The sequence below is a fragment of the Carya illinoinensis genome, chromosome 1, assembly GCF_018687715.1.
Source record: "Carya illinoinensis cultivar Pawnee chromosome 1, C.illinoinensisPawnee_v1, whole genome shotgun sequence".
In the NCBI taxonomy this organism is placed as follows: Eukaryota; Viridiplantae; Streptophyta; class Magnoliopsida; order Fagales; family Juglandaceae; genus Carya; species Carya illinoinensis.
Window position 1 is genome coordinate 55,073,734 of NC_056752.1, and position 123,877 is coordinate 55,197,610.

General features: G+C 34.4%; 9 protein-coding genes and 1 long non-coding RNA gene across 25 annotated transcripts; 4 read left to right on the top strand and 6 right to left on the bottom strand.

The window, feature by feature from the left end:
- Window positions 1-5,777: 5,777 nt before the first annotated feature.
- On the bottom strand, window positions 5,778-9,074 carry LOC122289771 (protein NRT1/ PTR FAMILY 2.7-like). The gene is made up of 4 exons (XM_043097048.1): window positions 8,890-9,074; window positions 8,414-8,631; window positions 7,351-7,904; window positions 5,778-6,635 (listed from the first exon to the last, which is right to left on the bottom strand). Exons 1-4 carry the CDS (start codon window positions 8,984-8,986, stop codon window positions 5,828-5,830), a joined length of 1,677 nt encoding a protein of 558 aa, XP_042952982.1. The 5' UTR covers window positions 8,987-9,074; the 3' UTR covers window positions 5,778-5,827.
- A 2,835-nt stretch (window positions 9,075-11,909) lies between these two features.
- Window positions 11,910-15,704, bottom strand: LOC122289780 (protein RETARDED ROOT GROWTH-LIKE). 2 transcript variants are annotated; one of them, XM_043097061.1, is made up of 7 exons: window positions 15,246-15,704; window positions 14,706-14,814; window positions 14,415-14,574; window positions 13,464-13,612; window positions 13,230-13,381; window positions 12,280-12,394; window positions 11,910-12,174 (listed from the first exon to the last, which is right to left on the bottom strand). In XM_043097061.1, exons 1-7 carry the CDS (start codon window positions 15,623-15,625, stop codon window positions 12,037-12,039), a joined length of 1,203 nt encoding a protein of 400 aa, XP_042952995.1. In that variant the 5' UTR covers window positions 15,626-15,704; the 3' UTR covers window positions 11,910-12,036. The 2 variants fall into 2 exon arrangements, with proteins under 2 accessions (XP_042952995.1, XP_042953003.1); XM_043097069.1 differs by having other exon boundaries at window positions 14,415-14,587; window positions 15,246-15,386.
- Window positions 15,705-18,194: 2,490 nt separating this feature from the next.
- On the bottom strand, window positions 18,195-21,584 carry LOC122289791 (AP2-like ethylene-responsive transcription factor TOE3). Its single transcript, XM_043097079.1, has 8 exons — window positions 20,564-21,584; window positions 20,307-20,332; window positions 20,163-20,193; window positions 19,981-20,068; window positions 19,740-19,885; window positions 19,345-19,448; window positions 19,109-19,212; window positions 18,195-18,618 (listed from the first exon to the last, which is right to left on the bottom strand). Exons 1-8 carry the CDS (start codon window positions 21,100-21,102, stop codon window positions 18,346-18,348), a joined length of 1,311 nt encoding a protein of 436 aa, XP_042953013.1. The 5' UTR covers window positions 21,103-21,584; the 3' UTR covers window positions 18,195-18,345.
- Window positions 21,585-37,397: 15,813 nt separating this feature from the next.
- On the bottom strand, window positions 37,398-50,896 carry LOC122289800 (regulator of nonsense transcripts UPF2). Of its 3 annotated transcripts, none has more exons than XM_043097091.1 (19): window positions 50,622-50,896; window positions 50,095-50,131; window positions 49,863-49,953; window positions 49,475-49,562; window positions 48,921-49,123; window positions 48,322-48,666; window positions 47,905-48,009; window positions 47,621-47,748; window positions 46,378-46,554; window positions 45,957-46,038; window positions 45,183-45,476; window positions 44,880-45,077; window positions 44,653-44,754; window positions 43,949-44,200; window positions 43,608-43,826; window positions 42,403-42,573; window positions 41,292-41,477; window positions 38,850-39,317; window positions 37,398-38,376 (listed from the first exon to the last, which is right to left on the bottom strand). In XM_043097091.1, the coding sequence occupies exons 2-19, from the start codon at window positions 50,121-50,123 to the stop codon at window positions 37,870-37,872; spliced, it is 3,645 nt and encodes a 1,214-aa protein (XP_042953025.1). In that variant the 5' UTR covers window positions 50,124-50,131; window positions 50,622-50,896; the 3' UTR covers window positions 37,398-37,869. The 3 variants fall into 3 exon arrangements, with proteins under 3 accessions (XP_042953025.1, XP_042953033.1, XP_042953042.1); XM_043097099.1 differs by having other exon boundaries at window positions 50,073-50,131; XM_043097108.1 differs by lacking the exon at window positions 50,095-50,131 and having other exon boundaries at window positions 50,622-50,895.
- A 2,584-nt stretch (window positions 50,897-53,480) lies between these two features.
- On the top strand, window positions 53,481-54,254 carry LOC122303633. The gene is made up of 2 exons (XR_006240783.1): window positions 53,481-53,902; window positions 54,021-54,254. It is a non-coding gene; the product is annotated as an uncharacterized LOC122303633 (long non-coding RNA).
- Window positions 54,255-65,243: 10,989 nt separating this feature from the next.
- LOC122289813 (zinc finger CCCH domain-containing protein 11-like) lies at window positions 65,244-71,649 on the bottom strand. The gene is made up of 8 exons (XM_043097121.1): window positions 70,981-71,649; window positions 70,521-70,605; window positions 70,270-70,410; window positions 70,042-70,130; window positions 68,615-68,803; window positions 67,251-67,381; window positions 67,064-67,166; window positions 65,244-65,579 (listed from the first exon to the last, which is right to left on the bottom strand). The coding sequence occupies exons 1-8, from the start codon at window positions 71,146-71,148 to the stop codon at window positions 65,400-65,402; spliced, it is 1,086 nt and encodes a 361-aa protein (XP_042953055.1). The 5' UTR covers window positions 71,149-71,649; the 3' UTR covers window positions 65,244-65,399.
- Window positions 71,650-98,043: 26,394 nt separating this feature from the next.
- Window positions 98,044-103,112, top strand: LOC122289823 (uncharacterized protein YKR070W-like). Of its 10 annotated transcripts, none has more exons than XM_043097152.1 (13): window positions 98,045-98,253; window positions 98,495-98,598; window positions 98,993-99,028; window positions 99,466-99,539; window positions 99,683-99,723; window positions 100,138-100,186; window positions 100,313-100,510; window positions 100,934-101,029; window positions 101,264-101,446; window positions 101,541-101,608; window positions 102,145-102,346; window positions 102,646-102,729; window positions 102,872-103,112. In XM_043097152.1, the coding sequence occupies exons 1-13, from the start codon at window positions 98,144-98,146 to the stop codon at window positions 102,929-102,931; spliced, it is 1,305 nt and encodes a 434-aa protein (XP_042953086.1). In that variant the 5' UTR covers window positions 98,045-98,143; the 3' UTR covers window positions 102,932-103,112. The 10 variants fall into 10 exon arrangements, 9 of the variants coding, with proteins under 9 accessions (XP_042953086.1, XP_042953079.1, XP_042953095.1 ...); XM_043097145.1 differs by having other exon boundaries at window positions 98,046-98,253; window positions 100,138-100,209; window positions 100,309-100,510; XM_043097161.1 differs by lacking the exon at window positions 101,264-101,446 and having other exon boundaries at window positions 98,047-98,253; window positions 100,138-100,209; window positions 100,309-100,510.
- Window positions 103,113-104,913: 1,801 nt separating this feature from the next.
- On the bottom strand, window positions 104,914-109,508 carry LOC122289820 (leucine aminopeptidase). The gene is made up of 4 exons (XM_043097130.1): window positions 108,277-109,508; window positions 107,511-107,744; window positions 106,928-107,254; window positions 104,914-105,414 (listed from the first exon to the last, which is right to left on the bottom strand). Exons 1-4 carry the CDS (start codon window positions 109,255-109,257, stop codon window positions 105,118-105,120), a joined length of 1,839 nt encoding a protein of 612 aa, XP_042953064.1. The 5' UTR covers window positions 109,258-109,508; the 3' UTR covers window positions 104,914-105,117.
- Window positions 109,509-110,519: 1,011 nt separating this feature from the next.
- Window positions 110,520-115,025, top strand: LOC122289865 (protein TONNEAU 1a-like). 4 transcript variants are annotated; one of them, XR_006236247.1, is made up of 9 exons: window positions 110,520-110,710; window positions 111,569-111,701; window positions 112,743-112,831; window positions 112,937-113,059; window positions 113,300-113,433; window positions 113,540-113,565; window positions 113,646-113,802; window positions 114,639-114,786; window positions 114,875-115,025. XR_006236247.1 is itself a non-coding variant. In XM_043097235.1 (9 exons), the coding sequence occupies exons 2-9, from the start codon at window positions 111,458-111,460 to the stop codon at window positions 114,688-114,690; spliced, it is 717 nt and encodes a 238-aa protein (XP_042953169.1). In that variant the 5' UTR covers window positions 110,566-110,710; window positions 111,383-111,457; the 3' UTR covers window positions 114,691-115,025. The 4 variants fall into 4 exon arrangements, 3 of the variants coding, with proteins under 3 accessions (XP_042953157.1, XP_042953169.1, XP_042953177.1); XM_043097235.1 differs by adding an exon at window positions 111,383-111,460 and having other exon boundaries at window positions 110,566-110,710; window positions 114,639-115,025; XM_043097243.1 differs by lacking the exon at window positions 110,520-110,710 and adding exons at window positions 110,783-111,085; window positions 111,383-111,460 and having other exon boundaries at window positions 114,639-115,025.
- A 2,222-nt stretch (window positions 115,026-117,247) lies between these two features.
- On the top strand, window positions 117,248-121,087 carry LOC122289883 (probable adenylate kinase 6, chloroplastic). Its single transcript, XM_043097256.1, has 4 exons — window positions 117,248-117,672; window positions 118,744-118,884; window positions 119,963-120,235; window positions 120,637-121,087. Exons 1-4 carry the CDS (start codon window positions 117,352-117,354, stop codon window positions 120,775-120,777), a joined length of 876 nt encoding a protein of 291 aa, XP_042953190.1. The 5' UTR covers window positions 117,248-117,351; the 3' UTR covers window positions 120,778-121,087.
- The last annotated feature ends 2,790 nt before the right edge of the window (window positions 121,088-123,877 follow it).

A 123,877-nucleotide genomic window follows, 5' to 3' on the forward strand; every position in this document is an offset into this window, starting at 1 on the left:
TAAATCCAACAGTTAGGCTGGGGCATCTCCCATCGAAAACTACCAGTCGTATATACTTGCCAGACTTTTATTTTTTCAATAATGTTTTAAAAAAAAAAATTCAGAATTTTTTTAATTATTATCTTTTTTTTTTTTTTTTTTTATCATGATCAAATGATTTCAATTTTTTTCAGTTATTTCCCAATCAATAAATTCACATTAAAAATAAAAAAATAGTATTATTCATATATAAACTGTTGTAGGATTTTAAATTAAAATTTTAAGAAATAATATTTGTAGTTATATATTACGTAAGTGTCGAGTCTTTTTTTTAAAGTAAATAAATATAAGACTCACATGAAAAAAAAAATTATATTTTTAATAATAGACTCTACTCTTTTTTTTTTTTTTTTAATGATACCTGACTTTAAAATGGTTGGAAAAAAATTATAATTTCAGATTTCTTAACCCAAGATTTAATTTGTTAAAATGAAGAAAAAAACCGTCTGGAACAAGCTGTTACATATACATAGGGCATGGTTTTCAATTATATTTCTCCGAGCTGGCCTGCTGCTTGAAAAGGACGAAGAAACGGACGAGGAAGGATAATTCATTCGGATTTGTCCTTTCACTGTAAAGAAAAATTCTATTTACATTCTCTAAAAATTATATATACAAGCTATTTATTAAATGAAAAAAATATTATTTAAAAAAATTATTTTTATGATTTTAAAAATTTTAAAAATAAAATTATCTAAATCAGTATCACAATCTCTATTTAAAAACTATATCAAAAATGTGAGTGACTTGTTCTTGGCGTTTACAAAAAGGGAGACCTCGTTGTACGTTGCTCAGACCAGAGTTTGCATTCGTCGGGGATTAATTAAATTAAAACTCAGAATATCCATCCGTGAGATCACTTCATATCCACTCAATCAGAATGACCACATTGACCATTTTATGTTATATATGCAGTTTCATTATATGTGAAAATTTATATGGTATATATGCCTTTCCCTACAAGTGATTCCACGAGCCTAATGACTAATATTAGATATAGTATTAATGTGTTGTATTTGTAAGTTCTGTATAGTCTTCTTAAAAAAAAAAAAAAACTTTTTTCGTGAGAATTCTATATATGCACAGCCTACGATAATTAATTTTAAAATTGTATAAATTATCTTCTTTTAACAACGATATTCCTAATAATTATTTGTTATTTTTGAATAACAGTATATTCAGTAATATATATATATATATATATAATTATTTAAAATAAATAAAACAATTTATTTAATCAAAGGGCTCTTATATCATTGTTATGCATTAAAAAAAAAAGTCAATATCGTTATCTTTCATAAATGATGATATACACAACTAAAACACTGCGAACCAATTATGAGAGCCCAACTTTAAATTTTCTTGTTTGTCATAATCGAGAGTAACATGCATGTGTCCCATCCCATAATTCACAAGAAAAAATACAATTTAATATCGGAAGATACAAGTTGGAGGAAAAAGAGCGTCACGTGTTTGACGGGGGGCAGAAAAGTGTCTCCTCCAATGTATGGAGGGCCAAAAGTTTGTTTCCTAAAATTTTCGAGAAACTATCGACCTCATCAAATCCAATACTTGGCATTTTGCGGCATCTTTTCCTCGTCCCGCCAGTGCCGTCACGACCACAACCATTTTTTCGAAGAGTGAATGCACGAAACATTGTACTGTCAACCTTAAAATACACGAATACTTGTATGTGTAATTAGGGCTGCAATCCAAATAATCCGCTTTGTATTTAGGCCCGACTCGATCCGACCCAATGACATGGCGGTTTAGTCTGGTATGACTCGACTCAATCTGAGTTTAGAAGCAACAAGTAGGTAAAACTATGTCAATGGCGGATCAAACCCTAACGATTTTAGCTAAGAAGAGGAAATGGAAGATGGCTATGGAATCTTAAGAGCCTACTTGTTTTTTGACGAGAACCCTTCATTTTTCATTGCCATGCTCCAACAATCCTTTAATGAGATCGACCCGCACGATATTAATTGCATCAGAACCGACAATGACTTCATCCAACCACCTGGACAAATCTCTATCGTTGGTGGATTCAAATTGTCACCATTAACCCCACTTGAGCAAATCACTATCCTTCCATCGGTCAGAGACTCTAGTGTTTCGGGGCTCGAATCAGACAGTAGAGGCGAGATCTCATCCTTGCTCAGCTTCGTGCTTCGACTCTGGAACGTTTCAAGTTGAGCTTTCTCTTCGTACACAACTTCTTCGTCTTCTTTCTCCCTAATCGATTTGCATCTTCTTCACTTCTCATCGGTCTGAGTTGATGCGTTGACGACAACCTTGTCGGCTGACTCACTGAGAGACTCGACCTTGTAGACCTTGTACTCGTTGAGATCGATCGAGCTCCACAATTTTAGCTTCACGATCAAGGATCTCAAAATCGATAGAGGTGTGCTAGTTGAGATCACGAAACACTTCGTTTGTTACCCAAGTGCAACCACGTCTTCCACCCTTATTGGTAGTTGGTTTCAACGAGTTCAACATGCAACTTCCTTCAACCCGCTTTTTCGGATAGGTCGATTTGGGTCTCACGGACGGACCAGGTCATAGCATTTTTTGCACAAGCCTATGTGTAATGTTACGATTTTTCGTAAAAATAGGTAAAAATGTACATAGAATAATTGTAAATATGGTACTGTCTGTATAAAAAAATAAGTAAAAATAATTGTAAATATAATTTTTGTAGTTGTATTTATGCAAATATGTTATATAATCCATTTTATAACTAACCAATAAGATCACTTCATCTAATATATTAAAATTCTTATTTAAATCTCAAGTTTTATTTAATTATTGACCTTCTTTTAAAATAAATTATATAAAGAATTAAAAAATAAAATTTGTATTTGTGGGTCCTTGCTCAACATAAACATAAAGAGAATCGCACGCCCTCTCATTATAATAACTTTTCTAAATTTTCACATAAAATATAATATATAATTCAATTTTTTATAATCTCAATACAATTTTTTTAAATCTCAAAATAAAAATAATATTTTAAATTTACATCTCAACTCAAAACTCTCATTTTACTTATCAAATTTGCCTAAGGCAGAGAAGGCAACGCCGGGTATAAGGTAGAGAAAGTAGAAAAAATAAATGAGAAAAAAGAAAAAGTTTTTTTTGTGGGGGAAGGCGTGGCGGAAGGAAATTGAGATTAAACCTAGGTCAGTTTTTTCCTCAGTGTATGTGTCTTTTATTTTTCTATGTTTTTTATGCTTTGTTGTTTTTCTAACAAAAAAAAGTTATTAGACTTGGGTGAAAGTATTTCTCTTCTTTTAAAAGATAGGTCGTTTAGTTCTGTATTTACAAAATACTTTTTTTATGTGATGGTGAAATTTATAGAAGTTAAGACAATATAAATTATAAAAAAAATTATGTACGGAGGCCAGAGTATATGCCTAGTTTAACTTCTTGTCTAGATTTTTTCTGCGATTCATAAATGAAATGAAATTTATATGATTTAGAGAGAGAGAGATCCTCATGTCTGCTCGGAACCCTCCGAACTGCATATCTGGCAAACCGTAAAAACTGAACAGGACTCTTAGATCGAAAAGCATTTGACCGTTGCCTTTGAATCTCAACACACTTGAAGTACAGCGCACATACATATAGAATTTTTGATATGGAAAAATCTATTTATCATCTTCACATTTTATACATCATATTTATTTTAATTTTTTTTATTTTTTTTATAATAAATATATAGTGTGTGGATAATAAATAAAATAATTTAATTAGTTTAATAAGAATAAAATAAAATAAAAAATAAAAAAATAAAAAATAATATTTTAATATATAGAGTACGTGGTGTAGGATGATATGTAACATTTCTCTTTTGATATATATTCCTTCCATTTCTGCAACAATGGCACCCATTCGAAGTGGCGGTTCGTCCCCAACATTCACTTCCCAACGGCCACAAATGGAACCTATTCATCCTTATAAAAGCAAATCCAATTCCTCCACAAAGGACAAAACTTTATTCTCAACCAGTCCAGTCGACGTTCGACAACAAAGGCAGGTTCATCTTTACCCCCTTCCGGATCCTCTTCTTTGGCAAATACTTCAGTCGCGCAAGAGGAATTCAACATGTTCCACGCCATCAACCGCAAACTCTTCAGCCGCCTGGTCTTTAACTTAGGCCGTGACCCCGCGGAGGCCACCCAACTCATGGCGCTCTGGCTCTGGCTCGAGATGGTCGGCAAGGAAATCGACATGGTGTATTCCAAACTATTGTCCTTGCCCGACACTTTACTCATCGAACTTGTCGAAGAGTCGGTTGTGGCCTTAGCTTGCATAGAGAGCAACATATTCCCTTTCGCTTCCGAGAGTGTTGATAGTATCCCTCTGATAAAGAACTTAACAAAAACTGTTTTTGGGTCTCTCTCCGCTTCTTCCATGACAATACCATTGGAATTATTCAAGAAGTCACCAAGATTACCAACGAGGTCTTGCTGAGAGCGTTCGAGGACAGTCAAACTCTCACAGGGAATAAGTGAAAACAATACTGGGATTGGAGGCGAGTTGGGTCATTTTGAAAAGGGAGCGCAGAACTTTAAGCCCTTTTAACTTTTACGGTTCAACCATGAACCCTTTTTTGCCTGTTTGGAATTACAATTCTAGTTCTGGGATTCGTCCTCCTCACATGGGGCTCTGCCATACTTGTCTCTTCATGTCAGTGGAGAAGTACCTTCGGAGACTTTGATCCTTATGATCTTTCGGTGCAGAGGAAGTTTTTAAATAGCGAGATGATCAGCGAAGTTTTGAGCCAAATAAAGTTGAGCACTGATGAAGGAGAGAGAGAAAGAAGTCCCAGCAGCTGATAGGTCTATTTTCTTGACATTCTCCAAAGGTCACCCCCTTTCAGAAAACGAAATCAGAGGGTACTTCTTCACCAGGTACGTAGTTTTTCTTTTATTATTTTCGTTAGGCAGGATTGAGAACATTTGTAAGTTGTTTGCAGTACTAATCTTGTAAATTGATTTTTGGTTTTATAATTAAAAATAAATAAATAAATAAATAAAAAGGAAATTTGGAGATTTTATTGAAGCAATCCATATGCAAGAAGTCCTTCCAGTACTGGAGCAACCGCTCTATGCCCGCCTTGTAGTTCGTTTAGCTTTCTTCATTGCAGAGGACCAGAGGTCCTTGACTGCAAGAACAAAGCCAATTTCTCCATCAACGGAAAGCATGTGCGTGCACGCAAGTATGTGCGTAAAAACCTTAGGTCGCCACAAAAAATGATCTCCACCGTCGACGTCGATCTCGACCTACTTCACTAGAAAACAGAGCATGGTTTTTGAGTTGAAATGTTGTCATTTGATTGAGTGAATGGATTTACGTACGATTTTGCCTAATTTCAGTTGAGTGGCATTAAGCTAAGAGTGTCTGTTTGTAATATTTGGTACTAATCTATTTGTTTACATGTAACACTTTGATTTGACATTTTTTTATAAAGGAATTGCGCCTGAATATTATTTTTTGTAAATGACAACCTTCTATTTGTACACGCATATATTATTATCATCGAAAGTGTCTGACACGATTTATTAAATAATAACCATATATAAAATCATAGCCAACTTAGGAAATCATAATCAAATTATGTAAAATACAGATTTATAATCATGCAAGTGTCATTCATTTTTTTTTTCAAAAAAAAAAAAAATCTAGTACTATTAAAAATTTATTATTTTTATATAAATTTCATATTTATTTACTTTAATCAAAATGAGTACTAGTACATATTCTATAACTACAAATATAATTTCTAGTGATCTTCAACATTTTTGTACTTGAAAAACCTGGCACAAATTAAGAAGTATCCAAAATTGACAGTTGCTATTACCACCAACGTCCAGAACACACAATCCAATCGCCCGTCGTTAATATTATCCGGTAACCATCTCGTGGTTCTATCTATCAACTCTGTAACTATCGTGCTTAGATAGAGCCCAATTCCGATCAGTAACGATACCATAGCCGTGGACGTACTTTTTAACGCCTTTGGAAATTCTTGATAATACAATGCAACTGTTCCTGGGAAATGGAAACCCTCGCCAATGCCCATGACGACCAATGGCAGCACGAGCCATGAGGCTGACATGGGCACAATCGAGCCCTCGATCAGTTCATGGGTCTGGGCCACGTGGAGTCTTCTAGTTTCGATTAGAGCTGATCCCACCAATGCAATGATGTTGATGAAGTGGCCAATTCCAATACGTCGGAGAGGTGTGATAGGTGTGTGAGTTAGATTTTGCCACGTGGGGAGGATTAAACAATCTACGACGAAGATTGATATTGCTGTAGCTAAGAGGTTGAACACTAGGAATGATGCGGCAGGGATTTTGAAATTGGGGCCAAGGTGTCGGTCCATGGTTAGGGCCTGGAGGATTGTAAGGCTATTAGAAACACCTATCGAGGTACTTAGTAAAATGCCAGTAGACCAGACTGGGATGATGGTCATTACGTTTTTGAGGTCTTCCACTTCTTCCATGGTGCACAGCCTCCATGATCTTGCATACGAGCCGTCGGATTGCCTGTCACTTTCAGTCTTTAGAGCTGCACGATTCAAGAATCTGCATGCATAATTTAATGGTACGAAGCTTTTAAAATCCACCAACCATATTATATAGTTAACCAAGAAATTAAAGAAAACTATATATGCATATATATATATATACATGCAGTATGGTTGATTTGGATTATTCAATAACCACACAACTATTCATATATATGACGCTGCTCACTAAATTATTAATCATGGCCCCGGATGGATATTATATAATGTTTCTTGTTTTACATTTAATTCTAAACATAAGCGTGTGGGGGCCGGTTTGCGTCTATCTATAGAGGTTGATGAGAAGATTTGTTCTAATCTATAATTTTTAATTTGTTCTATTTAATTTCTCCATGATGCTCTTGAATCTCTTCGAGATCATACATAATATCTAACCATGGAAGGACAACTTATATATATATATATATGCTATGTAATATTAATTCGTCTGACGTCCCAAATTCCAATATTATAATTTTCACATGCATAGCAATCATCCTTTGTTATTTGCCCTTGATTAGTATAGTATAGTAAGCATGAACATATAAATATTTAAGTAATGTTAGGTATAAATTCTAAATAGATTATAAGTCGTAAATCATTTGTAAAAAAGTAGATCCCATTAAAAAGAATTGTCTTTTTTACATATAAATATTTGAGGCTTGTCTATTTGGGAATTACATAAATCATTTTTCTAAATATATATATATAGTTAAAGTAAGGAATGATCATACCTGAATGATCTTTTGGTTGGTACCCTGTCTTCCAAATATTTTAACATATAATTCCCGGCGGTTTCAAAATAATAATCTTCATGGCTTCCAAAAGTTGGAGATGTTTTCCTTTTCCTAATTGCTGCGACCACCACACGAGCTATGCTCTTGAAAGGGCTTCCTTTTGGCTTAACGCGGCGATAGAACCTCTTTCCCAGTACAAGAGCAGCCAAACCAATGGCATTTGCAATGGCACATATACCAAACCCTAATCCCCAGCCAACGTTATCCTGAACATAGATAATGGCAGTGAAGCTGATTACATTTGCAACGTACAAGGTGAGATAATACCGGCTAAAGAAAGCGGCTTGATCTTTGGGCTTGTCAAACTGTTCGGCTCCCATGGTCGCAATTGTGAAGCGTGTGCCTCCAGACCCCATTGAAGCCAGCGTTAAGGTCATATACAGCACTGCATATTGAAGATTTGATGGGCTTTCACAGGTAGACGAGCCGATTGTACATCGTGGTGGGGTGAAGGAATGTATTGTTGCGATTAGGGTGAACATGATCATAGCCTGCATTATTCTCAAAAATGGAAACAAATTAATGATTTAAGAGGGCTTAATTACTTTTAATTTTTATGTACAATATATAGGCCAATGAATTTATTAGCTCTTCATTATTATCTATATCGAAGAAGTCAATGACTGTGACTCAATTAATTATAAATATTAGATCTGAAATTATAAACAAATACAATATCAGATTTTCTTTAATTATTACCATAGACTGTATCATGTACTTTGGCAATTATTATTTATTAGAGCATTCACGTTTGCCTCCCTTATTATTTGTCAAACTTTAGTAAAATACACTTTTTTTTTTTTTTTAACTTCTCACTTTTTTAAAACTTCTTGCATCGATCCCACTCTCTATTTTATTAAAATAACAAGAGTTCAAATGATAAAAAATTCTAACACGTTTTCTTGTCCAAATTTTGGCTAAAAAGTCTTTATAGCTAGCTAGGTGGCGGATGCCCTTGATCTCATGAAAACGATCTAGCAACTACAACATTAATAAATACCAGTAAGGAAACGAAGGCGAAGATGCGAACGACAGGGAAAGAGCCGAAGAAAGAATCGGCAATGATGGCACCGGCAATGGGGAAGAGACTGCTGCAAGCGAGGACAACGTTGCTTATTTTTGTAGCGGATATGCTTTTCACATGAAACTCTGTTATTAGAAACACTATCAGATTCGACGCCCAACCACCGACCGCTATCGAGAGAGCCATCATACTTCCTGCAGCTCAAAATCAGTGCAATTTGCTACTTAATTAGATCCCCATGCATTCAACTAAAGGGATCATCAGATCTATCAGGTTAACGAGCTTTAAATAACACTAGCTAAGGAACACTACGTAACTTGATTGGCTACAACTAATATATGATTAAACAAAAGGAAAATAAAGCAAAGAAAACAAGAACCAAACAAAACATACAGCAACGATCTACTCAAGTTAACGCAACATGACAGATTCAGATCAGAGAAAAGTGAGACCTATGACGAAGGGAAAGGTAGTCCACCCTCCTCGTTTGGATTCCTTATCAGATGCTCGTCCACCTTCAAAGTGCTGCTGCATTTCCGAGGCTTCCATTCTTTCTGGCTGTCTCTATCTCTGAACTGGACTAGGTATGAGCTCAGAGTACTCTGACCATCAGATGCTTTGGCCTTTGAGATAGAATTCTAAGGCGTCCAAATTAGGTAGGTTATATAGGCTCAGTGTCCTATCTGCTGACCGAAACACGAAAAAGAATTTTTAATTAAGAAAATGAAAACATAAATGGAAAGTAAAAATATCTACTTGCATATTAACATATAGGTTAAGATGCTTGCATATTAACCTATATAGGTTAAGATGCTTGCATATATATAGGTTAAGATGCTTGCATATTAACATATCTATTAATTTATTATAATTAATTTAAAAATAAATTTTATTAAAAATAATGTTGATTTAAATTTTGAATATGAAAAAATTAATATTAATATACAGATTAATACGTGACTTTATTTATAATAATAAAATTTGGATAAAACCATCTAAAAATAGGATAGCTATTTTATATCGATTTTTTTAATTTTTTTTATTTAATAATTAAAAATGTGTTTTTTAATAATTTTTAATTTATTTAAAAAATGTTTAAATGGATTTAAAAAATATTTAAAAAAATAAATTTAAACTTTTCCGTACAAAAAAGGTGTAGGAATTTTGGTAGCCCTTGCACCGCTCGACTTAAATTTACAAGACAAAAACATGCATAAATATTAGAAAATAATAATATGATTATTAAATATGTCTCCTAAATGTGTCTATTCTAATTAAGAAAGTAATTATTAAGAAATTTATATTTTTTTAATAATTAAGGATGTTTAAAAAATATTAAAAGAAAAAAAAAATTCAGTTATACCATTGTGCATATTTAAAAAAAAAAAAAAGAAAAAAAAAAAAAAAAAAGACATTTGACAGTCACCCTAAATGCGCATAAAGGAATCTAGCAATTAGTGCTCGGAGGAAATTGAAAAAGCAAAAAAAGGTGGGATGTCGTTCATAACAGTTGACACACTGACCCATTCTACTGTAATTTGTACTATAGTTTTGGATATTTTATATTGCCCATCGGAAAAGAAAAGGCAAAAAAATGTGAATGATTCGGTAAAGAAAAGTGACAGCGACATCTATTAATTCCAAATTTGATGGTTTAATTAAAAAATATATATTTATTATCGCTGTTGGAAGAAGAGTGAAATTAACTCTTAAGTGAATATTTAATATTATAATTATATATATATTTATTTTGATCAAATCATTCAATCTGAAGAATTAATAGAAACGAACGTGAATATATATATACACACACAAACATATATACAAAGAAAAAGGCTGGCAGCAAGATATATATATATATATATATATATCATCACGAAACATATAGCCGTCTATGTATAATATATAATATGGTATATGTCATATTTGTACAGTATTGGGGTGGATTTGAAGGCGACAATACTGCATGGAGAGTCTATAAAGGCGCCTAGCTAAGAAAATAGCAGTACTAGACCATTCGGGAATTAGTCTGATTGGGTTTTTGAGGTAATCCACTACTTCAATTGATCCGCGTACGGGTCGATTGAAAGAACCCGCATGAAAATTGTAGGACTTGAAGCACCACGAACAAATATACGAGATTATAAGGAAATCTAAAAAGCAATTAAAGATAACGTTAGGAACTATATATATATACAGGACGAGCAATACTACATACAGTCGTGAAATTATAAACATCGCGCAATCGTTTTAAAAAAAAGTAGGGTCCACGATTAAAAAGTTAATTTTTTTCATGTGGATCCCATATTAATTCATTTTTTTCAAAACGATTATATGCCGCTTGCATAATCACGATTGCAAATATCATTTCTCAGGACATATATACAAATATATTCTATGAACTAGGACCGCCGACCATGCATGCCTACTTTCACGGACGTTAATGAAGCAACCTAACTAATTAATGATTCGTTTGGAAATCGTATATATAGCTAGACCTAGTCATTTGTTCGCTAGTTACGTCAAGAAAGTGATCATGAATTATGCAACTTGGAGGAAAAAGTTGTTGAATTATGCAACCAAGGTTTGATATATAGCGAAATCCAATAGCCGAACTGTAAAAAGTGAATACTTTAATCCAACAAAAGAAAAAGCGTGTGAACTATTGACCAAAAAAGAAATAAAATAAGAAGAAGAAAACGTGGGTATGCACATCACATATACGTCGGTGTAGATGTCATCGTCTGTACAGAATTGCGATGCAAAGTGGAGTTTTCACTTGAATCACGGTAGGACATCAAAAGTGGAGTTCTCTGTTACACGTGTTAAAAGCATGTGGCACGTTGTTGCTCAGATTCATAGTCCCTTTCGCACTGTGTCTCTCTCTGCAACATGTACACATGGATGTCATAACTCTCTCTCTCTCTCTCTCTCTCTGCAACAGAGCTTTGTTTAGGGTATTTTTCTATTGTTCTTTGGGGGGAAAAAATCTCACCGTGCTACTGTAAAGTTACATTGTGGAAGTTTTTAAGGCGAGCATGAGAAACTGAGACATGGATTATTAGTTCTGGGGAGTTCCGTTTGATATCCAAAAACTGCTCAGCAACAGTGAGACAAGGAGGAAATGATTGGGTGAACCAGAAAAGTTCGGGTATAGCCAAATCTACATATTGGCTAGCTAGGTGATTATTAGAAGTGACTAAGTTCAGACTTTGGACACCAAAACACAAAGAATTGCCAGGACAAACTAGGCAAAGATGTCAATTACATGGGAAAAGTGACGCATTGGACTGGAGTTTATATAACACCATGGCCATGAGTGAAACTTAGGTGAAGAGGGCACAACTCGAAACTACTCACATGTTATTCAATAGAATATTTTGATCTTTCATTGAAACTATTTGAATTAGTTAATTACAAAAAATGATCTGTAGACTAAACAATTTAACTTTTTTAAATTATAAAATAATAATAATATTTTAACAATATTTTATTTAACTTTTAACTTTTATCTACGACCATCTCATCTATCTCTTTACCATCCAAACCCCAACTAAGACAGTGCAATGTATGACCTCTGACATAACTGGAAATTAGTGCTAAAGATTAATTGCTGACCGGTGGGCTATGTCATAAACAGATACAAGTATTTCAGCACTTATCAGTGCGATGATGAGCCATTCTAGAAAATCTGATTTTCTATTTTGGAGAATTTCTTGAAGGAAGCGGATATTGTGCTGCAAAAATAAATCAACAAATCAGTACAACGAGCACATTGCTTAACACAAGATTCATTAACGTGTTGTTAGGTCAATAAGCTAGGATCCGAGAAAAACTCCCACCTCCACAAACTTCAGCTTAAAATCAAGACTTGCAAATCTCTGAGTCAATTCGAATTCATCTCTAAGATATTCCCATATCTGAGCATATTTTGCATCCTTCCAGGCAATGTCAGACCTGTCAAAAAAGAGTCAAACTTTTCATTAGTTGTATCAAACATACACAGTGAATAAGCTAAATTTTGAAAGATATATATATGATACGAGGTCAGCAAGCGAAGATGGATCGTTCATGATAGAAACTATCAATCCTGAAATAGGAATCCCCCACAGTGAACAGAGCACTTAAAATTATCATCATCCTCACACTATTCAATAGTGCCAAGGTTACCAACAGCAACATCCAAGGGAAAGAACAAAGAGCAATACAAGTGCTTGCCCACTCAACAGTCTGAGCAGCGACACAGGATGATGTTAGTCAAAGAAGATTATGAAAATTCAAAAAACTTCTAACGAAAAATAGAATGACTTGATTCGTACTTACAAACCACTGTGGACATTTTTAAATCTATATTGCTTTACTCAAAAAGTAAATCTATAATGTTTTTTGTTACTTCCTTTTGGTTTAGTGATTAGTCTAATTCAAATACATTATGTTAATCTTAATTTACTCACTGTTTTTTTCATACAAATCACATTTGCTTAAATCTTTAGTATTTGTCATACATCATTAATTAAAGATACATTAAAAACTTGACAAAACCTAACATTTCTGCTAGGGCAAAAGCTTCCACACTACATGCAAACAGCAAAGAACAGGAGAAAACTGTATCTGTCTTCAATTACGTTAACTTTTCTTGTCATTCATTTAAAGTCTCCCGTTTTCTTCAGATTCCATAAAGTCAAAGCCAGCAGCTTTGAGAAAAAGCATTGAGAGACTCGTGTATTTTTTAGGCTTTACATGTTTTCACCATCGTCAACCATTCAATCAATGCATGCCATTAAAATTTTACCTCTCAAAAAGCCCAAGTTTAAGAATGACATCAGCAAGATTAGAATTTGCCTTTCCCACTAACTGAAACAGTTTTTTCCTCTTCATTTCAAACTTTCCAGTAGTTTCCATCTCACGATTTATATCAGTAAACTCTGCAACCATTCCATCAACCTAAGAGCAGAAAAAAGATTTGTGAGCAGGACATATAAAGAAATACCCACAGCATAATGATACATAATGATACAAAACTAACCTGGCGTCCATAGTAATCAAGGGCAATGCTTTGACCAAGAACACTTCCAATCGTCCGGATCCCATCAATATTCAGGTACTGCAACATAATGTAATCTAATCCACCTTCCATCCACGTGTTCAAAGTTGGCTTCTCTCTCACCTCATACTCTACACTTACAAAACACATTCAAATCAAGACAAAGTTAGAACATCAAACATACAAGATCTTAAGAATTTCTCATCCATTGGAGTATAACAGTTCTTAAGCAAAGAATAGATGATAGCAAAAGAGTTAAAAAAGTGTTTACTTGAAAGTTCAACAACTTTAAGTTCCCTTAAAGAACAAATGAAAAGGTTTCACCAGGCTGTAAAATGATGCTTCAAGACATTTACTCACTGATAAAATTCATACGATTTCTAAGGGAGACCCCATTGACATATCAATGACAAGACACAATAACCTTATTTATTCCGTAATTTATTTCCAATCAAACGAACACATTGTGCCAAATCTTTTTTTTTTTCTTTTTAATAATGACACAGTACCACATGAAGGAGGGCACTTCAAACCCACCCTTGGGACATAAATCTTGAATGCACAACCCCGCTCTCCGAAATTACATATCAAATAATGCAAGAAAGGTCAGGGTTAAATCAACCCAGGATGTCTGAGTCCACAGCACATCTCAAACCTGCTCTTTGACCACAATGCTACACCCTGACGGGCTTGCACAAAAATTAATAGAGACATACAAAGGTAAGTGTCTAAAGCAACAAATAATATATAAACTATACTTTTTATGGTATCAAGACCCTCAGTCATAATTTTAGCCCTGACCATTGCTACTACCCTTGCGTGTTGGATAAACATTTTTCCAAAAAAGTTGCATTACACAATGATTTAGAGATATTTACAAACATGAACCCAGTAACCTTATGAGCAATCAAAATATTCAGATTAAGAGCTTACCATCCTTTCTCATTTCAGGTAGCAATCCTGATGCATGTTTTTGTGCAAGTTTCAAAAATCCATCTACATCCTCCTCACGGACATTAAACAAGACAATGGAGCCATACTGAAAAACTACCATGTAACAGCAGTTACTTCCACTCAAGGAAGTACCCAAACCCTGAGACAAAGAACTGTCCTAATTAACTGGGTCAACTTAATCACAAAACAAGAGCATATACAAAACTTTGCGGTTAAGATGCAGAAAACAAGCACATTCACGTCACATAGACCAAGCAGAAAAAAACTTACATTGATCTGAGAAAGATTGCCAAACTTAAGAACGACATAATTGGTCATTCGCGATGTTGGTGGGATAAAGTTGGGTTTGTTCTGCTCCACTAAGCTTCGCAAATCCACACTACACCGGAACAAAAGAATCCCCAGAAAATTCAGTTACGCAAATGTGTGTGCGTATTGTGGGGGGAGGGTGTCGCTTCAGACTTAGGCAGAATGGGGTTCCATTCTCAACAAACTGACTTGAATGTTCCAAAAAGCTATGGGTGCGCAATAAGAACATAAGTGTAAAAGAAAATATAGGAAAAAAAATCGTTTCTTCCATATGTTCCTGGAAAATAGTGCGAGTCATTTTGAGTACAGTTTTAATATGTAACCAATAAATTTAAACGAATGTCAAAACCGGTTTCTACTGTAGTCAATTTACCCAAGCACGCCCATCTTTTCTATTGCACTTTCAAATTACCAAATGAATAAACTACTAGCGAACCCAAACAGCCGTAAATTTATAAAAACTTTCTGAAAGTTGAAAATAGAGGTAAAAAAGAAGCAAACCTAGTAGAGAAGAAAAAGGCTCTGACGGGAATAGAGGGCTTATTATCCTCCTCCACGCTCTCATTATTGCCGTCACCGACCTCGCAGCACAACACTGGCTCGTTCCACTCCAACGTGGGCGCTGAAGAGACCGAGGAAACGCACCGCACGACAATGAAACCAAAATTGGAACCGAAACCGCGGGCGCCGAGGCCGGGGGTGATCGAGGAGATGGCAGGGCTGAAGATGGTACGAAAAATTAGGTTTTGGGGGACGGAGAGAGCATGAGGCCTTGGGTTAACAGTGAGGACTGTACAGATGGGTTTGAGCAAGAAGGAGGGTTGTGTGGAGGAGGGGAAGAGACGCAAAGCTCTCAGGTGGACGTCTATGCTCCGCCACATTTTCCTGCGGCTTGAGACTCGAGAGCGTGTATGCGCGCCTCTCTGACTCTCTATTGGGAGGGTTTATGTATTCTTCTTTTTCTTCTTCGTGTTTTTTAAGCTTTCAAAGCCGGATCGAAGCGGGCCTGCCTTCAAGTGGGCCTAACTATATCAAAACGGCACATTAAGTTATTGGGCCCAATCCCGAGCTTCTCTGGGCCAATGATCTATCAAAAAAGAACTTGCACTCATTTGATATCATCAGCCACACTCGCCTTTTGGCAGCCCATTTTTTCTTTGCTTGAGCAAGTTTTTTTAGGCATGTATACGTTTCTGCAAAACAATCGACTTTGAGTACAAAGTGAAAGATATTCGATAGAGTTTTGGTATTTAAAACACTTAACGTGGAACTCAATATCATTATAAAAAGTTCAAAAAATTACATACATTTTATGCCAACTAATATGACAAATTCTAGCTCATTAATGTACTGATAGGTAAATAAATCCGTGAACTTTCAAATAAATTTGTTCATTTCATTATCCACAATGACATGCTCCAAGAGAAATGCTTCCTTAGCTAAAACAAGTGCAGTTCTTGTACTGTTTTTAGCGAGTTGATCTAAAACTGGTCGGAATAAGGCATTAAAAAATCTTGTACTATATTTAGCAGTCCATTTGATCAGGATGAAGATTGGGTCGTCTGCCCAGCAATGCTTGTACGCTTTTAGCATAACAGTAACTGTTCTGAAGGTGGTGATTGCAATGTTGATACGAGGAGGTCACTGTAAGTAAAACCAGTCTTTTCCCAAGTCATTGTGGGAGCAAAACTAGGCGACTAAAGACACGTCATATTAAACACCATGATTGGAACAGAGCAGAAAATCCAACCAAGTTCAAGGTCTCTAGTAATCGTAAGTCAGCATCTAATTCTATATTGTTTTGTAGGGACAAAGTTTTACGCATTAATGTCGTAGAGATTCAAGAACTCGCCAGAAAGAGTTGTGTGGATGCTTGGAAATTGCCGTATGCTGAAGTTGACTCCAGCAAAATCAAGTGCAAGCCGGGACAAGTTTTCAGACCTGGGGCCCTCATTTTTGTCCGAAAATCGTGACCGAAGGGTTGATTTCCGCATGTGCAACGAACCTTGGGCCGCACAAAAACGTTATCTCGGTATTCCCAGAAATCTTGCAACTTGGCGTAGGTTGACGTTGATGCATACTGCCACCTAGCATTTTAGCTACAGGGTTAGATCTGGGTAATGATTTTCTTTTTCTTTTTGGTCTTGTATGCTGTTTAAGTGCACATGTTTTATTATAGTTGCCCCCATCGACTTCATCTATTGAAGCGACAAAGAAACAACAACGATGGCTATTAGGTGAAATATACAGTCTCTGCACTTCAACAAACATATGTCACACTTTACACTTCGAGCTAGCTATTGAAATTTGAAATTGTCAGATTGAGGCACCCACGTGGGCTGACCCCCTCCTCTCCTGCATTGTAACGGATGGCTTTAAGCCATGCGTTACTTCCTTTCAAATGGCAGGGTGAAGGCTGGCCTCATGCAGGATGGGGGCAGTTGATTCTTGTAGCATTTTAAGTAAGTCAAATTTTTCTCTCTTCTGTTATCTCTTAAAATAGTATTTAGGTTGTGAATATATTGAGTATTGCTCTAATCTATACTACGTAGTACACTTCACTATTAGGAAGAGACATTTGACGTTTTGATAAACTGGATAAACTAATAGAGCAACTCAATAAGTAATGTTTTAGGTATTTTTACTGTGCTTTCTTACAAAAATTAACATATTACGTTTTTAAATTGTTAAAATTGTAATACATGTTAGGAACATGTTAGTAATGATAAGAGAAAAAATAAAATAAAAGGAAAATCAGTCACACACAATACAAGATTTACGTATTTTGAGTTAAGTCATCAAATTGGGCCATCATAAACACAACCAAACTCTCCACACTCTAAACTCTGATTGTTCATCTTAACATAAAAAATAAAAATAAAAATTACAAAAGAGCTTTTGTAATTTTTTGTAATTTTATTTTTTAATTTAGGATCTAAAACGACTACGATTAGAGATGTGAAGTGTGTTTTTTTCTTAAATTTTCAAATAGAACGTATAATGAAGTTAGGGTCGTTGTAAGTCGTCATCAATTTTGATACCAGAAAAGAATTCTTTGACTGTAGATGTCGTGTGAAGAACAAAAGGTAAAAAAAAACAAGTTGAGGGAAAAAGAAAATAAATTACGTGTACATTTTTTGCTTGCGAATGAAATATGCTCGAATGGAGCTAAGACGTGTGGCTTTCAGGCTTTGTACGGATCGTATACAGAATACCGAAAGTGATAGGCGATCGAGAGCACACATCAATCTATATGTGCTCCAACCAGACATTATTCACAGGCTTATATCTTCTGCAACTAATTACATAATCATTCACAAACTCAAGGGGCTGGTTTATTAATAAGGATCATAATAATCAAAGGATAAGCTTACTTATTGACAAAGCAAAAGGCGTTTTCAAAGACAGATAGGGCATGCAGAAGGATAAAAAGTGTTTGGAGAAGTACCATTGCAACAAGCTTCATGTTGTAATACTATTATTAGTATATGATGATACACGTACATCTCTGCACAATGCAAGACTGATATATGTGATTGGCTAAGTTGTCTTGCTTACCTAACCTTCTAAAGGCAAATCATTGCATCTTGGGTTTCAGCTCCTAGAGCCGATATATAGAGTTAGAAATGTTGGTAGTGGATGTAGTGGGTAGATGGAGTAGGCCGAGATTGTGGACAGAATTGTTCTGAGGGTGGTTGAGTGGGAAGATTGCTGATGATGGAGCAATGGTACTAGTGGCAGAAGAGAATCCTGATGATGCTGCACTCGAGAATACTGGCGTTGGGCTAATAATTCCATTGCCCTGCATTTGCCATGCCCATTTCGCAAATCTTGCCGAAGAAACAGTTTCTACTGTCTTCCCTCCTACCCTTCCCTGCGAGTTAACAGATTAATATAGTTTAGTTTTACTTGTATTAACATGAAGTGTAAATTTCCTTAATTCTAAATATAAAGATATGGAAAATCAGACTATTGATACTGTTCGATTAAAAACATTTGAAGGCATATGTGCCAATAATCTGGGGTGTTGGTAACTACTGCTAACCAGAATGGTCTTTGTCACTACTAAATTATTTGTGCCACCTACAAGTCAAGAAAGAATGACTGCAACATAGACTCCATGATACATGGATGTACACACACACACACACACACAATGAGACGTATAACAATCATGAAATGGCTGACAACACGTGCTATTGCAGATAAGTCGTATTCATGCTACTTCATTTCTATATGCTTCCACGAGAGAGTAAATGGTCTGGCTACCAGACAATATGGGAAGGGAATAGCTATGTGAAAGAAAAGTTGGAGAAAATGTGTCTAAGCATTGTAAAAAGACTGAATATGAGTAGAGTAAGTACCATTAATCTCTCTCTGTTGCAATGGAAATGAGATTCAATCCCACTGTCCTTCCCCTTAGAACCATTCGAAATCCCGAGGCTTAGATCAAGATTATGGCCTCCTCCTGAATTCATGGCAATATAATTCATCTACATATTCATTAACCGGGAACTCATCTTTCACTTTTAAAACGCAATAAAGAAATTACCTTTGAAACAACATTAAATAAAAATATTGAAATCTATTATGATATTACCTTGACCAATGTTATCCACAATTATCTCCCCTTCATAGGTGCTTGGCTCAAAGTAGGGTTCAGCTTCCCTCCCATTACATTTGATGGCTGCCATATCATAGGGCCTGAATTCGAAAAAGATCGAAAATGAAGATTTGTTTTAAGACTAAATCACAACTAATTCTTGATCATAATTACCTGCAAGCAAGTATCATAATTTCATAGATAAAAAAGTTGATTGTCCAAGGACTTCTTCTTTTGTATAACCATTTTTAACTTTAAGAGGAAGTCCAAAATGATAAGTTCTGAAATATCGGGCCGGTGCTTACAGCAATATATACCAAGTTTTGACAACAGCATCCAGTAACAAAATCATCACAATTACTACAATTTCAGCTAAGGAAAAAGTTTCTTACTTATTCCCAAGAACTTGTCCCATACGAGCTTCCCATCGACCCCCTTTGTGCAGGGTCACACCTCTGTATTTCGAGTTCCCTCGTGTAAATCCAGTGCTTTGGCGTCGAAGAACTTGAACAAAATCTTCTTTGGTCAGATTCATCATCTGCACATCAATCAAATCATAATTAGGACGCGAGATTCATCATCGGCATAAATCAGATATCAATCAATGATTGAATGAACACATCCCACTCCCACCTGCTTCATATCTTCCTCATAATCGTTTAAATCAAAATTGATATCTGCCTCAATTCCCCGGAACTTGATCGCAGCCCGATCATATGCTCTGAAATCACGGATTCAAGATGCCCATGATTAGTATAGTTTAACCAAGCATAAAGTAAATTTCCTTATTCAAGACAATATACAAATAAGCTCACCTAGCAGCGGCATGGGCAGTGTCAAATCCACCTGATAAATCCCAACATCCGAATTCATCAAGATATCCAAACCCTTTTGAATTTTTCATTGAAACTTTTTTCCCCAATAATGAAGTAAAATTGCATAAAAGATCGCCCACTTACCTAAATATACTTGCTTCCCACAATCCCTGTACATAAAAAAAAAAAAAAAGAGAGAGAGAGAGAGAGAGAGAGAGAGAGAGAGAGAATGAGTTAAGACCATCAAATAAAATATACTCTTAGATGTATGTAAGGTAAAACCATTTATGTGAAGCTCATACAATTAGAGTCAAGGTCAATAAAGAACTTCAAATCATTGAGACATAAAACGTCTTATTATGATCAAACAAACATATATTCATTATCCGTATAATCAATACCATATATGTGATTCCCATCGGCCGGTTCTCCGGTAGAATGTAACTCCCCGGTACTGCGAACTCCGAGACCTCGGCCCCCGCCTACTTTTCCTCACCTGCTGTTGCTTCTGCTGCAAAATTCCCAGTTCTGCCTGACCACCCGAGTCATGAGCAAACGACAAGTTCAACCACTGAGGCCTCGATGACAATCCCGGCCCGAACTCTGACTCCCCGCCTCCCGTTTCTCCTATTACGGGGAAAAGCGACCTCGTAACGAGTTCCGGTGCCGGGGTTTTGTCTTTGAACTCCTTGCCGGAACGGATACCATGATTTTCTTTTCTCAAGATGTCGAAGATGAACTCGGGGGAGTTGTTGGAACAGTCTTCGTCTCGGACGTTATTGGGAGCTTCTTCGGCGTTGACGACGGAGGAGATGGAGGTCCCCGAGTCTTCCATTTGGTTTCCTGAGCCCTTTAGGAGCTTCTCCACCTCCATTAACGAGTCCTCCTTCTCATCACAAAGCGAATAACCGGAGAGGATATCAACATTGAGGTCCAACATATCTTCTCTTGCTCTGATCTTCCAATTAAAATTGGTTTTACACAACACAGTACGCTTGACATGAAAAACCCATGTTCACAGCAAAACTTTCTTCAGAAAATACTGAACAAAGGGAGCTAAGAAAGAAAGAAATATATATATACACGAGAGATATAGAAGGTATAGCTTCCTCTCTGCAACGTTATTGGGTAGAGAGAGAGAGAGAGAGAGGATTTCTTCAGTTATTGGGGGAAGAAAACAGGCCGTCTCGAGGTTCTATGGCCACAAATGGATCGAAGAGAAAAGGCTGCAAACTGCAAAGCAACAGCCCACAGGCAGAGAGAGAGAGGACTAGTGGAGAGAAAGGGATGAGAAGAAGGTATTGAGAGAGAGAGAGACGGAGAGAGGCAATAATAGAAGATGATCAGAGGCTTGTGAAGCACAAGAAACTGGCAGAGGAACTCCGGGGGCTTAAAAGAAGAGATGGGGACGTGTTAACTTTGGAGGTAGAAACAGAAGGTAGAGCTACTTAGCTAGCTTGGTTACGGTACTTAAAAAGTTATCCCATTACTACTCTTGGTGCAATATTTTCACCTACGTTATTTGACTTTCCATATATATAATTTGACTCGATTACATAAATTAAGAGTGAACCAACCATTTAAACAAAATGATTAATTCGAAGATGCAAGAAAAAGACGGCCAAATAGACATTGGCATGGATTGACGACGTGGCAATTGGCATTTTAACTGCTTAACTGATTCCAATATGACCAAATGGTAGAGGATCAGAGACATTAACTGTTAATTTGCATGCCTTTTATTCATTGCGATTAGTTGTGTTATTTTTATAATATAAAATAATTACTTTAATCAATGATATCAATAAAATAATTAAAATATATATATAAATAAATATATATTATATAATTAATATATAAAAATAATTGTACGTACAAATCTCATATAAAAAATGACTAAAAGATCGGTTATAATAGTCTACATGATACTGAGAATTTTTTAACAAATCTAGTAAATTGAGGTAACTAGATTGGTCCCAAAAACAGTAGACTTTTAACAAATATAAGACTTTTTAACACTAATAATAAATGGAGGTATTATTTGAATTGAGAAATACTTTCATCTCATTGTTACAATTTTTTCAAATTCTCACGTAAAATATAATAGATAATTCAATTTTTTTAAATCTCAAAAAAATAATAATATTAAAAAATAATACTCTAATAATATTTTATTCAACTTTTATTTAAAACAATTTCATTTCATCTCACTATCCAAATAACCTCTTAATGCACGAGAAGTGGAATAAGCAATGAGTAACGCTAATACAAGTAATATACGTTAAATGGAGATATCTGACCTAAATCCAACGCGTACTTGGGACTTAAATGGTCTACATTTTGGATCATTTTTATTCTAATAAATAGATTACAATTTACAATTAAATTGGTCCCAAGAAGCTGGCTATATCTTTTTTTTAAATTTTATATATAGTTATCTTTTTGTATTTTTTGCATATTCTACTTATGTGATTGGCTGCATGATTTTTTTAATATAAAACCAATTATATAAGTAGAGTACACAAAAATATATAGTAGTAACTGTATCATAACTCTATCTTTTTAGTTATGTCTATGCAGATAAGTAGAAGTCTCCCCAGCATATATAGAAATTATAAGAATCCAACACGCACTTGCAATTAAAATAATCCACTAAGTACTTGTCAATATTTTTTATGCTAATAAATCGATGGTTAATTAATTAAGAGTATTGTTATATCTATAAAAGAAATTACATAAAAATAATTTAACAAGCTGACGTGGTTTTATCTAATCTATTATATCAATGTTACACAAAATTAACTTTATAATTTGATAAACCATACAAATCCACATCAGTTTATGTAATTACTTTTATATAATTCTTTTGTGAATAGAGGATTTTCCATTAATTAAAATTGGTCCCAAAAACTGTTTTCTTTATTTATTTATTTGTTTGGTACAAGTCTTGCTTAACTGTATGATTTTCCTTTTTAAGGATATTACAACCTCCATCACAAATCTTAATTCATATTATATATTATATTCTCAAATAATTAAAGGGATATTGTTTGGACCCATCTCAACCTCCCATGATACAAAATTCCCTTTAAATTTTTAATACCCGATATCTTAAAAATAATACCGTTACTTATGATCTGGTAGACGATCCATAAAAAAAAAAAAAAACTATTCATTATTATTACAAACATGATTTTGCGAAACCCATACTGCTCATGAAAGTTGTTTATGGAAGTCTCAATTGCATTTTGTAACAAGTGTGGTACGAGTGGCCGCATTTAACGACTTGGACGGTCGGTCACCAATATACGCGTGACAGACTGACTGACTTACTTTTCCACGCGGATAAAAAACAATTGAAAAAGACTTGCGCCTCATATTTTTTATTTAATTAATATGTAATTTATGATATTTATACCACGTATTATACATGATTTGTTTTCTTTATTACATATATAATGTATGGATGATGAGTATAATAATTTATTTAATTTAATAAAAATAAAATAAAAAATTAAATATGTTGTATAGTGTATGGAATGGGCTAGAAATGACTAGAAGAGCTCTTGTTATTTTTATCTTTTTATTTAAACACATATATTTAAGTATTATAATAAAATTATAAAATAAAATTATATATTAATTAAATGGACGTGTGATACCATTTGTCAATAAAGAAATCCAAGCTATCCAACACGTAAAATGCAGGAAAATTATCTACAAAATTCATGCATTTTGTGGTGATCCGCCTGGCGACAAGTGATAGGCCAAAAACCTTCCATGATGAAAGAAAAAATATATATTTATATATATAGAAAATTCTTATATATATATACATATGTATGTATGTATGTATAGCACAGCTAATCCTGGTGATCTAAATTAAAAGACCTTTCAGGACAATGTCGACTGTACCAAACATGTGGACCTCTTATAGGACCACCACCTTGGATTTATTCATTAGATTTTATGTGCGATGGTCCCTCCCCACAGCGATTCAATAAATCCAACAGTTGGGCTGGGGCATCTCCCTTCCAAAACTACCAGTCGTTCTCACCAGACTTTTATTTTTTCAATAATGTTTTAAAAAAATAATATTCAGAAATTATTTTAATTATTATTTTTTTATCATGTTAAATCAAATTATTTATATTTTTCAGTTATTTTCCAATCATTAAATTCACATTAAAATTTTTAAAAAATAAATAACAAAATAGTATTATTGATATATCATCAGTTATAAGATTTTAAATTAAAATTTTAAAAAATAATATTTACAGTTATATGTTACGTAAGTGTCGTGCATTTTTTTTTTAAGAAAAAAAGAGTAAATATAAAACTCAAATAAAAAAATTAAAATAAATAAATGATGCTTGCACAATTCATAATTATATTTAGCATTATTTTTTATTTTTTCATTTATGATGCCGGACTTTAAAATGGTTGGAAAACAAATTATGATTTCGGATTTCTTAACCTAAGATTTAATTTATTAAAAGAGAATTTTATTGCTTGAAAATTACATGTGCAGATTTTTTATTAAATAAAAAAATATTTTAAAATGGATATTTTTTATAATTTTAAAAAAATGTAAAGATAAACTTATCTAAATCAGCCAACTAGACATAACATTAATTTTTTGTTTTTAAAATTATAAAAATATTCTTCGTAAACCTCCACTTGATTATTGCAAATAAAAGTTCTCAAGAAAAATATCCTATAGGGCATGGTTTTCAATTATATCTCTACAAGCTGGCCTGCTGCTTGAAAAAGACGAAGAAGCGGACGAGGAAAGATAATTCATACGGATGTGTCCTTTCATTAAAAATGTGAGTGACTTGTTCTTGGCGTTTACAAAAAGGGAGACCTCGTGTGTACGTTGCTCAGACCAGAGTTTGCATTTGTCGGGAATTAATTAAAAAACATTTTTCTTATCATCTTCATATTTCACACGTCATATTTATTTTATTTTTTTATAATAAATATGTAATATATGGATGATAAATAGAACAATTCAATTAGTTTAATATGAATAAAATGAAATAAAAAAATAAAAATTAATATTTAAATATATAAAATGTGTAATATAAGATGATGTATAGCATTCCTCTTAATTAAATTGACACTCAAAATATCCATGTGAGATCACTGCACATCCACCCAACAATGACCACATTGACCATTTTATGTTAGAAAAAATCTATTCATGATTTTAATTTTCATCATCCTCTCATCATCTTATGATGTGACATTAAATGATAGGTTTATTAATAAAATATAATAAATAATTTTTAATTATCTAATATCAAATCATAGGATGATGGAAAGATGATAAAAATTAAGATGATGAATAATATTACTCTTTATGTTATGCAGTTACACTATACGTGAAAATCTATATGGTATGCCTTTCCCTACAAGTGATTCCATGAGTCTAATGAGTGCTATTAGATACACTATTATGTGTTGTGTTTGTAAATTATGTACAGACTTTTTAAAAAAAATTAAAATTATATAAATTATTTTCTTTTAAATACGATATTCCTAGTAATTGATTTGTTATTTTTTAATACCTGTACATTCAGAAATATATATATATATATATATATATATAATTATTTAAAATATACTAAGTAATAAAATCTAAAAGAAATAAAAAATATTATTTAAACAAAGGGTTCTTATATCATTGTTATGCATCGAATAAAAAAAATAAAAAAAAGTCTATATCGTTATCTTTCATAAATGATCATGTACACAACTAAATCACTGCAAACCAATGGGAGCCCAACTTTTCTTGTTTATCATTTATAATTGAGAGTTACATGTCCCATTCACAAGAGAAAAATACAATTAAATACCGGAAGACAGAAGTTGGAGGAAGAAGTGAATCACGTGTTTGACGGGGGGGCAGAAAAGTGTCTCTTCCAATGCATGGAGGGCCAAAAGTTTATGCCGTCCGTTGGACCACAATTCTACAACTTTCGAATGACGTGTTTGCTGCCCTTTCACGTCGAAATTACATTTTGACCCGTTAGAAGATATTGTCAATTAAATTTTTTTAAGCTTGATTACTAATTAATTTCACGACTTTTTAATTATTGTAAAAGTCATATGAGCTAGAGTGCAACGTGACGTCCGAGGAAATATCAAAGTGCTGAACAATGTAGTCTTTTAGACATTTTATGATTAAGACTTGTCATAGGTAGGTTAGGTTTGGAATTTTTTTCAAATTAAAAATTTTTTAAGAAAATAATATTTTATTTAACTTTTATCTCAAATTAAAAATTCTCATCTCAACATTCAAACCTAACAGTCTCAATCTCTTTAAATTGTATTCATTTCTTTATAGTTCATGTTTTAAATATCCCTTAAATAACATATTTTAATAATGATAAATACTACAAGATTCATTTTATGTATCTAATTATCTTCCATCTTAAGATCGTTTATTTTTACATATAAGATAAAATGACTTAAAATAAAAGTCAAAATTTGAACAAAATATTATATGTTATAATATATTTTTTAATATTATTGTTATTTTAATATTTAAAAAAGTGAAATTATTTATTTATTTTGTATAAGACTTTAAAAAAATTATAATAATAAGATGAAATGAGTTGAAAGAAATTATGAAAACAAATGAGGCCGTGTCTCATTTTAATATAAATTGAAACCAAGTTTTATCTATATCAAAGGATATACTAGATGTGCAAACAGCTATTAACATGTCTAGTGGCCAATATCTCATTTTTCAATGTCTAGTGGCCAATATCTCATTTTTCATGCATCATACACAATGTGAATATTTTTAAATTTTGTATCGTACCGACTGGTATAGTTGAAATATTTCATTTTCATGACTTAATCAGTACAGAGAAGATCCTTGTTTTGTACTAGTCTAGATTTTGGCCGTTTTGACCCGTACCGGTCGATATTTTAACCTTTATTTTTTTTCATTTATTCAAACTGTATGCTCATTGTTTGACTCTCAATTCAGACTAAACTATTTATATTATATATATTTATATATAATTTATTCATATATAGAATATTGTTTTGAAATATAACTTATATATAATTTATTCATATATTGATTATTCCGAAATAGTATACAAAATATTACTAGTACCGAAATATTTTATTCCAGTACCTTGATTAGTACGGTATTCAAAACTTTGTACCTTACCCTTATGTTGCCCAGATGACTAACACAAGAGGGGGGGGTGAATTGAGTTGTATTAAAAAAAATAACAATTATAAATCAAATATATAATATAAAATATAAACAAAATATGAAATAACAATAAATATAAAGAGTAAGGGTAAGAGAGAAGCAAACTCAGTATGTTAACGAGGTTCGGCCCCACTGCCTACGTCCTCGCCTCAAGCTACCCCTTGAGGATTCCCAAATTCACTATTCAACCTCCTTCAGGTGGAGATAGAAACCTATTACACCTTTGAACAATACCGCTACAAAGGATCCGTGTAGAACACCCTCTACACTTGCAATCACCTTACACGTGGTGATTCAACTATTCCCCGTGTAGAATACTTTCTACACACACAAGGGTTATACACACCCTTTTTCTGATACAAAAGCTGATAGTTGGTAGGTTATCAGAAAACACTCCTCAACGAGTGAAATAAGAACAATACAGCGCAAGCTATATCTCTCAAAATGAACAAGGATTAAGGCTCAATGTTTAGAGAAGAGAGAATGAAAGCTTTGAATGAATGTTGTATGCTCTTTGTGTTGTGAATGTGAAGCTCTCAAATGATCTATTTATAGGCATATGAGACTTCATATTCAAATTTAAAAAGATTCACATGTCAAAGACAACATCATTCACTTTTTCAAAAAATTCAAATAAAAGGTTCTTCTTTTTCAATTGTCAAAGACAACATCATTCACTTTTTCAAAGAATTCAAATAAAAGGTTCTTCTTTCTCAATTGTCAAAGACAACATCATTCACTTTTTCAAAAAAATCAAACCTAATCTTTTACTTTTGGCATATGACAAAATGAGCACACTTTCATTTTCAAAAAATTCAAACCTAATCTTTTACTTTTTGTATAAGTCTAAAAAAGCATCAATCACTTTTGAAAATATTCAAATAAAACATGCACATGTGAAAGATGACAATCAATCATCTTTAATATTTTCAAAGTTCAACCCTTTAATCAAGGCATGCACATGCAAAAGATGACAATCAATCATCTTTCAAAATTTTCAAATTTAATTTTCAAAAATATTCATGCACATGTGGAAAATGTATTTTAATGCTTTATGATAAAATATTAATTTTGAGCATTAATCCTAATTTCGAATTTTGAAGAGATTTACAACATTACTCTATAATTTTAATGTGAACTTGTTCCCTTCTTGCTCATGCTTGTTTCCTTGATGTGCTTGACTCCATTGTGTAGACAACTTGAGCTTGAGACTTCTTTATTCTTTGAATTCATTTGTTATCATCAAAATCCATGTGTAGATTTATAATCACATGAAACTTGAAATCTTGAGTTCAACAATCTCCCCCTTTTTGATGATGACAAATATTTGATAGAACTTGAAACCTATATTAATACTTAAGCTCCCCCTGAAAATATGCGTTAGTTTTTCAAGCAAAAGTATAAATATAATTCCAAGCATATATAACAAGTTTAGCAATTTAAACAATGTTAATGTTCTAGTCTAACACTTCTCCCCCTTTTGGCATCATTAAAAAGGATCCGCAACAAGAAAATGGACTGAAGAAAACGATGCGTTTAATAGTCACTGTAGATAGTTGAAAAATGGAGCCGTCCGTGACCCGACAAGTGCTGCAAAGCCTCGAGGCCTAACTCTATGAATTTAATACGGCTGAAGATTTAAACAATCGCCTGATGTTGTTGACAAACGGGATTGAAGGCTCCGAGTTTCTATAAAAAAATGATCATTTTCATCTATCGGATGCCAAAAAAATAATCACTTCTTGACCTGAGTTCTGTTTTTCCACAACGATAGAATGGCTGAGCAATTCTCTTCCACTAATGTTCCAGACTTGAATCAGGAACCCTTGACGCATCAATCATCAATCTTCTCTCCTGAGGCCGTCAATACCATGATAGGAGCAGTGAACCGTTTTTCTAGTAAGGCTGATTCTGAGATTATTGCAGAATCAAGAATGCTCAGTAATCAATATGCTGCCTCTGTTACGATCATGTCTCGAAGGTTAATGGCGAGGGTGAGTGAGATTGATCATCTTAACATGCAAATATCTGAGTTACGACAGAAGCTTGCTAATAAGGATAGTGAGAATAAAAGGCTAAAGCAAGAAAACCAAGAGTTGAAAAAATTTGCAGATTGGTATGCTCATGATCTGCAACCACGAATAGAAGAGCTGGAACGAGAAAGGGTTCAGATACAAGGTCAACATCGGCAGATAACAGCAGAGGTTCATCGTTTACTAGAAAAATAGGGACAATCTACTGTTAATCTCGCTGGCTTAGTAAGAAAACTTTTGACAATGTGTGTCCAGCATATCTTGTATTTCTTTTGACTAAATAAGATTTGAAGAGAAAATAGTTTGTCTTATTCTTTATGCTATCTCTATAAAATCAGTCCTGAAGTTCATTTAATCCGCATCAAGTTTTCATCTCATCTCTATAACTCATCTGCATTCCTTCAGCATTCTCGTTTTAAGCCTTCTATTCTTTTCTCAATGGCTCATTCTTCTAACATTTCTCTAGATCCATCCATGAGGCATTCTGCATCTCAACCTCCTGTTCTTTCTGCAGCTACCATTGGTGCCATGTTGCAGCAAGAAAATAATAATCTGACTAATAAGTCAGATTCTGATGCTATTTATGACTTGGTGAGTCTTGGGACTCGCTACTCTTCCTCTATTGTGGCTTTTTCTCAGCGGCTACAAGCCAAAAATCACGAAGTTGAAAAGCTCAAAGAACAAATTGTTGTACTTCAACAAATTGTTCAAGAGTCTCACACAAGGGAAGGAATCATTCGGCAGAAGAATAAACAGTTGAAATCTTTATTAGATTCTTCATTCCGCTTGCCGGTTCCCATGAATAAGAATGACATGATATTGTATGAAGAGAATGAGCGTCTCAAACATGAGGCTAAGAATCTCAAATTTATGTAAAAGTATTAAAAAAAAATCTATCTCTATTTTTATTGACTCTGGTCTATCTTTTAAGAGATATTCATAGCATGCATCATACCTATTTCTCTTCTGATCATACATAATCTATCTTCTGGTAAAGGTTTTGTGAAAATATCTGCTAACTGATCGTGTGTGTTTGTGAACTCTAACATTATATCACCTTTTTGCACATGATCTCGAAGAAAATGATACCTTATTTCAATATGCTTAGTTCTAGAATGTTGTATTGGGTTCTTTGAAAGATTTATAGCACTTGTATTATCACATTTGATTGGAATGTGATTATACATGAGTTTAAAATCTTCAAGTTGTTGCTTCATGTAGAGAACTTGAGCACAACAACTACCCGCAGCAACATATTCTGCCTCAGCAGTAGATAGTGCAACAGAATTTTGTTTTTTACTAAACCAGGAAACTAATGCATGACCTAAGAAATGGCATGCTCCACTAGTGCTTTTTCGATCTATTTTACAGCCAGCATAATCTGCATCTGTGTAGCTGATTAGATCGAAAGATGTGTGCTTAGGGTACCATAACCCTAGGTTAATTGTACCACTAAGATATCTAAGAATGCGCTTAACTGCAATTAAATGTGATTCTTTTGGAGATGATTGAAAACGTGCACATAAGCACACACTAAACATAATATCTGGTCTACTGGCTGTTAAATATAATAAGCTACCAATCATACCTCGATATATCTTCGAGTCAACTGGCTTACCGGATTCATCTTTATCAAGTTTAGTTGATGGGCTCATTGGTGTTCCAATTTCCTTAGCATTTTCCATCCCAAACTTCTTCAGTAATTCCTTAATATATTTTGATTGATTGATGAATGTCCCACTTTTTGCTTGCTTAATTTGCAATCCGAGAAAGAATGTAAGTTCACCCATCATGCTCATCTCAAATTCTTCCTGCATAGTCTTAGCAAAAACTTGACACATATTTTCATTAGTAACACCGAATATTATATCATCAACATAAATCTGAATCAAAAGAATATCATCATTTTCATATTTAATGAAAAGAGTTGTGTCGATTTTTCCTCTTGAAAAACCTTTTTCAATCAAGAAACCACTGAGTCTCTCGTACCAAGCTCTAGGAGCTTGTTTAAGTCCATATAGTGCTTTTGTGAGTTTGAAAACATGATTTGGGGAATTATGATTTTCAAAACCTGGAGGTTGCTCAACACCTTAAAAATTAAGTTTGTGGAGCAAGTAGTAAAACAAATCAATGTGATTTTATGTTGGACAATAAAATTATATGGGAGCTGCATGTATCAAACTGTCCCATGGCACGATGGTATAAAGAAATCATTGATCTTTAAAGGGAATACAATAATGTTTGCGTTATTCTTGTCATGGTTGGACGCTGAACTTTGACATTTAAGCTGTTTTCTTAATATAGTTATATTTGTTTTTTCTATTTTTTTTTTTAAGGACGTGTATGGTTTTGAGTTTTATCTTAAGGCCCTATGTGGTACAGAATAAATCAAAATAGGGATATATAAATATAAAATATTTCATTTTTGTTTTTACAAAATTAACAAAGCATCCTTGATATATGTATATATAAATTATTTTTCTCAACTCTAACTTGTTATATATATATATATTTGTCTAATTATATAATCTAGTCAAACGTTTGAATCATTATTTAATAACTGATCAACAGCCAAAGCAATTATTTTAATTACGAAGTTTAAGATCAATATTATAGAAGTTTATAGATAGAGAAGATCAAAAGTTTAAAAATCTCATTTGGTTACACAGATCAGAAAAGATGAAATATTTTGTTGAAAGTTAAATAAAATATTATTTTAATATTAATTTTATTTTAAGATTTGAAAAAATTGAATTGTTTATTATATTTTGTATATAAATTTAAAAAAATTGTAATGATTATATAAGATGAGATAATTTAATTTTATGTAATCAAATCCGTTCTTATTTTTAAAATAATACGAGACTTATTTAAAAGAAAAATTATATTCATTATCTCTAAAAACTACACATTATATTTTTTTTTATTTTTTTTATAAAATGTTTAGTATATGAATAGAAGAATAAATCTTAAATAATTATTTTTAAAAAATTAAAAAAAAATGATATGTGGTATATATGATCGATGAGAAACAAATCTTTATTAAAAAGAAAGAAAACAAAACAAAACTAGTCTTCATAAATAAATGGTGAAGAAGGACATTTCAGGAATGCAGGGACAAAGAACGAACCACCCAACCCAACACCATTGAGTGGAGATAAGACTCAAGAGGAGAGATAGAGAGAGGGGGGAGAGAGAGAAACCTTAATGGAGACAAGAGGTCGTATCACTTGTCACTGACACAATCCAACCACACCAATCAATTCCACCCAAAAACAGTGCTAACAATCAACGCCAAATCTGAACCGTCAAAATGTCTCAATTTGGAAAGAGAATAGGAAGGTACAAGCGTTTGATTGCTGGGAGATAAGATAACGAGGACATGAGCATCTTTCATACCACGTAGGAACCTTTCCTCTTATGGTAATCCCTCAACCTTAAAAATCTTTCTCCTTTTTTTAAAGGGTATTATATTCCTCCTCCTCTACTTCAAGTAAACAACTGATCCGGTCCCCACTTGATTTGGCCGATCATGCCGGCATTACCTAAAAAGTCCAAATTCTCCCTCCTTTTAACATAATTTAATTCAATCCCTGGAAACCAAAGTGTAACAACGAAGCCTCCCAATTACTTGCATGATCAGCTTTTATATATATATATATATGTAAATCTATCCATTTAATATTTATATTAATATTAATATTTACAAATATCTTATTTATTAAATAAAATAAATTTTAATTTAATATATATATAAGAAGATAATCTTCAACTGTTCATGATGATCACACAAACCAAGCCAATATCTTTGATCAAAATGTCTACGTTGGAGGTTGGGGGATGTGACCGTACGTTTCAGGCGTGGAGCACACATGAGCGACGTTAAGAGGAGGTTTGAGTAGTAAAATGAAATGAGATGAGATTATTTTAGATGAAAATTAAAAGTAAAATAAAATATTATTAATAATATTTATTATTATTATTATTGTTTTAAATTATTTATTATATTTTATGTATAATTTTAAAAAAATTGTGATTATGAGATGAGATAATTAATAAAGAGTGTTTCTCAATCTAATTGATTTCGAAGTAATATATGCATCATTGCTTAAATCATAGCAATCTCATGATCACATTAAAATATAATGAACTTTTTTATTATATATATATATATATATATATATATATATATATAGGAAACAGTAGGCCGGATGTGAATATATATATGATTTTTTTCAGAACTCTATTATTACATAAATATAGAATTTAAAAATAATTATTCGAAGGTGAAATTGTTTTTTTGTTTTTAATATGCTATCAATTATTTATTGTTGTTGATTGAACTTAATTAGCCAAAACTACATACATGGGCTTCAAACTAACATTAAATGCAAGTCGGTAAAATAATGGGTTAGGTGTCAATTAATTCAATCATTTAAGACATGATCAAGGCAGTAAAACAAGAGATTAATTAGTTCGATTAAGAATATAAAATTGATGTCAAACGTAAGTCTAGTGAATAAGAATGACCATTGATATCATAAAAAGAGCTTTTAATTTAATTTAATTATTCTTAAATTAATGTAATTTTATACTTATCATCTATATACCACATATTTGATAAGAGAAAAAAATAATACAAAAAAAAAATATAATATATGAAAATGATGAATAATTTTTTGTAAACAAATACATAATCTTAAGAGAAATAGAATTTATAGTCGTAGATTATGCAAATGCTATATAATTTATTTTAAAAAATAAATAAATATGAAATTTATATAAAAATAATAATTTTTATTATTTTTTAAAATAATTTTGCAATACTTCGCGTTGCTATAATCTTTAGGGTATTAAAACATGATATATTTCATTGTGTATTATTATATTCTACACGTAATCTTTTGGGGTCGGTTGAGCATAGGATTCATGATAGAAGGTTGGTTCTTGTAAATTTTATAATATTTAAGGCTAATATAATAAAAAGGGACAATAATTGGATTAGATGTCACAAAAGGTTGGCGCCTGCAAGTGGGAACATAAAAATATTGCAAATTGGGAAAGCCGATAAGATTTTTTTTTTAATGTTTCTTGTGTACTTGTCGGCAGAATACGAGGTTTTAAACTTCCTCGACTGACGTGGCCTCTTCCTCTCCTTTCAAATTTCAGTATTGCCTTATCTCTCTTATGTTCCCCCGGCCTCAGAATTACTGAACTGTCCTCTACTTTTCTTCTTGATCTGCACGTGGTATTGGAATCCACCCTTCCCTACTGTTTATTTTGTGGCTCGCTGCATGTCCGTTGAAATTTAAGGGGCCAGTGTTATATAAAGAAAAATTTATTTATAAATATAATTGTATATTAATATATATATTAATTTTATTAAAAATATTATTAATTTAAATTTTAAATATAAAAAAATCAGTGTTGATATATAGATTAATACATAATTTTATTTATACGTAATAAAATTTATTATATTATATTTTCTCAAGATTGCTATTTTTCATCTTAATTTTATGAGAAATACTAAAGCTCCAGAATTTGGAAAATTTATTTTTTTACCAAATATATATTTTTAATTTACTGATTTAAGTAAATATTTTTTAATGATTTTTTGAATTTTTTTATTTTTAAAATATATTTAAGAATATAAAACAATGAATGAAAAGAATAAAAAATTAGAAAAAAAAAAGGCTGATTCGGTGAGTATTCGGGACACAAGTTTAAGTAAGTGTAGCATTACTCTAATTTTATTATAAGCTCTTGTGTAATATATTTTAGGTAAATTTTTATATATATTATTTAAATAAATAATTATTTATAACGTGTCTATTTTATTTTTCTTCTTTTTGACCAGCATTCTCAAGCTTTCCCTTTTCTGAATTTTATACCAGAGGGTTACATGTTACATGCAGCCAGCAGGACGCATGTTCGGTAGATAATTAATCTAAAAACTCGAAAGTTCAAAGTCAAATGCTTGAGACTTTGACTTTATTATTATTATTTAAAATTCCTTTTTTTCATAAGCAATATTGCTACAACGTACCAAATATTACAACTTCAGTAGAATAAAATGTATCATGTGATAAATGTGTAAAGGTTATTCACTCGTTTTGAAAAATAGTAATATTTATTATTAAAAAAATTAATTTTATTTTTATAAAAGTATCATGTGATAAAAGTACGCTCAGGACTAAAAATATAATTTCTATTTTATTATATATATTGATGGGATATTGGATGAAATGTCTTGATGGTTTATATGAACGTACACATGATGAATTAATTACCTTCTGATTATTGGAAAATAACACGTGACAAATTATTTCAAAACAGCGTTAGTCACAAGATGTAAAAGATCAGAGTGGCCAGTTTAAAAAGCATGCAATGGATGTAATTTGATAACTGGTTTCTAATTTTACGGAAATGGCGGTCCCATGTGTTCCATCTACAGCACACAATCCTTAGCTGTAAATAGAATAAATTGCTGCAAATATTGGAATATTTTAATTATTTTTTATGGCCAACAAGACTTTGGAGAACCGAATTCCAAGCAATAAATTAGATCATGTTTATTGCCTTATCTTTTTGAAAGAAAAGTTTTTCCTCGGTAGTAAGTAGCAGTAACAACTCCAACTTATAGGCCGGTCCTCATCATCATCATCAACAACCAAAGTTCAAAGCCATCTGTCTGCCAGAAAAAGAAAAATCAAAGCCATATAATTAAGGTGGATATGGTCAAATATTTCAATCTTCTATAATATATCGTTATCAAAGATTCAATCAAACAACATGATGACAAAAGGCTATACTAAATATTTTGGGTCGGTTGTGAAGTTTGTATCATATATAGACCTACCTCCAAAATTAGATTTTAAACTTCTTTTTAGGATACAATACCATCAAATTACTGGGTTAGCATTCTATTATTCTAATTTTACGTTTTCAACTTCCGAATTTTACTGGGTTAAAATACAAAAGTAGAAAGCTGAGATATATATATATATATATTTTTGGGCATACGAGTGAGAACATATACAATAATTGATTTTACATTTAATATTTTTGGTAACAGAGAAAAAAGTAAGGCATGGAAGTTTTGCAACAAAGTAAAGAATAATGGTGGAATCTGTAAATGATGATCGAGGAATGAATCCAGCAACGATGAAAGAAAGGAATAAAAGTGGGGTCTATCCATTATTTCCTACTCTTTAATTGTAGGCTTTGCGGGTTGATATTCGAGCTAAAAGAAAAGTGATATATTATATGTAAACTTTACGTTTAACTTGAATTAATACCAGACAGGATCAGAAAGATTCAGAATTGCACGATGAACCAAATCATTTAGCAAATTTAGCAAAGTCGTAGCCATATTTATGATTGAGTGGATGCGGGTTGATTCAATTAATAACATCACAGCTGATACGACAAGACCGGTTATTTACTCCCCAACAACAGCGCATTCAATGGCAGCATTCGATGTCTACTCTTTATCCGGGTATGAGTCTGAAGTTAAAAATGGTTAGCCCCTACTGCACAGGTCCAGTCTCCCTTACAAGGAAGAGGGTATACCCATCTCGAACTTCAGAAAAGCAAGGAAACAATATATTAAAACAAAGACAAAAGAACAAACCCTTTCAGCAAGAATTTTGCTCAAAACACGACTGTAATAATTCTTAAATTGGCCTTAACCGCTTATTTTCTTCAAATCGTTGAAGCCTTGGGTTTTGACTTTTGAGTTACTAATTCGAAAGGCAATTATGCAGGCCTGGCCAACAGGCAGTATGCACTCCCTGATGTTCTACATTCTCAGTTTCAAGTATTTACGTTGTGCTCAGATTCAAAACTGAGCCATTATTGAGAACCATATTTTACTCGTCCGGCAACTCATGCTGACCTGATAGTTGTTCACACTTCGGATCACCGATAGTCTCAAAAACAACAAAGGCAACTAGCGTGTGCATACATACATACAGACATATATATAATATTAGTATTACTACTCTCAGAACAACAGCACAGCAAATTAGTCATCGAGTCCCTTACATATTCACAAATATACAAAGGCGGAGTTTTTGGTCAAAGATGCTTCAGATGTAATTACAGAACAATTCCAAAGGTATTTTCAAATCGCTACACCACACAATCATACCTGCAACTTCATATCCCAGCTTTTTTAGGTCGGGCATTTCTTTCTTTTTTTTCGTGTGTATATCTTCACTCCCCACAAGCACTACCTTCTGATAAGAAGTCTGATTTAATCCTTGCCATATATATCGAGAAAAAAGGCAGAGGATGGCACAAATATGCATGGGATCTTCACCATTGCATAGGAGCATCGAATGATGTTTGTGACCGATGAACCACATTTGCAGAATTCTTGAAGCTCATGAAAAGAGTGCCAACTTTGTAGCACTGTGACACAAAACTCTCACTTTTTTCTGCTGTAATAGAGTCCACTGCCCGAGTAATTATGATGCCGATGACGTGATCCACTAGCCCTAGTACCAGTTCCATCCCAAGTGTTGCCACGGCTGGAACCTCTGTTGCCCGCACCATGTGACCAGTTCATTGTTTGGGTACCCAATCCATTAAGCTCCTCTTCTTCTCTGTCATTATACTCCAATACCAGCCTTTTGATGTCTTGTTTCTCTTCAAGCTCGGCTGCTTCTTTCTGTTTTGTGCTCTGCACGAGTGAACTATCCCGAGGGATGTACATCTGCTTTGTTTGTTGCTTGTTACCACGCTTCACAAGAACTTTCACCTGAACCTCCTTGCTTCCTCCGGTCTCCTCATCCAATGCCTCTTCACCACTTTCCCCGACAACACCCCCCCTTCCATGATGATCCTTTGTGGACCCCTCAAAGACATTCATTGGTATCATCATATTCAATGCAGGTCGACCTCGCAGCTCTTGCCGTCGCTGTTCCATGCTCTCCTATATCCAGGTTTAAGATAAGAGATAAAAATTAACCAATTAGAACCCTTCACCCTTCTGTCAATTTATAAATAAAACCACTACCAAATTGACAAATTCTAAAATCCCAGCATCAGCATAAGAAGCAGAATTTAGTGATTATGGTGGTCACAATTCCATTCCATGTGAATCAAGTGCTGATGTCATTACTCACCCTCTGCCTTGTTTCAAACTATAGTTGTTGAGTGTGGTTAGTGATAAGAGCATCATCCAACTGTCGTTTCAAAATATCATATTCAATTCTTCACAGAAAATTGGGCATCCACCACAAAACAAATTTAAGAATATCGCCCCAAAATCGTAGCATTCCAATTAAGTTCCAAACAATATCTTCGAAGAAATACTAAAGAATCTAATTCAAGTTGAGAAGTATAGCTAAATATTGCATGGACAAGGCACCGGCAAGTATGAATAAGAAAGGGTATAAATAATACCTGCACTACAGCCTTAAGCTCCTGCATAAAATTGGCTTCTTCCTGTGGATCCACCTCTGTGACTTTCTGCCTAACGTGAACTTCATCTTCATCAGATGCAGGTCCAACCCCGTCATCATCATCCTCATCTTCACTATCAGAGCCATCATCAGGATGCTCCTCATCCAACTCTTCCTCTTCATGTCCTTCAGGATCTATACTGCCACTCCCCGAATCACTATCACTGTTTCCAATGTCTTCATGCACTCTACCATTTTCCTCAGTGCCATTCCCAATGCTCTTTCCATTCACTGAGTTGGCATTGGAAGTAGTCCTTCTTGAAGAATTTTCTGAGTCAGAGTACTTCTCGTTATTGGCCTTGTCAGCTGAAACACTATGTTCATGCTCCTCAAGTTCTATTACAGCTGCATTCGCTTCCTCAATAGAAGAGTATCTAGTCATGTTAGGCCTTAGTTCAGCAAATAAGTCCTGCAAATACTACAATTTTAGGACCTTACCGTGATATAAATGGAGCTTGATATAATCTGATAAGCGTGTGCAAAGAACATATAACAGATCTGTTTTTTTTTTTTTTTTTTTTTTTTTTACAGATAATTGAATATTTTATTTTTTGATAAGTAAGAAGGTCTTTATTAATAAGCGAATAATTGAAGATTTTATCAATACGCAAAGAGTGCAGCCCGAGTACAGATGAAGTACGCAAGAGGAACATCTAACTAGAAATATAAAAAGAGACAAGAAAATTATGAAGCTCTGTCCATTAAAATCTATACCAGAAGCCAAAAAGAAGGGATTGTTGAAAAAGAAAGTTTTGAATTCTTCCATTGTCCACTTGCAATCCTCAAAAACAACTATCATTCTTTTTCCTCCAAATACATCACAATGGAGAAATAGAAACCATCTTGCATGCTAATACAATTTATGGGTAGCCATATAACCCTCTCCAACTGGCAAAGAGGTCTATTAACCTTCTAATTAAACCCAAACCAACTCAACTTGACTGAAAAAGTTGTTCCACGGGACACCGAGAATCTCACAATGGAGTGAAGGAGATCTAGAGATGTCAAGATGCAACATTCAAAGTTTCCCATTCTGTAATATGATAGTTGCTCAACATAAACACTGATCTCAACTTGACAAAATTGGGGTAAGGCAACTCCCTTAACTAGTGTTTTAAATTTTGTACCGTACCGGCCGGTACATGCCGTGGCCACTGGTCCAGTATAGAAATCTCACCTGTTTCGTACCGGTCTAAATACTGTCCGGTATTTCGGCCTTTACTTTCTTTTTCTTTTCTTTTTTTTCATTTTTTCAAACTACAAGCTCATTTTTTTATCCCCAATTCAGACCAGACTATTTATAATTTTTATATATATGTATTTATGTATAATTTATTCATATATAGACTATTATTTTGAAATATAATTAATATATATCTATATATATAATTTATTCATATATCGACTATCCTGAAACGGTACACAAAACGATACCTGTACCGAAATATTTCATTCCAGTGCCTTGACCGGTACGGTATTCAAAACATTGCCCTTAACACACACAAAAGGCATAAACTTCCTCATCCCAGCCAAAACAGACTGAAATTTCGTTAACCTAAGGGGAAGTGGGCTTTCAACCAATCCGCACAAGAATTGCTTACCTATAAAGACAAAGTTGGCAGATCCAGTCTTATCCCCACCACCATTCCTACTCTATCAATAAAAAGAAAAGGTTGGCAGATCCAATTTTGTTGCAGCAGCTCTTGGTAGGTTTCAATGATTCCTCAGCCTCAAGCAAGGCACAACTTTGTCCTACTCTATTCATTGAGCCTCTAGAATCATATCCCAGTGGAACATCCCTTACCACCAACCCCAAAACAAACTTGACAGCAAATGGGCAGAGTTCGGCTGTGGTTTTCTACTACATATAAAAGTGTGGAACTTCAGACTTTTCATCCCTGTTCAGTGCTAAACATTGGTCTCTTCCAATTTACATAAAATTTAAACCATTACCACCCCTTCCTCAGCCTTTTGCACACTCTTTCAAACTGACTGCTTAGAAAGCTTACTGAATTAACAATTAATATAGATTCTGATTGGCTAATACCCCATAATATTCAAGAACTATAGAAATAGGGGAATAAATAAAAAGCTGCATGATAACCCCAAGGGGTTGACCGAAGTGGTGAAGGTCTTGGCCTTGGGATATCACTCCCTTCAAGGTCCAAGGTTCAACACCTCATGGGTGCAAACAATCCTTTGGGGACACACCCCCTGGTAAAAAGCCAGTGATTTAACTAGTTCTGTATAAGAAAACTTCTAAGGGTCCGGTGCACGTGACCGGAGTTTACTCTGCAGGGGTGGGTCCGAAGGGCCCTGCCTTGGAGAGGTTTACCGACATAAAAATAAATATATAAATAAAATAAAAAGCTGCATGACTGACCTGTAAGTCAAATTCAATATCCAGAGGAAGTGCACCTTTGCTGAGAATATACCTCTGGAAATGTACTAAGAATCTATCAAGCTTCCTCTTGGAAGAGCCTCTGTCAAAGTAGTGCCCACAGGTTTCAAGAAGAGTAGTAACCATCCTGATGCGGAAACAATCTTCTGGTGGATCTAGTGAATCTTGCTAATAGCATTAAAAAAAATCAATTAATGTGTCATCCATATCTGACAATGGCAATCAGAAACATATAATATGCTATGTAAAATATACTGGCCTTTTATCCATGACTTACATAGTCAAGGGCATGCAAAGACATGATCAGGTTTAAGCTTAGTGAGCAGCTTCTTCGATGCAACTAATCCATAATCAACTTTTTGGATGCATAAATGTTGATATAATTATGATTAGGTCACTCACCCACTGAAAAGGTATTTCAGACACATGAGAGGATGGCACGTCTATTCAGACATACGAGGAACTGACACCTCTAGTCACCTATGTCTGACTTGTGTTTGTAGAAATATAAAAGCATTTTAACTTCATTCACTCTCCACAACTTTGCAGCAAGCAAAGAAAAATAATTTGAGTGATATTAATTCAAAGAAGCATTCCCTTACTATGGGTGTGTTACAGGGGGCTGGGGTTTAACCAGGTATACAAAATGTTGTGTTTACTTGATATCCGGAGTTCCTAGTTTAAAAAAAAAAAATCAAAAGTACATATAAACCATGTTCTTGGGTTTAGGTTCTTGGGAGTTGCATGATCCAAGACACATTTTGATTTCTACAGACAATGGCATTATGTACAATTGCTCATTCTTAAAGCATGCCATTCACCAAAGATTCTCAAATCCATATAAGAAAGATACCCATTCACAAAAACTAGTGCACTTAGTGACGGAACTGGAAGATGCGTCTTGTGAATGTGTAGATGTTAGATAAAAATGCGTGTACAACCACAAGTCTTGTGAATGCATGTTTGCATAAATATTGATGAAAGTAGTGCAAAGCAAGCCACACCCATTTAGGAAGCTTTGGATAGATGTTCACAGAAATAAATAAATACTTTTTTTTTATAAGTAGAAATAAATAAATAAAGAATTCCATACCTCTGGAGTGCCATGGCCGAAGACAAGAATCAAATAAAGTGTGTCAAAAATAACAGATGAATCTACATGCTCATAATTGTATAGCTCCCCTAGGAATCGCATGTGTGCAATGCGTCTTTGTTGCATCCCATAGTCATTTAATTCTAGCCCCACCCTAATCTCCTCCAAAACCTGAAGTAAAGTAATCATCATCGAATTATCAATAGAAAGTGAGCTAAATACAGAGGAATGACTGCAAAACACATACACGACATGCAAGAGAATTTCTGTGAGTCGTTCTTTTGATTTTCCTTTTTTCCCTGCCCCTTCTGGGGGCCATGTGTGGAGGGGCTATTAAGCAAGGCTGCTTTGATTTCGCAGTAATAGGCCTCAACTCAAACAGTCAGCAAGGGAAAGCTTCATTTGCCCAACAGACAGCTCAACAGTAGACCACAAATCAGTCAATGAGAGAAATTTTTTATGAGATTGAGTTTTGGGAATGATGAAAAAATTTTGAATAAAACTTTATTTTGAAAATAAATTTTGTATTGGAGCTTGTGAAAGTAGACAGGTAGTGTTGAAAAGTTGTCTTAATATAACTTTTAAGAGTACTTTTATTTTAGAGTTTGTAAAAGTTATATTTATTTTTATGTTCGGGTAATAATTGGATGAAAAGTTTAAAACTTGAAATAGAAAAGTTTTTCGAGATTTACAGATGTTTGGATCGATTTGAATATTTTTGAGATTTTGAAAAAATCTGTGTAACCAAACATGGCCTTACATTTTAGCTCATTATCACAAGAATCAAATAGATCTTGAACTGGGAATTAAAAGCCTTTCTAAAATTGTCATGCCGAATTTCCCAAATAACCAACAGCACTTTCCGGATTTTATGCAAGGGTCTTGGTACAGAAAGGATAAAAAGAAAAAGCTCTTCAAGTTTTTTTTTTAAAAGCTAGTCAACTAAAACTTCTAATTATTCCAACAGTTTTTGACCCCGCATTTATGCTGACTTAAAATTGTACATACCAGTTGAGATTTATTGTTTCTTTTTTACTTCCAGAATATAAAGAGTGCATCCCAATGGGCCTAATCTTCCCTAGACAAGCATTTTCTACAACTAAAGCATTCTACATGATGTACGTTGCAAGAACAACCTTGTAAGCAAAATAGACATAAAATAGAGGAAATGCTTGTCAAGAGCAATCTTAAGTGAGTTGACGAACCTCATCAACAACAGCCACAGCAAATTCATCATGATAGCGACTCAAACCAGCAGTGAGAGAAGCAATTAAGTGAATCTGACCATACTTCCCCTTGTAAACCTTCATAAAGCATTTTAAAAGGTATGGCTCACAATCACTCCATGGCAATTTGCGAAGTTGCCTCAGGACATGCTCAATGGTGGTCTTATCAAGATCTGAAAATAGTAATTTCCTAATATACTGCCAAAAATATCAACCAAAATATTGATTCAGCTTTTGAATATAAAAAAGATAGATGGGGGGGGGGGGGGGGGGAGAGAGAGAGAGAGAGAGAGAGAGAGAGAGGTTGGGGGGTGTCACACCTGATGTAATGGAGGACGGACTTTTGCGACTCGTGCAGATCTTTCAGGTGGTTTGCAAAGGTAGTAAGCATTTTCTACAAGAGTGCTGTGGCGAGGATCCAGATTTTTGACATTTTTCAAGCGCATCAATATTTCCAACATGTTAGCCATCCGTATTGTAGTTTCAGGTGACCGATAGAGAAAACGGCCACATGTCTCAAGAAGATTGCAAGCAACATCAATGTTGTGGTGAGTGAAATCATCTAGACAAGCCTGGTGAGAACAGAGGGCACAATGCAAGCAAATGAAATCTTTAGATGAGCAATCATATTATGGGCCACATAAGAAGAGAAAGCATCAATTTATAACCAGTCACATGAACCAAGGTCTCGACCTCAATAGAAGATATTGATCTCAAATCTCAACATATAATATAAACTACTAAATTCCTCTTTCAACTGCCTAGAAAGAAAAAATCCCCTTTCAATTAAATTTCAAATCAACCAGTAGAAGTTAATGAAACATGCAAAATATATATCAATCGTTTCTTGTACCTTTTTGCACCAAAAGATATATAGGACCCACAAAACGCTTCAATCATTAAAGGTAAAGCAATTTTTTAGCAAAACAGACTTTCCCACACAAGTCTTAAAATACCTTTTTTCCTCAATAACAATAAAGTTGCTAGCAAATACATAAATATTAACCAGCTACCACTCACATACCTTCAAACAGCTAAAAACAAGGCCAGCTGGTGCAATTTTAAACTTGCAGAGTTCTCCAATAAACCTAATATTCCTTATTTTTGTTTCGATGTTCATTTGATCCTGCAGGAAATTTGAAAATCATGAACAATTAATGAAATGAAAACGAATACCTAAGCAGCAAAACCTAAGAGATAACTAGCCTCTTCTATTTATAAAAGGAAATGCATATCGATGTGAGATTTTACCTTTTTATTAATTAAGAAGTTAAATTCCTCCTCCAACATCTGTAAAAGCATAGAAGAGACATCCTTCATACAAGTTGACAGTGTGGCAACCATGCGTGAGTAGTACGGTAGAAGTTCCAGAGATGTCCGTGGGACATTAAACAACCCCCTTACAAGCTTTTTCCGATTTGACTTTGAATTTAAATAACAAAATTCCACCTGACAGTGAATAAACAACGAGATGTTCATTGCAAAGGCTCCACTACCAAAATATGAAACTTGGAACTAATGCAAGAAAGCTTTAAGAAACAGAGATATGATTACAGTCAGTTGATCGATAAGATCACGGCTCACGCAACCTGGGAGCCTCTGTAATAAAGCCTCCAAATTTGTGCCTTCCTGACCTTTTGATTTCTCCTTTTCATTTTCTCCCTTTTTATCTGCATCCTTTTCTTTTCCTTTCTCTTTGTCCGAATCTTTAATCTTTTCTTTATCTTTTTCCTCCTTGTCCTTTCCTTTATCTATGCCTTTTCCCTCCTGCAAAGCACCAGAGTCTGAAGAAACTTCTGCTGCATCTTGGGCGGCTTGTTGATCTTGGTCTGATTCAGGTGCCGGTTCCTTGTAAAAGAATCAAATTTTCATGTAAGATAGCGTTTCCACAAAAAGATTCAACTGAACCCCTAAAGCTTAATTTTAATAAATTATATATGATAATCAATAACTTTAAACAAATGAGGGTGGGGTGCGGCCTAGTGTTCAAAGGTCTGGCTTAAGATGAGTTGTAGATTCAAACATCCTAGGTTCGACTCTGCACAAGAAGTTCCTTTGGACCTGATTCACGGTTCTAGTGGGCAGGGTCATGTGTTTGGTGTTTACTGCCCCCCTGAGGAGGGTAATTTAATCATTTAAGAGAGAGAGAGAGAGAGAGAGAGAGAGAACAAAACAGCAGCTTGGAAAAAATCATGTCACAAACTGCCAAGAATTTTCCCAAATGTTCTCTGATCATTGGATAGAAGAAAGATTAATTTTGAGAATACTATAGCTAACTCAGAAAATAACTAGAGCCTTCAATAATAATTCAATGCAATGGTTTCTTACAGTATGTTGCTCCTGCATCTTCATGGATATCTCGTTCGCTTTGGGATCTGCTTCTCCCAATAATACTGCTGGAACAAATGCTCTGAAAAATATTTCATGTCTTAGAAACTTTTTGAATAAGAAAATTTTGCTTTCAAGTAACTAAGTGCACAAATACCATGTAGTTTCTTCCAAAAAGAGTAGGCTCCACTATTAAAAAATTAATTTCTTTTCCTGTGGATCCCATATTTATTCATTTTTTCGAAGTGATTGCACAATGCTTTTGCACTCACGACTGCAACTATCATTTCTCTAAATAATACACAGGCACAGTACATACACATATATAATAATGACTAACACGTAGAACCAAGTGGCAAAATTAATATAATAATTTAAAAGTGACTATTAATCCACATATATTATTCAGACCAAGACAAACCTAAGATCAGGTAAGCATTCATAGAAAGCCCTGGTATCTTCATCATCCCATATAGCTTCTAGAATAGAAGAATCTTTCCCAGAAGCAGGAGGTGAAGCACCCTCCCCAGTAGTAACCCTAGTTGTGTGACCATCCTCTGGCATTGCTGGAGGCTGCATATCAAGTGCTTCTGCTAAACTGCAAAAGGAATAAAAAAGAAATAAGTCGTTAGGTTGACATGATGCAAGTGGAGAGAGCACGCCACCAAGAACATTCAAGCAAGCATTTATGATGAAGGGATATAGCAAAATAGCAGATGTCCATAGGCATGCTGCACAAGGCTTTGCTCTAGTGCTGCAGCATTGTTTTATCTGTACTACCAAATTATTCAATAGCCACCTATTTTGAGCCCTATTCACCAGCTGCAGAAATTTCAGCTATCACACCATTGTCAGAAGCAGTAAGAATATAACACGATCCCAGGCAGCAAATATTCGAATCTCCAGAACCACCTGAAACCTTCTTGAACGACATACTACAGCTCAAATGAGTCTGTGACTTGTGATTTAAGTGAAGAATAAGGCAAAGAACTAAAGCAATTATGCAAACTTCTTTTTCTTTTTTTTTTTGATAAGTGGCAAACTAAAAATTGCATCAGCAAGAGAATTACCATCAACTTGAATTGTTGCATCTTGTCCCATGTTTAAACAAAACTTTCAGTCAATATCTACAAATTACACCTCCTCAACGGCCGTTTATATTTTGTGCTCTACCTACAGCTCATTGATTGTGTCCACAGATCAAATGAGCCTACTCTGCAAGCAGGTATGAACAGTACAGTTTTACACCTCAACAGCCATTCATTTTTTATAAGTCTCAACAGCCATTAATATTATTAGGCGTCGAAAGATCAAGGGTTTTCAAAACTTCCAGTCAAGGTACTGTTGATACAATGTCAAAAAAATGAAATTAGGTCCATAAGTGCATTTGTTCAACTAGTAATTCTAAAACTATCCCACCACCACTGCACTAGCATCCATGTTATAAATATCTAAAAATGTTGAGTGGCTGTTGATGGCATACACAAAACTAGAAACAAAAAACAGCAAAAAACTAAATAAGAAAATGAATAACAACAAACATTTTCGATAGGTAAAGAACAACAGAATTAAAAAAACAAGAAAAAAAATATGGAATCTTGTACCCAAATCCCTGTCGCCAGCAGAATGGATGCAACAGAGACTACAGTCATAAATTAACTTACGATGAGACATTGCGATACAAATGATCATAAGATTTTCGTAGCTTTTCATATGAAGAGGCATTTTCATCATTGAGCTCTCCTCTAGCACTGAGGATCTTAGCGTTTTCATGCTCCATTTGATGAAGGGACTGTAAAAAATAAAGCAGGAAAATTTGTAAAAATAAAATAAATTCTTTGCCCAAATAAGTGCCACCAGGATCTAAAACAAGAAAGAGCAAAAAGTTCAAAACTCAGCACCCAACCCACAAAAGAATAGAAGTGACTTGAATAATATTGAGTCTTACACCATGCTCAGACTGAAGTAGCTCAGCTGCAGCATCATAATATGTATGGAATGCCTTCCTGAAGAACTTCTTTTGATCTGCTGTGACGTTAAGGCCCTTGAAAAACTGTAGTGCAGTGTCAGTAGAGTAACTACAGAACAAAACAATACTAGAAAAGTAACCCTTAACACCAAAAGAAAATGCCAAAAAATGAACACAAATAAGACAGGCACGTTAACAATTATCACTGATAGAACCTCTGAGATAAGAACCAATTTAAATAATAATTATGAATAGAAAATATACCGTCACTTCTAATTTGGCAGCAATAAAACAATAACTAATATGAATGAAAAACCATAAACAACACTGGAATGGTGATACTGATAGAGTGATAAAAAGCACCAAGTTATGTAAAGGACAGGCGATAAGCATTACCTCTTCATGAATCTCTTGTCCAGAGAGTGGAAGTCCCAGGAAAATTCTTCCTTGTCGAGCAAAACTAGCAAGAAGGGTCAAATTCGTCTGAGTGGTATCCCTGTCCTTTAAATGTTCTAAGCTAGTGAGATCCTTAATGATATTCATGAAAATGCCACTGTCTTCTATAACTCCAACAAAGTAAAGTTCCGAAAGGAGTTTCAGTGTGCTGCGCTTTTTCATGGCCTTCAAGTTCCTGTCTGCATCCAAATCATCCCCAGACTTTCCAGGAAAAAATACCTTCAAGAGCCCTTGAATCAGGCTTGGTGAGAAATCTTTATACCTTTGATGAAGCAAAGAGCAGATCTTTGAAAAATAGACAAGGGTCAGATCAAGTGCAGAAGAGCAGGTAAAACACATAATTTATTGCTAAGCATCCGTGCAATGAGATCATATATACAGCAAATAATTTTAATAAAGATTTTACTTATGGATATACACGGTCCATACCTGCTCAAACAAGAAACCCACTATAATATGTAGGAATATAAAAAAAGTTTTATAGGTAATATGTAGGAATATAAAATTAAAAAGCCTAGAGATAATTAATACAATAGTACCTGCACCGCTGCTTGTATATCTGATGTTCTAAGTTTGGCATCACAAATAGCTGTAACAGCTTCGCTGACAAATTTGCTTAGGTTGACACTCCGCAACTCTTCCATCAGACCTTCACGCTGCTCTTCATTTATCTGCTTTAGCTTTTTTATAACTGCTGTATTACGTTTAATGCTGGAGTCCAATGTCCTAAGAAATCCTGAATCTAAAAGCATAAAAATTTAAAAGCATAAGTGATGTCATGCATATCAGTAAAGCATAATAATTTAGAAGTGCTATAGATTCTCTCCAGCAGTTCTTGACTAAAATCCAAAAACTCACTCCATCAAACAAAATCACCCGAGTTCTTGACTGTTTCAAAATGTCACTTATGAGCATAGTATTATCAGAAGTATTTATTGGTCATGTTCCTTCCATTCTTGCTGTGTTTTTATGCATAAATTATGTAAGATATTATCAAATGTTTTTCTTTTCCTCAAAGATTTAAATACTTTTATACGACAAGTCAATAACTATTGGCATAGTAAACTTCAAAATTCTTGCAAAATCTACTAACCAGGCCTTTCAGGATTCAAATTGCTTTGACGAAGAGCCATTTTTGCCTCCACTGATTTCTTAATTTCCTCAAGATGGGCAACAGCTTCCTGCAACCAAAAGGAAAATATTAGCCTTGAGAATTCATTTCCAGAAATGCCTATCCAATGTGTACAAAAGAGATGAAAATAAGCATGCACCAGCTTTTCATGACTCTGACAGTAATCTGACATTGAGAGAGTAGAAACTGACTCAGACAAACTAGAATGAATTTCATCATGCGCACCAGCTTTTTGTGACTGTGACAGGTGAATGCATGGTCTATGGAGACTTCGCTATTTCAAATTAATTTTGTGCCTAGATAGCCAAGCCAATGAATCAGCTTTCAGTAACAGATACACCAATCTCACCTCATCATCTTGCTTGCTGTGATTTTCAGCTCCAGCACGGCATTCATCCTCATGGTGATCCATCTTCTTGTTTGTATCGATGACTATATTCCTAAATAACAAGGAATCAAAGAATTAAGCAGCATAGCTTCAGGATAACCATGAGAAAAAACCGAGTGCAACATATACTGTGCCACAAATTACATAATAAAAAAAAAAAAAAAAAAGTACCAACTGCGCATAGCAATCTCACATCAAGATCTCCTCTTTAAACAGTTCCATCTACCAAACTATGACCACATAATAAACCAAAAATACATAAATAAACAGATTTTAACAACCGCATATTTTAACTTAAAAATGCATACAAGACATTAACATCAAGAAACAAAGAATAAAATCTAAAAACTATCGGAATACGTAGAATAACCGTACGATAAATTTAAGTCTTAAAAAAACACGAAAGAGAGAGAGTTTTCTCCCTTTAAGCTAAGGCTGGTTGAGGTCATTTCTCATTATTACATCCGTTCAGGAAACAAGTTCTATAATTCAGAACATATTGCGTAGTATTGTTATTACAACAAGAATCGCATGATGCACGGTTAAATTAGAACCAATTCGACCAAACCACAACATTATTCATCAAATTTGACTCATAGTTACGAAATTTACGATGCGGTAAACGAGCATGAACACGATTGCAATGGCATTAACTTAGTGAGAAACTACAAAATTACATCAATTTGACATGAAAGGAGAAGAAGAAGAAGAAGAAGAAACCTATGTACGGGAATGACATTCGCAACCGGATCTGGCCCGAATATAACGAGAATAGGCGTATGTGTGAGCGCCCGTGTCGTTCTGCGTGCCTATGCTCGCAGGTGGTGAAGTTAGGGTTTTAACTGATGCGGGATTTCAACGAAGTAGCGCACGAAGGGTATCGAAGGCACTACACAGTGAATAACACAGCAGAGAGAGCGAAAGAGGGATGGCAGAGCCCAAGAGTAGAGATTGGGTTGAGGCGAAATAGAATTGTGGAACCCAAATCAAAGCTCGAGTTGCATGAGGGTTGCGACACCGGTTAATATGTTTGGGGGTTTTAGCATAAGGCCTGAATTTTTGGCCCAGAAGAGGTTCCAAGATTGGGCCCATAAAGAAGATTGTGCTAGGTGCATACTTAGAGAAAAACCCAAAGAAACCTAAATACGAGATGGTAGAAAACTAGGGCAAAAGGAGTACTGAAAGAAGGATAGAGATCACTCGTATCATTAAAATCTTCGGTGAAGTTTCGGGCCCATCACTTCAACGGTACAACCTACCAAAGCATAAGTGTGTCAAGAAAAAAGCAAACCTCTAGACTATTAAAGGAAGAGAGAACTCTAGAATAACATGAAATGCAAAAATAAACTCATAAATAAAATCCTAAAATCCAAATGCATAAATTGAAAACTTACCCACTTATTTCAAAAAAAGAAAACTTACCCACTTAAATAAAAGATTGAGCGTGACGTAAGGGGTGATGAAATAGGTGCTCCGAGAAAGGGAATGGATAGGGAAAAGGTGATGTGCAAATGGAAGGGGAGAAAGCTCGTAAAGTTGGTGGGGTTACGAATAAAATTGAAGAACTGTTCAGAGAGGGGGCTGCGAATGGAATGAGAGAGGAATAATTCTGAAGGGTTGGATGTAGGTATTTAGAGGCTGTACTTTCTACGTGGCCAATAATTATTAGTTGATGTGAAAATGAGTTTTATATCTAATCGGCCTTGAGTTTTTCCCTTCAAAGGCTTGGGCTCGGATTCCTATCAAATCAACCACATACAGTGAAATGTCATGTAGGGTATTAAATTAAAAAGAATAATTATACTTATCATCTCTACACACTATACACTGTATTTATTTTTAATTTATTTTTTTATTTTTTCTATAATAAATATGTGGTGTATAGATAATAAATAGAATAACTCAATTAATTTAATAATAACAACTCATTATCTCTACTCCCACCGCACCTTTTTTTTATTCTTTTTTTTAATTTTATTTTTTTAACCTAATTGAGTACTTCTACTCATCATCCATATACTACATATTTAGTATGAGAAAAAAATTAAAAATTATATATGGTGTGTGAGGATGATGAGAATATCCTTTTTTAAAATTTTGGTCGAATTACAAAAATATCTAATAAATTGACATATTTTTATGTGGCATCTTAAATTATAAAACTATTTATATTATAAATTAATTTTTTATAATATAGTAAGCCACATTAGCTCATAACGTAGTTTTTTTAGAGTGCAAGGTCGCTTAAGCCATTGCCTAATCCCCGTCCTTTGCAAGATTTCCAAAAAATAAAAATAAATAAATGCAATGTTTATTTAAAAAAAAAAAAAGCATAAAATCATTGCATTAAGTAAAAAATCTAAATAAAATCTCATTTTAAATATTTTCTCATATGTGCAAGATCCGTGATACTAAATTTTATATTCAATACAATGAATAATTCATATTTTCAATTAACTTTTTTTGAGATTTTGCTAAGTTGAGGCATAAAATTTACACTGATACCTAATTTTAAACAATTGTATTAGATATAAAATTGAAACAATTTTATTTAAGGTTTTTTAATAAAGCCTCATTTTATTTATTGAAAAACTTTAACAGGTACTATTTAATATAATGATTTGTATTTAATTTTATTATAAATAAAAAGCCTCGCTTTAAATTTTGCTTTAACTTCAATTTGTATTAGATCATTCTAAAGTATTTTATAATTTTTTCTATAGACTTGATATCTCTATAATATCTGTTTCGATATTAATTTAGTTTATTTTTCTTTTAATGAATTTGTAATCAGATGATATTTATCTCCTTTTCATATTCTTTGATGTTAAATTTAATTTTGTCTTTCCAGTTTTTATAGCTCTTATTATTATTAGTATAGTTCAATACTTAGGCTACGTTTGTTTGATCAAACTCAACTTATCTCAACCAATTATTGATGCAACTCACTATTTTTTTAATTTTTTATAAAAAAGTTAAACTCATTTCAACCTATTTTATACATTTAAAACTAAAAAGTTAAACATATCTAAACTTAAAAAAGTTGAACTCATCTTAATGGGATTTACAAAATATTATTATTGATAATTCCACTTGTCTCAACACCCAAACAAGCAGAAAGTCCAAAATAATAGTCAACACGGTATAATTTCTATCAAGATGCTTCTGCCATTCTAAAGGCAAATTTGATGAATGAGAATTCTCATCTTAAATTCAAAATTATCATCTTATCATTATAATTTTATCAAATTCTTACACAAAATATAATAAACAACTTAACTTTTTCAAATCACTATTCAACTTTTTTAAATCTTAAAACAATAATAATACTTAAAAATAATATTTTAAACTTTCATCTTAAATTCAAAATTATCATCTCTACCACTAAACCTACCCTAAGACCAACCTGAAAAAGTTTAGATATTAACAAACTCCAACTGTATTGAACCAAATGACCAGAAGTATCGCATTCACAACATACTCTACACCATCCAATTTGAACAAGTAAACGGTTATCATTGCCTTTGATTGCATATTAATACAACAAAGAGAACATCAAAGTATGGGCTATATTTAGAACGTCGCCAAAAAAAAAAAAAAAAAACAACTCTATTATTATAAAATCTCTCTCCATCACCTTTGAATTATTTATTCGTCAAAAAAAAAATTGATTAGAACATTCATCGAAACAAGCTTAAGATGGCAGCTTTGATCAAGAAGCTATCGATTGGATTCCTTGTTATGTTGCTGGTGACATTAATTGCACAATCTAGCTTCGCAGATTCAGACAAGGAATTAGATCTTGGAAGTATTTTTGAGGCTGAGCTTCGAGGGACAGAATTTGAAGATTTTAAGGTTGGAATGCCACTTTATAGGGTTAAAGGCAAGCCTGGTATATTAATACCCGCCTCTAAGCTTGAGTCATCAGCGCATAAACTTGCAGAGTTGCCATAAAATTGTGCATACATAGTATGAGTGGTGCAGTACTTCTATCTAACCATGTAAGCGGTGTTTTTAATATTTGAAATGAGTTTGAGACTTGTAGACATTTGGAAAAATTAAAATGGTAATAATTGGTATTTGATTTTGCTTATGATTGATCCTTTTTGTTGTATAAAGGTTGTGAAAAACATGAATCATATCTCCTTTGAGGCTGGAAACAATAACCACGTCAAGGATTCAGCTACTGGCGAATTCTAATTCTCAAATCACATTGCAAGTATTTCTATCGAATAATGATATATATCATACTATTATCTTGTTATATAAGATGTGACATATTTATCACAATTGAATAATTATGTTATATTTTATATAGTGAATAAAAATAAAATGGTAGTGTAATGTATAAAATTTTCGTTTTCTATCAGTATCACGCAATGAAAATACATCATGCACAGACAGACAATATTCTGCTTCCTTTCCTTGATAGTTCATATTCAAGCTCGAAGTAACAGAAAATCACTGTGCGAAACTCATTACGTGGATAAAAACAAGGGATGCAGTTCCTAGAAGTTACTATTACTATTGATCTCATAAGATGCAATTCGTTTAATTAGTTCCATTGACAGCATTGAAATTGAAGGAGTTTTTATGGCATATTCCAATGTTATCCTTTGGCAAAAGCTGTTGATCTGACGTGTTTGGAAAGCAAAATGTCGGCTTTCGAATAGCAGGGAAAGGTATTGTGATCGATGTTCCATAAAAGAGTTGTCGGTAAGTAAATTGAGAACTGCGATGATCCTAAGAAAACTCCAAAAAGCACGAAAGGAAGTTCACTCAGGACCCTCAGAATAAATCTTGCGCAAGAACGTTCTGCCGATGCATGAAAGTTTTGTTCCAACGATTCTCTTGGTCTCTGAACATGCACAAAAGGACGCAAATTCCTCAAAAGTCTAAGATAACATAAAGCGATATTGGCTGTACGTAAAGTCGATGTTCAAGATAAATACTCTGTGGCCTCCAACTAATCTTTGAAATTGACATGTTTTATCCCTTAATTACTAAATAAATTAAAAAAGAAAAAAAATATCGTGTAGAAATGCTCGAATCCAAAACGAGACCCTAATCAACTCCTTTTTTTTTTTTTTTTTTTATAAAAATCTAGTTTCAAGCACAAATATGTACTAATATGTGTATCAATCTAATGTGATTAATTAAAAAATAGATTTTTATTAAAAATAATACTAATTTAAATTTTAAATATAAAATAATCAATATTGATATACAATACGTAACTTTACTTATACATAACAAAATCATTTTTATTTATATTATTATGCCTACCTGCACCCATTCTGTACACAATTGTTTCCACATGAATAGCAAGAAAACGTGCTGAGCTTGTCAACTTTTCCTTTGTTAATAATGCAAACATCCTCTATCTTTTATATAGATGGTGATAGACTTATTACATTCTTGTTATTTTTAAAATTTTTATTTAATGATTAAAAAAATAATTATTAATTAAATTATCTATTTTTTTAATAATTAAGAATGTTAAAAATTATTTTTTAAAAATAATAAAAAAATAAAATTTCAAATATATAAAAAATAATTAAACTATCGTTACCCCTTTTAGAAAACGCTTTTAAGGACAAAGCACTGGGGCGAGAGTATCTTGTGTGAAGGTGATTAGACGTTTGTTGCAGCATTAACTAACTGGGTTATGAAAATCCCAGAATCTGAGCATCAATAAGTGCTTGCCTTTCGATAATTTCTTGCCAGAAGAAAGATAACAAGATACTTAAGAATTCAAGATAGTGTCTTTTGAGATATTTGAGGAAACAGGAGTCTTACCATTTCTGTTTTATGTCAGGATGCTATAGGGAGAATTCTCTTTGTTAAAATAGATTGGATTCACAATCCCTATCCAAACACAGGAAAGACAGGGCAGCCTGGCCATTCAAAAAGTTAAAAAATGAAATTGTAGAATATAATACTTGAAGGAGATCCCAACGTAGTAATTTAAACAATTAAAAATTTCTCGATTGCTCAAGATTGAATTTTATATTCCATTACCGGTGATATAAAACATCCTTTAAAATCTTTTACAAGTTGGCAAATAAAAAAAATTCATCAATTCTTAAATTGATACGCGCATAACCTATCGTAATGGATAGCTTCAATATAAGTCTATAAAAATATTCCTTTAATTCAAATTCCTCTTTATTTATTGCAATTTCATAATGTAGTGTAACTTGTAGAGAGCTAGACTCTACTTTTGTTCTGTTATCAATACATATCATCATCCATGCTTGATTAAAAATAAAAAAACCTAACTGGGTTATTTTCTTGCCAACTCAGAGTCGTTGGTGGCTGGAACTTGGGCGACGGGGAATTGGTTGTCAATGTGCTGTACCGCATCCCAAATCAGAAGGGTCGGAGGATCTGGTTTAGACGAGCTTAGATATTGAGTTAAATTAAGAAGGGTTAAGTTCTTTATAAATAATAATAAATTGAGATAATTGAATAAATTTTATAAAATATATTTAAGATGAATTTAGATGTATTTGAATATTAAAATGAATTTTGATATATTTATAAAAAGTTAAAAAATATTATAGGTCTATAAAGAGATATTGAATTGAAAGAGATTGTAGGTCTTACGTGTAAATAAGTTTTTAATTTAAATAAATTTAATAATTTGAAAATTGAGTATTTAAATATTAGATTTAATTTAAAATTAAATTAAAATAAGATTAAATTTCAAACACAACCTAAAAATGTCAGATGAGGAGGCATCATTCTTGGGCTGCATAGACGAATTACAATCAACATACATCTATATATAATGAATGTTAACCATTTCTGGGGTTTGGAGGGGTAAAACTTTTCAAGTGCTGTTAGCATTGTAAGCCCAAAACTTACTCCATCCATCCATCTACCATAAAAGAGAGTATTTTCAATAAATTAGGCGGGTCCGTTAAAAAAAGAAACGCTCAAAATTTGTTTGTTCATGAGGAAAACGGAATCGCAGTAAGAGTCAGGGGGGGTGGTCGGTCCAATTTGTTTCTATTTGAAGTTGGAATTTTCTTCGATCTGCCACGTCAATAATAGATGGCTTCCTCAAACTCGGTGCCTAGTGGGGTTCTTTTTTCCCTTCTCCTTTAAGTAGACTGTGCTAAATCGTTATCCCATATTAGTCAAGGGACTAGGTAGCTTTCACATTCTTCATTGGCTAAAGGCTCAGTGGGTCTACAGATGGAGTAGTTGGGCTTAGATTATGCACGAATCTGGTAATTCTAATGAAAGGGATGTCTTTTTGACCTCCTGTGGCTATTTGGCTGTCTTAAACACGAAAGCAGTTCACCTTGTATTTTAGATACATCTTATGAACATTCCTCTTTTATGTGCTTTTTAGGTTACTGATTGAGGGGATCCCCTGCTTTTGATTGAAGGGGTGACGCTCGGGCCTTGAAACCCTTCGTTGCATGGTCACCCCCCTATAAGAGCAGCCACATCCAGAGCCTGTATCATCAAAATTCTCTAAATTTTAGTAAAAAATTTAAACTTTTTTTTGACAAAAATCCTCTCCATCCAGCTGCCTATTTTAGGGGAAGAATTAAATATTTGAACAGTAGCTCCCTAAATATGAGAGCTTCTGTTCATCCATAAAACATTTTTTTTACAAAATAATTACAAAAATGTAAAAAAAAAAAAGGTTAAAAAATTTTCTTCGGCTCTTTCCACCGAAGAAAAAAAAATGAGCAGTTAAAAATGCACAAATAAATGAATAGAGAAAATAATAAAGAAAAAATAGAGAAAATTTATTTTATTAAATATAAAAAGATTAGAAAGTGGGATATATGAGATTTTAAAAATATTAGTAAAATTTAGGAAAATATAATTTTTAGCTAAAATTTGAACAAAAAAAAATCATCCGAATGTGAATGCTCTAGGGATATATGCCTCTTTCGTAAGCAGAAATTGCCTTTTTGAGTTTTGGGTGCGGTAGTAATTGTAACCCTTTCATTATACGATGTTTCCTGAATAGTACACGTTAATGTGTACGGTATTTAGATGCTGAATGTAGATTTTTTTTTTTTTTTAATGGGCAATAATAGAAATAAGGAGCCGGAATACAAATAGGGATAAAAAAAGAGAAACCCAAACTAAAGATATAATAGATATTGGCCGGGATGAACATAATGGAAATGTGTCTGAGACTGATGGTGTCCCATTCTGTATGAGTTGTGTTTAATAAAAAGGGCACTGATTTATTAGTGCTGTTGCTGAAAGAAAAAAAAAAAATGGTTTTGATGGTGATTTTTGACTCTATAGGCATCAATGACGTCCTTGCTTTCGCTTTGATTTTATTTTAATCAGAACTACTGACATCCATAAGAATTCCAAATGTCTGAAGTAATAAACAAACCTGGAAAATGAATGAAAGAACAGCTGTAGGATGGATTGGTCACTTTAACCACATTAGATTTTCTATTTTTCATTTTGTGGCTCTAGTTGAAATTCAAACTTCAGTTGTTATTGTGTGTTCACACTGTGACTCCCTCATCAACCCTGTCTGAAAACTTCTGACTCGCGAACTCCCACAGGCCCTCGGATTATGCATAAATACCCCCCACCACAGGCTCTTCCTCCACCAATTTCTTTCTAACTGATCTTGAAAATTTCCTTTCCTTTCTCTCCTTTTTGTCAGAATCAAAGTCTGCACTCCTCTGTTTCTTACACTGCTTCAGTTACCTCCTACACAAATCGAGCAAATGGAAACTGAAGCGAAGAATACCACAGAGAAATCACAAGTAAGAATCCCTCCGAAGAGAGGTCAGGTTAAGGTTCGGATAGGCGGAACCTTGGCGAAGGCAGTGAAAACTGCGGCATCAATGGCTGCAAAGAAAGTAGGCTGCGGCGAAAGCTCGGCGTCGACTGCCCCACTGCCGGGCTCCCACACTTCAAAACAGCATTCAGATACCTGACCCAGATGACAGCTTCATCTACTGGCATGTTCTTTGCATAATTTCCTTTATTATGTTTCGATACGTTCACCCTCTTCCTCTTCCCTGGTATTAGTCTAGAGTACAGTGAGTGTTCAGAATTAGAATGGTTTCTTTGCTTTCATAGGAATGTATTTGGCAGTTGGAGAGGTTTCACATATGATGGTATTTGTTACATGAGATATGACAGAGCCTTCAAGAGAAGAGGGGGTACTACTTTTATCACGTACGAGTCATGTCATGTGATTTTGTAAATTACAGGTTGTATTGCTGGGTTTCTTTGCATATGTAAACTAAAAACATCTTGCAACTACATTTCTCCATTTCCAGAGGTTCTAGAACATGGACAGGCGTTTGGAGGAGTTGGGGGTAGACAGCTGTTGCAGAGCCCCTGCTTTTCCTTGGAATGTCCGATGTAGTTGCAACTGATTATAATAATAAAATAACCATCTGTTGTTATCTTCGAGTTCAAAATTACTCCTTTTCCTAGTTTTGTCTTTTTATTCTGGTTTTGGGTGTTGATGCTGTGCATTTGTGTGTGTGTGTGTGTGTGAGAGAGAGAGAGAGAGAGAGATTCCTAGTTTTGTCTTTTTATTCTGGCTTTGGGTGTTGATGCTGTGCATCTGTGTGTGTGTGTGTGTGTGTGTGTGTGTGTGAGAGAGAGAGAGAGAGAGAGAGAGATTCCAATGCAGATCCCGGTAAGATTATGTTTCCTCGTCACTAGATATGCTTACTGGGAGTTAAAACACTCTTGATTATATTTTTGCTTGCGAACATTGGAGAGTACTCGTCGGTGAATGGATTCCTTTTGTCAAGATGTCCAGAGAATATAGAATCAGCAAAGATACGATCTCCTTAACTGTAGCTTAAACCCAATTAGTACTCAATTGACACGTTGTCGTTAAAAACAACATTAGTGACCTTAAGTTCAAAGAATGGACGCTTGTAGTTCGAAGTTAGAGGGAAGAAGTAGATTCAGAACAAAACCGCCTTAAGACTATCTCGCAGCTGTACTGATGTATTCATGCGCAGACAGTCTGTGAAGGCTCCCTAACGCCACGAATAATGGACATTTTTTAAATCTGTTTGTAGGTGTGCAGAAAAGGCTGTGCCTTTCAGCATCAACAAGCCTGGTTTCCATAAGAACTTTACAACTAGTCAACTTCACAGATAACATTCACCTTATTACACGTATGCTAACCACCCATCCCCTTTTCCCATCCATTCCTTTTGTCGCGGGAAAGCCTAAAACATGAGGGAGGAGGGCTTGGTTTTAGGAAAATGCCATCTCGGAATTGTCTGATGGCAACCTTTTTTATTAAATTAAATAGGAAATGGTCCACCACACATGATATCCATTCCTATTTCCTATTTTGAGTATTTACAAGCTTTGCGTTCACACACACTATATAACTTCGTAAAAAATGTGCTCATCACTCAATTAAATAGGAAATGGTCCAACACACATGATATACATTCCTATTTCCTATATTCAGAGCATTTAGAAGCTTTACGTTCACACACACTATATAACTTCGTGAAAATGTGGCTCATCACTCGTCTCTCGCCAAATTTTCTGATTATTTACAAGCTTTGAGCCTTTGGCGAGACATTTAGAAATTTACTATAAAAAAAAAAAAGAATCGCCAAAGGTTCAACGCCGACTGTTCTTTTTTCTGATTTCATCTTCTTTGTCACAATATTTGGAGCCCCTCCTTTTCCTTTCTCTCTTCCTAGAATCAGGGGCACTCGCTCTTCCCCACAAATCAGGGAAAATAAAAAAATAATAAGCTTATGGATGGAGAAAGGTCACCCTTCACAAAAAGTGAGGCCAACTTGCTTATTTCTTCTTTTTCTTTTTTCTTTTCCTTTTCTTTTTATTTTTTATATTTCCTGGAGGAACGGAGAAAGAAGAGTGAATTGAAAACTTAATTTAATCTTGAAAGACAAACTTTGGAAATGCAGAGAGTAATTTTTCAAACCGCAAGTATCTTGAAAATGTTTTAAATATATATACAGTTAAAAAAATAAAGTAGACCGTGACAGATATTATATAATAATATTGAAGGGCTGTCACACCCAATTTCTCCAATTTTTTGACCTGGACAGTCTTAAGGCACGATTTATTTTTATAAATTAACTAATTTTATTTTATTATTATAATTTTTTTAAGATTTTTAAATAAAATTAAAAAATTAACCTTTTTAAATATCAAAATAAAATTTATATTAAAAATTTATATTATAATAATATTTTTTATTTTTTTATTTTTATCTGATCTAAAGTCTAAATTATCTAAAACCTGCAAATAAATGTGTATTGAACTCGCTATTGAGAATTTGGAAAGTAGATAACGATATATCAATAACCTTTTTACAATTATTTTATAACTTAATTTAAATCAACCAATATAATTGTATTAAAAAGTAACTTTAGTTTGACATGAAACTTCATTTTAAGTAGAGTTATAAAATATTTTTAAACTAATTATAAATTTATCATTTTTCTTGGAGGAATCCCTCTAAAATCCTACTGGAATCACTTCCATCATTATTATGTAACATACGTTAATTTAACCATTGATGGGTATGAAGAAATGAAGAATTTGAATCTTTCAAATTTTTATAAACTTAACTCGCAAGAAAACTGTACTTTCTTAAGTGGACGACGGGAAACAAATGACGGATTGCGATCCCCACACAAAAGTTTTTCTTTTTTATTTTGTTTGATGGTTTTGTCTTTCCATGGTACACAGAACTTATAATGGGGTCAAAACCACAGGAGTCCCTTTACAATTGTTTTGACAAAGAGAACATTTCTAAGAACCAATTTGAGAGATCTTTGTGTATCTGCCGGCTGGCGGACAGGACAAAGACGAGTCTCAACACTCTCACCAATGGTGATGAAGTAATCCAATTATAATAAATATAATGGATAGCTGGGGCCAGTCCTATTATCAGTCATCTTATTTGATTAGCTGTAACGGACTTTGAAGGTGGAAACTAGAATAAGCAAAATCCACTCCATTCATTGTCAATCCCCAACCTGCGTCTGTTTTTTGAAGGCATTGAATGTGAAGTGTGAACACGATTTTTTTTTTTTTTTTTTTTTAAGATTACGTACTGTTTATATTCGGATTAACATCATTTAGAATTTGAATTCGGTTTTTAGGATCGGTGATCCATGTCATCATTAACAATTTAACATTAGGTGAAATAGAATGAAAAATTTGTGAATAATAATAAGATAATTTAGCAATGGTACTAAAATAATTTGAATTATGATTTTTATAAAATTTTGAAAAATGTAAAAGAAAAAATTGAATACAAAAATTATAAAGTTAAAAGAGGATTAGAATATAATTTTTTTTATATAATTTTTTTTTTTAGAATTTGAAAATTTTAAATCATTTTATGTATTTTATTTTAAAGTTTGAAAAAATTGTAATAGGTAATTAATAACTAAATGAAAAAGTTGACAAGTTAGAATTAAAAAATATTTATATTTAAATTGTATTTTAATGTTGAAATGACATAAAATGTAATGAGATGATTTGAAAGATTTTTAAAATCAATCAAGACCTTAGATCAAATTTGTGTTGTGCTTGTACTTCATGCCCATCGAACCGTAAAAATCATTAATTATTGTGGAAATAAAGATAAAGTATACATATGTTAATTCTTTCAAAAAGTCTATTTGCACATGAGATTAAGTACCTCTCACGTATACGTCATCCACGTGTAATAATGAAACAAGGCGTTTCATTCATCACCTTCGATTCTTCTTCTTCTCAACTTATTCGCATCTTCTTCTCATTATAAACGCAACACTCCATTTCGTATATCCACGGAACGGATTCGGCTTCAGGAGCAAGCTTCTCCACAGTGGGTTTCTAATGTCCAGAAAGAAAAGGAGTTGCAGACTTTCACTTTCTAGATAGATAAAAAACAATAATGATTCAGAAAGAACCAACCTTACTGATATATATTTGTACCTGAGTTTCTAAGAGCCTTTAACTCTTTTCACATTGGGCCTTAACTCTTAGAAGATTTAAGAATTCCATATGACAAATCCATAGCCGATCTTGCCGCTTTGGTAAGAGAGAAGTACGAGATCTCCAACATGGAACTTTTCAAGGCTAATTTCACAAGGGAATGATTACTGATGAATCGCAGCTTGTTTGTATACATATTCAAAACTACTTAGCTAACAATCATGGCAACAATTGCATTGATTGTGTTCTCAAGGACGAAAATGAAAACTAGAAAAATTAGATATTGAGCAAAATTTTGAGGAGCATTATTTTTCAACCTCAGATGTCACTCTGCCTCTTCTGTTTTATTACAGTTGCCAGAAGAACACAAGTTGTTACAAACACTGCCTCTTCCATTTCATTTGGTGTTTTTCATTTTTTTTAATAATATCAGCTGACCCATATCAACCGATTCTACAAAAGGTACCTAACGACAGGTGCCTGTAACAGAACAGTAATTCTTTTTAACCCTTTTGTTTTTTACCTAAGCCTATTTATCCTATTGTATGTTTTTATTCCCACCACCCCCCACCCACACACACACACTCTCTGGTTTTTATGCTGAAAACATAAATCATCTTTTAAAATTAAAAGCTATAATAGTACTGAGTATATTAATAGATTTCTTAAGATTGTGTCATCACACCACAAAAGTAGCCTTATTTGGTCCCGGTATGCAATCCAAACGGGAAAATGTGTTCTGCTTTTCTCTGGAAGTGGTCAAATTCAACATTCTAAATTTCTAATAAATGGGATTGGGAAATAATGAGGCGTTCACACTTTATGAATAAAGACGCTATGCAGGCATAGATTCTGAGAGAAGTAGTAAAGCGAAACCCATACAAAAACATATGGGTTATAGACGTCTCTTTGACTATTGAACATTGACTGGTAAGCGTCGATAAAGGGCTGCTGATTTGTGAAGATGTTCCAGAAACAAACAAGCTTGCATTATTTGCCTGTTTGATCCTTTCCAGAATCCAGACTCTAGGCTCTAGAAAGCAAAGCAAACCACGTTTAAGTCTAGAATTTTCAGTGATGAAAGTCTCCAGTCAAAAATATTAGAGGATTGATTCAGATACCTATTTTATCATTGAGACCATGTCCTTGGCAAATGACCCACGTGTCAGCCAATGGGTTACCCTCAAATTCATTATCGTCAGGAAAGTCGTAAGCAAGAAAGAGCACTTTCTCTGCTGTCAATTGGTGTCTAGTTGACCACAGACCTTGCCATTAAGGATTCATTCTGGCTCCAGTCAGGCCGTGGGCATGATCGTCGGCACAGTATCACAATATTATAATCATAGACCATATCCTCAACTGTTCCGACAGATCCGTTTACATGAATGTGACATCGATATGATTAATTTGGCTTGTTCTCGGGGAGATAAATATTAAAAAAAAAAATCCTCAACTTAGACGCATTGCAATTTTTATGGACTTTGATGAAAAACAAATGTTCCAACAATGTTTTTACACATACCTAATGGTTATTTGGGTAATGCAAGAACAATAGTTGATATTATTATTACCGCCGAAGGCAGGGCACAAGGCATCTAGAAGCATGATGTGGTGACGTGCTGGATCACAATGTCGTACAACAGTGCTAGGTTGGTGGTTGATTTATCTCGAAGGAAAATATTATTTTTTATTCTAAATTTTGTTAGAAATGGTAAAATACGGACGAGGGATAGTATTTATCAAAATATTTCAGGAATGCTGATTCTATAGTAGTTAATAAAAATCAAGAAATATATTAAAAATTTTATGTGCATTCATTTTTACGTATTCTTTTATGCACTTTAATAATATAATTAATTGTGTATTAAAAAAATATTAATTTAACTAATCATATTAATAGAGTGCATAAAAAATATGTAAAAATAACTTTATAACATTACTCGAAACATATAAAGCCCATAATTGGGGATAATCATTCCGGGTGAGGCAAGAAATAAGCTCTGTAGTCTGCATTAGATGCCCTTTGACTTCGTATTGTATAATCATCGTAACCGGCACCAGCCACTAGTGTTGATATTAAACAATAGGTAGTCCTACCTAGCTCTGGGCCAACAATTTTCATACCAATACCTGCGTCAAAAAGCTTGGCAAGACTGCAGGAATGCAGATCCAACTTCTGAACATTTTGATAACATATATCATGCATAAACATCAGCTTTTTTCCCTGTGCGTGCTTGCGCTCCAGTGGGGATGTGCTTGTGTTTTTCGAAGGGCAAGCGAAAGAAATCTAAAATGTTGCGGACATCCGATCTTTTGATTCTGGATCGAGGCATAAAACTGAATCAAAATTTGAATTCGACCCATACCAGTTATACCACTGCCCATTCCAAGCAATAATACAAAGTAGGACTTAATATGCATTATCCCTGGTTATAAATATAAATTATTTCCTCAAACAAGTTAATTCAGATACTCCATACAAAATCCCTCATTAAAGCTATGGCTGGTCGCCAACATCTCTCTCTCTCTCTCTCTCTCTCTCTCTCTCTCTCAAGATGATGCCTCAACACCTGGCTCACGAATTTGAATAGACGTTCTTGACAAACTTGCTTCAAGCTCATTCAACTCATCCATGTCCAGCTCATCGTCATCATCAATAGGGTCCTCTTCAGAATCAGCAACGGCATTAGCTGAGGTGCTTGGTTGCCCTGCTGCTGAGTTATCTTTGACCTGAAATTGAACAACCGATTCATGCAAATGTTCTATGTGCAACACACCAGAACAAGCTCATCTTTCCATATTTAGTGCTCTTCCATACCAAATCTAACGCAAATGTCTAGGCCAGACTCTTGCAAATAGACTTGTCAAAAGGTCTTATACTCTAGAAACAACAAATGTCCATAATTGACTTTTTTGAGAAGTTACAGAAGCTCAAGAACACATTGCAAAGAAGGATGCTAGTTATCATGATATGGATGGTTCTGACTTAATTCTAGCAAACATCAGGTAATAATATTTTCTTTTTATAGGTAAACAAATTTTTATTGATTAAAAAAAAATATTATTACCTAATCAAACAAGTAACTAATGCAGCAGCTTTTCTGCATCCACCTATTGCAAGTCTTTCTTGTGCACAGAATGCAAACCTATTCCATGCTGTGACTGTTAGTATTTGAACCAGACAACTCACTTTTAGGGCACTTGCTCCCCATTTCTAACCACACAAGACTGAAACATAGACCCGTCCTCTTCACATTAATTGTTCTAAGATGGTAACTTAAAGTATCTGCTTGGGGAGGCACAAGTCTGATATAAGATCAGCCATATTAAGGTCCCGAAAGTTAGATTGTTCCTTTTAGACTTACATTGTTCCTTTTAGTCTTACATTGAATCTTAAGTGTAAACAACTTATGAATATAGCCAATACTCAAATGACAGCTTTTTATCCAACCCATAGAATAAATTAAAAATGGATGCACTCAACGAGATCATAATAAATATATCAGTTTTCTTTTCTAAGGCTGCAACTCTGGCAACTGATATATTTTGACAAAGAATAATGAACCCATTTCTTCTCTTGGGACAACCAGACAGGCATCAAGGACATTTTGAACTTGAAAAATAACCTCCTTTCTTTTTATTCCTGGTTTCTGAGGTGACAACTTCCTGCTCTCTGGTGTTGTGAAACATGACTATTAAAGTTTCATTTTGGAGTATAATAACTTTTTTTTGGAGTATAAGCTCAAATGTGGCTTGAGCCTTATTTAGATTGTTCCAACGTTGCTTATAGCACAACACAAAAGGGCTAGTACGACTAGATTTGTACCATGATTCAAACATCATATATATAGTAGATTATACAGTTATAACTAATAGTAATTTTATTGAATTCTCTACATTTCTAGCCAAGACAAATGCATCCAAACATCATAGTGGGCATTTTTCCTAAGAAGGCAAGAGACTTTATTTACAAGTTAAAAAGGTAAGACACTTATCAGCATCTTGTAGCATATACTCATGGACTCCAATTAATATGCAAAAGATGCATTTCATGCAAATCAACTGTTGCATAGTGTTTAAGTCATAAAGATGTTGGGACCAATACAGGGGAAGAGATATAAAATATGGGGAGAAAGAGTTCTTCAACCCTGGAACTTTAGTCATGTTTCAGAGCACTACTTATCTTATAAACGAAATAGAAGAAACAGGATTACCTTTTGTTCAGCAGCCTCAGCTTCTTCTTCTCTTTGGTATTTTTCGTATGCCTCAGCATCATCCACAAACAAGGTAGCATCCGAAAGAAATAACTCCCGACCGCTGAAACATGCAGAAACTTAAGTTAATAGCACAAACAAACTGAGACCATTTAACTTAATGCAGCATACAGATGAATTAAAATACCTCATGCGGTCATTCTTAGCCCTCTCTGCTTGTTGTGCAGCCAAGCCAGCATCTCTTTCTTCCATTTTTTTCTTCTTCCATTCAAAGAACAGCTCAGTGGTCATTGGAGTCGAGCCTGTTACTTTAGCACGCTGGAGAAAAGAGCAGACTAATATTTATTTATAAGAACCGAGAACAGAAAGTGGAGCAAACAAAATAACAAATAATATGGGTTGAAATATATGATATTAAATTAGAACGAAAAATATACCCACTGCAACAAGAAGCTTGGGAAGAAAACAAATCTATAGTAAATGAATACAAAATGGGGTGGTTGGTGTTCAAATGAGGTTTTTGGCTCACATGGGGTGGGTTTGTGGAAGAACATTAGGAACGGTTGGGAGACCTTCAGGAGACATACTCATATTGTAGTGGGGGATGGTTCGCGAGTCAGATTTTGGCATGATAAATGGTGCAGTGAAGGTGTCTCGAAGACAATTTTCCGGCCATATTTGAGCTAGCACGAGTCAAGGATGCAGCAATAGCGGACTTTTTGGCTTTCTCCAATGGCTTCTCTTAATGGAATGTGGAATTCACCAGGGCAGCCCAAGACTGGGAGTTGGAGGTTATCACAGAATTCTATGCAACATTGTATTCCATACGTATGACCGAGGGTACTATGGATAGGATATTGTGGAGTCCCTCAAAGAAAGGTAAATTCAAAGTTAGATCATTTCACAGTTTTATCGAGCCCAGGCATGCCCTCTTTCTCATGGAAGAGCATTTGGCAGATGAAAGCTCCTTTAAAAGCAGCGTTCTTAGTGTGGACAACAGCATTGGAAAAAATTCTCACCACAAATAACCTAAGAAGACATCAGTTAATGGTAGTGGATTGGTGTTGTATGTGTAAGAAAGATGGGGAATCAGTTGACCATATGTTTCTACATTGTGTGGTGGCTAGGACCATGTGGGCTGATTTTTTTACAGGTCTTGGAGTATCATGGGTCATGCCCCATAGATTGGTGGATTTTCTAACATGCTGGAGAGGCCTTGAAGAGATTCACAAGTTGCAGCAATATGGAAAAAGGTTCCCATATGTATGTGTTGGTGTATCTGGCAAGAGTGAAATGATAGAAGTTTTGAAGACCATGAGAGAACAATGGGGGAGCTGAAAATTTTTTTTCTTCAAAACATTGTTTTCTTGGGTGGGGGCCATTGTTTGTAATGGACTAAATGTCCATGACTTTCTTCTTTCAGTTGTAAACTCTAGTTAGGTATTTCTCAAGTATACTCCCAGTTTACTTGGGATTTGTGTATTATTTTGAATAAAACTACTGGATTACCAATAAAAAAAAAAAGTAAATGAATACAAATATCATTATAACCTGATTTTCAATCTCCTCTTCAATTGTAATTTTCTCAGTCTCTTCCTCTAGGAGTGCCTTCATTTGAGATTTTAAAACATATCCTGGAGGTAGAGCATGTCTGTAGTGACAGTCTTTGCCACCGTTTGGGCAAACCCAGAACCAACCGTACTGTTTCTTTTCCACTGCTTCCAAAAAGTATTTGCAAACCTGTATATAAATTTATTAAAAAAGAAAAGAAAAGGCTCGTTCTTGTACAGAAAGATCCTGTGCACTAACAACTTCGAAAAATAAGTAAGCTCCTTGATGAGGAATGACATTAGTTCAAACAATTTTGTTTCATATGTAATAAGATTTTTTTTAAATGAAAAAATAAGATCAAATATTAATATAACATGTAGAACTCTGACAAGACTGGGTCAACCAAGAATGATGAATGGAAGGAATCTCATGCTGACCTGCATTACGTAAACTGCAGCCATCAACTTACCTACAGGGGGTCATTTTCACTCACTTCAAAGCTTCATCTTTTCAACTCTTAGAGGAAAATATAGAGATAATCCTCCTCTAAACAAGAGCCAATATATTGCCTTCAAATTGTAGTGCACCAACAACCCACATGAATACAAGAAAGATAATTCTCTATCTATTTGCCACATTTGAATCCTCCCCTATTATTAAAAATGCTTCAAGTATTCACAAGACTCCCAACATTATCAATCAACTAACAAACTTTGGAATTTATTGCCACTTCAAAAATATTTCCCTTCCTAGAGCACAGAAGATTTTCCAGAATTAATTTCATAACCATGCATGCAGTTTACTACTACCATACTGTAGTGACTTAGGTGATGTATGGCAACGGGATGTTTACGAAAATTTTCTTACCTTCAATCCAAACATCTTTACAATAAAATAAATGTGACAAAAAGTCACCAGAACATGTACCTTGATTTCTGTAGCAAAAAATAACATCCAATAAAAAAGCATGTTACCTCTTACAAAATTTTCTTGTCAAACATATTTTCAATGAGCCCCACCAACTTGTTAACCTCCAATAAAAACCTCTAAAAGATTTTCTCAATCTAAACATGTTTTTAATGAGTCCCACAACTTTCACAAAGCTCTGGAAAAAGCCATCTTTAAAAGTTCTCAAAAGTTACAGAAATCTCCATGAAAATCTTAAGTCCAAACATTCCCTTAATATCCACCCTAAATTAGGGATCTTGCCACAGCTACGTCTATGAATGTAACCACCAGATTATTCTACCTTCAATATATTCTCAGGAAAACTTACACACGTGCTTGTATCAGAAGTTAATAGCATTTAATTGAGATTTGGGGAGCAATCAAGAGAGCACGGCACTTTCCAATAGCATTCTTAAAACAAAAGAAGCAACCACTAATATCATTAGGAAGAAAGAATCCTAGAGTTAATATGAACCTACAATATCAGTTGGTTTGTTCTGGTTATACTCCATCTTCTTCGACTCCACCACCTTCTCCAGTGTCTCTTGATCCCATTCCTCCATTGTTTCTGAAGAATACATGCACAAACAAACACCAACCAAGTCAAAATCATATTTAGGCGTTCACCCCGCGCGCGGGGGGGGGAGGAAGAGAGACAATAAGAAATGCACAACTTTGTGATTCAAAACAAAGGTTTACTCAATTACCTTGATCACGCTTATCACTGTAAATATCAATCTTCTCACCCTTCCTTTGGATATTGAGATCATGCGAGAACTTGCATTTGAAACCCTTGGTACACTGCCCCACCTTGTAAAATTCGCATAATATAGACTTTGGATCAACACCTATCCAAATTACCCATTTCTATCACAAACATACCATTCCATTCAAAAACTAAACCATGAACATAGCAACAGACAACAATTCATTAAGAAAAGTAGTAAAAAGCACATACCAACTGGAACTTTGGGCTGACTAACTGCAATCTTGAACAGATCATTCAGCTCTTTCTCTTTTGCTTTCTCTTCCTCCTTCTTTTGCTGCTCGGCAAAAAAAATAAAAAATAAAAATAAAATCACTCAGTCTCCACTCATTTCGCCATATTGTCCTACGGAAAAAGGCTTTATGGGGAAAACATGTATTTCCGCAAACACTATTGCACCAATTAAAAATGATGATTTCTTGAGAAAAAAGATTAATCGAATGGTTTTTCCCAGCCAAACAATAAGAAATCAAACCTAAATCTTACTTAATAAATCTTCCCTGGTCTCATTAAGTCTAAAGCAATCTCCACAGTTTGCTCCAGTGATAGATTTATCTATAATAACAAAATTCAATTTTCTCTAAACAGAATTATAATAAGAGATTGTAATGGTGATTACAACAAAAAGGGGGGAGATAAAAGAAACGCGGACCTTGGCAGCCATTTTGGGATCGGCTTTGGGCTGGACCGATTGCTTGAGAGTTTGGACATACTTCTGGACATTCTTGCTCTTGTTCTTGTTCTTGAGCCCGAAGGTCTTGTCCTCCACGATCTTCTGCTTCTTTGCCAAGTCCGTCTTCGATTGCTGCTTCGGCGGCATGCTTGAACTTTACCCAAATTCTTATATAAAGAGAAAACCCCTTACCTTTGCTTCGGAAATAATAAGCCCAGAGAAGATAACAAAAACAGATTTAAAACCAGAAAAGCTAGGAGGGAGATTTGTTTGAATCAGAGAGCGTGATTAGGGTTTTGAGAGGATTTCTCAGAGATGTCTGCTATCTGAGGATGACGGGACTGTGGGGGTGAGAAGAAGGGCAGGAGGATTTTGTTATGTTCGGGTAAATGGCCTATCAGTCCCCTGTGGGATTTGTTACTCTCTACCGGTGAAAGAAGAGTCCAGAGTTTGCGATCGATGTCCGATGAAATGGAAATTAAGCGAGTTCCTACGGGTAATAGAGTAAGGTAAATTAACCCACTGGCTGCTACCCCCTTCACTACCCTCACGTGATTTTTTTTTTTTTTTTTAATTTTCTTTTTCTTTTTCTTCCTGCATCCCTTATAGAGTTGTTTGCTAGGAGTACTAGTATTGATTTTCCTACTTATATTTTTTAAATCATATTTTTTTAAAAATGATTTTGCATATATATAAAATAAAAAAATAAAAAAAACTATCACATTGAATTACGCATCTTTAAACTAAATAAAGAGAGGCCAGCAAACAAGAGGACAGAGGAAGAGGAGAGAGAGGTTGCAGATGAAGGGAGTTGTGTCGAGAGAGCTTCAGGAAAGAATATGGACGAGAGGAGAGAGGAAAAAGGTTGAGGGTAGAGTCCGGGGGAAAAGAAGGAAAATTAATCAAAATGAACTTGCACGCACCAGTGTTATGCGTATGCTATGTGTTGCAATTTTATTAGAGAGTGTAAAATGGAGATGAACACCCCGACTGGTTTGAAGCTTTTTCCTTACTGGATAGCTGTTGTTTGTGAGTTAAAAAGACACGATTATTAAATCGTACAAATCTCTATAAAATTCGGCCAACGCGATTGATGTTGGTTAATAAATTGGGTGGCACTACAGCAACCGTTGGGAGCTATCACCAATTATTTTGTGTGTGTGTGTTTTTTTTTTACCTTTTTATATGTATTTTTTTTAACATTTCTAATTTTTTTTTAAAATAAAGCACAATATTATTCAAAAATATTTATTTAATTATTAAATAAAAATAATAATAAAAGAATTGTAGCCCCCAACCAGAACTACTAACGGACTCCCCAACATTTGCCTAATAAATTTGGATAAATCCAGCTAAGTTGATATAAGAAGTGTTTCATTTGGTTTCATTTTATTTCATTATTATAACTTTTTAAAATCTTTACATAAAATATAATAAATAATTTATTTTTTTAAATAATAATAATAATAATATTTTATTTAACTTTTAACTTTCATCTTAATTCATATAATGTCAACTCACTATATGAATAACACCACTCGTTAGCTTGCTCGTATGTTAACATAAGTAAAGGGTTACATGTAACAGAGTTCGGTTGGAGGAAGAAAAAAAAAAAACCAAAAAGTGAAAAAATTTCACATAAGTAGATTACAGTTAGGGCCGAGCAGAAATCCGAAAATCCGACTCCGCTCCGACTCCGACAAGTCGAAGTCAGAGTCGGAGTTTTTTTCCACTAAAAAGTCGGAGTCGGAGTCGGAGTCAGAGTTTTTTTCCACTAAAAAGTCGGAGTCGGAGTCGGAGGTGGAAGTGTTCCGACTCCGACTCCGCTCCAATCCGCCTTCGACTCCGACTATGATTCCGACTCCGACTTTCCATCCAACTCCGACTCCGACTTCCACTCCGACTCTTACTCCGATATTATGCATATTTTATAAAAATATGTGTTTTCAATATATTAACATCTAATAAATAATAATGTATAAACATTATAATGAATAATATAAGTTAATATAGTTACTATAAGTTAATTTATATTATTAATTTATTATAAGTTACTATAAGTTAATATAGTTAGTATAGTTACACTATAAATTACTATACCTTATATAGTTGATTTACATTACTAATTTACTATAAGTTACTATAAGTTAATATAGTTACACTATAAGTTACTATACTTTATATAGTTAATTTACGTTACTAATTTATTATAAGTTACTATATAAGTTACTATAGCTTATTTTATATTTTACATTACTAGTTTACTATAAGTTAATATAGTTACTATATAAGTTACTATACCTTATTTTATATTTTACATTACTAATTTACTATAAGTCAATATATAATATATAGTTATATTATATATAATTATAGATTATATATATACTATATATATTGAGGGCTTATATAATATATAGTTACTATAGTATGTATTTTTTATGCATTAATTGTAACAGCCCGCTAGAAATTCAATTGTGAAATTTCTATTAACTTTAGGAACCTCGTGAAAACCCCATAAGTTTTCACGAATCCATTAATTGTATAGGTTTTTGTCTAACTACATAGTTAGTGTTATTATTTACTATGGTATCAGAAGTGTGTTTTTGATTATTGGAGATAGTTAGAAGTGTCAAAATGTATTATGGTTTGTGCCATTAGACTCGGAGGGCTATTTAAAGTCTTATGGCGCAATAACATTTTTTCATATTTTCGGACAAAACGTCTGTTCAAAACTGTAGATATTATTGGATAAAAAGAAATATCTTGAGGTAATTTTCATGAATATTATTGAGTAAAAATATTTTGAGTTGATTTTTATAGATATTATTAGATAAAAATATCTTAAGTTGATTTTTTGTAAATACTATTGGATAGAATATTATGAGATAATCTTTTATAGATATTTTGGATAGGAGAAAACTACACTCAACTCTCAACTCCAGCCTCATCTCTTCCATATCTCATCCATAAGTATCTCCAGTCACCTCTCCCCACGAAATTATCTTCATTTACACTTTCCATTGAAAGAATATCAAACACTCTCTCTCGGACAGATTTTAGGAGGTATTTTGTACGCTAATTTCGAAGCTATTGTAAGTGTTTTATCATAAAGTCTCCTTCATATAAGTTGTTCCTTTTTGAGTCTAGTTTACATGGATATCTTATTTGCCCCATTTGAAAATCATTTGGTTAGTCAAATATTATATAAACTATAGAAAGGTCATTCTGGGAGGTAAACTAGAGAATATGTTATAGTTTGGAGTTTTTGACCAAGCTAATGGATAGATATTGGTCCGAAATTTTTATGGAGTATTGTTAACATGTATATATGACTATTGGTTGAGGATTTTTGCATGATTAAAGGTTTTGATGAAAGATTTTCTTAGATTTAAAACTTAGAAACTGGAAGAGGAAAAACAGTTTCTGTTTTGAGAAAATTTAACTCTTTGGTGGTCTAAACCTATTCTAATGACTTTGATAATTTTATTGGAGGATCCTAAACATCTTATATACATGTTATATTATTATTTTGAAGATATTTGATGTTAGTTTCAAAGATATGAAATTTTATGCAAAGAGATATTCAGATAAGCCAAAGTGTGGATATTCTTGGCTAAATTTATGTTTTGGTTAATTTCTAACCATGTGATCTTGAATTAGAAGCTTATATATGTTTTAGGACATCTTTTTAAACCATGTAATGGTTTGGTTTGAAGAACATATATTTAAAAGTCATAGATCAAGAGATTTATCAAAACTAGTTGAGGAAAAAGTTTCTGTTTTTGGACTAAGTGTAAAACCAAAAAAACTTCAAATGTTATTTTGTGATTTTGGTGACTTTAGTTTGATGATTTAAAGCATGGTTGATGTTAGGATGATATTATGAATATGTTAGAAGTAAGATTTGATTTTTGAAATTCTTGGAGATGTTTTGATTTAAGGTCAAAACTTGTGATTCAAGTGCTTGGATCTTTTTACAAAAAAGTTTGGTGTTGATTATTAGCTTTTTCTAAATGGATGTTTTAAGTATGGTTTTGAACTTAGGATTGGAAGATGTTTGTTGCAAAATTTTGGTTTAAGCATGAGTTTTGAAGTTGGAAGGAATTGCAACAAAAATCAAGGGAAATGGCCTATGGATGTTTCGACCATAGTGTGTTCTTCATAGTTGTGTTTTGTTTTAAATTTTTTTGAGTTGATATTTAAATTTAGGACAAAATTTACATGAGGAATGTAAATTTTAGAAACTTTTGGAATTAGTATGCAAAATCCTTAAGTTATGGGTAAAACAGTCATTTTCTCACATGTAGAGAGTAAAATGAAAATTTTACTCTTTAAGTTAGTATTTTCCATATTTTAAATATTTAGTGATTTAGTTCTAACTTTTAGAATCACTAATTACAGTTCCTCGTGGTCGCACTTGAAGTTTTATAAGAAACGCGGAGATCGAGGTAAGTTAGCTTTTAACTTACTAGCAGTCTACTGTGTATGTGTGCTAAGTAAATGAACTACAGTGTATGTATGTATGTTATCATATATGTCATGCCATGCCAAGTTATCACGTAATTGTCTATTATACAGAATTTATTCTGTCGTCAATTTTTATCTGTTACATAATATATTCTGTCATGTATTACTGTACCTTACAAGTACGTCATACTAAGTATGTCATCTATTACATGTATGTCAAGTCATGTAATATTCACTGTTACAAATATGTCATGTTAAATATGTTGTCTATTATATGTTATGCAATGTTACGAAATATTTCTATCTCAAGTTGGTCATGTATTTTAAGTTATATTCAAGTCACGTTATGTTACGTCAGGGCTTCAGTCATTTCGTATTCCAATCACGTTTCATCTTAATTACTTATGTATGGGGTCACAGCAATTGTGACGCATACACTACGTGATACACAACAATTGTGTCACGTAGAATACATGGGGCCACAACAACTGTGGAGTATGTATTTACACGTAGAATACATGGGGCCACAACAACTGTAGAGTATGCATTTTTCATGTTAAGTCAAGTTTGTGTAAAATACATGGGGCCACAACAACTGTGGAGTATGTATTTACACGTAGAATACATAGGACCACAACAACTGTGGAGTATGTATTTTTCATGTTAAGTCAAGTTTGTGTAGAATACATGGAGCCACAACAACTGTAGAGTATGTATTTACACGTAGAATACATGGGGCCACAACAACTGTGGAGTATGTATTTTTCATGTTAAGTCAAGTTTCAGATCAAGTTCATGTCAAGTCAAGTTCAGTTCATGTTTCAATTTAAGTTATGTCAATTATGCTATGTTGTACGCCAAGTTATGCTTTAATTACTTATGAATTTGATTATGCATTTATGCTTTTACTGTCATGCATGCATCATTAGCTTGTGTGGAAGTTTTTTGTTAACTTATTGAGATTTGTAATCAAATCTCACTTTGGTAGTCCCAACTACCATTTCCCCCGAATGGTAGATCTTGTTACAGGATCTGAAGGAAAATTAGGAGCTGATCAACTAGACACAGTTGACTAAGCGATGGTGCGACGTTAATGTTAATATAGTAGTTAACGTAAATTACTACTTGTACAATAGAGTTGCATCTTTAGTATTTTTTGGATCATAACCATTTTGGACTAGTGTTGTGATCTACTCAATGGGTCTTTATGTATAAAATATGTTTTAAGCATTTGGGATATTTTCAATTTGGTGTATAGTATTGCTAAAGAAAAAAATTATCTGCTGCGAATATTACATAATGTTAGATGCATGTTAGGAACATTGCATCTTATATGTCATGAACGGGGGCAGGTAACCTTGTGTTGCATGTCTCGACGCTTCAAATGTCCGTCCGATCCCAAACGGAATTTGGGGGCGTCACATTAATCATATATATTTTATATAACTATACCTTATATAGTTAATTTACATTACTAGTTTACTATAAGTTACTATATAAGTTACTATAGCTTATTTTATATCTTACATTACTAGTTTACTATAAGTTAATATATAATATATAAGTTACTATACCTTATTTTATATTTTATATTCTAATTTACTATAAGTCAACATATAATATATAGTTATATTATATATAATTATAGATTATATGTATACTATATATATTAAGGGCTTATATAATATATAGTTACTATACTATATATTTTTTATACATTAATCATATATATTTATATATTTTATATAACTATATCTTATATAGTTAATTTACATTACTAATTTACTATAAGTTACTATACCTTATTTTAATATCAAATATCTTATTTTATTTTATATATTATAATATTATATATATAGTATAGTTTATATATATAATATACTATATAACTATATATATACGGTATAGTATTAGAGTCATTAGACTATATATATTTATACTTATATAATATATATAGTTATACTAAATCACTATAACTAATACTAATAGTCTAATATAGATTATAGTTATAGTTATATACTAAATCACTATAACTAAATTACTATAGTCTATAATTATGTATTAAATGTATTACAAATATATACAAATATAACTATCAACCAATGGGACGATGACAACTATTAAAATGATAGACAACGCTATAGCCACTAGGAGCTACCGTTAGTGGTTTTAATGTATTTTTTTAGTCCTTTTATTATATGTATTTTTTTTATCATCCTTAATTTTTTTTTAAATATTCACAATATTATTAAAAAATGTTTCTTTAATCACGATATTAAAAAAATTTTAAAATAAATAAATAAAAAGGCCAACAATGGGAGCGGAACCTTTTGCATTATTTAAAAAGATATAATAAACATTACAAATATCAATGCTGATAAAGTAGTAAACTATAATGGACTTAATAGTAATTTCAACTACATAAGATAAGACTAGTGCTGCTGCCTCCACGTGTGACTTCCAACTTCTTTCCCACTTCCCAGTGCATGATCCAACGACTAAGATCACACTACACTTCACTTTAACCTTTTTGACCAAAAGACTTCAGGCCAAATTCTTCATTCATTTCGTCTTGTTCCTTCTCGAATCCTTCAAGACTCAGCCTTTCTTACTTCTCAAACCATCAACTGTAACAGAGAGCCGTGGCTTGAGGGAGAAGAGAGAGAGGTTACTAAGAGAAAATTGTGCGGCAATTCGTCTACACATTGTCAACTATTTTTTATTCTTTTCGATCGATTATTATTTTTTATTTTTCTTCTAGTCTCCTTTTCTCTGTTTTTTTTCTCTTTTGTTTGTTTTTTCTTCCATCATGGATGGATCTATAGGGAAATGAACAAACTTACAAATCTGAGTTAATGTATATTTTTTTAAAAACCCTTTTATTTCGGTTGTTGGTTTTCTTCCCCTGTAGATCTGAACAGATGTTGATATATTTGAAGAAATTGTATTCATGTCTCAGTGTGCTTATTATTATTATTTTTTTTTACCTTTTCGGTTATCTTTATTTGAAGCTCTGTTTTCAGGTGTCCCAGTCGGCACTCGGCAGTCCCCGTCGGCCGTCGCCCAGAGTCCCCATGCCGTCGCAGATCTGGGTCATCGCACAGTGCCTACTACCCTCCCACTGTTTCACCGACTCCGTCCCGACTCCGCTCCGACAAGTCGGAGCCGGAGCTGAAGCGGAGCATATAGCCTTTGGAGCTGAAGTCGGAGGTCGGACTCGGCCTCCGACAAAGTCGGAGTCGGAGTCAGAGGACCCAGATACCAACTCCGCTCTGTCGGTGCTTAGCCCTAGATTATAGTAGCAATTCATCAAAAAAGTATAAAAATAAAATAAAGAAAAATAATTTTTACAGTTGTGAAGTACATAAATGTTACACAATTACTTAAAAAAAAATAAGTAAATACAAAATTCACATAAAAAATAATAAATTTTTAATAATAAATTCTACTTATTTTCAAAAAAATTATGCCGATGTCTACACAATTTATAATTATATTTTACATTACTCTTAAGTAAAATCTTCTAAATAAAAAAGCATAATCATCTCATAACAGTATGTGTATATATGTACATATATAAGTGTCGAAAAAAGGCATTCAAATATAGACTCTGAACAACAGTATATACAAGGCAAAAAAAAATTTAAGTTAACAATATGTTTTTTGTAGTTTGGGAAAAATATATATCTGAAACTCATGTTGTTGATTAAATCACTAGATGGATGTATATGACGTTAAATCTCTTACGTGGATATTTTTAAATTGAGCCAAGTGTTTGAAATCTCTTTTGAAGGGACATTAAATATTTATTTTAAATCTAGTGGATATTTTTAAATCGAGCCAATTGCTTAAAAATCTTCCAAATATTTTAAAAGTAACAAATTATTTTTAATGGGGTATTTTTAGTGCTAATGAAACAAACCTATTTTTTAAGTAAACCTTTTTAAATTCTAGAACCAGAAAAATAATATAGTTTTAAAATTTTATTTTATTAAATTATTTTATTTATTTAGGAATATAATTTAATGTTCATCATTTTATTTTATGTTTAAAAATCTACTTATTTAGAAGCATATATTCTCTCCTAAGAAATATTTATTAAAATTCATTATTTTATTGATGAATAATATTATTTTTGGATCAAGAATAAAAAGTTTAGTTTTAAAATTTAGCGTATTTCCCTTCCTTCTATAGTTTCTCTATTTCTTCCTCTCTTATTTCTCCATGAATTATTTTCACGCATTAAATTTTAATTTTTCAAGATTTAAATTTTGTTCATAAATATTTTATGAAGAGTATTATCAATTTGCAAGGAAAAAAAAAAAACTATAGGCCATTTGTGAGAAATTCTTTACACGGGCTGGTTTCTAAAATTGTCTCTCGTTTTCACATCAAAAGCCCAAGAATTAACACCCACAACCCCCCCCCACCCAAAAAAAGAAAAAATCGCACGACACTGTTTAATCCAATCTACCAAACCCTAAAAACTTTTTCCTTCTCCTTCTTATTCCTTCATTTCCCTCTCTTGCGCTGTCAGATTCTTCAATTTCTCAAAAGAAAAATGCTAGGGACCTCATTGTGGGATCCGTTTTCCCTTCTCGTTTGACATGGGTCCTCCACATTGGCCTTCTTTTATTTTTTTTTTCTCACATTGCCTGAAACACATTTCCCCCTCATATTTTACTTTCGTTTCTCATTGACTGAATCTCCCTTCTTGCAGTGCAGTTTCTTTGTCGAACCCCTCAATTTTTCAGCGGAGTTCGTCATTACCATCTCTGTCAAGTTTGTCTCCTCAAGTACGAAAGCTTTTCTTTTTATAAAAAGAAGAATAAAAAAAGAAACATGCTTGCAGCATCTGAACCTACTTCAAGGAAAAAAAATGGAGAAAAAAAAAAAAAAACTCTTCAAAACACAAGCCAAGTGGCAGAAAAGAAAGTAGAAACAAATGTTTAAAACTAATTTAACTTCCTAGCAAAACGTAAGCAAGATAACAAGTCATGCAGTTGCTCTTTCAGAGAGGAAGAAAAGGCATGCAGCAGCTTACCAAAGAAGACCAGAAGTAGCAACGCCTTGGGGGAAAAGAGACGCGCTAGAACTTGGTGGTTGGTCGAAAAGGAGGAGGCACAGTGCATCTAGGTGGTGGCATTCCGAAACTTCAACTTCGCCACGGCAGCGTTGCGAGGTAAAAGAATGAATGTGGCAATAGCTGGAAGTGGCGGAAGGGATGGCATGAAGTACTCGGCATCTTCTGAGGCAACATGGAGGTGAGGCAACTTGCTAGGTTCCAGTTGAGCATTGGGCTGAGAGCTCACACCTGCTCTATTTTTAACAATAAAAACAGAGGTTTGTCGTGCATGGAGTGGAGCCGTAAATTGATGTCGTTGTGGCTAGGTTTTGGGACACGCAAAGCTCGACAACACCGAGAAACAGTAGCAAAAGCAAGCAACGTGGAAGAGGCACTCGTAGAGGATGATCGGGGGAGGATCACAGTAGTTGAGTGATGGGTTGATCTATGATGAAATGCTCTGTTTTGATTGCTTAAAATAGAGATTGACTCATGCAGATGATGCTTATTTCCGTACGTTTGGGAGGTTGGAGCTTCAATGTTAGGTTGCGTCCATGGATGGAGGGTGATGCTCGTTGATGGTGATAGGTGATCTTCTCGCGTTGGTAGAGAAATAAATTGAGGAAGTGAATAAGGACTGAGAGAGAGACGAAGAGTAAGTGCTGTGAGGTTGTGTAAAAATGTTCCATAAAACGTAGATGAAAATGTCAAGACTTGTTTCAACCAACGTGGGGAAAAAAATTAAAGAAGGCCAACGTAGAGGGCCCACGTCAAACGGGAAGAGAAAATGGGATCCCACAGTGGAGTCCCTAGCATTTTCCTTATCAAAAACCTCTCTCTCCCCATGTCTCCATCCAACAGACTCACCATCTCTCTCTATTATTGGGTCACATTGTCTCTTCTCTCCTCCTTGTTTTGCTGTTGTTTCTCTATTGCTACTTTTTCTGCATTGTTTGATATTGCCTGTTGCTACATGCTTCTCTGCCTTTTGCAGTAGGGATTGAATACGGTGCGCTGCTCCATTTCGATGCGTTTGAGGCCCAAAAGGTATAAACTTTTTTGTACTTTTGTTAATTGTGTTAAACCCTTTTCTTAATTTTGGGATTTTTGGTTCCTTTCTCTTTGGGATCTCATATTCGTTTGTATGTTTTTCGTTTTGTAGGACTTGTTATGGAGTGAAATGTTTTTGGGCGAGAGAGAGAGAGAGAGAGAGAGTACAGAGAGTACTTGTAGCAAATACTATGGTAGGGAAAATGTTTTTCAACTTCAAGAAAGTCACTATTAGGTCTGAAAATCGACACTATAAAATCGAAATAGCATTGATAGTTTTTTAAGGAGGTAGTGCAAATCGAAACCGGTCGGTTAAGGGGGAGAAAACCATGACATAGGTCTCGGTGTGATTCCGGTCAATTCGTTAGTTTTCAATCAGTTATACAAATACAAATACAAAGTTATAAACCTAAAAAATGAGCAAGATCCAAAACTCATTTACGATCTCTGATTGGTAACAAAAGCAACAAATATGGAAATTTTAAAAAATATACTACGTATTAATTGATTTATATTGTAAAATTCCATAATAAACAAACTTAAAAAATCAAAATCATAGGGATTATCAGAGAGAGAGAAGGGGGGGGGGGGGTAATTCTCACTACACAACACCAAACAATGTCATTTGGTATATTAAACCAAATGACGATGTTTCGTGTATATATATATATATATATATTTTTTCTAAATTTCAAAGTGTAAAACAATACCATTTTAACTCACTTAAGTTTCAAGTTCAGTGATTTAACGTTGGTTCAAATCGGGACCAATCTGGCTGACGTCGATTTTACCAAATTCTTACTTCTAATCGATTGATTTTTTACCCGTTTCTGACTCCGACGATCGGTTCTTGTCGGTCACAACCAGTTCAATCAATTCCTGTACACTCCTAGTCACTATGGCGGTGAAAGAAAACTGCACTAAATGACCGTAAAATGAGAAACACACAGGAATAAAATTGGAAAGTAAAATATTAGACAAAAAACACCATTTTTTTTTTTTTAAAGTAGAACACCATTCTTTTTTAGATAGCCACTTTTTATATAGACGATATAAAAAAATGTTTATATGTTTCTATATATACAAATAGTTTACTATTTATCGGCCTGATTGTATAAATGTTATAAAAACTTTAATAACTTATATGAGTATAATTAATTAGAATGTGATGAGAGCCAAGTAGCCATATAGTTTAAAATAATTATGATTTTAAGATTTAAAAAACTTATATATAATTATGTATTGTGAGTAAGAATATTATATTATATTATTTTTAATTTAAAAGTTTGTAATATAATGATAAATGAGTTGAGTCCGGTCGAGTGATCAATTTAGCATTTTGACTTTATTTTTGAGCAAATTTAAATGTGAGAATGTCTTACTTAAGTCGAATTTGAACTTCTAAAGAAGATAGATCTCAATTTGGGTCAAGCTCGAGCTCAATTTTTTAATAATCAAGTTAAGTTTGATTAGGCATCATTTTAAAATACAATAAAGTTAAGTTTTGATTAGGCATCATGATGATGATTAGGCATCATCATTTTAAATATTAGTGTATATTTAAAATATACACTAATATTTTAAATATATTTTCAAAAACCTGTTTTAAACAGATCAGAGGTTGAAAAACCTGTTTTCTTATATTTTAAACGGATCAGAGGTTGAAAAACCTGTTTTCTCATATCCTCGCATTTAATGGCTCTGATACCATTAAATGCGGAAGTAAGTGAAGATAGAGAGAAAATGAAATAAGCTCAAAGATTAATGGCAAGAATTAAACGTGAACAGATATTTTTAGCGTCTTAGACTGCCGATGCATGAAATGCTTGATATGAAAATTAAAGAAATAATGAACCAAAACTTTCAAATATTATTAATTGAAAGTAAATATTTAAACAAAACTTACACAAGCTTGAAATAAAGAAAAAGAAGAGAAGGAAAGTGAATTGAAGCTTGCAAGTAAGTAGGGAAGCAGTTCTTGCTGAAGGTTTATTCGGCTAGAAAGTTCTGCCCCCTAAACGAAATGAAGAGCCCTTTTATAGAAGAAGGAAGCCCTTTTACAAATAGTGAACCCATGAATTACGGAATTACTATTCACTTTTCAGAAAGCATGCACTCGTCGAAAGTAGTTTTGTCTTCTTTCGTCGAAAGTGAAATACTCTTTCTGCACTCAAAGCACCGAAAGCATTTCTGTCTTAATGTGCTGTATGATTGTGCCGAAAGCAAACTAAAATGATTAAAGCATCGAAAGCATTTCTGTCTTCAATGTGCTCTGATAACTAAACCATCTTTCCGCCCCCAAAAAGTTGAGACTCCGGGGTTGAGAAGTGGCCAAATGGTCGGGCATGATTCAAATATCACCTAACCCAGGGGGATAGTCTTCGGAATCATGACCAAAAACATTGCTGTACGGAGCAGAGGCTGTCGAATCTGCTGATGAGGCTTCTGACTCCTTATCCGAATCTTCACTGTTGGAGGTTCCTTCAATGGATTTCTTCAACAGCTCAATTTGTAAAAGCAAATCCTGCTTCTTTGGTTTTGAAGAAGAGGATGAACCAATAGAATCCTTCTTTTTCGCTGAAGATGATTTCTTCTTCTGCTTTGATGAAGAAGTCTTCGAACTGGAAGCCTGATCACATGAAGCTGGAATGGCTGGATATGGAATCAAAGCTTGAACTGGGGTGGGGGAGGGGAACTCTTGTTTATCCTTGAGGTTAGGAACAACAAGGGGAAAATCAACTGATATTCTTGAAATAATGTCATTTGTATGGGGAAATTTATCCCACCATTTGACAAAATACTGGCGAATTAAGATATGGTCTTTTTTAGTGTATTGCCATCTACAAATCCAAGGAATTTTGTATTTGGCACAAAAATGGAGCAAGGGCGGGAGTAAAACGTCTCGTCCTTTCATTCTTGATACACTGGAAATAGTAAAATGTTTGATAGCCTGTTGAAGGTTATCAGGAAATAAATCATTAATGGGGCCAAAGAAATGCCACCATTTCTGAAACCATAAAGGAAAAGATTGCTTGCACTTCTTGTCGAAATTGAAGAACCAAGAGTGCTGCATAACCGGATTTTGAAACAAAGGAAACTTTAACCATGCCTCAATATAATCATAATAATTATACTGAGTGTTAGAATCCTTGATTGTTTTGAAGGTAGAAGGGTGGGTTTCCCATTCTTCTTCTGTTATGACTGAAAGAATATAACAATTGTGAAAGATGATCTTTGAAGGATCAACTTTACAATAAATAGGTTTAATGGAAACGGAAGCAGTGCTAACCAAGATTCCAAGATAATAGGTGAGGTTTTTATTTGGGTCTTCTGGGATCCAATGGAAACCTCGAGGAAAATAATCAGAAGCAATCTGGAAAGGATCTGTTTTTACCGATTTCTCAATGTAAAACAGAGTCTGAAACCAAGCTTTTAAAAAATACTCTGCCTTGTTAGCAGAGGGAAATCTGGGTTTTACCGTAGCCAACGGATTTGCATACACATCGAATGGAACGGCTAAGGTAGAAGCAAAAGAACTGGGGGGAATAAGCCTAGGAACGTGTCCTAAGCTGGTAAACCTATTGGCTATCTCCAGTGGGGAGGAAGCCAATGCTGATGCAGATGCCGGAGGCATAAGCATTGGTAAAACAGGTGCAGGGGGTGGTGAAGTAACCGGTGGAACTGGTTTCTTCTTCTTACTCATGTTTTCTGCAAGAATTCACGGGTAAGGAAATCAGGGATCGAATTATCAGAACCTTTGATAAATTCAATATCATAATCAAAAACACTTAAAATAGCTTGCCATCGTGCAAAAATCTGTTTTGATGCAATGTTTTTAACATCTTGTTCTAAAACAGTTTTAGCAGTTTTGCAATCAATGCGTAAAAGAAAATGCTGATTAAGCAAATCGCTTTGAAATTTAGAAATACATAGTACTACAGACAAAATCTCTTTTTTAATAGTACTATAATTATGTTGTGCATGATTCCAGGTTCCGGAATGGAAGCGAACAATTTGTTCAGAGGAGCCTGGTGAAACAATTTGTTTCAGGATGCCGCCATAGTCTGTGTCAGAGGCGTCAGTCTCGACAATCTTGAAGCTGTTTGAAGTAGGAATTCCAAGACACGGAAGAGTTTTGACATGTGTCTTGATTTGTTTCACAACCTTGGTGTGAACATCAGTCCACGGAGAAGGATTGGAACGCAATCTCGCAAAAAGAGGGCGACATTGTTTTCTCATATCCTTGTAGAAATCTGAAATGTAATTTAAAGAACCAAGAAACCTTTGAAGTTGGTTTTTGTCAAGGATGACATCGGGAAATTTGTAAGCAAATTCAATGGCTCTTTGGATGGGCCTGATTTTGCCTTCAAAGATGTCATAACCAAGGAATCTGATCTTGGTTTGAAACAGTTTAATCTTTTTTGCAGAAACAACAAGTCCATTTCTTTTGATGATCTCAAGAAACGTTTTAAGATGTTTCCAGTGCTCATCAATAGATTTGGAGAAAACAAGAACATCATCTATGTAGACGATGGTGAAATCAGTGAATGACAGGAAAATATCATTCATAATGTTTTGAAACTCACTAGGAGCATTCTTCAGCCCAAATGGCATGACGTTCCACTCATAGTGACCGAATGGAGTAGTGAAAGCAGTCTTGTACCTGTCTGACTCCCTAACTTGGATCTGCCAAAATCCGGACTTAAGGTCAAACTTGGAAAAAATAACTGCATCACTTAACCTATGAACCAAGTCATTCTTGTTAGGGATGGGATACCGAATCCATTCTAACACCTTGTTCAAGGGTTTGTAATTAATGACTAACGGGGTGTACCTCGCTCAATCTCAGCATTTTCTGAACATAAAAAGCCGCACACGACCAGGGTGAGTTACTATGCCTGATGATATTCTTAGCAAGAAGATCTTGGATTTCATTTTTGCAAAACTCCAAAGTTTCTCTATTCATCTGAATAGGTCTTGCTTTGGTTGGAATTAAATTTTCAGAGAAATCTTTAACATAAGGTAAAGAAACAACATGTTTCTTCCTATGCCAGAAAGCATTAGGAAGTTCAGAGCAGATCTCATAAATCAAAGTTTTTTGAAAATCTTCAATTTTAGATCTAAGCAGGGGATCATGCAAATTATCAGAAACACGTTTGAACTTGATTTCTTGTTTAAGAAAATCTAAATGTTTTCTTTTTGTAGAGAGCAAAAACACAGATCTTCTAGCAGTATCACGTTCAAACTTAGAAGCAAACTTAAACTTGACTTTCTGTCCAAAGGGGTCAGTGGTGATCCCATCAGCTTCAGAAAGGAATGGATAAATCATGTTGAGAAAAGGCATGCCAAGAATAACATCATGAGTCAAATTCTTAACAAGCACAGAAGGAATTTTAAAGCAAACATTGTCCTGGCAAACATGAGCTGTGTTCAGCTCATAACGAATCTTCATCTTAGATCCGTTTGCCGAGAATAAATTCTCTTTGGACTTTTCGAAATAGGAGGTAGGAACTAAGCCTTCTCGGATGCAGTTAAAATCCGCTCCTGAATCGATCAAAGCAATAGTAGAGAATCTGTATTCATGATTAACCACAATTTCTACCAAACAAAACCATTTCTGTGGAACAGAACGGTGAACTAGACAAATTTCCTTAGTTGGACTAGAGGGTTCAGCATGGTCTGACTGGTTTGATTCTTCACCAGAAGGACTGTCATGATCAAATTCCTTATCCAACTTTAAACATGCTAAATCTTGTTTAAAAGATGCATTTTCAGATTTGAGATTTTTGATCTCCTCTCTGAGTTCAGTAATCTCTCTTTTTACAAGAGATACTTCATGCTGTAAATCATTTAATGAAATATCTTTGGGTTTTTGTTTTTGAAAACGTCCCAAAGTTTCTTCAAAAGAAATTTTGCCCTTGGAAGTCGATGGCTCTTTACGAGTCATTGTTTCCTTAAGCTTTTTGAGATATTTCTCTTTAAGCTCAGGGTCCTGGATCTGTGAGATAATCGAGAGGAGCATGTTTTCATGTTCCTGCTCTTTACTCAAAACAGGTCCTTGTTCTCTTCCTCCATCTAAAACATTGATTGTTTTGACTTTAGAAGCACAACAAGAATCATTGCATCCAAACTTGATGTTTGGTGAGCTAATATGATCAGAGTCCGAGTGGTAATCAGATCCACTAGAACTAAGTTCATCATCATCAAAGGATGTAGGAGATCTATGTTCGAGTAATCGAAACAGATCTTCTTGATCAACGACATTGATATTTAACTCATTAAGCTTCTTTTTAAAACCTTGTTGGCTTCTTTGTACACTTATTCGCATAGTGTCCATGTTGGCCACAATTAAAACATGTTCCCTTTGCAAGGATTTTTGAAATCTTTTTATGAAATGGTTTCTTTCTTGAAACCGATTTTGAAATAGGTTTTTTATAAAACTCCTCACGGGATCTGTTATAGTTCCTGCGAGGTTTTTCAAACTTTTTTGAACTTTTTCTGCGCTGTACAGATGGAGCAATAGGAGGAAGGCCAAATTGTTCGCAAAAGTTTCCCATCTCATATTTGGCTTTCTTTCTATCTTTCATATGTTGAGCAATCATCCTTTGATCATTGCACATACTAATACCAAGTTTTTGAATCATACTTACAATGTCACCGTAAGTATAATCATCATAATTCATATAACCCGTAATATCAGTAAGTGAGTCCTTTACCTTAATGGCGAACAAACGAGGCAATCCGTCAATGAATTTCTCTTTCCAGTAAGGTTTTTGAGAATCTTCTCTAAGCATAACACGAGACATAAAAACATCTTTATACCAACGATAATCAGACATTTTATTACATCTCAAATTATTCAAATAATCAGAAACTCTATTTGTGATGTTGGAAGGGGTTCCAACAAAATGTTTAACTATGGTAAAAATCAGGGTGTTGACACCATCAGAGGATCCTTGGGTTCTTTCCCTTCGGTCCTCTTCAGGTGGCAAGATGGGTAAACCATCTGTGTCTCTTTTGACAGCAGAACGAATGGTTTTCCTTCCTTCGGTAGTGAGATGTTTGTCCCACCAAGAACGAAGCATCCCTAAAAATCCACTGGTCAGGATATCAACAATCTCAGTCTGGTTGAGTTTGTTGTTGTAATAAGCAATAGCAACCATGGACATACGATTTAGAGTATTGAGGATTTCTTGCTTAGAGAATCCATCAATATTCCATTCATACATTTGGTCAGCAGATACGGAGAACTGAGAGTGTGAACCTCTCTCTTCGTACTGTAAATCAGGAGGAGTGGGTCTAGAATACCAGTTTTTCGTGAGACCTACTGGTTTGATGTCTCTTGAATATATCCTGGCAAGTTCGGGTTTTTCGACTTGAAGACCCTGAAATTCTTTTTCAAGTAAATCAATTTTCTGAACTAAGGAATTATCAGACAAAGAATCATTATCATCAGAATTCCAAGTATGCAAAGAAAAGGAATCGTCAAAATTAACCCCTGGGCCGTTTCTGTCTATAACAGAACAGGAGGGTTTTTCTTGCTTAACTTTAGCAAGCATCTGATCAAGTTTAGCCATTGTATTGGTCACTCCAAAATAGATTTTTGACCTATCAGCTGGCAGGACGATCAGAGGTTTTTCAATTGTTTTCTTTAAAGCAGGTTTTTCAAAAACAGGTTTTTCAACTATATCCTCTATATGGTCAAGCTGTTGACCTATTGTATGAAGGGTCTGGTTGACGAAATTGTTTTGTTCTATTATCTTCTTTGTTTCTGTAAAAACATTTTCATTCGGACCTGGATCCGAGATTTTAAAAGGTGAAGCTCTCACTTCTTTCCCTTTAACAGAAACAAGGATGGTTTCTAAAGGAGGGTGGCTGGTTTTTACAACTTTCCTGCCTTTTTCTTTAGTAAAACTTGTTTTTAAAACATTCAAATATTGTTTTGAATTATCTTTCTTTGAAACATAACGCGATTTTCAAGGAAATCGAAGAACAAGATGTGCTTGTTATCCTTGTACATCTTTTTCTTCCATTCTTTTCGAATCTTCTGTTTCTCAGAAACTGAGTAAATCCTATGATAATTTTTTCGCTTATCATGGTTTTCTTTAGACATAAAATCAGCATGTAAATTAATCATATCAATCTCAGGAGGCATACCTGACTGGGAACTAGCAGATGAGCTAGATCTGTACATCTTGCTCACCTTGGTAATTACTGAAACAAAACTCTTGGATACATCCTAAATCTAGGTCTTTTCGTTTTCCTAGTTGCAGGACTCACACATACCGGAGGGCCATAGATCTTCTGGTTCTGGATTCTAACAGCTTTGTTATATCTCTATCTCTTCCTTATCTTGATAATTTCTGGAAACACTCTAAGTTCATTATGTTTCTAGTTATTTTCTCTCTTTCCTGTTGTACACCATCGCAGTCGAATAGACCCTACGAGATACCTCCGGAGTTCCTTGTGCTCCGTGTTAGCCGGGTAGGCGTGTGAAGGACGTTGAAGGGATATAGAGGTTGTGCTTTGGTCTTGTGGCCCTCCGGTATGTGTGAGTCCTGCAACTAGGAAAACGAAAAGACCTAGATTTAGGATGTACCCAAGAGTTTTGTTTCAGTAATTACCAAGGTGAGCAAGATGTACAGATCTAGCTCATCTGCTAATTCCCAGTCAGGTATGCCTCCTGATATTATTAACGAAGAAGATTGTGAGATTTCAGAAAATGATTCAGATTCTGAATTGCTTGTAATTAATATGATTAATTTACATGCTGATTTTATGTCTAAAGAAAACCATGATAAGCGAAAAACTTATCATAGGATTTACTCAGTTTCTGATAAACAGAATATTCGAAAAGAATGGAAGAAAAAGATGTATAAGGATAACAAGCACATCTTGTTCTTCGATTTCCTTGAAAATCATTATGTTTCAAAGAAAGATAATTCAAAACAATATTTGAATGTTTTAAAAACAAGTTTTACTAAAGAAGAAGGCAGGAAAGTTGTAAAAACCAGCCACCCTCCTTTAGAAACCATCCTTGTTTCTGTTAAAGGGAAAGAAGTGAGAGCTTCACCTTTTAAAATCTCGGATTCAGGTCCGAATGAAAATGTTTTTACAGAAACAAAGAAGATAATAGAACAAAACAATTTCGTCAACCAGACCCTCAATACAATAGGTCAACAGCTTGACCGTATAGAGGATATAGTTGAAAAACCTGTTTTTGAAAAAAAAAACCTGCTTTAAAGAAAACAATTGAAAAACCTCTGATCGTCCTGCCAGCTGATAGGTCAAAAATCCATTTTGGAGTGACCAATACAATGGCTAAACTTGATCAGATGCTTGCTGAAGTTAAGCAAGAAAAACCCTCATATTCTGTTATAGACAGAAACGGCCCAGGGGTTAATTTTGACGATTTCTTTTCTTTGCATACTTGGAATTCTGATGATAATGATTCTTTGTCTGATAATTCTTAGTTCAGAAAATTGATTTACTTGAAAAAGAATTTCAGGGTCTTCAAGTCGAAAGACCCGAACTTGCCAGGATATATTCAAGAGACATCAAACCAGTAGGTCTCACGAAAAACTGGTATTCTAGACCCACTCCTCCTGATTTACAGTACGAAGAGAGAGGTTCACACTCTCAGTTCTCCGTATCTGCTGACCAAATGTATGAATGGAATATTGATGGATTCTCTGAGCAAGAAATCCTCAATACTCTAAATCGTATGTCCATGGTTGTTATTGCTTATTACAACAACAAACTCAGCCAGACTGAGATTGTTGATATCCTGACCAGTGGATTTTCAGGGATGCTTCGTTCTTGGTGGGACAAACATCTCACTACCGAAGGAAGGGAAACCATTCGTTCTGCTGTCAAAAGAGACACAGATGGTTTACCCATCTTGTCACCTGAAGAGGACCGAAGGGAAGGAACCCAAGGATCCCCTGATGGTGTCAACACCCTGATTTTTACCATAGTTAAACATTTTATTGGAACCCCTTCCAACATTACAAATAGAGTTTCTGATTATTTGAATAATTTGAGATGTAATAAAATGTCTGATTATCGTTGGTATAAAGATGTTTTTATGTCTCGTGTTATGCTTAGAGAAGATTCTCAAAAACCTTACTGGAAAGAGAAGTTCATTGACGGATTGCCTCGTTTGTTCGCCATTAAGGTAAAGGACTCACTTACTGATATTACGGGTTATCTGAATTATGATGATTATACTTACGGTGACATTGTAAGTATGATTCAGAAACTTGGTATTAGTATGTGCAATGATCAAAGGATGATTGCTCAACATATGAAAGATAGAAAGAAAGCCAAATATGAGATGGGAAACTTTTGCGAACAATTTGGCCTTCCTCCTATTGCTCCATCTTTACAGTGCAGAAAAAGTTCAAAAAAGTTTGAAAAACCTCGCAGGAACTATAACAGATCCCGTGAGGAGTTTTATAAAAAACCTGTTTCAAAATTGGTTTCAAGAAAGAAACCATTTCATAAAAAGATTTCAAAAATCCCTGCAAAGGGAACATGTTTTAATTGTGGCCAACCTGGACACTATGCGAATAAGTATACAAAGAAGCCAACAAGGTTTTAAAAAGAAGCTTAATGAGTTAAATATGAATGTCGTTGATCAAGAAGATCTGTTTCGATTACTCGAACATAGATCTCCTACATCCTCGGATGATGATGAACTTAGTTCTAGTGGATCTGATTACCACTCGGACTCTGATCATATTAGCTCACCAAACATCAAGTTTGGATGCAATGATTCTTGTTGTGCTTCTAAAGTCAAAACAATCAATGTTTTAGACGGAGGAAGAGAACAAGGACCTGTTTTTAGTAAAGAGCAGGAACATAAAAACATGCTCCTCTCGATTATCTCACAGATCCAGGACCCTGAGCTTAAAGAGAAATATCTCAAAAAGCTTAAGGAAACAATGACTCGTAAAGAGCCATCGACTTCCAAGGGCAAAATTTCTTTTGAAGAAATTTTGGGACGTTTTCAAAAACAAAAACCCAAAGATATTTCATTAAATGATTTACAGCATGAAGTATCTCTTGTAAAAAGAGAGATTACTGAACTCAGAGAGGAGATCAAAAATCTCAAATCTGAAAATGCATCTTTTAAACAAGATTTAGCATGTTTAAAGTTGGATAAGGAATTTGATCATGACAGTCCTTCTGGTGAAGAATCAAACCAGTCAGACCATGCTGAACCCTCTAGTCCAACTAAGGAAATTTGTCTAGTTCACCGTTCTGTTCCACAGAAATGGTTTTGTTTGGTAGAAATTGTGGTTAATCATGAATACAGATTCTCTGCTATTGCTTTGATCGATTCAGGAGCGGATCTTAACTGCATCCGAGAAGGCTTAGTTCCTACCTCCTATTTCGAAAAGTCCGAAGAGAATTTATTCTCGGCAAACGGATCTAAGATGAAGATTCGTTATGAGCTGAACACAGCTCATGTTTGCCAGGACAATGTTTGCTTTAAAATTCCTTCTGTGCTTGTTAAGAATTTGACTCATGATGTTGTTCTTGGCATGCCTTTTCTCAACATGATTTATCCATTCCTTTCTGAAGCTGATGGGATGACCACTGACCCCTTTGGACAGAAAGTCAAGTTTAAGTTTGCTTCTAAGTTTGAACGTGATACTGCTAGAAGATCTGTGTTTTTGCTCTCTGCAAAAAGAAAACATTTAGATTTTCTTAAACAAGAAATCAAGTTCAAACGTGTTTCCGATAATTTGCATGATCCCCTGCTTAGATCTAAAATTGAAGATTTTCAAAAAACTTTGATTTATGAAATCTGCTCTGAACTTCCTAATGCTTTCTGGCATAGGAAGAAACATATTGTTTCTTTACCTTATCTTAAAGATTTCTCTGAAAATTTAATTCCAACCAAAGCAAGACCTATTCAGATGAATAGAGAAACTTTGGAGTTTTGTAAAAATGAAATCCAGGATCTTCTTGCTAAGAATATCATCAGGCATAGTAAGTCACCCTGGTCGTGTGCGGCTTTTTATGTTCAGAAAAATGCTGAGATTGAGCGAGGTACACCCCGTTTAGTCATTAATTACAAACCCTTGAACAAGGTGTTAGAATGGATTCGGTATCCCATCCCTAACAAGAATGACTTGGTTCATAGGTTAAGTGATGCAGTTATTTTTTCCAAGTTTGACCTTAAGTCTGGATTTTGGCAGATCCAAGTTAGGGAGTCAGACAGGTACAAGACTGCTTTCACTACTCCATTCGGTCACTATGAGTGGAACGTCATGTCATTTGGGCTGAAGAATGCTCCTAGTGAGTTTCAAAACATTATGAATCATATTTTCCTGTCATTCACTGATTTCACCATCGTCTACATAGATGATGTTCTTGTTTTCTCCAAATCTATTGATGAGCACTGGAAACATCTTAAAACGTTTCTTGAGATCATCAAAAGAAATGGACTTGTTGTTTCTGCAAAAAAGATTAAACTGTTTCAAACCAAGATCAGATTCCTTGGTTATGACATCTTTGAAGGCAAAATCAGGCCCATCCAAAGAGCCATTGAATTTGCTTACAAATTTCCCGATGTCATCCTTGACAAAAACCAACTTCAAAGGTTTCTTGGTTCTTTAAATTACATTTCAGATTTCTACAAGGATATGAGAAAACAATGTCGCCCTCTTTTTGCGAGATTGCGTTCCAATCCTTCTCCGTGGACTGATGTTCACACCAAGGTTGTTAAACAAATCAAGACACATGTCAAAACTCTTCCGTGTCTTGGAATTCCTACTTCAAACAGCTTCAAGATTGTCGAGACTGACGCCTCTGACACAGGCTATGGCGGCATCCTGAAACAAATTGTTTCACCAGGCTCCTCTGAACAAATTGTTCGCTTCCATTCCGGAACCTGGAATCATGCACAGCATAATTATAGTACTATTAAAAAAGAGATTTTGTCTGTAGTACTATGTATTTCTAAATTTCAAAGCGATTTGCTTAATCAGCATTTTCTTTTACGCATTGATTGCAAAACTGCTAAAACTGTTTTAGAACAAGATGTTAAAAACATTGCATCAAAACAAATTTTTGCACGATGGCAAGCTATTTTAAGTGTTTTTGATTATGATATTGAATTTATCAAAGGTTCTGATAATTCGATCCCTGATTTCCTTACCCGTGAATTCTTGCAGAAAACATGAGTAAGAAAAAGAAACCAGTTCCATCGGTTACTTCACCACCCCCTGCACCTGTTTTACCAATGCTTATGCCTCCGGCATCTGCATCAGCATTGGCTTCCTCCCCACTGGAGATAGCCAATAGGTTTACCAGCTTAGGACACGTTCCTAGGCCTATTCCCCCCAGTTCTTTTGCTTCTACCTTAGCCGCTCCATTCGATGTGTATGCGAATCCTTTGGCTACGGTAAAACCCAGATTTCCCTCTGCTAACAAGGCATAGTATTTTTTAAAAGCTTGGTTTCAGACTCTGTTTTACATTGAGAAATCGGTAAAAACAGATCATTTCCAGATTGTTTCTGATTATTTTCCTCGAGGTTTCCATTGGATCCCAGAAGACCCAAATAAAAACCTCACCTATTATCTTGGAATCTTGGTTAGCACTGCTTCCGTTTCCATTAAACCTATTTATTGTAAAGTTGATCATTCAAAGATCATCTTTCACAATTGTTATATTCTTTCAGTCATAACAAAAGAAGAATGGGAAACCCACCCTTCTACCTTCAAAACAATCAAGGATTCTAACACTCAGTATAATTATTATGATTATATTGAGGCATGGTTAAAGTTTCCTTTGTTTCAAAATCCGGTTATGCAGCACTCTTGGTTCTTCAATTTCGACAAGAAGTGCAAGCAATCTTTTCCTTTATGGTTTCAGAAATGGTGGCATTTCTTTGGCCCCATTAATGATTTATTTCCTGATAACCTTCAATAGGCTATCAAACATTTTACTATTTCCAGTGTATCAAGAATGAAAGGACGAGACGTTTTACTCCCGCCCTTGCTCCATTTTTGTGCCAAATACAAAATTCCTTGGATTTGTAGATGGCAATACACTAAAAAAGACCATATCTTAATTCGCCAGTATTTTGTCAAATGGTGGGATAAATTTCCCCATACAAATGACATTATTTCAAGAATATCAGTTGATTTTCCCCTTGTTGTTCCTAACCTCAAGGATAAACAAGAGTTCCCCTCCCCCACCCCAGTTCAAGCTTTGATTCCATATCCAGCCATTCCAGCTTCATGTGATCAGGCTTCCAGTTCAAAGACTTCTTCATCAAAGCAGAAGAAGAAATCATCTTCAGCAAAAAAGAAGGATTCTACTGGTTCATCCTCTTCTTCAAAACCAAAGAAGCAGGATTTGCTTTTACAAATTGAGCTGTTGAAGAAATCCATTGAAGGAACCTCCAACAGTGAAGATTCGGATAAGGAGTCAGAAGCCTCATCAGCAGATTCGACAGCCTCTGCTCCGTACAGCAATGTTTTTGGTCATGATTTCGAAGACTATCCCCCTGGGTTAGGTGATATTTGAATCATGCCCGACCATTTGGCCACTTCTCAACCCCAGAGTCTCAACTTTTTCGGGGCGGAAAGATGGTTTAGTTATCAGAGCACATTGAAGACAGAAATGCTTTCGGTGCTTTAATCATTTTAGTTTGCTTTCGGCACAATCAGACAGCACTGTTCACTTTCACTGTTCATTCCGTAATTCATGGGTTCACTATTTGTAAAAGGGCTTCCTTCTTCTATAAAAGGGCTCTTCATTTTGTTTAGGGGGCAGAACTTTCTAGCCGAATAAACCTTCAGCAAGAATTGCTTCCCTACTTACTTGCAAGCTTCAATTCACTTCCCTTCTCTTCTTTTTCTTTATTTCAAGCTTGTGTAAGTTTTGTTTAAGTTTTGTTTAAATATTTATTTTCAATTAATAATATTTGAAAGTTTTGGTTCATTATTTCTTTAATTTTCATATTAAGCATTTCATGCATCGGCAGTCTAAGACGCTAAAAATATCTATTCACGTTTAATTCTTGCCATTAATTTTTGAGCTTATTTCATTTTCTCTCTATCTTCACTTACTTCCGCATTTAAATATTAGTGTATATTTAAAATATACACTAATATTTTATACAATACATTTCATTTCATTTAATTATTATAATTTTTTTAAATTTGTATATAAAATAATATAAATAATTTAATTTTTTAAAATTTTAAAATAATAATTAGGGGTGTAAGAAAAAACTGGAAAACCGAAAAACTGGCCCAGACCAAACCGGACCGGACCGGTTGTGCTGGTTTTGGAACGGTTCGGTCCGGAACCGGTTTTCATAAATGAAAAACCGGCCGGAACCGGTCCGGTTTCGGTTTCGGTTAGTTTTGGACCGGACCGGACCGGTACTATTTATATATTAATATTATATATAATATATTTTATGTTATATATAATTTTTAATCACATAAAAAATAATCACATATATACTAATACTAATATTCTAATATAGATTATAGTTATACTCGTACTAATATAGTTATACTAAATCATCAAAACTAACACTAACATATAGCTATACTAATAGTCTAGTATTAATACTATTATATTGTCTAATATATTATATAGCTATAACTAATACTAATATATATATACTAATACTAATCGTCTAATATAGGATTATAGCAGATTTGTTTTTACACTAGATTTCTTATTTTAGTTTTTGTTTTATAGCAGTTTTTTATATAGTGAATTTTGTTTATATAATAGATTTTTTTTATAAAGCAGATTTTTTATATCAGAATTTTTTACATAGCAGATTTATTTTTTTATAAACCAGATTTTTGATAGCAGAATTTTTTTACATAGCAGATTTTTTTTTACAAAGCAGATTTTTGTAAATGGTAAACAGAATTTTTTAAATCAGTTTTTTCTTTTAAACAGAATTTTTATAAAAAATTTGTATTTTATTAAAACCGGACCGGAAACCGGTAAAACCGGAATATTGGTTTAGGAGGAAAATCGATGCGTAATTGATTTTGAAAAATGTAAAACCGGTGCCTACCGGTTCGGTCCTAGATTTTGTACAAAACCAGACCGAACCGGACCGGTTACACCCCTAATAATAATTTAAAAAATATAATTTAATGATATTTTATTTAATTTTTAACTTTTAAATCGATTCATTCAACATTTTCGTTGTATCAATCAATGAAGGAAAATGCTGCTGTGCCGCATGGGCGGTATCGCTCAAGTGTACTGCTCGAGAAAAAAAAAATATTTTTTTTACTTAGTAATTAAATAAATAATTTTAAATATATTGATATATATATTTTTATTTAATAATTAAGAAAGGGGTTAAAAAAATAAAAGATAATTGAAAAAAAAAAAAAAAAAAAAAAAGTGGTAGCCCCACCCATCAATGAATGCCGCGCCGTCAGTCGGGGGCGCCACTGTGAGTAAGCGTTGTATGACATCCACCAGGCACGAGCTCAAACAAAAGAGAACCAGAAGAGAGAGAGAGAGAGATAGCTAGAGAGGGGCGAGAGAGAAAAATGAGATGTCGAGCGGTTTTTAGGGTTTCTCAGAGCAGGAACAGAGCGCCACTGCTGCTCCAGCCTCAAGCTTCGCGTTTGTATTCTCAGCTTCAATCCAAGCACGAACGGTTCGTCAATTATCATTTCTAGTTTCATTACCATAATCCTGAAATAACTTTGTCGCTAAGCTTGGCTGCCAAGAAATTGTCGGAAAAAGAAAGATATCGTAATCATGGACCAAGTTTTGATTCTTTTTACAATAAAAGCATCGGAATGACGCAAGAAGTTGACTGCTACGAGTCACGACTTCTGTTAGTATTATTGTTTTCTATGTTTCATTTGTTTCACTGGTAGTGGATTTTGTATTAGGTCTACTTTTGGAATTGCCTTTGACATTGATGGCGTCGTTCTTCGCGGTCGCGTTCCCATTGGTGGCTCTCCGCAAGCTTTGAGAAGACTGTATGGAGAATCTGGTACTCCACAACCTATGCATCTCTCTCTCTCTCTCTGAGTGGCTTGCGAAGTTTCTCTACAAATACCTTTATCTGGTTGCTGAGAAATTGGAGGAAGAGTAAAGGGAATAAGAATTAATGCGTCCGTGTTTATCGTTGTCTCCGACTCAGAATATTAGAAATTCATTTCAGTACGTCAAAATTGTTGTAAATTGAGTACTGTATACGACTGGGCGGGTCAGTGTGTTTAAATTACTGAAAGTTGGAAGGTGGTGATAAAAGTAATATTTACTTTTCTACTCTGTTATTTTTTTTATAAGCAATAATTTTATTAATAGCAATATAGGCAAAACCCAAGTACATAAGATCTTTTCCACTCTGTCATTAAACGTGACTTGGCTAAGTTTTGCTGCAGGTGCTCTGAAGGTGCCTTTTATTTTCTTGACGAATGGTGAGTCATCAATTGATTCCATCTGCGGTTCACGAGTAGAAACATGAAGAGCTAATAAGAAGGAGAGTGGCCTCAAATATATTTTTTAGCATCCATTTATTAATTAGGCTTAGTGAAGTAGATGTGCACAAACATGTGATGGCAGGCATCAACCATAGAATGTTTGGTATGCATTTGTTTTGGATGTTTTTTTTATAAGTTGTTTTGGATACTTACTCTTCGGGTAACAAAAATTATTTTGACAAACACTTTTTTTTGATAAGTAATTATTTTGACAAACACACACACATAGGGAAGATATTTCTCAAATTCCATTATTTTAGCATGATATCAGTGCATGGATATGCTGTATTTTTTGTAATTGTTTATACTTATCTCGAGTGATATGTATACACGACAGCAATAAAATGAAGAACACCGTTGTTTGATTTGAATAGGAGGTGGCATCCCCGAATCCAGACGTGCCATTGAGCTAAGTGATCTTTTGGGAGTATACATTTTACCTTCTCAGGTAGTGTTTCGTTTTTCTGGTAGTTTATATTTTCTTTCAGTATAAATAGGAGATTGAAATATATTTGTTATTGATGTCATCAATGGCATTTGATTGATGGAATATTGGGCAATTGCTATTCTTTTTGTGTTATCCTAATGCAGGTTGTACAGGGTCACTCATCTTTTAAAACTTTGTTGAAGAGGTATCACTTTGATGCAAACCTTCTCTAGATTAAAGCATTGCATTGTTTTGCATCATCGTTGTCGTCAAGCCAGGTCTTTTTTCTTTCCATGACTGACTGGTAAAAGCTAAGCTTGGATAGCTCCGACTGCAGTTTGTCTATAAACTTGTCGTTATAGGAAACAGTCTATTTTAAATAAGCTTCTTTCAAGTCTAGACTATCAGTACCAAAGACAGATATTTTGAATGCATTTGTATTTTCTTGTCATTGAAATATCCTCCAATAGTTATTTGGTTTATTATATTGAATTGTTCCATTGTTCCATGATTATTGCCAATGTATTTTCAACTTTTTACGAGTTATTATGTCTTTCACATCGTAATAACATATTATATTATCATCATCTTATGTAAATTTTATTGATTTCCTCTTTAGATACGAGAATGAACTCACCATTGCCACCGGAAAAGGGGAACCTGATCTTGTAATGTCTGAATACGGTTTCAAGTATATTTGCCTATACCTCAGTCATAATATTTCCTGAACTGAAGCCCATAGCTTTCTATATTTTGTTGGAATTATGTGTGACTTTGTTTTTGGTGACAGAAAGGTCCTTTCATTAGATGAGTATGCTTCCTACTTTGAGAATATTGATCCTGTTTCTCAATATAAGATGTGGACAACTAAGTGGGAGTCGAGTAAGTGTAGTTGCCCCAAGAACTTGGTTCCAAGTTTCAACATCACCTCTGACAGAGTTAAGGCAGCTTTTGTAGTCAGCGATCCAGTAGATTGGGGCAGGGACATTCAGGTGATCGTTTTCCTATTTCATCATTTTGGAAATTACAATGAGCCAGGTGATGCATTGTAATTAATTGGTAAAATGTTACTAAATACCTATAAAAAAATGTTACTTAAATTGTATCGCATGTAAATAAATCTAGGAATTCAGGATAAGGATAATATCTTTAAAAGGTTTCCAATATTGGTGCAATGTGTAAGTTGAAAAATCCGAATGCAATCAATTTTTGCATATATTTTGCTTTTGTTGTCTGTAGCAGCCTCGGTTTTCCTATGAGTTTTCGGGAATATTATGTACCTTTGATGTTCTATGATAGTTGATCTTCTTTGTTGTGATGCACTAACTTGTGCATGCTGCATTTTATCATCTTATCCCAGTTAGCATTTATTGTAGCCTTGCAAAAGTGCTGAACTTATTGATGGATTGCATTAGGTTCTCTGTGACATTTTAAGCTCTGGAGGCCTTCCTGGAGATGAGAATGGACAGCAACCACCTTTGTATTTTGCTGCTGATGATCTTGAATATCAGGTTGGTCATTAAGCTAATTCAGAAATGTAGCCTTGGGCGTGGTCTATAAATGATTTTTATATGTACTTTAAATAGGATCCGCAAAATTGCTTTTAGAAAATGATCAATCCAAATTTATTGATTTAACTGAGAGCTATTCATAAATGGTGTAACGTTTCTACACAAAACTTGTGAATACTTACATCGGTTACCTAGTTGATGGATTCAAAGAGGAAATTTCTTACCTGTGTGAAGTGCAGCAGAAAAATCATAGATGCTGGTCAGCTCAAATGGTTTGAAGTGATTGAACCAACACTCAACAGGCATGACTTATGCAGCCTTGGTGTCATGCCCATAAGTCAACACTCAAAGTGGACTTCACTCGTTTTAAACCATCAAATTGTTCGGTCATGGCATAAATATTCCCATAAGACTCCAGTAATTTGTTTGTTTGTTTGTTTACTTGCTCATTTTAACTCAGTTGCTGAAGTAAACTTGAGAATATTACTTACAGTTGACCTTATTAATACAGGCAGCATTTCCATCTGAACGCCTTGGAATGGGTGCTTTCAGAATTGCACTAGAAAGTGTCTTCAACAGGTAAGATTAGTGTCTCATGCCTAAAAGTGAAAAGTGTTTTAAATCCTCACTTCCATCAAATGAGAGAGAGAGAGAGAGAGAGAGAGAGAGAGAGAGAGAGAGAGAGAGAGAGAGAGAGAGAGAGAAGGGGGGGGGGGGGGGGGGGACATCAGATCGAAGTTTTAGTCAATGAGGAACCTCTTGGTTTACATACATACCTACTCTTAAGAATCCAAGAGAGGATTTTCCTCTTAATTGTTCGCATATGGAACCCATTTGGAGGAAGCTACACCTTGATTCTATGCTAAATTATCATATTTTCTAAACAATTGTTTCACTCACCTATCTATGAAATTTATGGGTATTGGATCACCCCTCCCTCACATGCGAGCCCTTCTCGTAATGTTGGTGGTTGTATCCTCATGTTCTAGCACAAAGTTGAGTAGATAGGAGAAGAGACAGAGCCACCCTTCAAGAGCAGCATACTGAAAAACAAGTGGTAATTGCCATGAACTCCCAATAGTAGAAGAATTCTTATATTTGATTTTGGTTTCCAGAATTCACTGTAATGCTCTGGACTGCGTTATATTCGGGAAACCAAATCCGTTTGTATTCAAGAACGCAGAAGCCATACTGAGACAACTTCGCTCATCATGTGATGATAATTACATAAATAATGGAAACAATGGATCACACCCTTTCAAGACGCTTTATATGATTGGTGACAACCCCTTAGTTGATATCAAGGGTGCAAAACAGGTTTGTCTGTCTACTCCTTAAGCTCTTGAAATTTCAGCATAATATGAAAGAGGTTTTATTTACTGTCTAGATACCTCAAAGAACTCAGGTGGATATTCATCCAAGGACAATCTCTCAAATACACATTAAGACGTTGACCTGTTTTTTTTTTCTTTGCTGATTTCTTAGTCCTTTGGCCTGAATGTTACATGAAGAACACCTTGTCAAAATCAAATGTAGTAGACCGAATGCTACATGGATAACTCATAATCAAATGTATCAATTGTTATATTACTGACGGGACACCTTTCAATACTCAGGCAGGACATCCTTGGTTTTCAATTTTGACGAGGACAGGTGTTTTCAGGGGAAAAGATAATCATGCAGAATTTCCAGCTGATCTGGTGAGTTCATTGTTGATGCCATTTCTTTTATTATTCCTATGGTAAACGTATAGAAGAGATGGGAGAGTTTGGGAATGTGAAACATATGTACTAATAGTTGCTGTTATGTTTTGCTATGTTTCTTTCTTTGATACTTGTGAAGGTCGTTGATACTGTTGAAGAGGCGGTTGACTATATTTTGAAAAAGGAGAGTGCTTGTTAGGACGTAAGCCATTTTTAAAATGGAATCGATTTTTCGTGCGCTCTTGACCAAAACCATTATATGGCAGGTAAAAGGAAAATGAGTAATGCAACGTACATTTATTTTTGTATACTTTCTGTGCATTTCACTATAATTGGTTGGATCAATTTATTTTTAATACACAATCAATCATATCAGCGAAGTGCACAAAAGAGTAAGTAAAAGTGTGAATATAAAATTTTTAAAGGAAAATTAAAGCCAGAAAATGAAGTATTCTCTATTTAGCAAGTTAATTTTTTAAATATCTGACGTATTCGTTAGATAGAGGATGGAAAGTACAATTGTGTTTCTTGTAATTTCAGTTTTTTACCATTCAAAAGGCTTCATCCAATTTCAATTGCTTGATGGACTATCGCATGACAGGAGATGTTTGGAGAATAAGATAAGATGAAAAATTTATGATTAGCAGTGAAATGATTTGTAAATAATAATAAAATAATTTGAATTATAATACTTTATGGAATTTTGAAATATGTGAGAAAAAATTGAATAAAAGTATTTTGTCCACGTTTCTAGATATTATTAGGCAAAATGGTCTTATTGTTTTAGCTAAAAAGATTAAAGTATTCTAAATCAAGATTAGATTTATTGGCTATGATATTTTTTAAAGCAAAGTCAACCCATCAATAGGACCATCGAATTTACTGACAAATTTTCTAATTATTCTTGATAAAAATCAGTTGTAAAGATTTCTTGATTCCCTCAATTATGTTGTTGAATTCTACAAGGATATGCAAAAGCAATGTCGTCCACTCTTTGAAAGACTTCATTCAAATCCATTTCATTGGACAAATATTTGTACTACTCTTATTAACCTATCAAAGACAAGATATAAGACTTTTAAAATATTATAAAATTAAAATATTGTTAAAATATAATTTTTTAATATTAGATTTGTTTAAGGATTTAAATTATTTTTTGTATTTTGCTTGAATGTTTGGGAAAACTATAATGATTAGTTTAAAAGTATATTTGAGTTATGTTTGGAAATGAAATGAGACGAGATGGAATGAAATTAGATGAAAAATATTACCAAATTTCATTTACAGATGGTAAAAATAAATTAAAAAATTACATTTATTTTATCAAATTTATCTTTTATTTTTCAATCTGAATTTAAGTTACAATTTACTTTCCTTGTTAAGATCGGAGTGTAGATGGGAAATAGACTACATGACACATCGGTTAAATGAGATAAATTATATGTAAAGTAGCAATTTGTTGGAGTAAATACTTGATTTTTTTAAAATTAATCGAGAAAAAAAATGGTTATAGTATGAAAGGGAGAGAATAATTTTTTCTAAAATAAAAATAAGAATAGTATTAGTAAAATGAGAAATGCTTGGAGTACCAATTTTAGATTACACCCAAGACACAATCCTTAAATTTTTTAACAATGTCGTTCTCTTATGCGAGGGAAAGCCGTAGCTGGATCCTCAAACTGGAAAGACAAGCCTATCAAACAATTGGGGTATTTTATAAAAAAAAAAATTGCTATTTATCATTCCTATATACCATGCACTATATGTTTTATAATTTTTTCTCTTATCAAATATGTGACATATGAATGATTAATAAAAGAATTTAATTAATATGAGAAGAATGAAAGAAATAAAAAAATAATGTGTGAAGATGATGAATAATAAAATTATTCTTGTAAAAAATAAATGAGTCCAACTAAAAAAGAATTTTTTTTCCACTTTTTTGAAGTTAGGGTTTATTTTTTCACAAAGATTTGCACAAAACTACTTCTCAAAACTACTTGTCGAATTTAAACAAATCATTTCTCTATTATAATTTATATTATAAAACAGAGAAAAGAATCAACTTATGAAATGCAAATAACTTTTGAGTAAAACAGAAAACATTCATAAAAAACAATTGTCACTCCTCTAACAAGCCATGAAAACTACAAGGAAATGTACAGGGTTCGCCTTCCACAATTCAAAACCCAAAGACACTAGATTGGCTCCTTAGATATTTTCAGTTAACCAAGATAGCATCATTCCAAGATGCATAATGTATTCAAAACAGTCCGTACATATAGTATTAGCCTACAAACTTTAGAAGGAAAACCAAAAAAAAAAAAAAATTAATTTACGGAATAAGCCTAAGAAATTCTGTTCAAAGAAGATTATTGTTATATTCTAGAGGTGCTTGGCAAAGATTGATGCAACAACACCTTTAGCTATGGGGTGATAAAAGTCACAAGCCTCTGCAAACACCCTCTCAGCCAAAATCTTCTCCTCTTCCTTTCCAGTGCCTTGTACAAGAGCAGTGTAAAGTGGGCGAAGGTACTTCATCCTTCCAACTTCCTTCAACGTTTTTTCCACCTCACCGTATTTATCTCTGCACTTAGATGAAATGGCCATTTGGAGAAAGGCTACCTTCACCTCATAATCCTTTGATTCCGATAGCCTGTAGCGTTCATCCAAGGCTAAGACCTGCACATCCAACCAAACATTATGATCAGACAAGTGTAACAAACATTTTTAGATCTATGAGATTAAAAAGTATAAAAGAAAGTTTATCGAGGAATTCTACATTTATGTGAATGACTTGAACTGTAGAACTATGCAATAGTTAGCTTTTATGGATATTTGGTTCTGGTCTTTTGGTGGTGTCTTGGAGGAAAACAAACAGACCATAGATGGGCTTAGAACTTTCTTTTTCAATACTTTATTCCAATGATCAATTGTAAATAGAATTCAATGGATTGCGTATCCATAACTTTCTTGTATCAATTGTCAATCATACTTAGGAGTTTCTCTCGTATACATGGGCAATGCCTATTGCTAACAATAAAAGTTCTTGCTTACCTATAAAATAAAAAAAGATCTTTGGTTCTTGAGGAAACGGAGAATACATTAAGAGGTTCAATACCAGATCTAGAATGTGTGTTCAGCGGAGCTTAGCGTATGCAGAGGAATGTATAAAAAAGCTCATACATGAGAAAGCATGCATTGTGACCCAGCACATCTACCTATCTTTATGTTGGTAGTTTCAACGCATCAAGTCTTTGAATAACCCACTAAGAATTCTATTTTTTTTTTTCCTAATGTCGGGGAACCTCTTCAAAACAGGACCCTTTGGACCCACCCCTGCAAAGTAAATCTCGGTCAAGTGCACCGCACTCTCGAAAGTTTCCTTACACGGAACTAGTTAAATTGCTGGCTTTTCACCAGGGGTGTGGTCCCAAATGATTGTTTGCACCCATAAGGTGTTGATCCTTGAAACTTGAGGAGAGTGATACCCCAAAACCAAGGTCTTCACCACTTGGGCTAGCCCCTTGGGGTTAACTAAGAATTCTAGTTGTGGGGCGGGTGCCTAGACTGTGGGCTAAGTCTTGTAAGAAACTAATAAAAAAGAAAAAACATTTCATCCTTTTTTTTTTTCTTCCCTTAGGAAAAAATATAAGACTATTTTTTTTTTTTTTTTTTGGCACCGGGGGTGTCTAGAAACAGCATCCTGAATAATCTCAAGGGTGCACAGGCTCTCGGTAAGGAGTTTTCCGCAAGTACACCTCGGGTAGTTTAAGGAAAAAATTCCTCAATCCAATGGCCCCTTGAGACTGTTTGCACCAAAGGAGATTTGAAACTTAGACCTGGAGGGAGCATACCCTTAAGTCCAAAGACTATACCACTTGAGCCGATCCCTAGGGTTCAAAATATATAAGACAGTATTCAGCCAGTTCTGTCTGAGATTTCCATTAAACACATCTAAAGCAGAATGTTCAACCTGCATATACAAATTACCTCATCATCACTTAAACCCATTTATTCAAGTAAAAAACATCCTTACACCAGTTCAGAGGTTGTAGACCACGGTGTATTAGACAGGAAATCTAATATATTTAAGGGGAGAGGGTAAACACACAGCAATCATGAAAAGAACAAAAGAATAATTAAATCAAAACAAAAATGATTGGGAAACTCTAACATGATAAGAAACCACTACCTGTGATGTTTCAACGGACTTGGGCAGGTTCTCCAAGTAGAGTTCCCATTCCTGCCCTTGCCAGTCTGCAACTTCATCCTCTCTTGGCATCCTCCCTAGCTTAAACTCATTGGCAAGTGATACAATATTGGTATATATATTAGAAACTGGTTCGTATGCATCTGGAGGGATACCAGTACCCTCGGTCCATAATTCTAAGTCAATGTCTTTCTCTATTCCGGGGATGTTTGCTTTCAGGAAGTCCAGAAATGTCTGGGTATCAATTGATTGGAACTTAAAGGTGGCAATGTATTTCTTGAGGAATTCATCAAACGCAGGCCTTCCAATCTATGCATTCGAGAGGAAAAACACAACTGGTCAGAATATTCGTCATACAATAATGTCCAGTTACACCAATATTATATGCATAATAACATAGGATCAGTTACTCCTATAACTACTCCGAGGGGCAGAAGACACTGTCACTTCCATAAGCACATTTATCAGACTTAAAATGACACATTTTATATGTTCTCAGGAGGCGAGAAGGAAACATACAGAATAAATCTATGCTAAGAAACAGTAGACATGTGATTCAGCATACCTGACGTTCAATACGCCATAGAAACTGAAAACCTTTCTCATATGGGACTTGAGAATAGACATCATCTGGGTCTACACCTTCCTGATTGGTTTTGAGTTTTGTGAACTCCATCTTGTCCTGGAATCGCTCCATCTCCTCATTTAAACCCTTCCAACCAATTCCAATATTCAATGTAGCTCTGTCCTCCCCTTGTACAGCTTCGACAATCCTTCTCTCCGCATAAGTAGTAAACCCCTAGTACAAGAAACAAGAAAACTAAACCCAGTTCCAGAGAACAAAACTCGCTCTTGCCACCACAAAACATGCGATTAATGTATCACAACTTCTTCAACAAACCAGTACTTCATTATTCTTCTACGATTCTGATGCAATTCAAAGTTTATATATATTACCAAAAAATCTTGTTATCTTATATTCAACCTTAGATCTTCGTGAATCGTCACATCAAGAACTCGACATCCGCTATCAACAAATACGAGGCTAAGGAAAGAAGAAACACTCAAGTAGCTTATTTTCTAAGCATTTTGAACATCTGCAAGAGTTTCCTTTTACGGCCTCATATTCTCCAACAGAAAATAATTAGTAAAAAATGCAAATAATGAGACACATCATCCTCGGAAAATATGCTTGCACAGATGGATGAATTAAGAAGACCACAACAATATTAGGTAAAAAACAGCAAAAATAGAATAAGGAGAAAAATACCAAAAAAAAAAAAAAAACCAGCAAGAACAAACCAAACAAATCTAATGTACACAAGCTGTACCTCATTCAACCAAAAATGGTCATTGGTCTTGTTAGTGATCAAATTCCCGGTCCAACTATGCGCAAGCTCGTGGGCCACCACCTGGGCCCCGCTGGCATCACCCTTAATAACAGTGGGCGTCAAGAACACCATCCTTGGGTTCTCCATGCCCCCGTACGGGAAGCTCGGTGGCAACACCAACAAATCGAACCTCTCCCATTCGTACGGCCCGAACAACTGCTCCCCTTGCCTTATCATATCCTCCGTTCCCGCGAATTCCCTCGCGGCGTCGTCCAACAAGCCCGGCACCGCCTCGGCATAAACCCTAGTCCTTGGCCCCACCTCCCGGAACCCTAGCTCCCCCACCGCGAAGGCGAACAGGTACGGCGGTACCGGCTGCTCCATCTCGAACTCCTCGACGACCCTCTCCTCCGAACACCACAGCGAGGAGTCGCAGACCAACGCCGCGGCCTCCTGGCTCAACGGGGCGCGCCGCTCCACGTGGCGCGCGGACATCACCGCTGAGAGCTGGCGCGGGATGTTGATCCGGCAGCTGTAGCGCACGCGCGCGGCGGGGGTGTCCTGGCAGGGGAAGACCGATCGAGCGTGGATGGCCTGGCATTGGGTGTAGACGAAGGGGTACTTCTTGTTGAATGTTTGCCAGGGTAAGAGCCATTGAAGGGCCGAGGAGGACGGGGAGGTGGAGTAGAGGACGAGAAAGGAGGTGTGGTTGGAGAGAGAGACGGTAACGTGACAGCCCTTGATTGGATCAGGAGGGGAAATGGAATAAGGGATGGAGGAAAGGGAAATGGGGTCGCGAATGGAGTGGATGGTGAGAGAGCGAGTGTCGAGAGAGAGAGCGCCGGAGTGAGGGTTCGGGAGGGAGATGAGGGCCGAGCCATGGATGGTGGAGGTCGAGAAGTCTACGTAGAGGGTGAGAGAGACGTGGGTGGCGAGTGGGTGGGTGGAGTCTGTGAACGAGTGGGGGTCGATGGGTGCCATTTCTTTAGGGTTCTGTAACGCTGAAGGAGGGGGAATTGGGAACTGAAGAATAGAAGAGAAGGATCAGAGGGAGCCTGGAGAGACGGAGTGGGAAGGTTGCATAATATTATATAATACAATAAAATAATATTATTATTTTATGTATGATCTGAATATGTTTAGTTTTTGGTGGAGAAATTGGGGAATATATCATATGAATGAATTCCATTATTCCATGTCGGGTGAGAGATTGGAATGGAAGAGGAGGAGAGAGAGAGAGAGAGAGAGAGAGAGGAAGAGGGGGGGGGGGGGGCCTTTTTACTTTAGTGAGTATTTCGTACTGTTTTAAATTTGGAGGGAGAATTAATAATAATTAGAAAGAAAAGAAAAATATAATACTATTACTGCTGATACGACAATGGATCCAATTCCCTAACCCAACTCATTAAAGCAGGAATCTATTCTGCGTGCTTTGTTTTCTTCCTTTCCCTGCGTTTTTTATTATTGGTTTAAGCTTTCTGTAACTTCATAAGAGTGCTCGCAAGAGCTGCACCCTGCGCTTGCGGAACTTAAACAAGTCGTGGCCGAATCGTAACAACACAGGTGACGACAATACATTCATTATAAAAGAAAATCTATCCAGAGTTTAAAAAAATTAATTTGTCTCGTAATTTTACTTTATAAAAAAAAATACTTAACAATCTTAAATATCATATTAGATTACTACAATTTGTAAAACTTTTTTACAACAAGCTCGGCCTGCTTAAGATAAAAGAGATCGAATTCCAGTAAACCATATTCTTTTCTCCCCTCTCCCTAACTGCCCAGCTTATGCCTTATTGTAATGAGAATAATTAACAACAACAATAATAATAATAAACTTTTCAAAAAAAAAAAAAAAACAACAACAATAATAAAATGCTTCTTTTTATTATCAGATATTGATGTGTAATATAATGACTTGTGATTAAAATATATATATACATATATATAATGATTTGTTATATCCTTAATTTTAAATATAATAATAGCGAGTCAATCATACGAGCTTTAACAGACACAAGCCCGCATCTTGTCTGTTTGGGCTGACTGGATGGTCAAAAAGTTCGAAAGTACCCGAAGAACTTTCAAGTTTGGGCCTCTATGAATCAGTCCATGGCACTTACCCACTAGATAGCCCAGTGGGACCCATCTTCAGATGGACCCACATTCTGAACGGGACGGCCTGTAACCAACTCATGTAGAGCCCACATTTACCAAAGTAAAACCATCATTATACCCACCTCCACTACTGTTCATTTACCTCTCTCTCCTGTTTGCTGAAGCAAGGCACAGCGCGCCTGCAAGACGAGTGAGCAGAGAAGTCGAAAACTCGGTTCCAACGGGAATGGACGACTACACGAGGCAGATGATGGACCTCAAGACCCTCGTCACCCGCACCCTTGAGAAGAAGGGCGTACTCGCCAAGATCCGGGTAAAATCCCCTGCATTACCCTTCCCATGTTTTTCACTTTCACTTTTTGTTTGTTTGTTTTCTCTTATTCTATTGAGTCCTTTCTCATTTTAGATGGTCTAATGTTTATCTCCGTTTTTCTGATTTCTAAATTTCACGTCCCCCGAGCTAATTGAGTGACAATGCCATCCGTTATCTGCGTTTACAGAAACGTGATTGTTTTCATGTAAACTAATTTTCTTGCTCTGAGTCTGGAGCCCCGTTTTACCGAACCACAAGCTAGATTGGAATTAGGTTTTGAGAATGAATTTTAGCAGTTTGGTGTGGACGGTCAGTGTGGATTAGTTGTGGAAGATGATCGATCCAGAGCAGCATGCTCTTCTATGCTAAGAACATGTATTGGTCTGCTGCCATTTGGAACTTTTCGGTTTTTTGGAGTAATTTCTTTTTTTGCTTTTCAAACTCGGAGTCTGTGTGCAATTAATTTTTTTTTTTTTTTAATAAGAGATTAAATATACAAGAGAAAACATCCATATAGGGAGGAGAAGATCAGAAATTCTTGACAATTAGGAAAGCGGGAACTGTTCTAAGCAGACATGCAAACATAACGATTTTTTTTTTTAATTTTTTTTTTATGGTAGCTGTATATAATATAAATTGTTAGATTCACTTGTTGAGGTGTGAATGGAACAGGGAGGTGAAGATTATGGCCTTAGATGGTGGTTAGATTTAGTGACAAATGATAAATGTAGCTGATTCCAATAGCTGATGGTAAGGCTTAGTTGGGTTGAATTGAATGATATTGCCAAAAGAAACTAAATGCTTCTGTCAATGTTTTATACATTTGCTAGTTGATTAATCTTGTTGGGTTTTTGCTAGGCTGAACTCAGAGCAAGTGTGTTTGAGGCAATTGAAGAGGAGGATCGGGTAATTGAACAAGAAGAATGTTTGCCTCCTGCATTACTTGGTAGCTGCAATGATCGTGCAAAACAACTTCATTCGTCTCCATCAGGTTCCAGCTCTCATCCATTTTATCTCCTATATATTTGATTTATTTTATCGCCTATGTATATTTACTTTTTTATTTTACCCAGTCTAGCTTTTTTTTTTTTTTTTTTTTGGTGAATTATTCAATCAAGCTATTCAGTCTAGCTTGGTGGGTCAGGTGTAACACTACTAATAACAAATCTAATATCAGAATTTTAAAGATAACATTAGAATCATAATAGATACAATAAAAGACAGTGTGTGATCTGACAATATCCTTTGATTTATTGCGATTGAGATGCAAAATTGTGTAGAATGCTTGTCTTTTAGGCTAACACCACACACGCAAGTTAACTGCGAACATTTATTTTCCATTTTTTAGCAAATTAAGAGTAAGATAGTTAAAAAAGTTGGACCAATTATCAAATTTGGTTTTCTTTCTAGTCTGCCAGCATTTTATTCCAAGAATACGAGTTCCTTTCAGGCTTTTTCTCAAACACTCCTTTTGCAGCTTTTACATTACATATGTCCCAATTCAAAGACCCCACTTGCAGCTCCCCCAACTTTCATATCCTGAATGTCTTGCAGCAATTTGTGAGGTCTGCATTGTTTGCTATTTCACCTATGGCTCGAAGGGTTTGAAAATACCACCTTCATGCTGATTGGTGTTATGCTTTACCTTTTTTTTTTTTTTTTTTTGAAAAAAAAACCCACAATAGCTCAAATTTCATGGCAAGAGAGAGTAAAGATGTAGGGTTTAAAATGTTAATGTCACTGCACAACTTGGCTTCTGTTCCACCTTACAATGTTGGATGTGGACAAGATGAGGATTTCAATCATTTATTGTGTTTTGCTGGTTTTGCTGATCTTGTGACTTCTTTTTCTTACTATACATGCAATAAATATGGATATGTCATTTGAATTGCATTACAAAATGGATATGGAATACGCATGGATGGTCAAGTTTTGTGGCAGAACATGATGCATCTGCAAGTTGTTTTGTAGAGTCTTATATATGATTACCTTTCTAATTTATTTATCTTTCATTGTGCTCTTTTAAATGCAGGAAGGCTACTTACTGCTCTTATATGTGAATACTTAGACTGGTCGCAACTAAATCACACACTAAAAGTTTATTTGCCAGAGTGTAATTTGGTAATCATGTAATTATTTTCTCCTTCTGGTTCATAGGATTGCTATTTTTTTTTTTTTCCCAACTTGTTAAATTATGTTCTAACTTATATGTGGATGATTGTGCAGCAAAAGGATTCTTGGAAAACTGATTTGCAAGAATTTAGCAGCAAGAATGGATATGATCTCAACAGAAATGGTGATAGTGGTCCGTTGCTTTTGGATGTGCTTGAAGGATTCTTGAAGTTTGAGGTATGATATTAGATCTCATTAGACATCAATATACAAACTCTGTTTTGATGCGATTGCAATAACTTTCGGTGTCAAGATTGATTAGAACATCTGAGTACTTTGTATGTTTGATGCGTTTATGTATCCATACATGTACATCCGTTTATTCCAATGATACTTAGACATAATCTTCAAGAGGAATCACTTCTCATTCTACTCTTTTTAATTGAGTCATTTAATTTTTGAATCGTGCTTTGATAGAATCTATCTCAAGCAAGGGGTAATGGAAGGAGAATAACTACTCCAGAAGCTGAGTCCTTATCCAATTTAGAGTCCAGGAACAAACGGAGGCCTTCTTCATCATCTGTTGCTGGGGGCCTACCTCCACTGGGAAGGTTCTGCACTGACCTTACTGTTTCATTAACTTGTACAATTTATCTCTTTTTCCTTGTCCTATTCTTCACTCCAGTGACACATTAGCTTGTTGGCATGTTATTGTAGGCCTATTCCTGCTTCCCAGGCATCTGGTGAGTACTAAAGCATTTTATTCTGTCCTTCCACTATCTGTTTCATGTTATTTCTCTATCTGAGATTGTCAAGCCTTCAGATCGTAGAGGAGGTTCCTCGATGTCTGGTTACAGGAGGGATGACTATAATTGGAGATATGACAGTGATGAGCTCCCTGAGGATGTAATTCGAGCTTCAGCTGCCTTGGAGAACCTTCAGTTGGATAGAAAGGCTCGAAATCTTACTACATCTTGGCGGTTTGTTCTGATATCTTAATAAATCTGCCAAGTTTTCTCCCATTTTTCATTTGTTACTATTGAATAACTCAAGGTAGGGGTTCTAGAAACATCCAACATGGTGACGTAGTGTTCCCTTCGGAATGCTAGAAACCCGACTGCCTGTGGCAGATGAAGGATTCTTATTACAATCATCTCCTTCAGTATTTGGCAGAGGGTCCTTTTTTTTATACCTGAAATCTAGTACAAGTTCACTGGTGCCCATTCTTGCATACCACGTCTTACTGCCAGAGTAATAATGTTGCAGCAGCAACAAATTTCCCGCCCCGTAGGGGGCGGGTACCCCTAGTTTGGCGTGACGTTAGGTGTGGAGATCGCGCTCCTAACAAGGCCTTTCTAGCTCTCTATCGCATTGTTTTTAATAGGGATGCTTCTGTGTTGGATCTGGTGGCATTTTCCCATGTTTCTCACCAGTGAGATGTTCTATTTAATAGGAATATTCATAATTCGAAATTCCCATGGTTCTCCCTTTCTTTACGAGAAACAACAATTATACTCACACTAGGCATCAAATTAACCAATCCAATAGAAATTCCCTTAAGCGAATCATGTAGAAATCTTATGCTTAGATAGAATATGTACAGTCAAGATTTGGCAGCCTGCTCTCTCTCTCTCTCTCTCTCTCTCTCTCTCTCTCTCTCTCTCTCTCTAATATATACATATAGTTTTTTGCTTTGTTTGGTTTTCTTTTGCTGGTGTCAGCTGCAGCTTCTACTTTGGGATCTTTAACAAACCTTATAAGCTCAGAGATGTGTATTTTTTTTTTTCCGTAGCTTATTTGATGGATTTGGTTTCAGGCATGCTGGGGATGGAATCAGTGAGGATGATGGCCGGGCAGACCATATGTAGCTGAGTGACACGCTTCATATGACTGCACCTGTATCTTACTGTGTTTTTATATTTCAACCTTCAATGAAGACCATTGAATGAGGATAGTGGTGTCATGTAAGATTATTTGTTTTGTGATGTGATTTAGTGCTTTGATGGAGCTTTTTGTATGTGAAACTCATGTTAGTAACTTTGCCTTGTGTAGAATCTTAGGTGGTGTCGTGTACAAATGCAAAGATTTAGTGGGGAATTATCCAAACTAGAATATCTAGTGACTTGTAGTCAGCTGAGACAACTGACCTGAAGACCTTTTACTTTTTGGTTAGAACATGCATCTCAAGTTCGGCCTCGTTTCATTTTACGTGCATCTTGTTTCGGCCTTATCAGCACGGTGGCAGCGAAGTAATAGATTGGCTTAGGTTTGGGATGAAAGTTGCTGTACCTTTTTCATGAGAATTGTTTGTCAACTTGCCGTCCAAGTTTCTTTTCCTGCCCTTCCTTGGAATATTTCATCCTTTTCCTTCTTTTCTTCGAAAGCACGGCAGACCCTTGTGTGGAAATAAGAATAATGCTTAGTCCACCGATGGGTTTGTTTTATTTTTATTTATTATTATTATTGTTATTATTATTATTTATTTAATGATTAAAAATATATTTTTTAATGATGTCGTAAATTTTTTTTAAAAAAAAAAATTGGAAGGTATAAAAAAAATGTATAAAAAAATCAAAAAAATAAAAGAAAAAAGGTCATTTTGGCCATTTCGGTAGCATCCATCACTGGATTCCACCCGTGGGCAGTAGGGTTATTTTGGATTTAAATTACCCATGGAAATACAGGTTATTCTCTTAAGATTCATAGATCTAAAGAAAAAATTTATTCATCATTTCTTTTTTTATCATTTGGTCGTTATTTTATAATGTGACATTAAATGATAAGTTTATAAGTAAAATATAAGACAATAAACAATTTAATGATAAATTTTTAATAATGTGACATTAGATAATAAGTTGATAAGTTATCCTAAACAATTCGATCAAATCAATGTATTTGCTGAATGTGTACAATCTCTTAAGGAAAAAGTTTAGGATTCTGCTTATAGCTACCGATCCAATTTCTCTTTTTGTTTTTTAAGTTTTTTTATTTAATTATTAAGAAAAAAAATATATATGTTTTGACCCAACGAAAGTCCTCAGTGGTGGGTGTAGAGTCGTAGACCCACTCCATCTCCTGAAATCATCTAAGAGCATTAGTAGTGGGCTCAACAAAATTAAATTATAGCCGAAGAATAGCTAAAATGTGAAATAAACCTCTACAATGGACTCAACAAGTGTATAGTAAATTTAGCTATCAACCCTTTGACTGGTCAAATTTATTGAGCCCAAGATACTAGCTAAATAATATTTTTATAGTAAAATATTACTCACCCGTTGCACGTTATCTCCCACATAGGCAAAAATTTATGCCCTTCTCCCCTTTCATCTCCTTCACTTGAGCAAAATCCACCATAGCAACTGAAAAACCTCTCAACTCTCTCCCAGATTTTTCGATTTCGGTGGCCGGAACCAACTCCCGTATTGCCTCCCAGCTCCAGCGTCTGCAGTACCGAATGAAGAGCAACCGCAGCACCAGACAGACTCCATTGTCTCCCAGCTACAGCACCGACGGACGCAACCCTGTGAGAATAAAAGGACCGCCGGTAAGCCGCCGAATCCCATGCCTCTATTGTTGGGTCTGCTCTGTTTTTTTTATTTATTTTTTCCTGCGATTTCTAGTGAAGGGCAGCACCGAACGGAGCTTCTGGTTTTGGTACCGGACTGGATTCAAGCACCGGACGATTTGGAGCTGCAGCACCGAACGATTATCTGAGCACCGGTAAATCCCAGGACATCGTGTTCCTCTATTTCTCTCTCTCTTTTTTTATGCATTTTCTGGAAAACAAGAACGGACCGGATGGGATTTTTCTTCTTTGATGTTTGAACTCTATTTTTTTTTTTTTTTGAGAATTCTCAATGGTTGATTGAATTTCTGGAATTTGATTTTGATGTATTGATTTGATAAAATTCTGATGAACCACTCCGAGAAATATTGTTACTGTAGAATTTGGGAATTTCTTGTGATGTAGTGATGAAACCGAATTTACTGATAATGGGTGGTCAAATTTCTTTCATCTATCAGTTTATATTTTTCTTGTGATGTATTGTGATGAAACCGAATTTGATAAATTTTTTTTTTCATCCATCAATTTATATTTTCATTTTCTTGTGATGTATTGTGATGAAACCGAATTTGTTGAACCGAATTAGAATTAAAATTCAATAAAAAGTTTAAAATCAATATTTTAATATAATAGGAAAAGATTTGTTAAGCCTATTATTTAGTATTATAAAAAATGACTAACTAAAATTTATAAAAATAAAAACTTTAGCTAAAGTTTGTTGAGCCGCAACTAATGCTCTAATCCTACGAATCTGCCCCAGGTACATTCTAATCTAACGGTTCGGTGGAAGCACGTGTGAAAGTATCATGTGTGAGGAAGAAAAGGATTCCCACCCTCGCGTTCCCACGTATCCTCCGATGAGTAGAATTTATTCTTAATAAAATTTATTATTTCAAACGTCAAAACCTTCCTTGCTTCCACACTTTCCGGCTGAACCCCCTCCTCTCTCCCTCTCTCTCTTCCCATGGCGGTATTTTACCGGTTGCCAAGGGCGAGAGGCTCAACGCATATCTTCTCCATGACCTCCACAGTCCGGGCGTTCTCTTCGTGCTCTACATCGAATTCCGGAAATGACCTCAAATCGCCGTCCCTGCTCGCCCAGAAGCCCCTCCCTCTGCGTCACGAACCCAGGGACAGAAACGTGCAGTGGGTTTTCCTCGGCTGCCCCGGCGTTGGAAAAGGCACCTACGCGTCTCGACTCTCCAACCTGCTTGGTGTCCCTCACATCGCCACCGGTGATCTCGTCCGTGAAGAGCTCTCTTCCTCTGGTCCCCTCGCTTCCCGGGTAAGCTTGGGTTTCATTCTCAATCCCAATTTCAATCGCATTTTTTTCTAATGTTTTTCCCTTTGTTTATACTCTGGATTTTCTTTCTAGATTTGAAGTTATAGAACTACGTTTCTGATTATTCGTATAGTGGGCTTTGAATTCTCGTTTCAAACTGCGATTTAAGTGGGAGGATATGGCGGTGGGTTGCTGTGCTAGTTTCCCCGCCCCGGGGGGGGGGGGGGGGGGGGGGGGGGGGGGGGGGTTTGGGTTTCCATGGTGAGTCCTAAGGGCTCTACCGTGGGTGGTTCCCGTCATCAAAAAAATAAAAATTCTCGTCGGCTTGTTAATCGTTCAATCTGTATGGATTTTAGAAAATTTTCTGTGAAGTCTGAGCGTAAAGAAAAGGGGCGAAGTCTGAATACGCTCAAGCTTTTGCAGAAACAATTAAATACAGCTAAATGAGCATATGGTATTCAGCCTAAAATAGAAACTAGAGGAAACTTCTTGGAAAGTTATTGTGGGTATAATATGCTAGTAACCATCAGTCCTACACTTCTATTTCCCCGACTGGAGAACTTTACAATAGATAAAATCGTATTGGGGTTTCTAGTTTGCCGAGAGCTCACTAAAGGGACAGTTTATTGTACAGCCTCTAAAAGGTGTTCATGAGCCAGATGTTTTGTCTTGTGAACAGACAACCGGCCACATATTTGTCCTAAGAGGGAAAAACTGACAATATGTGCGACAGTGCGAGGTGTCGGGCTGGCTTAATTTGTCTCCTGGCTACAGTTTGGATGTAGCAGTTGCAAACGTGCCTTCTAGGCATAAATACATAGAGATTTTCTAGAAGGGAACAAGAATTTTAGGATTCGATAACCTAAAGACCATTTGCCTTTAGTTATTCCAACATTTGGATAAAACTCAAAATTTTCTGTGAGTTTGTGCTGCTTAAAATGTGTAAACTTTTTGGGTAGCAATAAATTTTGGTCAACCTATCTTAGGCCTGGTCTAGAAGAACCAAAAAATTAAACTTGATGTTTAAATTTATATATGTTTATTTTGATTATATTCATTTTATTTATTTTGCAGCTTGCGGAGATTGTTAACCAAGGAAAACTGGTTTCAGATGAAATTGTAATAAATCTGTTGTCCAAGCATCTTGAAGCTGGTGAAGCTAAGGGCAAAACTGGCTTCATTCTTGATGGTTTCCCTCGAACCATAACACAGGCGGTGAGCTTTTGAAACACCAACCTAGCAATTTATGATATCTTGTTTGATAATGTATGAAAGTAACATTAATAACTGATGTAAAATAAGTTGAAAAGGAGATCTGGTCTGCAATGACACTAATACTGACACCGGTGAAAATAAGTGGCCTTTTGCTGGTTGGGTTTTATATTTTATATATGTTCCTTGACTAAAGTTAATTACTTATTTAAAAAGTAACATGATTTGTGTATATTTTATATATGTTCTTTAAGTACCTTTTGCACTTATTGCTTCTTGTTTAAGAATTTTGATGTAACCTTAACTACTTGTCAAAAAAAAAAAAAAACTTTGATGTAACCTTAACTAATTGTGTATGTGCATGTTATAAAATCATGTACCTTTTCATGGTACCGTGCTGGTTCCTAAGATGAAAATTTAACAATGATAAGGAGATTTTAAAGATTAAAATGGATACTGATAAAAAAAAAAAAAAAACAGAAGATGAAATTGGATTTCTCTGTGTCCTTTCTTTCCCAGCTTATTCATATCATTCTTAGGGCTTGTTTGGGGTTGCGGTAGGAGTATTAAAAATTGCTTAAATATCCTTAAAAACTCTTTAAAAGAAGAATTAGCTTGTTTGGGTGTTACATATTAAAGCACTTTTAATCTCAAATAAGCTAAAAAGTATTTTGATGCTTTTCCTCAAACGTGCTTTTCCGGTTATGCGAAACCTAATTCGAATTTTAAAAATACTGTCAATAGACGAAAATACCTATACCAACTTTAAGATAATTACAACTTTCAAACTTTCAAGGATACAGTCATAATCTTTAAAATTTTAAATAATAGTCATTTCTACCTTAGAAAGCACTTTTTAAATTTGTTTTTAAACAAATGTAATATGTTTGAAAGTGTTTTAAACATATGGTTAGTAAATAACTTTTTAATTGTAGAACTTCTTACTCAAGTTATAAGCTATAAGCCCTTAAGTTAGAAGTTATATTTCCCACCGCAATCGCAAACATGCACTTAATGTTCTCTGTGTCCAGTGCTCTGACTTTTACCCTTTAGTTTACATTATGTTTTGGCTGTTGTCCAGGAAATTCTAGAGGGGGTAACAAATATTGACTTGGTGATCAACCTGAAGCTTCGGGAAGATGCATTGCTTGCAAAGTGCCTTGGAAGAAGAATATGTAGTGAGTGCGGAGGAAACTACAATATTGCATGTATCAATATTAAGGGTGAGAATGGAAGCCCTGGATTGTATATGGCTCCACTTCTCCCCCCTCCACATTGTGCATCAAAACTTTTCACTCGATCTGATGACACTGAAGAAGTTGTTAAGGAACGGCTTCGTGTATATAAGGAAATGGTATTGCTCCATAGTCTTTTTTTTTTTCCAGAATTTTAAATAGACACTTTGACAAAATTCTTATTTATAATATTTTTATTTCAAGATTCTGTAAGAAGAAAGTCGTACACCTATAATGTGCATAACACTTTTCCCTGTTGAGGATTAATGTGTTGTATGCCTAGCTGCAATAGAACAGGCTAGATACTGTTTCTCCACTTCTCCCTTAAACCTCAAAATTGTCTGGTTTCATTATAATTTGTTTGGGAATTGTTTTGGCACTGTCCATTTTCATCTTTCCCACTCTTGTCGACCAACATAATTTATGGAGCCTCTTTATACGAATGCAATATGATAAACTACTAAAGATAATAATGTGATTTCTTATCAATATGTATAAATTTGTGTGCATATTCTTGCAGACTCAACCTGTGGAAGAGTTCTACCGCAGCCGTGGGAAGTTGTTGGAGTTTGATCTACCAGGAGGAATCCCAGAATCCTGGCCAAAGCTGCTTCATTCTCTGAATCTTGAACATGATGACAAACAGTCTGCAGCAGCATGAGTTATATTGATATTGTGTATACCCACCAGAAGGCAAGTTAGATCATTCTTTGCATGTTGAAGATATGTACATGGATATCAATTTCAAAATGGGAATGTCCAACAAGAACTGGAAACATGCTTATACATCTTCAAGGAAGCTTCCTATTCAGGTTTTGGAGATACCTGCAATTGTAAAATGTTGTGTGATGGGCAAGGAGGAATTGCATTGTTTTTGGCAGTGTTATTTGGTTGAGATATATGTTTAGCCGACGGTGATAATATTGTAGGCAGTAAGTGTAATGGAAATACAAAGTTGCTAATTTGCTAAATGTTTATGCTTCTAAAATTTCTGTTTAGAGGTCACTAAACTCGGGATTAAGGGGATTAAAAGTTATTCGGTCTTTTAGATTCCTCGGACCTGGAGCATTGCTATGGCAATGAGATTATGAGATCTTGCACCTGCCATCAGATTAGGCCGTAAGGATCAGTTGGGTTGGAGGATCTTGGTTTCTGACATCTTGTCTTTGACAGCCATATCAATCCCTATCGGAAGGGGGGTTTTTGTTACCAACCACTGCCTGATCAAATAAAAAATATAGATTGGTTGTTTCGGGTCGGTGCCTAATGGAGATTTTGGGTTGAATCTGCGGGTTAAAAATATTTCTCACCCCTACTGAAAACAATTCTTGTTGTTGGATGGCCTGCTTTTCCTCATCTATCCAATTGGATGCTGATGCATGTAGTAGGTAACTTTCAATGGGGTCACCACATCTATTTTGCAGGCTGCTTCTCCGCTTTCCATTCCTACGGCCATAAATGGAGTAATGAAGCGGCATTATATTGTTTTGTGTAAATGCAGATCGGATTCAGAGGAAGAACAGGCTTCTTCTCGTTATATTATTTCTTTGTAGAAATACATCGCAAATGTGTAACTAGACAAGGGTGTAGCTCATTTCTTTTATTCTCCATCGGCATCAACAGTTTTGTACCAGTGTTCGGAATCGTATGTGATCTTTTGTAAAATAGCTATGTTGTATACAGCATTAAAAGCTAATATAACATCGTACATAAATCCTTGAATCTCCTTTAGGAAATAAGAGTTGTTACAAGGATTATGGATGGCGTTACATCGACACATGATAGAAGTGGAATATGGTATTTTTCTTTATATGATATATAATGTCTTAATTATACTAAGGTTTTGGGATATCGAATAGTGTAATGTGCTAGTTTAATTCACACATCTAAATTATTCTATCCGGAAGTTATCTTGGATTCTTGGGATACCTGTCTCCATCTGAATGAAAACCCATCATTCTTTTCGACTATGAAAGCATTCAATTTTGTGAATAGTCTTGTTGAGCAACCATGACTCTTCTAACCCCAACTTTTTCTAACCTCAAAAGAGAAAATCCACAATGAATCACAAAAAAGGGAAGAAAAAAATTAAATTAAAAGGTGGACGAAGCTTTGGTTGATTCTAAAGAAAAAGAGCTAAGGAATCGTACTTTTTGCCGTCGAATGTGTATCTGAAAAGATAATGAGTAGATGAAAGAAACCTCGGAACAAGACCTAGAGAAGGCATGAGATGCAAAGGTTAATGGGAAAAGTTGACCACAAAACACTAGTGTGTCGCAGCCTCACAAGTGGCATTCTATTCCCGGGACTACATATTTTGGTGAGAATCGACTGAGGTGAATCTTGAGAAATTGGGCCCCCAAAATATCTTCAAAGTTGTGGCTTTAAATTAAAAATAATGCTATACACCACACCATTATCTCACATGTATTCTACTATATATGATGTGGTGCATTTATTACCACTTGATGATAAAAAAACATGTAATAAATGATCATTCAATTACAATAAATGTATCACATCTTACGTAATAGGATGCAAGTAGGATGGTAGTATGGTGTATAAATTTTTCCTTAAATTAATCTAAACAAGATAGCATTTCGATGCAATATATATGGATAATACGGTTTATACTTCAAAATAAGATTATTTTCTTTATATTGCCGCTTATATAATATCAAAGAATTATCATATCAACCACGCTATAATATCTAATTATCGAGATTGAATTGCATTACTTATTATTATTATTATTATTATTATTTATCTATATTAGTACTTGAAATGAAATAAGTTACTATTTATTGAAAAAAACCTCTTTTATTTCACAAGTTATATTCTAAACACTTAGGTTCGTTTAGATAGTGAAAGTATTTCATCTCATCTTATATCATCTCACCCAAATTTGTACATAAAATATAATAAATAATTCAATTTTTTTAAATCTAAAAATAATAATTTAATATTTTTTAATATTTTATTCGACTTTCATCTAAAATCATCTCATCTCATCTCATTATTCAAACCACACCTTATAATGTGCGACCATTCATAATACTATAACAATCAAAATATAGTCCCCCACCCCCAACAAAAAAAAAAAAAAGCACGATCAAAATATAATTTAATATTTTTTCATTTAGTTCAAGTTTTTTTAAATATTAGTTATTAAATATGATATTGGAGACTAGAGGCTCTAATTTCTTACTTTACCTCAGTTTTATTCAAGTATTTCATATGTTAACTATTTTTAATCAGTATATTATAAAAGTTTAAAAATAGGGTTAAAAAATCATATCATAATATCATAAGAATTTTATTATACATTTTCTATTTATAGTTGCCAATATTATATTTAGTAGTAATATGGAATATCTATTAATTATATAGTTTAAGATCTGCATCACAGGATTAAATAATATTAATTGAAAATATCTTATGTATCAAAAAATATATTTATAAGTTTTAATTACTATTAAGATCACAGGTAAAAAATAAAAATTATTTAATTGAAAATATCTTATGTATCAAAAAATATATTTATAAGTCTTTTAATTACTATCAAGATCACAGGTAAAAAATAAAAATTATTTAATTGAAAATATCTTATGTATCAAAAAATATATTTATAAGTCTTTTAATTATTATTAAGATCACAGGTAAAATATAAAATTATTATTTCAATCATTTAATTTCACATTAAAAAATATAAAATAATTATAGTTAAAAAGTTATAACTAATATTTTGTTTCTAAGATATT

Bases quoted from the DNA above. Each gene is read 5' to 3' on its own strand.
- LOC122289771 (XM_043097048.1), bottom strand. From the start codon at position 8,986: ATGGAAGCCTCGGAAATGCAGCAGCACTTTGAAGGTGGACGAGCATCT. The intron at 7,905-8,413 runs GTATTTATTAAT...AGAATAATGCAG, and splicing joins TCGCCTTCGTTTCCTTACTG to GCTATGATCATGTTCACCCT. The intron at 6,636-7,350 runs GTATGATCATTC...TTATGCATGCAG, and splicing joins CCAACCAAAAGATCATTCAG to ATTCTTGAATCGTGCAGCTC.
- LOC122289780 (XM_043097061.1), bottom strand. From the start codon at position 15,625: ATGTGGCGGAGCATAGACGTCCACCTGAGAGCTTTGCGTCTCTTCCCC. The intron at 13,613-14,414 runs GTAAGCTCTTAA...TTGTAAGTGTAG, and splicing joins ACCTGAAATGAGAAAGGATG to AGTATGAGGTGAGAGAGAAG. The intron at 12,395-13,229 runs GTAAAATTTTAA...CTTTTTTGACAG, and splicing joins AAACTTGGGCTTTTTGAGAG to GTCTGACATTGCCTGGAAGG.
- LOC122289791 (XM_043097079.1), bottom strand. From the start codon at position 21,102: ATGTTGGACCTCAATGTTGATATCCTCTCCGGTTATTCGCTTTGTGAT. The intron at 20,069-20,162 runs GTGAGCTTATTT...CCGTGATTTCAG, and splicing joins ACTGCCCATGCCGCTGCTAG to AGCATATGATCGGGCTGCGA. The intron at 19,886-19,980 runs GTGGGAGTGGGA...ATTGATGTGCAG, and splicing joins ATGAGGAAGATATGAAGCAG to ATGATGAATCTGACCAAAGA.
- LOC122289800 (XM_043097091.1), bottom strand. From the start codon at position 50,123: ATGGAACTGTTTAAAGAGGAGATCTTGAT. The intron at 45,477-45,956 runs GTAAGAAACCAT...TTCTTTTACAAG, and splicing joins AGATGCAGGAGCAACATACT to GAACCGGCACCTGAATCAGA. The intron at 44,201-44,652 runs GTATGTGAGTGG...TGTTCTCACCAG, and splicing joins TTGTTTTTAGCTGTTTGAAG to GCTTGTCTAGATGATTTCAC.
- LOC122289813 (XM_043097121.1), bottom strand. From the start codon at position 71,148: ATGCCGCCGAAGCAGCAATCGAAGACGGACTTGGCAAAGAAGCAGAAG. The intron at 70,131-70,269 runs GTAATTGAGTAA...TGTATTCTTCAG, and splicing joins CAGTGATAAGCGTGATCAAG to AAACAATGGAGGAATGGGAT. The intron at 67,167-67,250 runs GTATTTTAATTC...TGCATGTTTCAG, and splicing joins GCTAAGAATGACCGCATGAG to CGGTCGGGAGTTATTTCTTT.
- LOC122289823 (XM_043097145.1), top strand. From the start codon at position 98,144: ATGAGATGTCGAGCGGTTTTTAGGGTTTCTCAGAGCAGGAACAGAGCG. The intron at 101,447-101,540 runs GTAATTTGTTTG...TTATTAATACAG, and splicing joins AATATTCCCATAAGACTCCA to GCAGCATTTCCATCTGAACG. The intron at 102,730-102,871 runs GTGAGTTCATTG...ATACTTGTGAAG, and splicing joins CAGAATTTCCAGCTGATCTG to GTCGTTGATACTGTTGAAGA.
- LOC122289820 (XM_043097130.1), bottom strand. From the start codon at position 109,257: ATGGCACCCATCGACCCCCACTCGTTCACAGACTCCACCCACCCACTC. The intron at 107,745-108,276 runs GTACAGCTTGTG...TTCTTGTACTAG, and splicing joins ACCATTTTTGGTTGAATGAG to GGGTTTACTACTTATGCGGA. The intron at 105,415-106,927 runs GTAGTGGTTTCT...TTGGATGTGCAG, and splicing joins AGTCCGTTGAAACATCACAG to GTCTTAGCCTTGGATGAACG.
- LOC122289865 (XM_043097223.1), top strand. From the start codon at position 110,624: ATGGACGACTACACGAGGCAGATGATGGACCTCAAGACCCTCGTCACC. The intron at 112,832-112,936 runs GTAATCATGTAA...ATGATTGTGCAG, and splicing joins ATTTGCCAGAGTGTAATTTG to CAAAAGGATTCTTGGAAAAC. The intron at 113,566-113,645 runs GTGAGTACTAAA...TCAAGCCTTCAG, and splicing joins TCCTGCTTCCCAGGCATCTG to ATCGTAGAGGAGGTTCCTCG.
- LOC122289883 (XM_043097256.1), top strand. From the start codon at position 117,352: ATGGCGGTATTTTACCGGTTGCCAAGGGCGAGAGGCTCAACGCATATC. The intron at 117,673-118,743 runs GTAAGCTTGGGT...TTTATTTTGCAG, and splicing joins CTGGTCCCCTCGCTTCCCGG to CTTGCGGAGATTGTTAACCA. The intron at 120,236-120,636 runs GTATTGCTCCAT...ATATTCTTGCAG, and splicing joins TTCGTGTATATAAGGAAATG to ACTCAACCTGTGGAAGAGTT.